The 144179-nt window shown below is 35.8% G+C and overlaps 2 protein-coding genes and 2 pseudogenes across 2 annotated transcripts in view; all 4 read left to right on the top strand.

The window, feature by feature from the left end:
- LOC117904052 (alkane hydroxylase MAH1-like) overlaps nucleotides 1–534 on the top strand; it is a 1512-nt gene extending 978 nt beyond the window's left edge. The window contains exon 1 of the mRNA XM_034816578.1: nucleotides 1–534. This exon is cut by the window's left edge and continues 978 nt beyond it. Coding sequence (XP_034672469.1) covers nucleotides 1–534 — 534 coding nt within the window.
- A 6984-nt stretch (nucleotides 535–7518) lies between these two features.
- LOC117904051 lies at nucleotides 7519–9368 on the top strand (annotated as a pseudogene).
- Nucleotides 9369–32897: 23529 nt separating this feature from the next.
- On the top strand, nucleotides 32898–39151 carry LOC117904050 (annotated as a pseudogene).
- An 8326-nt stretch (nucleotides 39152–47477) lies between these two features.
- Nucleotides 47478–128584, top strand: LOC117905218 (protein AAR2 homolog). The gene is made up of 13 exons (XM_034818167.1): nucleotides 47478–47687; nucleotides 48597–48679; nucleotides 74137–74194; nucleotides 77759–77818; nucleotides 98959–99088; nucleotides 99732–99955; nucleotides 100061–100153; nucleotides 100231–100302; nucleotides 116578–116610; nucleotides 119787–119927; nucleotides 120170–120226; nucleotides 128089–128181; nucleotides 128257–128584. The coding sequence occupies exons 1-13, from the start codon at nucleotides 47592–47594 to the stop codon at nucleotides 128299–128301; spliced, it is 1185 nt and encodes a 394-aa protein (XP_034674058.1). The 5' UTR covers nucleotides 47478–47591; the 3' UTR covers nucleotides 128302–128584.
- Nucleotides 128585–144179: the final 15595 nt, after the last annotated feature.

Raw genomic sequence — 144179 nt, 5'->3', positions numbered from 1 at the left:
ACCAAGATCATTGAAGAACTCAAAGCAGCTGTACCAGCAAAAGAAGCTGAAAAATGGCATCTATTTGATGCAGAAGAGCTAAGCAAGCTGGTTTATCTGCATGGGGCATTGTGTGAATCTCTAAGGCTATTCCCCCCAGTTCCCCTACAGATCAGAACTCCTCTTCAACCAGATATCCTTCCAAGTGGCCACCGGGTTGATCCTTCCACAAAGGTAATTTTTCATGCGTATGCCATGGGCAGGATGGCTTGCGCATGGGGAAAAGACTGCCTAGAATTCAAGCCCGAGAGATGGCTGACGGGAAAAGGAAGGACTAAACATGAGCCAGCATACAAGTTCCTTGCGTTTAGTGCAGGACCCAGAATTTGTTTGGGGAAAGAGGTGGCTTTTTTTAAAATGAAGGCCGTTGCTGCTGCTATCATGCATAACTACCATTTCCAAATGGTGGAAGGGCATCGGGTGGTTCCTACCGTTTCCATTGTTCTTCATATGAAGCATGGTTTAAGGGTTAACGTTAAAAACAAATGGGCCTGAATTGAATTATTCCACTGAATTGAATTGAATTATTGAATTATATATATATGCAGTTTTAGGTTTTTCCATTATGTATATATATATATATATATATATACATAATGTGCTTGTATTATGGATTATGTATCAGGAAATCAGTACGGTTGATAAAGTCTTTGGTATAATAAAAGCCATGCATAGATGGCTCATAAAGATTAATGTACATTTTCTTAGTAGTATAAGCTAGACTTAATCTAGATTGTCCTATAAATGTTACGATGTATATCTTAAGATTGTGTTGAGGGAAAGTTCCCATAAATTTCAATTATTCATGTCAGTGGGAAGATACATCTTGGTTGGTAAGCCTTAAATAATGTAAAAGGTCTTTTATAATTGGGAAACTTGTATTTTGGGAGGGCCATTTGGAAATAATATGGATTTCAAAACCTTAGAATAGGAAATATGATATTCAACTAATAATATAAAAAATAATATGATTCTTGTGCACTTTGTGCTGAGTGGACTTTTGATACCCATTTTCCCCTTACCCAATCTCCATGTTAGCATCCACATTGAGATAGGAGGCAAAAGGGTTAAAAAAAAATTAATTACATAAATTTCCCAAACATCTCTCTCTTCACTTTCTCACCACCCGCACTAAAGCCAAAGAACCCCAAATTTGAAACCATAAACCCTCCCTAATCTTCCTCTAAATCCAAATAACCTAAATGTCGTGAAATCCTACATGTGATTTTCTCATATATCCCCAAAATCCCTATAATCCCAGGAAACAAACCCTAATCCCTATTTGCACAAGTCGATGTCGTAGATTTAAGAGTGTGGGCATCAATCGATGTCGTAGATTTGAGAGTGTGGGGAAACCCTAACCTCTTTGTCTAAAGATCCAGCTCCGAATCTCTATCTTCATTATCGTCATTAGGTGATATATTTTTATGTTGGTATATTTATGGTGGTTTATTTGTGTTAAAATTTTTTTTTCACATCGAGAAAGGAGGGTGTGTCGAAGCATGACTATGAAATTTACATATTCTCTTTTTCTTTCTGTACAAAACTTCACCTTTCTCTGTAAATTCCTCTCAATTAAGGGCTTCTTTCGGAGATTTGATGTAGCTGCTAATCTTTTGTACTGTTTCTCGAAAACCCTTTTTTTTTTTTTTTTTGGAAAATGTTCTCAAATTTTGAAGGTAGGAAATTTGTTTATTTTTAATATTGAAATAGAAACCCAATTGTAGTAATGAATTGAAGATGTTTATTATTATTATTATTATTATTTGTTATTTGTTTGGTTAATTTAAAGGTTTGTGGGTTGGTTGATTATCTCTCAAAAATCATTGATCTCAAAATTTGTTTTTTTTTTTTTTTTTGTATTAATAAATTGAAGATTTTTTTTATTAGTTTTTTGTTTGGCTAATACAGAGGTTTGTGGTTTGGTTGATTATCTCTTAGAAATTGTTGATCTTAATTTTTTTTTAATTTTTTTTTGCAAATTCTAGGAATACCTACGATTGATGTGATTTTGTTTCTTTTTCTTTTTTAATGCTCTATGGTACTAGGTTTAAGTTTTTTGCGGATGTTTGGGTGGGCATTATTGAAATTAGTGGGTTTATTTTGAGAAATTTAGTTTTCTGGCTGAGGAATTTATGCTTTTGAAACAACAAGCATTTAGTTGAGGAATTGTTTTAGGGTTAAAACCATACTAGATTTTAATTTTGTTGTTTCTACATCTTTTAAAGAATGATTTTAGGCAGTTAGAGTGTGTTCTTTTGTTGTTTTAGGGTTTTTAGGTTGAAAATTGATATGGATTTATGTTTATTAGATTGAGTTAGAATTTTTCCCACGAATTTATTTGAGAAGCCATGATATGTAATTGTGTTTTGAGATGGTTTTATACTAATTAGTTTTATTTGTGTCTATTTTTGTGCATTTATCTCAGATTTTTTTTTTTTTTTTTGGTTTTATATTTTTCAAAATGGTTTTTGGTTCATGACTCTTAGAATTGGAAAGGTTTAAGCTAAGTAGGATGAGTTAGCTCTTTTACTTTGGATTTATTTAATATTCATTTTTTTCGAGTTCTACTTTTAGGATCGGATTACATTTGTGAGTCTTTAAATTTGAGATGACTTTTATTTATTTTATTTTTTGTCAAATGGTACTGTGGTTTTCAAACTACATAACAGATGTAGACATAGGCATTATCGAGGCTTGGAGACCATTGATGCAGTTCTTTTAATTACATTACTCTTTACCATAATTCAGGATTGACTTTTGCTCAAAAATGTTGATTCTTCATTTTGGTCTCCTTCATAGTTAATTAAGCATCACTATTTCTACATCTTTGTTATCTTTGTAAATAATTTTTTGCCTTGAATTGTATAACATACTCATATAATTCAAAGTTGCAAAAGTCTTGACCCACAAATTACCATCTCATGTGGATTTGGGAGATAAGAAATTTACAAGTTGAAATACATTAAGCTTTGATAATTCTTACATATTGAAAACCTTTTTATTTATACAATATATTCTAATGGCATTTCAATATTTATGTTTACATTTTGTTTTCTTTTAAATTTTTAAGCAGATTCATGGGTCACAAAGGCTACCATAGGCTTCAGAATTTGACTTAAATATCTAAGAAGCATTCCTTTATTATAATACGAAATGCTTTTGGAAACTGGTTATAGAATTCCCGGGGAAATGCTTTTAAATAGAACCTTTTTTCCCCTTCAATTTGTTACTTTTAGGAAGATTTTAACTCAAGTCTTACAGTTTCATGTGAAAAAAAATTGGCAAATCCTCTTTTATGTGAAATTATGGATTTTAATTAGTGTTTTTGACAACCCTAATATTAGGAATATTATTGTTTGTGTTGGAATACTCAATTTTCTCTTCAAATCCTTGAACCCAATGTACCATCTCAAACATTTCTTTTTGTTTTACAAATGAATGTTGGAAATAGGATAGGCTGATGAAGGCTAAAGAACCAAGAACCAATTTGAGGTAGATTTGGAGATCAATCACTGAATGGTTAAGATGATTTCTTTTTCTAGTTTCATTTGATTTTGAGTAGATTTAGTGGTTATACTTATAGTAAAAAATACACAATACCCTGCTTTTCATGGTGATCATGTTAGACTAAGATTTTTTTATCAACCTCTACATGTGGCTTATGCTAAGAAGTGAAAGCAACTCACGGCAGACTCCATTTTAGGACTTTATTGAGTGATGGATGGACCTGAACTTAAGCATTTTTCATGTCTCGAAGTTAAAAGATTCTTTTGTATGTTTGTTTTATAAGTTTGTAGGAAATTTGAGTATTAGTTATTGAGTATAAATTTTATGCTCAGATGGCCTTGCAAGAAAGTTTAGCTAAATTCAAAAAGCAACAAGAGAAGTGTCGATTGACTCTCACTAGCATTGCAACTAAAGCAAGATCCCCTGAGCCTAGAGTACCTTAAGATGCATGTTGGAGCAGTTGAGCCTAGTGATCGTGCTTTGGTAGCGATGATGTAATTACTATTGGTGGTGGTCTTTATGTAGCTATGAATTTACTTGTTAATCATTTTGTAAAAGTTTGAACGTTAGCCATGTATTCAAATACTTTGATCTACTAGTTCTTTTAGAAATGTTGGTGTTTTTGTCTGTTATTTTAAGGTGCATATTAGTTACTGCTATTAGTGGAAAGAATAGACACACTTGATACCTACATCTTCATCATGGTTGAAAAAATTATATAATATTACATGATTTATTATAAATTTTACTCTCAAATATCAAAGATGTGTAATTTAATTCAGTTGGTTATTTTATTTTATGAGATCAAGGTTTTGATTTCTTTATGATAGTGCTACTGCTTGAACAGATCAGATTTATCAAAGATCTTTATCCAATTAAGATTTATGTGGAAAATTAAGATAATATTTTAGAATTAGATGCTACTACTTTTGGTTTGGACTAGTGATCTTGTAGCCAACTCTTGATGGATTTCTAAGAACTATTGTAACTTGGGACTATTGTTCTTGGTAATATCTTTGACCTCATTTGGAGTGATGTTTTTGCCCTTCAAAAAACTAGAATAGCAATGTTTAGAGAGGTTATAAACTCAAACACTTTAAAATTATTTAATCTTTATATATACATACATACATACATACATATATATATATATATATATATATATATATATATATATATATATATATATATATATATATTATGAAATTAAAATGAGTTCAGATAAGTATAAAATTAATTTATTGACTTTAATTCTATTGTATTTATTTCCAATTGTTATTTTCTTATACTTCTCACCTTTAAATTCTTCTCTTCAGTTTAAGGCAACCCTAAAGCCACAAATGACATATGTCAAATTTCATTTTAGAAAAATAGGAATGGTAATATTATATTACAATCACAAATTTATATTTTTTTTTTTATAAAAGTTATACCATTTTGCCCTTTATTATGGAAATATGGATATAACTGATTTTTTATTAAAAAAGAATAACAATGTTTTAAAAATAATAATTATTAATAATATTATTTAAAATGAATATATTATACTATTTTCCTCTTTATTAAAGAAATATGGATATTGACATCTTTGTAAAATAATAATTGATTTTTTTTATTAAAAATTAATAATAATATTTTAAAAATAAGAATGATTAATAGTATTATTTAAAATAAATAAATTCAACAAAAAATATTGTTTGATTTCAAGTCTATTTTTCTTGTTAAAGAAATTATAATAATATAACTATGTTCATAAATAAATAATAGAATAGATCAAATTTTTTTCAAAAAATTTATGGTATTAATTGGTTAACTATTTGATTTTAAAATTATTTTTTACTATTACTTAGACTTGTTAATAAATCAACCACATTAAATTTTATTTAATTTGAAGCTTATAATTTTTGTAAAAAAAATTTTAAAAATAGATATGATTTTATATAGAAAATAAACAATAAAGTTATTAATTTTTTTTTTATAGATTTCTTATATTAATTTGATCACTATTTGAGTCTAAGGGTCACAAAGGAAGGCCCGAAGCTTGGGATAGGTAGAACCCAACTTTAACTGAGGTAGTACCTAAGGTCCCTTAAGGTAGTAGTACCCAAGGTAAATTAAGGTAGTACCTGAAGGCTATTAAGGTAGTACCTAGGGTAAAGTCCGCAAAAAAACAAAACTGAACCACTTGCTCACACAAGAGAATCACATAATGGCATGGTCTAAGGGTCATAAAGGAAGGCCCGATGTTTGGGAAAGGTAGACCCCAACTTTAACTAAGGTAGTACCTAAATAGCCCTTAGGTACTACCTTAATGTACCTTAGGTACTACCTTAAGGGACCTTAGGCACTACCTTAGTTAAAGTTGAGTTCTATTTTTCCCAAGCCTCGGACCTTCCTTTGTGACCCTTAGACCATGTCATTATGTGATTCTCTTGTGTGGGAAAGTGATTCACCTGTTTTTTTTGCGGACTTTACTTTAGGTACTACCTTAATAGCCTTCAGGTACTACCTTAATCTACCTTGGGTACCACCTTAAGGGACCTTAGGTACTACCTTAGTTAAAGTTGGGGTCTACCTTTCCCAAGCATTGAACCTTCCTTTGTGACCCTTAGGCCATGCCATTATGTGATTCTCTTGTGTGATCAAGTGGTTAACCTTTGGTTATTCGGGACTGTACCTTAGGTACTACCTTAATAGCCCTTAGGTACTACCTTAATGTACCTTAGGACTACCTTAAGGGACCTTAGGTACTACCTCAGTTAAAGTTGGGGTCTACCTTTCCCAAGCCTTGGACCTTCCTTTGTGACCCTTAAACCATGCCATTATGTGATTCTCTTATGTGATCAAGTGGTTAACCTTTGGTTATTTGGGACTGTACCTTAGGTACTACTTTAATAGCCCTTAGGTACTACCTTAATGTACCTTAGGTACTACTTTAAGGGACCTTAGGTACTACCTTAATTAAAGTTGGGGTCTACATTTCCCAAGCCTCAGACCTTCCTTTATGACCCTTAGACCATGCCATTATGTGATTCTCTTGTATGATCAAGTGGTTAACCTTTGGTTTTTTGGGACTGCACCTTAGGTACTACCTTAATAGCCCTTAAGTACTACCTTAATTTACCTTAGGTACTACCTTAAGGGACCTTAAGTACTACCTTAGTTAAAGTTAGGGTCTACCTTTCCCAAGCCTCAGACCTTCCTTTGTGACCCTTAGATTATGTCATTATGTGATTCTTTTGTGTGATCAAGTGGTTAACCTTTGGTTTTTTGGGACTATACCTTAGGTACTACCTTAATATCCCTTAGGTACCACCTTAATCTACCTTATGTACTACCTTAACTGGCCTTAGGTACTACCTTAGTTAAAGTTGGGCACTACCTATCCTAAGCCTCAGACTTTCCTTTGTGACCCTTAGAGCATGCCATTATGTGATTATTTTGTGTGTTCAATTGGTTCACCTTTGGTTTTTTGCGGACTGTATCTTAGGTACTACTTTAATAGCCCTTAGGTACCACCTTAATCTACCTTAGGTACTACCTTAGTTAAATTTATGTACTTCATATCTGAAGCCTTGGACCTTCCTTTGTGACCCTTAAAGCATGCCATTATGTGATTATTTTGTGTGTTCAATTGGTTCACCTTTAATTTTTTGCGGACTGTACCTTAGCTACTAACTTAATAGCCCTTATGTACCACTTTAATTTACCTTTGGTACTCTCACTGGTATATATGTGCAAGAGTCAAACCCGTGACTTCCAAATCTTACAAAAAAGTACACATTAAGTTATCAAAGTTCATCTATTTTTTTTCTTCTTTTATATATCTTTGGAACAAAAAGAAGTGTTTGTGAAACATGGTGTGCCTTTATGGAAAATTTACTTATTTTAATCTAGTTACATTTTTCTTTAAAATTTGGAAATGTTTCTACCCATTGGAAAATTTCCAATTTTTGTTTGCAAACTCTTATGAATGCTCTTCTCATTGTAGTTAAACTGAACTCAATGGAGGCGGTTTGTTCAGAACCAGGTTGTTTTAAACACTTCACTAATGAACAATGCCTCAAGGCTTATCTCCAATCTTGCCACCAACACATTATCTATGAGATATGTGGCACCAAGCAGTTGAAGAAGAACATCAAGAGGCACCTCAGGACACATGAATGAAGATGTTCCTCTAAGAGAGTCAAATTCACTTCAAGGGTTGTCTCCATGTATTTTCAACTGTAAGATTCAAACGGTGTTGCAATAAATTTGTTTTTTTCTTCATTTTTTTTAAAAAAATTTAATAACTTTTTTTGTTTGAATTGGTTTCCTTAGAAATCAAATCTTGATCAACATGTGAAGGTTGTGCATCTTAAGCTCAAACCATTTGTTAGTGGCATTCTGGGGTGTGCCATGAGATTCCCATTCAAGCATGTGACAGATAACCACGAGGAAATTGGATGCCACATCTATACCCATGTAAGTTTTGTTTTACCTTCTTTCAAGGTCATTGTAGAGGATGAATTTGTGTTTTTATTTGGTGAAGCTCTTTAAACCACTATAGGAAAAACAAGTGATTTTGTAATTACATTGGTTCATGGGGATTTTGAGGAGTTTGATGAGCAATTCAGGCTGAGGCCAAAGGGTGGCAAGAAGAGGAAGTCGCCACCTATAGAAGCATTGTTGCGGAAAAGGGTGACTCCACCAAGTCAATTAGATTTTATTTTGTGTCAAGAGCCTGAGTACCTTTCTTGGTTGCTCTTTTCAGATGTTGAGGATCAATAGTGAGAAACACTCACACTATTACCTTTATCGGTTTAGTATGTTAAGTTATAGAAGTGTAGCAAAAGAAATAAATACAATCCTCTAATGGGCCGTTGTTTATTGTTCGTATAACTCACTGAAAAAATGCTTTGTATAAACGGTTTCCAATAAGCAGAGAGAATTTGACTTGATCAGACTTATTATAGTAATTGAATTAAGCCTTGAACCTTATAGTTTGCCACTATAGGGCAATAATGTTTTGAAACCTAAAAAGGCAGAAGACCTTTTGGTTTCTATCTAGTTGGTATAATAGTTGTAAAGTTTTAAGTGTTCTTTCTAAGTTTAAAGAGATTAGAGAGAGAATATACCCTACAATAATCCAACAAGAACATGAACTTTGTGGAAAAAAATTATACATATATAATCTAATTCAGCAAATTAAGTTTCCACCACTTATTTTTGTAAAAAAAAATTACAAATCATAATTTTTATTTTTTCCTTTTTCTCCTAAAAAAGAATTAAAAAAAAAAAAAAAAAAAAAAAAACTACAATCTTCTAATCCCACCTTGGTGAACCCACACAAGCCTGGCCAGCACTCTACATTTTCTATATTTTCCACCGATTCCCAGTATGATTTATGATACCACCCGAGAAAACTACACATAAATCCCTTCATGTACAAAGCAATCAAGGAATTTGCAGCACAATTTCACAATATAGGAAGTTGGTTTCCTATTCTTTCCCCCGCTTCCTTTTCTCAATTTTGTTTTTTGCTTAGATATTAAGGTGACAAACACATGAATTCCTTCTATTGGCATAAAATTGTTGTCGTTGCATGAAGGCTATCATAATTTATTTGTTGCTGAATTCGTTCTTGAATCTGGCCAGATTCTATTGAACTTGTCCCTGTTTTTTAGTCCAAGCTTCGATTTATGTTCGTCATAAGTTTGTCAAAGCACATAGAAAGATGTTGCCTTTGATCCACAAGCTGCATAATGAGAAACAAAATGAGGGTCATCACTACAAACATTGACATGTTTTGCAAATATTCAATCTAGATGATTACTAAACACTTAAAAAAATTAATAAGCCTCTAGGAAGAAATTCCTAAATCCATACTTAGAGCTTCTTAAAAGTGGGAAAAATGAAGAAATTTTTGAAAGAGTGATCGTCGTAAACATCCTCTACATGTTCCAAAAAACAAAAACAAGCATCTCATAAAAATAATAAACAAATAAAGTTACGGATGTAAACATTTTACAAGTGTCCATGCTGGTGGGGAAACAAGTTTCTGACATGCTAGCCAAGAATGGAAATACCAACTTAAGTTATGCTTTTCATAATTATAATATATTGTTCTGTGAAAAGTAATCTGTCCAAGATTGTTGATTGAACTGTGATAAACAAGGTAAATGAATAACATATGAGCAATGACTATGATGGAGCATACTAGCTCATCATGTAAGCACTTTAAGCAACAAAATATTTTCATCAGGTCTGAAAATACACACTTAATGGCAACTTAGTCTTACTTAAATATTATGCTGTGGGCAAAGTATCTTCATCAATAAAGTCATCTACATCCTCAATACATGATTGTAATGTGTTGACAACAGCAAGTGTTGAATTTTCAACTCTAAGAATATTTTTATGTTGGAGAGAAAATGACTTTACATTGCATGTTTTTCTTGCTTTGACCTATACTGCAAAAATGCATGACAATAACCAGATATTTCTATTATCATAAGACAAAGTAGCACAATTCTTAGAACAAACAAGAAATTTCAAATTAAAAAATAGACAAAATATAACACTTTAACCATTTAGTGAAGTTGTAGCACCTAGATCCCATAGAATAGAATGGCCAATGTTGCTTGAAACATGGATCTCTAGTATCCAATACAAGAACAAGTACTTATGCTACTAATATTCTAATATGGTATAATTGGGATAGGCTTATTTACGTAACTTAACATGTAAAACATAATGGGTTAGGATCAAATGAAATATTAGTGCTTGTATTAGAAAATGATTAATAATAATCATATTTAAAGTGCTCGGATTTCTTTTTATTTTTGAAAATCTACAAAACATGAATGAACAATACATCATAACAATAACTTGGTTCCTATGTGTTTTTTTTTTTTTTTTTTTTGTAAACACTCTTGTATTGGAGTCAATTCATTTTTTTCCATTATACTTTGCCTTGTAGAAAATTAATGGAATAATTAAACATCTTTTTGGCCACTTGTTTTGGTGATTTTAGTATTTGTATGTGGATTCATCAACATTAGGATAATTTTGCACTATAAATTAGATGATTACCGCAATAAGTTCAAACTCTTGATTTAAACATCTAATTTCACTAGTATGATCGAGGCATTCAAAACCTTCCATTGAATAGAAACCCGCAAATAAAATGTTGCGCTCTAAACAAGTTCTTGACTCACCAACAACCTAAAAATGAGATATCTCAGTTAAGACCAACACTACACACACATGAAAAGTGATAACAATTGAAAAGAAACATTCAAATGTATAAAACTTACAAAATCCTTGTTCCCATTGATGAACTACGATAATTCTTGTAAGAACACAAAACTATTAGGTTTAAGCACTTTCACCAATTTTAACAGCCAAAGTTGGTTGTGAAACCCAGGTTTCTCTGAGATTGAGATAACAGTTGACAATGAAGATAACTTAAAATAAAGCCTTTCTTTTACACTAAAACCAAGTACATCCTTATGGAAAGTGCATAAACATTTCATCAAGAAAACTAAGAATCAGCCTAAACTTCCATTCAATGGTAGAAAAATGAAGGAAAATAACAGAAATTGTGGTTTTGAGTCATTTATCTTCTCTGTGTGTGCATCTGTGTCTCTCTCTTTTGGGTTTCTTGAACCACTTTTCCAAATACAATAGTGCCATTACGCTCAGTTGAGTGGGGATTCTTTAAGATACAAAGTCTGGATCCCTTTGTTTTTCTAAATTTTTTGGGCCACCAAATGGAACCAATGAAAGAACATAAGCAACTTATTCAAAAACCATAAATTTTAAGACAAAAACAAGGAAGAAACAAAATTAAATAATTGAGATGGAAATACAAGATCAACACAAATCAAAACCCTAATACAGTAACGATAGAGGAATCGTTTAGGGAATATGTAAGTGCACACATAAAGAGAGAATGAAGGAAGGAAATAGAGATAGAATCGGACCAAGCAGTGAAGCTTGAGTGATGATCCTCAAATCCTTTAGAGGAATAAAGAAATGTTGAAAAGCCCAAACCACAATTCTTGCGTTTATAGAGATTGAATGCATTATTATCAACACTCCATCTCCATTTCCACGTCAGATTCCATTTTCTTTTTTTCTTTTCCCTTTCTTTCTTTCTCTCTTTTCTTCCTTACTTTCACACTTGGAAAGTGTAGCATGAGGAAAAACCTAATTCTAACCATTCAAGTAGTTACATACACGTCCAAAATCTCGGAAAAACAACACACAACATAGGCATGGTTTGAAATTATTGTTAAAAACAACCATTTTTTTCCAATTAGTTTGAAAACGCATTTAAAAATAGGGAAACTTAGGTTTAACAAAAACCTTTAAGAAAATTTTCACTCTTATTTTCTAGGTAACCAAACAAAGAACCCAAGAAAGAGAAAAATTGCATACCTTGCCTTCTCTCTATGTAACCAAATAGAAAACCCAAGAGAAAGAGAGAGTACGCGTACCTTGGGTTCCGAATTTTCATATAGTGAGATCGGAGCCGTTGGCGCACCAAATCAGAAAGGGCGAAAGTTGCCTCTTTTATTTGTTAGGGTAATCGGTAACGTGAGATAATGAGATTAAAATTAGGGATTTTCTTTTTTTGTTTAATTTTTTTTGGGTTTCCAGGTCGATGTGGACGCTGAAGTGGCCGAAGAGAGAGGGTAATTATGGTATGAAATAACACCTCATAGCAAAGTGCATGAAATCCCAAATTTTTTTGTCATCAGTGTAGGTATTTTTTTTTTTTTTTTTGTGCAAAATTGGGTCTCAAAAATGTTATTATTTTGGGATAGGAAGCCCAAAACATAACTTTCTCTTTGTAATTTGATTAGTTCAAAGAGAATAACCAATCTTGTCTCAAGTTATTTCAAGCCTTTTTTTTACTAGTTTAAATTAAACTATTTCACATATATCAAATAAAACAATATTCCAAGAATAAATCATATATTTTCAAAGCCTAACTCAATATGATTTATAACTCAAGTTGCCCAACTCAAACAAAATCCAAACATTTTTCCTAAGCTCAATTTGAAATAGAATTGAGCTCAAATTTGAGAAAAATGTATGGGTTAGCCTCAAGTTGATAGAGTTGGGTAGATTATGCGTGTTAGTGATGAAGTCAAAACTTGGGTCATGTCATGGGTTTGGAAGGACTGGATTGAACTACAAAAAAAGTGTATAAAATATTAACCAGCCAAAAAGAGAACGAGAGCTAAGTGTCACAAACTTAGTCTTTTCCTAAGCTCGTGCGACACTTAGACAAGTTAAGACCCTTGACCTTGCTAAGTCAGCCTTACTCCCGATGTTTGGCTAGCTAGGCTAAGATGCACACTACTTGGGAGCTAGTAGGCACACATAGGCAACACTTGAAGAATATGAAGTTTTATTGCTCTCAAAGGATGCTTTACAAGTGCTTTGGAACTCACTTGCTTGGTGCGTTGGACAAATAAGGCCCTTACCTATTTATAGGCACCAATGGAACTCTCTAGAACCTTGGAAGGTTCCTTACAATTCATGAATATTCTAGAACATCCTACACAATTCTATATACAAGCCTATGTACAAGAATATACAAGAGACTTTTGGAATTCTCTAGAAAGCTTTAGACTCCTCTCATGCCTTCCACCATAGTGTAGAGATGTGTGAACATCTTTAGGCTTCTTTAGAAGCTTTCACACTCTTCCCACCTACTGCTTAGTGTAGATGGCTCCAAGAGTCTCCAAAAGTCTCTATAATTTTCTCACTTCTTATATAAGCCCATGGGGAGGGTCATTTGTGCATTCTGTGACACTCTCCCCCACCAAAGCCGCAAACGTCCTCGTTGCACCTTCTGCTTGAAACTACTCAATTTGCTTCTAAAACTGCCATAGTGCATCCACTGGCTCCTAGCTAGTCTCGCTCTTTGGTAATCCCTTCCATTTCACCAAGTACTCCATAGCCGAAGGCACACCTCGTCTCCTTATGACTCAGTCTACAATGATGTCCTCTACCTCCTTATCATAGAAGGTTACGACCACTGTAGGTGCCCTCTTAAAAAACCCTCGGCTTGGATCATTCTTGTCTTTGTGATATGGTTTTAAGCATGGAAGAAAATATTGAGATATATCGGCGATATATCGCAGATATATCGTGTATCAGAGGTTATGGAAATTATATTTGGTGGAGAAATATCGTTTTGGCGAAATTTCGGGGAAAATTTCTAAATATCGGCGATATGGAGATAAATCGCCAATTTTTCTCGATATAATGGAATATTCAACGCGGTTAAACCCGCTACAGTGCGGTCAAACGAGCTACAATGCGGTCAAACGCGCTATAGTGCCCTCTGTACAGTATTTGCTATCCTCAAAATTCCACTCTCTATTGCTAAGGGGATTCAAGCCACTTTACCACCAGGGTAAGTTTGCCCCTTGTTAAATAAAAGGTACTAAAGATATATATTCAAAGTTCTCATATAAAGAAAATATTAAAAAAAATATTTTAGAGAGCAAATTAATTATGATTATTTTATAATTAAATGCAAAATTTTCTTTTAATTGATTACCAAAAATATAAACATTATTATGATAATTTTCTTCATAGTGTTTTTAATATCATTAATAGATCAATTAAATATTAAAAAACTGTGCATATATCACAATTTATTTTATATCATCTAACACAATTGAATTAAATGGATCATAATTATAATATTAATATATATTTTAAAATTAAACATATTATAATCAAATATCATAATATTTGATGTAATTTAATAATAAATGTACACTTATAAAATTTATATTTTTATTGATGCATACGATATTATTATCAAATATGATAAATCCTATTATACATATATCAAATTCTTTAATAAAACAATTTTAAAATATCTATGATACTTTTAATTACATTTTTATGAAGTTTTTCTTATATTTTTATAAATTTTGATCAATTTTAGGCCTATTGATATTTTTTTTTTCCAAAATATCCGCCAATATATCTGATATATCCGTAAAATCCAAGTACCGATATATCCGTATATTTGTGATTACCGATATTTTTATCCTTGGTTTTAAGTAACTCACGTGGGATGAATCTTCAACCTTGGTGGCAACTCAACTTTATAGGACACCTTGCTGACCTTCCCAAGTATGGAGAAGGGTTCTTCATACCTCCTCACAAAGCCCTTATACATCAACCTTAGCGATTTGAATTGTTAAGGAAGGAACTTAACAAGCACCATGTCCCCGACTTTATACTCCGTGTGACATCGCTTCTTGTTAGCCCACTTCTTTATTTTCTTAGTGACCTTGACCAAGTATGAGTGAGTTATATCAGCTTACTCGTGCCACCCCTTAGCAAACTTAAAAGTCGCCAGACTTTTCCCCGTATAGCTCATAGCTAGTGTGTGAGGAGTCAATGGCTACTACCCCATGGCTAGCTCAAACAGGCTCTTATTGGTCGCCTCACTTCTTTACAAGTTATATGAGAACTGGGCCACATCTAGCAACTTAACTCAATCCTTTTGGTTGGAACTCACGAAGTGCCTCAAGTATAGTTCCAGTAAAGCATTCACCCTCTCAATTTGCCAATTCGTCTGTGAGTGAAAGCTTGTAGAGAAGTAAAGCTCTAAACTCATAAGCTTGAAAAGCTCTATCCAAAACTTCCTAGTGAAGCGCAGGTTGCGATCACTGATGATGTACGTAGGTAACCCTAATACTTGACCACATGCTTAAATAATAGCCTTGGCAACTCTTCTGTAATGCAGTCCGTAGGGGCTGCTATGAAGGTAGCATACTTAGAGAACCTGTCTACTACTACTATGATTGAGTCATAGTCCTCCAACTTAGGTAGCCCAATGATGAAGTCCATAGTGACGCTTTCCCATGGACGTTCCTCTATAGGTAATGGCTCCAATAGGCCTCTAAGCTGTCATTGCTCTACCTTTTCTTGTTGGCACACAAGACAAGTCCTCACATAGGCCTCAACTTCATCCCGTATCTGAAGTCAATAGTAAGTAAACTTAAGTGGTGCCCTTGTGCGTTGTTGCCTAAGGTGCCCAACCCACTTGGTGTCATGACACTCCTTGATAAAATATCTTCTTATATTCCCCTACTTAAGCATGTAGAGTCGTTTGCGCTTGGTGTATAGAAAGTTGTTCTCCACCTAGAACCTTAGTCTTTCCTTCATGAGCTAAGACAATGAGACTCTTAGCTAGTGGATCGTGCTGCAACCCTTCCTTTAAAATATCCACCATGTCTCCTTGGGGTTGGCTTGTCATGGAAGCTAGCTCTACCTTGCGGCTTAGGCCTTTGGCCACATGATTAGCACTTCCTGCCTTATACTCCAGTGTGTAGTCGAACTCGACTAGGAAGTCTTGCCACCTAGTTTGCTTAGGACTTAACTTCATTTGCGTTTAGAAGTAACTGATGGCAACATTGTCGGTCTTTATTACAAAGTGGACCCTAGTAGATAATGCCTCTATGTGCGCAAGCAGTAAACGATGACGATCATTTTTTTATTTTTTATTTTGCACCATGTAGCACATCTCTGTGTCATTTAGTTTATGACTCTCGAAGGCTATTGGATGCCTATCTTGCAGAAGACTCTCCCAATAGCAAAGTTTGAGGCATCCGTGTGTACCTCAAATACCTTGGTGTGGTCAGGTAATGCCAACACCGACTCCTCAGTCACAACCTTCTTTAGATATTCAAAGGCTTGTTGGCACTTTTCATCCCACTCCCATGTCTTGTTCTTCTTAAGAAGATCGGTGAGTGGAGCTGCCCATGTAAAATATCCCTTAATAAATTGCTGATAGTAATTAACTAGACCAAGAAAATATCTTAGTTGAGATACCTTGGTTGGTGGATCCCAATCTTGGATGGCCTTTACTTTGCCGTCATCCATCATCAACTTGCCATCCTTGATGTGATGCCTCAGGAAGCTCACCTTTTCCCTAGCAAATGAACATTTTTTCTTCTTTACATATAGCTCGTCCTACTTTAGGATCTTGAAGACCTTCCTTAGATGCTCTACATGTTCCTCCAGGGTGTTACTATAGATGACTATGTCATCCAAGTATACCATCATGAACTTGTTTAGATATGAATGGAAGATTTTGTTCATGAGTGTGCAGAATGTTGTTGGTGCATTGGTGAGACCAAATGGCATCACTAAGAACTCATATGAGTCATACCAAGTCATGCATATAGTCTTCGGCTTGTCCCCTTCCGCAATCCTCACTTAGTAGTTTCCTGATCTCAAGTCCAACTTAGTGAAGTACTTTACCCTACTAAGTTGATCAAATAGATCAATAATGAGTGGAATGGGGTACTTGTTCTTTATCATTACCTTATTGAGTGCCCGGTAGTCAATGCATATCCTTATGGACCCATTATACTTCCTCTTAAACAAGATCAGGGCGCCATAGGGAGTCTTAGATGGTTGGATGAACCCCGTATCCAGTAACTCCTTGAGTTGTCTCCTTAGTTCCTCCAGTTCAGGTGGTGCCATCCTATATAGTCCCATAGTAAGGGGCTTAGCTCCTAGCTCCTAGCTCCAACTCGATCTTATGGTCTTCCTTTCTTCTAAGTGGGAGTCTCTTGGGCAACTCGGGCGGCATCACGTCCTTGAACTCATCAAGAACTCCCTTGATTTCCTTAGGTAAGGCTCATCAACCCATCATCATTTTCCTCTTTAAGGATAGCCAGGTAGGTCACCTCTTTCCTCTTTAACCCTTCTTTATTTGCTTAGCCAATAACATAGGGGTCTTAGGAGAATCCTTGGTGACCGTAGGGACCATGTATGGATTCTCCTCCTCTATAATAGCTATTAAGCGTAGGAAGGGTAGTGGAACGCCTTGACCTTTCGTAGGAAGTCCATCTCCAATACCATCTTGAAGTTATCCATGGGTGCCCCTATGAAGTTGACCCTTTCTTACCATGAACCAATGCATATAGCCACCCTGTGTGCTACACCATGTGATGGCTTAGCAGCTAAGTTAACTTCCTTGAGCTAACCTCTCTCCTTGGATGCTTAGAGCTCTAGTCTCTTTGTCTCATCATTTGAGACAAAGTTATGAGTGGCATTAGTGTCCACCAAGGCCTTGGTGGCTTTTCTATTTACATGGGCCTCCATGTACATTAGCCATTTGTTTTGAGGTATCTTAGGGCGTTTAGGAGTTGTAGTGATCCTACATGAGCATTTCTCTCCTCCTCATTCTCCTCCATCATGGCATTTAAGCTTTCCTCTTAGCGTAGTTCCGCACCCAGTGTGGACCATCACATAGGAAGCAGTTGGTCCTAGGTGTGAACTTTTTTTGTTTGTCCTTGCCCTTGTCATCCTTGTTACTAGGGACCTTGCTTGATTCTTTCTTAGGAATGTAGCCCCTTGACCCCTTGTCTCCCCCACTTTTAGCATGATTACCCTTGGATTGTGGCTTAAGCTTGGAGAAGTTTTCCCTTTTGTATTCTACCAAGGACTCTACTACCGCCATGGTCATGGCTAGGTCTTGGACACCACGACTCCTCAACTCTTGCTCGACCTAGCTTTATAGGTTGTCCATGAATTTGAGTAGTACTTCTGTCTCGGACATGTTGGGAATCTCAAGCATTAGTGTATAAAATTCCTTAACATACTAACGGATCGAGCTCGTGTGCTTGAGATGTTTCATGTTTTTCCTTACTAGGTAAGCCACGTCCTCGAGGTAGAATTTCCTTTTGATATTCCACTTAAAAGCATCTCATTTTCTATATTGGAAAACCTTCAACGCCACCATAGAGTAGCATTATCAGTGAGGTAAAGGGTCATGATGCGTACCTTAGTAGCTTCATCTGTTAGTGTGATAACCTCAAAGTACCTCTCCATGTGCCACAAGAAGTTGTCTAGTTCCTTAGCATCCCTTTTGTCACTAAACATGTGTGGCTTAGGCACCTCCATCCTTAGTGGTGCCTCATGAGTGGCCATGACCCATGCTGACACTATGGTCTTGTAGATGGCCAGCTTTTGTTGAACCTTCTAGTCTCAGGCCTCCATGTGTGCAGCAAAGGTCTCCACTTGACTCCATGCTAACAAACATGCTCATGACCTTGTCTTGGAAGGATATAAACTCCTCGTGTGGCATCGACTGAACTTGTAAGACGAGCATCCCCTCACTAAGGTCTTAGATCTGCTTCCTTAGATCTTTTAAGCCCTTCTCCATGCCTTCCTCAATCAAGTCCACCCCTTCCCGAGTGTCTGCCATGGCTAGCTTTACCTTGGCTAACCTTGCCTCCATGTTGGCTAAGGCATCACGAGACTTATCCTTTCTGTCCTTACCTTGTGTAATAGGCTCGGTCTCCCTCACATGGGTTTGCTCACTAGTCTCATTCAAGTTGGAACCTGACATGCTTCCTTCTCTATGCTTGCTTCGTAGTTGCGCTCTAATACCAATTGTCACGAACTTAGTCTTTTCCTAAGCTCGTGCAACACTTAGACAAGTCAAGACCCTTGACCTTGTTAAGTCAACCTTACTCTCGATGCTTGGCTTGCTAGGCTAAGATGCACACAACTTGAGAGCTAGTAGGCACACATAGGCAACACTTGAAGAATAGAAAGCTTTATTGCTATCAAAGGATGCTTTACAAGTGCTTTGAACTCACTTTCTTGGTGTCTTGGCCAAATAAGGCCCTCAACTATTTATAGGCACTAATGGAACTCTCTAGAACCTTAGAGGGTCCCTTACAATTCATGAAAATTCTAGAACATCCTACAATTCTATGTACAAGAATATACAAGAGACTTTTGGAATTCTCTAGAAAGCCTTGGACTCCTCTCATGCCTTCCACCGTAGTGTAGAGATGTGTGAACATCTTTAGGCTCTTCTAGAAGCTTCCACACTCTTTCCACCAATACCTTAGTGTAAATGGCTTCAGGAGTCTCCAAAAGCTTCCCACCTCCTATATAAGCCCATGAGGAGGGTCATTTGTGCATCCTGTGACATAAGGCTCACATTGCCACAAACATAATAAAGCCTACAAACACAAAATATAAATTAGTTATAGAAATAGCTGAAAACCAATGAAAATCATACATTTGTTAAAAAACAAATATAAATATCATTCTTCTACTCACAAGAATATTGCTAATAGAATAGAGGTCAAGATTGAATATTTTCAAACACACACACACACACACACACACACATATATATATATATATATATATATTCACAACATGTTGACCTTGTGTATAAGTAGAAATTTAATAACATACAATAAAGAAAACATGCACGCACACACATACACATACACACATATATATAAAAGCAACATATTTGTCTTAGTCAAGCTTGATAGTATTCACAACATGGTGACCCTATGTACAAGTAGAAATTTAATAACATACAATAGAGAAAACACTATAATCAAAACTCAATGTAAGTTTGACATTGATATATGAAACTTGCATCTGTAAAGTAGCAAAGAAGAAACACCAAAACAATTTTAAAAGGTTCCAAGAGAAAAAGAATTCAATATTTGCAAGATATTCACTCATTTTGATACAACCCACAACAAGAAGTAAGAACTTTGAAAGTTGCACAACCAAATTAAATTTCACATGATACCAAAATTGTATCCCAAAAGTTAATCCAAGGAAGAAAAAATGTAAATTGCTCATGATACCTATCAATATTTCAATGACTAAGTCTTTAAAGTTGCACCTAATCCTCAAATTCATTATCATTCCCTAGATTTTGAAAATGAGGATGTGTTATTTAAATAAAATGGATAAAAAAAACAATAAAACAAGTTATTTTTATTATAAGTAAAAAAATACCTTGAGCATGAAAGTTTTTATAAGTGTCATAAGCTAATATTTCCTAAGGAGAAAATTCATTTTTGATACCTACAAAATATAGACATATATTGATATAAAAACTCACCAAATTTAAAGAATGAAAATAAAATAGAAAATCCTAAATATAAATTACCTATCTCAGTTCCATCGAGCATAAGTTTTTTTTAGTATCAATTAGATTGGTTGAAGTACATTAAAGTCAATTTTGTGCACAAATCAAGAACTAAACAATTTTTGGAATCAAAGAGGTAAAAAATTGATGTACTACTTGATCCCACATATGAAATACATTTTCAAAAGTAAATGTTGACATAAGAATTATCAAAATATCGTGAGCCATAAGAGAGGTACATTATTTCACTACAAAAAAAGTTATCATATAGACATAATTTTAATAGAGGTTAATAAATTCTACAACTAAATGTAACATATAGCCTCACTTCTATTAAATCCGAGTCCAGAATGTGGAGTTCCCTACCAAATTAATAAAATCGTGCAGATATAGGAATGGGTTGACTGTTTCTATAATTGTTCTATATCTACAAGAATGATTTGATAGCTACTATATATGGTTAAATAGAGTCACTACCATATGAATTTTAAAATCCATGCGGATTGACCACTTGACCACTACTGTAGGACCCATGTATAATTAGCTTAAGACCTTCCCCACTCATCCTCTTGCCCATAAAGACTGAAACTTGATAAGACCCTTGCTTGAAAAACATGGAGAGACAGAAACTAGTGTCATCACTAATATCATGTCACTGACAACCACCGCTCCATTGCCATCATAACTCTTTTTGTTCTATATTTTTTGCACCAACACCACAATTGCATTCATTGAGTACAAACATTATTTCAAGTTCATATAATTCTCTTGTTTCATTCATATTTCTCATCATGGCTCTTTGGTTTTTCTATTACTTTTGATATGGCTTTCACTCTTTAATTTTTTGCCCATCTATTTATTATTGTTATTGTTTTATATCTAATTTTCACTCTATGATTTTTTATGATTTTCTCCCTCTGATTTCTAGTCTATCATTTGTTTTTGTGTTTTTTCTCATTTCTTGTCTATCATCTAGTTTTTTAGGGCATTTGTCAGAGAATTTAGAGGCAAATTTTAGGTTCCTAATTTCCAAGTATAACTTCTCTATTTTTTCCTCTTTACAACACCTATTTTAGTGTCTTGTTCTAATTGATTGAGTTTTAGGCCTTCTGGATTCTGTTGATTTCCTTGTGAATGCAAGAATTTGAATTTCTCAAGGCTTTATTCAACCAAATTCACAAGATTTGGTTCAAACATTTGTCTAGTCTATGAATGACAGTAGTTTGGAGCTTTCAATTTAGTTTGATTTTTTATTTTATTTTATTTTACTTTTTGTTATTGTTTTGATTATATGATTAATGAAATTAAGGTTGATTTTGTACTATGATTCGTGGAGAAAGGGCCGATGTATACTCCAATATTATGAAAGTTAATTTTCTTTATTTTCTTGACAACCAAACAGACATGATGCTACTAGAACTAGGTAAATTCTTAATTTGAAGAAATCTATAAGAAAATTAGTAAACAAGCATGTTGGGGAATCATAAATCATACAGAATGATTATGAAATCTTATCATCTAAACATACGCTAGAATCTCATGTTAAATCTATAGGATAATAATATTGGAAGACATACTTGAATCCATTGAGATTATGTACTTGGGTCTTGTCTTCCACGTCTAAAATGAGTATTACAGCCTTAAATCACTCACTGATGGGATGTGAATAATAAACAATTTTTTTATCTCCTTTCATTTAGATTGGGGACCATAACCCTATTTATACTCGTTATTTTTATTTTATTTATTAGCCCATCATTAATAAATAATATAAAATTGGTCTCTACACATTGCAAAGCTCATATAGTCCATATATATAGAAATGCTTTAAAGGCCCATTACCAACTTAATTGATCACATTTACTTAGGTTCAAATATAAGATAGCTTAATGTATAATGTGTTAATATGTAGGTCCATAATTACCAAAATATCCAACAATCTCCCACTTGGGCCACATTATGTCATTAAACAATTGAACATTACAAAAATGAGCTCAATATTTGTTATCTTAACTATAAGCATCTCAAAACAATTTGGCCCATCAAATATACCAATATAGAACCAAAGCGATCTTCATTACATATTTTGTAAGTCAACCCATCAATGATCACCACATTAATACAATCAACAACATAGATCAAGTATGGATGTGTAGCATGGAAATTTCATGTAATGTGATCTCATGTCATGCCTATTTCCAACTTGTCCAACTTTATAACTCAAAAGAGTTCAACACACTTTCAAACTTTATGCAAAACTGCAATTGAAATAATATAACTTTATTTCAGAGTTTTCAATAAGCAAAACAAGAATAATACTTAAGTCTGATCAGAAAAACATGTTATTAACTAGTGAACATCAATTAACAAACTCCCACTACAGAATCATATCACCAAGATAAACCACACCCATACGAGCCACATGCTCATGAAACACTTTAGGTGGTACACATTTGGTAAGTGGATCTACAATCATGAAGTTTGCACTAATATGTTCAATAGACACCTGAAAACTCAGAATTCTCTTCTTAACAACCATAAAACTTTAAGTCAATATGCTTTGATTTTGACGAGTTTTTGTTGTTCTTTGAATATAATTCTACAACTTTGTTGTCACAGTTTATCTTTAATGGTCTCTCAATGTCATCAACAATATGCAATCTAGTGATAAAATTTCGCTGTCATATTTCTTGGTTCAATGCTTCATAACAAGTTATAATTTCTACTTCCATGGTGGAAACAGCTATGAGTGATTGTTTAACACTCTTCCATGAGACAGCTCTTTTAGCCAATATAAAAACATGGCCAGAAATGGATCTTCTACTATCAATGCAGCCAGCAAAGTTGGAGTTGGAATACCTTATGATCTCTAAATGATAAGATCTCTAATATATGAGCATGAAATCTTTTGTTCTCTATAGATACTAAATGACCTATTTTGTTGTCTTCCAATGGATCATTTCTTGGTTACTTAAATATTTGTCAAGCATACCAACTACATAGGTAGTATCTAGACGCATATAAACTTGAGCATGCATGAGACTCCCTACTGTTGATGCATAAAGGATGTCTTCCATCTCTTTCTTCTCAATTTCATTCTTTGGGCATTGAAGCAAATTGAATTTATCACCCTTAGCAATGGGGGTATTTCCTGGTGCACAATCCTTCTTACCAAATCTACTAAACACTTGATTAATATATGTCTTTTGTGATAAGCCAAAATACCACGAGAATGATCTCGATAAATCTGTATGCCTAACACAAATGATGCATTACCAAGATCTTTCATTTCAAAATTATTTGAAAGAAATCTCTTAGTTTCATACAATGGACCTATATCATTGCTTGCTAGCATAATATCGTCAACATTTAACACCATAAGAATAAATTTACTCCTACTTACCTTTTGATAAATACATTGATCAACAGTGTTTTCCTTAAAACCAAAAGAGGTAATCACTTTATCAAACTTTTGATTCCATTGACGTGATGCTTGTTTTAAACTATAGATGGATTTCTTTAATTTATATACTAGATGTTTTGACTATTTGGATTCAAAATTCTCTAGTTGCACCATGTATATGGTTTCTTCAATGTCACCATTGAGAAATGCAATCTTCACATCCATTTGATGTAACTCCAAATCATAATGAGCTACAAACATCATAATGATTCTAAAAGAGTCTTTCATTGAAACTGGAGAGAAAGTCTCTTTATAATCAATGTCTTCATTTTGAGTGAAACCTTTGGCGACTAGACATGTCTTATATATTTCAACATTGCCTTTTGAATCCTACTTGGTTTTATAAATCCATTTACAACCAATCGATTTTGCTTATTTAGGCGATTCGACAAAATCCTAAACATCATTGTCTTCCATTGATTTCATCTCATCTTTCTTAGCTTTTATCCATTTCTAGGAGTTTACATTTTGTTTGGCTTGACTAAAAGATATTGGATCATCTTCTAGTCCCATACCAAACTCATGTTCTTGGAGATACACGATATAATAATCTAGACGTTGTTCTCCTCTCCTTAGTGGATCCCCTTAATGGCAATTCCAATTGAGGTTGTTGTTGTTCCTTCTCATGAATAGGAAAGGGTTCTTCATTATGAGTAAGAGGTAACTCAGGAGTGTCTAGATTTTCTAGATTTGCATCCTAAATAATGCCAAAAATAGTTACCTGATCATTTTCAATTGCAATTGTAAGAATAATAACATATTCTTCTTCAAAGACAAAGCTCCTGAGTCTAGTATTCCCACCATATTCAACATCCTCAATGAATTTAGCATTTCTCATCTTCAAAAAAAGATTTGCTCAAGGGATCATAAAACTTAAAACCCCTTGACCTTTTTAAGTACCGAACAAAGTAGCAGCTTACTGTTCTTGAGTCCAATTTTTTTTCGTTAGGCCTATATGGCCTTGCCTTAGCTAGATAACCCCAAACATGAGGATGTCTAATACCAGGCTTCTTTCCATTCCATAGCTCATATGGGGTTTTAGCTACTGATTTTCTTGGAACTCAATTAAGGATATAAAATGCAATTTTTATGGTTTCTCTCCAAAGTGATTTTGGCAAAGAAGAATGATTTATTATGCTTCTTACCATATCCTTCAAGTTCTGGTTTTATCTCTCAGATACACCATTTTGACTTGGAGTCTCTATCATGGTGTACTGAGGAACAATGCCACATTCCTATAAGTATCTCGCAAAAGGGCCTGGACGTTGTACACCTCATCCATCATATCTACCATAGTACTCACCACCATGGTCAAATTTAATTGCTTTAATTTTCTTTCCAAGTTGATTTTGAACTTCAACTTTATAGGATTGGAAAACGCCCAATGATTGAGACTTCTCATGAATCAAGTATAGGTGCCCATAATGAGAATAACCGTCTATGAAAGTAATAAAATACTATTAACCATTCTAAGAAGCCGTAGAGAATAGACCACAAATATTAGTATGAATTAATTCCAAGACACTTGAACTCCTGTTGGGACCAATTTTTTTTATGTTTATCTACTTTTCCTTAATGCATTCAATGCATATTTTCAAATCCAAAAAGTTAAGAGAATCAAGAATTCCTTTTGACACAAGTCTTTGAATCCTTTGTTTAAAAATATGTCCTAAATGTTTGTGCCATAACATGGAAGAATTCTCATAAGTTAATTTATGATTTCTACCACTATTACTTGCATGCAAGGATTCATTAATATGTGAGACATTAATATCCAATTTATATAGATTATCAACCAAAGAACCTATACCAATCATATTTGAATATTGAAAAAGACTCGCTTTTCCATTTCCAAATAAAAAAGAGTGGCCACATTTGTCCAAATGAGAAACAAATACCAAATTCCATCTAAATGACGATACATAAAAAAATCTCATCCAAATTCAAATAACAACCAGATTCTAATTGCAATATAAATAAACCAATCGCCTCAACAGGAGTTTTGTTGTCATTTCCCATATAAATGAATCTCTCAACATCAATTGGCACTCGACTCCTTAAACAACCCCTTTTTGACAAGCCAATTTGCATACTTAGGACAATCCTACTTTACGTGTCCACATTTCTTACAAAATAAACAAGTGATGACCTTATCATATTTCTGTTGCACCTTAGGCTATGAGGTCCCACTATTTCCAGCTCATTTTCCTTTACTGTTACTATTCCTTTTCATTTTCTTGCTGGCAACATTGTTATGAGAAGTAGTAACTAAGTGAGCACTTTCTATATTTTCTTGTTTCAATCTCTCTTCCTCTTGCACACATTGAGCAATGAGCTCATTAAGAGTCCATTTTTCCTTTTGAGTATTATAACTTATCTTAAAAGGACTAAATTGTGCAAGGAGAGAGATCAAGACCAGGTGCATAAGAATGTCATCAAACAAGTCCAAATTTAGTGCCCTCAGTCGAATAACAAGATTAGACATTTCCATAATGTACTCTCTTATGTTTCTTTTTTCCTTTGTACCGTATTGAAACAAGTTTAGACAAAATGGTGCTTGTTTCGACCCTTTTAGATCCAATGAATCAGTCTACTATTTGGCTTAGGAAACTCTTAGCATTTTCCTTCTCAAGCATTGCATCCCTGATGGTGTTTGGAATAGAGTGCTTCATGATCATAAGACTCATATAGTTAGAATGCTCCCACTTTTCAAAGTTAGCCCTTTGTTTCATAGTACTATTATAAGTAAGGGCAGAAAGTCATTCAGTCTAGATCGCATAGTCTAGATCCACACACCCAAGTAAAATAGTAATATGTTCTTTCCATTTTCCAAAGTTAGTGTCATTAAGCACTAGAATGTTGTTTATGTTAGTAGATATAATGGAAGCATTAACTGTATGCAGAATAAATAATAAGCTCACAATAAACAACAATGTCATTTACTTTAAGCATGTAAGAATTAACTACAGTATACATATGACATAAAAGCAATAAGATGGGCTCTTATAATATACCTAACACAACATTAATATTTAGTCTTTGGACAAAAATAACAATTTGTAAATGGTACTATTATAAAAAGTAACTAATATATACTGATAACAAATCTTACCAACAATATGCCTATCTTTGGATTGACTTATTGCATGCATGAACATCACCAAAATATCACATATTTACTACCACAAGTGTCTAAAATCTGGATAAAAATAACCTTCCTTTGGGTCAATTATTTTATGCATAGATTTAGATACTGTTCATAGAATTCCATAATAAAATCCACGTACTTCAAAATAAATAAATTTACATAATAGAGGTCACTTTGGTGACATATAATTTCAATTTAATTTATATTGAAATATTTGATTTAAACATGCAAAGTTTTTTTTTTTTTTTTAATAGTCAAAGTCAATGGTCCACTGGATCGGTCAAACAGGTCAGTCAAAGGTCTAACTCTACCCATTACTTGACCCAACTTAAATGGACTTGGGTCCAACAATCCAAGTGGCCCAATATAATGACTTAGGCCCAATGTCCAAATGACCTTATTAAAATACTCAAGCCCAATGTCCAAATTACCCTATTAAAAGACTTAGGTTCAATGTCCAAATGACGTTATGGATTAAAAGACTTAAGCCCAATGTTTAAGTGACCTTATTAAAGACTTATAAAAAAAAGTAACAAGATAATGACGAAAAAATAGGTCATTATCACCCAACCACTTCATCTTTATTCCCAAAATTCTTAAAAAAAAAAAAAAAAAAAAAAAAAAACACTTATATTTTATCTCAAAAAATATGCAAACAATCTGAGGGAAAATATCTTTTACTAAAAATATTGATATTTATTGGAAAAATTATTTATAAAAATTATTTTCAACAAAAAATATGGGAATCTGAATTAAAGAAAATTTTCCTTACAACCAAACACATAAAAAATGGTGGATGAATGAATGGAAATCAAATTCAAAAAACTTCATCCACCATGAAATATCTTTAATTAAAACCTAATAGATTTAACAAGAGTGGCTTTAATACCACTTGTTAGAGAATCACAAATCATATAGAATGATTATAAAATCTTATCATCTAAACATACGCTAGAATCTCATGTTAAATCTATAGGATAATAATATCGAAAGACATACCTGAATCCATTGAGATTATGTATTTAAGTCTTGTCTTCCACGTCTGAAATGAGTATTGTAGCCTTAAAATCACTCACTAATGGGATGTGAATAATAAACAATTTTTCTATCTTTTCTCATTTAGAACTGGGACCATAACCCTATTTATACCCCTTATTATTTTTATATTATTTATTGGCCCATCATTAATAAATAAGATAAAATTAGTCTCTACACATTGCAAAGCCTATAAAGTCCATATATATAGAGATGCTTTAAAGGCTCGTCACTAACTTAATTGATCACATTTAATTAGACCCAAATATAAGATAACTTAATCTACAATGTACTAATATGTAAACCTATAATTACCAAAATACCCAACAAAACAAAAACTTACTAGCACAAAGTTATTATAGATTTTGTTGTTGCCTTTATCTCTCTTTTCATCTTTAATTGTGAATACATATGCATATTTTTGTTATATTTTTTTCACTTTTCTATGTAACTGTGAATTTTAGCATTAGAGTTTTAATCTTGGAAAATTAGAGAGAGAAATGCTAAAAATAACTTGAGATTTGAGTCTAATCTCAAGCAATTTTTTTTTTCTTTTTCTTTTTTGTTCTTTTCAAGATCCAAATGGAGCCCAAGTGATTTTAGGAAAATAAAAAAAAATTAATTTTCTTGTTATTCTAATACAATTGTTTCAATTATGGCATAGTAGTTTCAATTAGGTTTTGATGGAGTAGCCATTTTGGGAGAAATTTAATTATACTGCAAGCTTTCAAAAATAACCTTTACTATGAACTAGACAAAAAAATTGGGTTCTTACTTTACCATGTGTTGCTTTCTTATCTTCTACTGCATCAATTGTGTTGTTAAAGTGCCTAAACATGACATGCTTTCTTAGTTTTCCTTCTACTCTATTGATTGATGAATGATTTTCTCTTGTGAATTGTTCTGTTTGTTTTTTATTTTCCATAGTTTTTGAATTATGTCATTTGGGTGCTTTGTTGTCAAATTAATTAGGATGTTTTGAGGTAGTGAAGAAGTGGAAATTTGCATGAATCCTAAGTGCTGTGATAATATAAGAGAAATTTTAATTAACTGTTTTATGGGTCCCAAATTTATTGTGCAGTCCCAAATTTTTATTTTTATTTTTATTTTTTATTATTGGAATATCTAGGGAAGTAATTCTATATGCAATAACCTGCTAGTGATGATAACACCCTTCTTAGAGAATATACATAGATTAATGGAAATTTACATCTCCCATAACCTCTTTTGTTGTAATCCTCTATAACTTCTATATTGTAACTGGGTATGGTAATGGCCAACAAATCAGACCATGATCTTGATCTCATAGGGAATGCTTCAAGTGTTTGATATATCAAGTTTATTGAAGATTGGACAATGGATTATCTAATGACCTATGGATGATGTGTAACAGTAACTTCTAAACACCCATCTTACATAATAGTAAACCCATTAAAATCAATTATTTCCTCAAGATAGCTGTGAATATTATTCAACTCTTTTTAAGAACTTGCCTTTTGGCATAACATCTCTAAAATGGAATCCAGAGAAGTTAATAGGTATGACAAGATATTGTTCTAGAGCCAACCAATGATATTGTGATTTGTACATTTTTTTTTTTTGTGCACTATTTTGGTAGATTCTCAATATCTACTTTATTTTGCTCCTAGTGAAATAAAAAACCCTTTAGCTTCATTCATTATGCTATCTAAATTCTCTTATTTATCCTATTATTAGTTTATTTGTTTTTCTCTACCATATATTTGTTTTTAGGATTTTTTTTATCTTAAATTTTGTAGTTTGGAGTTGCAATGCCATACTTTTGTCCATTATCCTTTATGATTATTTGCACTCTTCTCCTAAAAAACCATCCAATAAAAAGTAACATTTTCCAATAAAAAGAACTTCTTCTTATCATCTTATCCCCTCATTCCATGATTTCTGACCTTTGTTCTTGTTAGTTTGCAGGTTTGGTCAACCAATCAAAGTTAATTGGGCATATCCTAATAGTCATAGAGAGGATATACATCAGATTTATATATTTGTTTATTTTTGTTACTTTTTTTTTGCTGCAAATTGGTCTAATAATTTCCTTGTTCCTTTTCATTATAAATTGATTATCAAATTAAACATTGATTGATTGACTTTCATCGTGTTTGTTGAGACTAATTTGATCCATGTTTTGGCAACAGAGATGTTAGGGTTATCTGTAACAAGCAATCAAAGCAAAATGGGTCTAACACTACTTGTTTCAAAGCATATTTGAAGAAGCTGGATGGTGGAGATCCTGAAAATGACAACTCAACCGAGGATAAACTGGACTGTCTATGGAGAGAAGCTTTCCTCAAGTCATACAAAGTCATGGACAAATAACTAAGGTCCCATCCTAACTTAGAGTGCTTCTGCAGTGGTAGTGCACCACTATTACTATAGTGAGATAGGTATGGAAGGAACCCATACTCCTCTGCTTCTTCTCCTTTTTTTTTCTTCTTTTTGATATTTATAGTTGGATATTACTTTTAACCATGGAAAAGTTTCAAAATTGTAAGAAAAGTTAATTCTAAGACAATGTTGATGATGCAGCAAAATTCCCAATACAAAGAGATCTATGGAACGCTTCTTGTTCTGAGTCAAGGCTTTTCTTCACACTACCTCAAGTTGGACTTGGATGCTCTATCTGGACTTATAGAGATAAGCTTGGAAATAGATCAAGTATCTAGATTTAAGCATGGCACAAAGCTGGGGGTGTCTTTGGGACCATCTTTGAGTAAAGTGGCTATTCCATCACAAATACCATCTTTGAGTAAAGCTTTCCTCAAGTGGCTAACCAATTTTGCTTGAAAATGATGACATGGAACACATGATCTATATCAACATTAGACAGAAAACACCAGCTATGCATGGGATTAAGCAAGAAGAGCGAATATAGCCTCTTTGACACCTTTATCAAAAAACATAGAAATGTTAATGATGATTCATTAATATTTGTCCAGTTTCAGCTGAAAGACATTGGATTGGGTTGGTCAAGGCCAATATGTATTACTTCACTAGGACGTTTTTTTCTTAAAATTCAAGCAATCCTTAGATGTTCCAATATTGCTCTCAAATCTAACACCATAAGACAACTTTGAAAGAGTTTGCGATTGTTCATGTGGTAGAGAAAGGTTCTAATCTTGTTTTGTATTTCCAAAAATTAATTTGCCATATCGAATTGAGAATTGCTTGCATGAAACGTTGTGTTGTTATTCCTACACACTTAATATTCAATTACTAATTTATTGGATGAAAATTTGAGAAATATTTATGTGTTTGTGTATTATAATCACAAATTTTCTATTATTTTTCGGAATTTTTAGGATTCAGAGGAGCCTAAGATCATTGGATTTGGAAGTAGTGTTGATTATGTTTGGGATGTTTGACTATTCCACATAAATTAGTTGTCAAAATTGATGGTAATTACCCTCTTGTTGTTTTGTTTTGTTTATTCATGGCAATTTATACATTTACTACCACCAATCAGATAGCAGATTCAATAGGCTTATGGTTTTGTAGATATTCATGTATTACGTGAAATTAACTTGACAAGGTGCGAGCATGGAAGCCTTTCTTTAAAAGCTAGCAAAATAGAAGGTTTCCATTTCATTTACCATTGGATAATAGGCCAAGAGACCAGAGAAGAACTAACTTCTGTATCTTTTTTCCTGCAATGAAGTTGGTTATAACCATTAAACTTCTTCATTTTTTTCTCTAATAGATAATCCATTTTTTTCATATTCTTTCATTTTTTTCTTCTTTTTTCTTTGGCCTTTGTTTGTTTTTTTTTTTCCATTACTTGGAATGGAACTTAAAACTTCCCTTTACCCATTCCAATCCATTGCCACTTAAGTCGGATTTCAAGGGCACAACTATTGTTGAACTTTTTGCTTGCTCAAAACTTGGTATACATACCATTGCATTCGGTGTTCCTTTTTTTTTTCAATAAGTAGGATATGCACTAACATTGCTTTGGAATATCCCTACAAAGCCATCGAATTATGCTATTTACATCAATCTTGAGATGATATGACATTTGGGTATGTTAATTAAGCTAATCTTCCCTACTCTATCTGTGTTGAATTTGACTCTCCAAATAACAGTTTGCTAGGATTCTTTTTTCCATCTCCCCATCTTCCCTCTTGGACTGTCAATCTTTGAACTTGCGACTTTTGATATCCAATGTTGACCATTTCTATGATTTGTGCATGTTGGTATTTATGTTAATTGAAAGGGCAAAATAAAAACCTTTTTATTCTTCACTAATTGTTTCCAATTGATTGATTCTTATCATTTTTTAACTTAAAGGAACCTATGAAAAAAAAAATCAGGACATACAAAATTTGAAGTCTAATTTTGGGTTAAATGGTACATCCTGATTCTTTTCCAGTACTTTGGATTTATATGTTTTAAAGTTGGAGAATTTTATATTTCTAAGCAATGATAATATTCAGTTTTCTTAAACGAGAACATCGTACACTGCATATACAAGAAGCCATAAAAAGTAATAATATTGTTAAAATGATTGTAAAACTGGTGCCCAACAATATATTGAAATAAAAAAAAAAAAAAATAGTGAAACTAGCTAGTGGAAGGATAATTCCCTATGACCCCATAAGCACTAGTTTTTATCATTTCATTTTTTTTTTAAATAGTTAACAATCATGCCCCTTCATTTTTTTACCTTGTGATCAGTTGGCAAGGACATTGGTGTAGAAAAAGATTCAATGTTTGTACACATGCTTCAAGCACTTGTGATTCTTTTTATTGGAAATGTTTGTTATGTATTTATGGATGGCCTTAATCGTGTCCAAGTATGTGGAAATATGTTTGGTATTGAACTCATAATTATATTCATTTCATCAACTTCCCTTCTTCCCTGTTTAGTTAGTTTTGAGATTTAGAAGGATTGATTTGTATTGGTTGGCATCATAGGTATATGGTGCAGAAAAATTGCAAGAAGCATTGCTGCATAGACCAAAAAATAAGCCTCTTATAACGATATGAAGGAAAATAATTGTGAGGATTTAAGAGAAAGCATTCATAGTTACTTTGTTTCTCATGTCCACCATAACATTATTTTTACCCTATTAGACCTAAAACCATTCATTCCTATTCTAGGTGGTGTTGACTGTTTTTTATTTATTATAGGTAAGCAATCATGTTGCTTCCATGGATGATCCACTTGTTAATGCTTTATTACTTCCACCAAGTTCTCTATTGAATGCTCAAAGCTTGAGATGGACAATGTGTGCAATTGATCGATGTTTTAAGAATCCAGTGACTTATGCCTTTTTTCGATGTGTCAAAGTTTTGCCAGTTTCTCTTGGTGATGGGATTTACCAAAAGGTGCCTCTTTCTATATGTCCTTTTGTCTGTCTAGTAATTATATCATTTTCAAAAGTTGATTAAGAGCTACATAATGGATGACTTAAATATGAATGCAGATTTATTACCCTTTAGAAGTTTTCTATTATAAAAAGTCCATGTTTGGTGTGCTATTTACAAGTAGTTAGTAGTTGTTTCGTTAATGTAGTTATTGAATTCACAAAGAAATTGCCTAAATGGTTTACTGGTTAAAAAGATTGTATAGCTAATTTGCTTTATTCTTTTTTTTTTTTTTAATATGGTTTGAACCTTTATTGCTGTGTACTTGAGGTCAATAAAGGTTGTGTGAAACCAAGGTTTGGTTAATCTCAGTTTTGATGATAACAAAACAAAGTTTGCAACTAATGATTATATTTCAAGTGTGATTAAGCAAAAAGATTTCCAAGTGGCAATCGAAAAGACAAAATCAAGTCAAAGAGAAATCAATAAGAAGAAGTAAAACTTAAAGAGAAGTGTTTTTCAATACCTAAGCTTCATAGAATCTCTTTGTAAGGTTGTTGGTGCACTAGGTTTTTTCATACATTACAGTTTTATTTAAGCACCAAAATCATCCAAGAGTTATTTTGTTTTAAATTTTTTTAAAATTGAATGATTTTATGTTTTCAATTAAAACCTTATGTCAAATGAATTCTAATCTTGTTTAAAAGGTTTTAAGTTGAAAATTATGGTTGTAGAGTCAAACACGACTCAACCGGTTGAACAGGATGAGGAATCGATCGACCTGTTCAGCTCAACCGATTGAAGAGTGCAAAAACCTTCTCTCTTTTCTAGAATGTTTGTTCAATCGATCGAGGTTGAACCTTAATTGATCGAGGTCTGATTGAGGTTCGGTCGAGGGGCGGTCGAGGTCTAATGTTCACCTGTCAAACATTAAATGCTAACGACTAGTCAACCGGTCAAACTAGAGCTCGACTGGACGAACCCCCAACGGCTAGTCTAGCTTCTTCTTTTTTTCTTTATAAAAGGCTCTAATCTTCATTGTTTCAACCATTTAACCTTCCAAAACATTTCTTGAATATATTTGAGTCTTAGGAGAGTGTTTTTTAGTGAACCATTGTTATAAAACTTGCATATCATTAGTGCACTTTTCAATCATAGTTTTTCTTGTACATTTAAGCCTAAAGTTTTATACTAGAATTTTATGAAATTATTTGTAAATCTTTGAGGAAAAATCTAAGTGTGAGATATCACTTAGGGATTCTCGAGCGTGGGGTATTAGTTGAGGGGTTGTTCAAGAGTGGGGTATCTCTTAAGAATTGTAAAGGGTGCTTGGAGCCAAAAGTCCAAAATGGTGGATTGGAACCATAATTCAATTGTATTGCTTGAAGACTTGGTTTGGAAGCCTTGAAATAATGGAACCTCAAGCTTGGGATTGAAGCTAGAGAAGAGTGGACGTAGGTCGAGTTGCATCAAACCATTATAAAAATCTTGTGTTTGCATTCTCTTTTCCCTATTCATTTACTTTATATGCAATTGTCTTTATATTATTTTATTATATATTTGCATATAATTGTCTCTTGCATTCATATAATTTAAATTTACAAAAAGAAACCATCACTCTATTCACCCCACCTCTAGGGTGATTACCTTAGGTTGTATTAGCCTAATTTTTTCCAACAATTGGTATCAAAGCTAGGCCTCTTGTTTAAGACTTAACTGTTAAGAGGTAATGAGTAATCCATCAAGCTCATCTCACATTGAAAGTTTTCCAACCACCTGACCTCCATTTTTTACGAGAACCAATTATATCTATTGGAAAACAAAAATGACTTGGTTTTTAAAATCTACTAATCTTGATCTATGGGATGTCTTTAAAGATGGTCCTCATATTCCTTTAAAATTGGAAAATGGACTGATGGTTCCAAAACTTAAGCAAGAATGAATGAACTTGATAAAAAGAAAGTTCAATTAAATGTCAAAGCGGTTTATATCTTACATTATGCTATTGATAGAAATGAATTTAATCGTGTTTGGCAGTGTAAGTCGGCTAAAGAAATTTGGAGACTATTAGAAATCACTCATGAGGGAACCAACCAAGTTAAAGAGCCTAGAATCAACATCCGTGTGCATGATTATGAATTATTTTCTATGAAGGATTTCAAATCTATTGTAGAGATGTTCTCTAGGTTCATGGTGATTGTGAATGAACCTGAAGCCTTGGGAAATACCTACACCGAAGTAGAGAAAGTCATGAAGATCTTGAGGTCTCTACCAAAGAAATGGGAAACAAAAGTGACAGTTATTCAAGAAGCAAAGGATGTCACCAAACTCCCACTTATAAACTCATTGGGTCACTCATGACTCATGAGATAAAATTGAACAATTATCAAATAGTTGAAGAAAATAAGAAAAATATGGCATTTAAGGTCTCAACAAATGATGATGATGAAGAAGAGAGTGAAAATGAAAACTTTGATCTCATCACTAAGAAATTCATGAAGTCCATCAAGCTTGAGAAGATCAAGGAAAGAAGAAAATCTCATTCAAAATAAGAATCTTCAAGTGCCAAAAAGACTAAGAAAGTCATGGTGGCAACATGGAGTGAAAGTGAAAGTGATGAAGACTCCATGGAAGAAGAATGCACAAATGAGGATGCCAACATGTGCTTCATGGCTTTGAAGGAACATGAAGATGAGGTAAATTCCAACTCTAACTATAATGAGTTTTAAGATATGCTTCAAGAATTATATTTTGATCTTGAAAAACTTAGGTTCAAAAAGGTCTCTCTCAAGAAAAAGATTTCTTGTCTTCAAAATGAGCTTAATGAGTTTAAAGAAAAATTTGAAAATATTGAGAAGGCAAAAATCTCTTTTAAAAAGGAAAATGAGGAGTTGAAAAAGAAAAATGAATGGTTAATATCCTCTCTACAAAAGTTCTCAAACGGTCAAAAGACTTTTGATATTATTTTGGCAAGTCAAAAATGCATTTTTTATAAAAAAAAAGGGGCTAGGTTACAAGCCTTTTAAAAATAAAAAAATATTTTAAGAATTATTTTGTAAAGGAAACCTCTAGTTTTTAACTTTCAACCATTTGCAATCTTTGTGGAAGAGGAGGTCACATTAGTGATATTTGTCCCTTAAGAAAATCCCCTCATATTCTTCAAAACTTTAAATTATTTTGGATTCCAAATGAAGGAAAGGCTAACCCTCAAGGACCCAAAAAGATATGGGTACCAAAGGTTACTTAATTTGTTTTATAGGAATCCATGCAAGACGAAGAATGATATGTTTACCTTGGAAAGAATACATTGATAATATTGGTAATGGTATCCCCTCTAAAGCTTAAATTGCAATAGCATTTTATCATTTTGCTAACACTTGGTATGATTTTTGTTAATAATATAATTTTTGGTTTCACATTAATAAAATTGATATAATTTTAAACCAAGATTTGGATTAAAAAGAAGATTTTTTTTATATACCTAAGTGAAATGGAATGATCATATGCTTGTATGCTCTAATAGTGTTATTCAATGCATGCATGTATGCTTGTATCCTTTTAAATGCATATGTTCTCCCATATATCTTTCCAAATCATGCTTTAAATTGGGAATGCTCCAAGGTTGAGCAATCTTTTATTTGGAAAATGTTCTTAAATGAAAAAAAGGGAGATTCATTTCAATAAGAAATTACATTATGCTTATTGTTTATTTTTAACTTTTGATATTATGTGATTCTCCTTATATGATTTATTGAGACTTTTTGTTGATGACAAAAAATGGGGAGAAGTAATGGCAGGTTACCAACTTGGGAAGAAATGTTAATATTGTTTTAGAAATCCTATCCATATTGATGTTATGTACTTTATTGGTTATAATTGCATGCATCATTTTTAATAATAATATCTTGCCAATTTCTAAATTGTTTTTTATGTTATTTATGTTTGATTATATCATTTTGAGCACATTTAATATACTCCTTGAAGTTTCTAAACTTGAATTATTATTTTTTTAAATTCAAATGAGCATATATTGAGGAGGAGCTTTTTAGCAATCTTGGTTTTGTCATTATCAAAAAAGAGAAGATTATGAAACCAAGGTTTAGTTAATCTCAGTTTTGATGATAACAAAACAAATTTTGGAACTAATGATTATATTTCAAGTGTGATTAGGTAAGAAGATTTCCAAAGTGGCAATCGAAAAGACAAAATCAAGTCAAATGGAAATCAATAAGAAGAAAAAGACCTTAAAGAGAAGTGTTTTTGTTTTAAATATTTTAAAATTGGATAGTTTCATGTCTTCAATTAAAACTTTGTGTCAAATGCTTTCCAATCTTGTTTAAAAGGTTTTAAGTTAAAAATGATGGTTGTTAAGCCAAAAATGGCTCAACCAGTTGAACTGAATGAGCCATCGGTCGACTTATTCAACTCAATCAGTTGAGGGGTGCAAAAACCTTCTCTTTCTTCCAGTTAAGGTCCGATCGAGGGGCGGTCAAGGTCCAATAGTCACTTGTCAAGCATTAAATGCTAACGACTATCAACCGATTGAACCGATGTTCAACTGGACGAACTCCCAATGGCTAGTTTGGCTTTTTTTTTTCTCTATAAAAAGGCTTCAATCTTCGTTTTTTCAACAACTTAACCTTCCAAAACATTTCTTGAATATATTTGAGCCTTGGGAGAGTGTTTTTTTAGTACACTATTGTTCTAAAACTTGCATATCATTAGTGCGCCTTTCAATCCTAGTTTTTCTTATACATTTGAGCCTAAAGTTTTGTACTAGGATTTTGTGAAATTATTTGTAAATCTTTGAAAGGAAAAATCTAAATGTGAGATATCACTTAGGGATTCTCAAGCATAGGGTATCAATTAAGGGGTTGTTCAAGAGTGGGTATCTCTTAAGGATTGTAAAGGGTGTTTGGAGCCAAAAGTCTAAGATGGTGGATTGGAACCATAATCCAATTGTATTGCTTAAAGGCTTGGTTTGGAAGCCTTGAAATAGTGGAACCTCAAGCTTAGGATTAAAGCTAGAAGAGAGTGAACGTAGGTCGGGTTGCATCAAACCACTATAAAAGTATTGTGTTTGCATTCTCTCTTCTCTACTATTTCATTTTATATGTAATTGTCTTTATATTATTTTATTATATATTTGCATATAATTGTCTCTTGCATTCATATAATTTAAATTTACCAAAAAAAAAAAAACATTACTCTATTCACCCCCCTTTAGGGTGATTACCTTAGGTTAGATTAGCCTAATTTTTACCAACAAGTTGTGTAATAAATACTGACTTGTGCTTAATATTGAAATAATCTTATGTCTATATGTTACTACTTGAATTAATTTCCTCTCTAATTCTGGACAATAATTTAGGTGGAAAACATCTACAATCTATAACAATGTGTATTAGGTTTTAGTTTTGTAGTTAATATTATATCTATTTGGTTGTTGTTTATACTTTATATCATTATTCTTCTTAATGTTATTTTATATCGTATGGTGTTTTCATGTTATTTTTTTAGCATGTTGTAGGGTATGGACATGGTCGTTTCAAAATTGAATAGTGGAGGTCAGGTTCACATATTTCAAGAAAGTAGTCATTCTTAGGATGGTGGGAAAACTGTAGGGTTTACCGAGAGAGGTGTAGGAAGGTACATAGTAGTTTAATGAGTTTACATTTGATATTATTATTAAGTTTTGAAATGTTGAGTTTAATGTCAAAAGGATATAGTGATATCGCTAATAGATTACACAGGGTGCATTTGCTTCTTTTATGATCACCTCAAACAGTCTTTAAAAAATGTATGGCTTTGCTTTTTATTAAAAATAAGATGATTTCATAACTTTAATATGCTAGAATCACAAAATTTAGACTTGAAACTATCATATAGACCTATAGTTGTGGATGATATAGGAAATATAGACTTGAAACTATCACAAATATTCATATTTGTGATCAACTTTTGCCTTCTTTTTTCCATCTCAGGGTTTATTTTTCTATTTAAATTATATCAATGATGATGTATATTCATTAAGACATGGCCTAATCAATATTTGAGTTGGGTATGATAGAATATCCCCAAAGAATTTTGGAGATCAAACGATATCATAACTAAGGAAGGCATCATAGCCCTCAAAGAACCACTAAATAGGTAATGGCCAATGAAACTTAGATTACTAAGCGATGTTATAGGTTATAATCTTGGGATGTGGTTAGCATGAGTTCTATGAATCCAACAAGCTCAAGGTAGGCGACGCTTGCTTCTTTGAGCTAAATCCTATCTTATTAGAATCTTCAAATCATGTTTTGGATGTTCAAACCCTTCTTCCACAAAAGTAGACACTACTTATATCTTGGATGGTCGATTCTCCATGATTTTTTGTTTTTGGTTATGAATGTTTTTGAATTTGGAAAAACATATGGTGTTTGCTTGAGTAGATTCTCTGATATGCTTAATAATTTCCTAGTTGGAATTTGGTTGGCTTGTCTACCACCTTATTAATAATTTCCCAATTGGAATTTGGTTGGTTTGTTTATTTGTACATTTGTTATTTTAGAATTATATATGTACATTCATTATTTTAGTTTTTTGCATTTAATTATTTAACATATAATTATTATAATATTTATTTAATTATATATATATTAAAAAAAATGGAAATATATTAAACAATAAATTAAATGGAAGAGAAAACTAAATAATTAAATATACTTGTAATAATAATATATTAAACAAATCAAATGTCAATGCACAATTAACATGGCTAACATTGCATCCATTATTAGGCTATAGACCCCACATCACCACCTATAGCAGCGCGCAATGTCAACTTGAAATAATATGGAGGCTTATAATTGTGACCGACACTATGCCCTCACAATGTGATCTTTATGGTTATAGGCATAAGCTGTCATAGTCGAAGAAATTTTAGTTGCAGAAAAAAGTGGTTGTAACTAGAGATTCAAAGTACAGTCACACAATCATATTTGGTCGCAGCTACATGATTTATTTACGCCCACTATGGCCATGCAATGTCGCGGCCTATGTTGCACGCCCTTGTATCATATGGTTACAATTTAATTTGCTTTAATTTGCAAACCTTGGTTGTAGCTAACCACTTTGCTTCTTGTAGTGTTTGTGGAAACTTTCCCTTTCCACCAACTTAAGATGTCAAGATTAGGTTCATCATCTTCTACGCTATTGTCTAAGTAATGATTTAAATTATTTTTAATTATGAAAGGTGATTCACTTTTCAAGAAGTTGTGTTAATCTTTCTTATTCTTCCAACCAATGAAATTTTTTTTTTTTTTTTTTTACTCAATTGCAAAAACAATTATAAGATATTGGAATTCCAGCTTATTATTTCGTCCAAGACAAGGTAATTTTTTCTTTTTTAATGCAATATTTATTGAATAATTGCAATCTTGAAGGAAAACTTTTCATATATTTCACATATTCATGAAGTCAAACTACTTCCTTTATTATAAGGTTCAAAACGTAAGCAAAAACATGAAGCAATTCTCCATCAAAAAATAATTTAATCCTCTTATTCAATTGCTTTGTCAAACTTGAAATTGTTGTATCATTGGAGCTTGCATTTTCCACCATGATTATACATATTTTTTCAAGACCCGACCTAAGAAACAAGTCTTCACTGCTTGTGCAATCATTTCCCTATAATGTAGAATTGGCAAAACATAAAAAATAATGACTCTTTTACAACTTCCAATCCTTATCAATAAAAAGTATTTTGGATGGAAGTTCACATATTAGTAGTAAAACACATTGATAAAGCACAAGTTTTAAAATTTTCCCTTAAATGTTATTCACTCAAATGTATTTTAGCATAATCTTTTCTCTTGGTTGTTCATGAAACCAATTGAAACCTTGTTGCATAAAGTACAAAATCTTTTAAATCCCTTTTTCCTCACAAAACTAATTAGCAACTCATCAATGATAATCATTCTAACAAGCTCTTTACAACAACTTAGTTCAATTTTCAATTTGCAATAGTATTTTGACTTTATGGCAATAATGTGAAACAAATTTTTTTTTTTTCTCATGATCTCTGTTATATGGATATTTAGCATATATTTCAAGATACCTATAAAGTGTGGTAGTTCCCTAAGAATGATTAAGCTTAAGGATAGAACTACAATAATCACATGTGACTTGCTGAATTTAGTATCATCATCTTTTTTAAGTTTCATGAAATGGTCTCAAACATTAGATTTAGACTTATATAGGTTTTTTGTGTTTGTGGTTCCTTAATCTTCTCAATGGCACTATAACCTTATTTCTTGATCTATTTTTTTTTATCTCTTAGTATATGTGTTTTTCTCGCCAAATCAAAGACATGGACTCCTTGTTTGTCACTTACATTGTTGAAGGAAAAAGCTTAAGAGAATATGTTAAATGTTTTAGTGACGCATTTACAAGCGGAGGGCCTTACATCTATTCAATTGCTCATATTGCATTCAAAAAAAGAACTTCTCATTAACTTAGATTTATACAAATCGTTTCACAAGAAAAAGCCTTTTATTTTTGTATTAGTTTTTTTACAAGCGCTTATTAGTATGCAAGACTAAAGGAAGGTATAACAATAAACACCTTAAAAGTAGTGGCAACAATAAACACCTTAAAAGTAGTGGCTACAATAAATTCAAAATGTAGATAACCACTTTATGGATAAGATACTTATCAACCTAGTAAATGATTTTAATATAATAAGTTTTCTAAAAGTTATAGAGATAAAAGGAGTTTAAGGTGTAAGGTAGAGATGCTACAATTGTTTTTTCCAAGTTAAGTGCACCTACTCTCAAGTCCAAGAGCTAATAAAGTTATAGGACTTAAAGTGGCCTCCTCAACCTAAGGGAGATCAAACCAAGAAGGATACTAGTAGATATTGTGCTTATTATCATACTCATGTCCATAAAACAAAGGAGTATAAGAGTTTTAAGCAAGTGATCAAGACGTGTCTTCATAGGGGGACAACTTTAACAATTTCTAATTGTTAATTATAAAATTTAAGAGGACTAAAAATTTTAATAGAGCTTAGGGACATATAGTAGTGCAGCTTTGTGCAAACTAGATAGAAAGACTCAACATATCAATGCATCATTGTTTTTTAGTAGGGTCATTAGTTAGCAAAAATGTATCATACATCAACTAGGTCCCTAGTGTCATTATAAACCTAAAATTTTAGAAGCACTAATCCAAAAAGAGCCCTCATGTCTAAGATGTATGAAGAAAATGTTGGGATAAAGCCTTTAAAAGCAAGACATGATATAACAAAATCAGATTTGACCTTCCACTTTCCGCTTTTACATGGATATTGATTTTAGCATTCACACCTATATCACATGCATTGTACATGACTTAGGTGTATTAGGAGTTGCACATAGGATACAATATTATGAACCTTCGATTAATTTGTTTCTTGGCCCAAGATTTTGTAAGGTGCATGCTATGTATCCTTAGGCACTCTAGATTTAACATAACAAAAAATAATGGCTATAAAAGCCATATTAAAACCTTGATTTAGAGATATAGTTATATAACGTGATCTGAATGTTCCTAGATCAATTCCAATCTAGAAAAGATGTCGATGAAGATTCTAAAATTGTAAAAAAACATCGTAAAGTGCATCTACCTAGTGTTCTTCCACTGATATCTCCTCACATGGACCTATACACAAGAAGAGTGTGAATTTTTTTCTCTAAAGGATGACTATGGTTTCTATTTGGAAGATGACAAACAAAAAGTCTAAAACCTAAACTCCCTAAGGGGGTTTATATAAGGCTTTGTTGGGCTTAAGTGACTTGATCCCAAATTGAGCTTAGGTCACATAATCCATCTCACTTGGGTCCTAATTAATTAATTATCCATATTGGGATCTAATTAATTAATTAACTCAATCTAGAAAGACAATTCCTAAAATCTAGTGTAAGTTAACACTTTTACCAAAATGCCCTTAGGCACACTTATGAACAAAAAACCTAAATTCCTCAAAACAAATGTGCCACCATGAATTAGAAGTTCAAGTGGAGAATCTATAGGGAATATATGACCACTTTAGGGCTCATCCACAGGTTAAAGCCTTATGTTGATTTCAGAAAAGGCGAAATACCCTTTTAAGGTTGAGAGTTTATGCAATACAGTAGGTTGGTGAATCATGACAACCTAATAGCCTTGTATCATGATTTACCATACAACCTATTCAATTAGTAATCATACACACTATTGTACTCACCATTTGAACCCCATCATGATAGTTAAGATAAGTCATCCCTCCAATTTAGGAGATAGTGTAATACAATGTCTATTGGATTGCCTAAATCCATGAACCAATTATGAACAACTTATTATCTTACAAGGAACCTATGACTTGTATCTTCTGTGTAACTCCTAATGCACCTAAGTCATGTACAATGCAAGTAATATGAGTTTGAATGCTTAAATAAACATCAATGCAAAAGTATATAGCAAGTAGAAGGCCTAGTTTAACTTTATTACACACCATGTCTTGCTTTTAAGGGTTGTATCTTAACATACAAGTTATGGGTACCTTGCAAGATGATAAGTTATTTATAGTCGGTTCATAGATTTGGGCAATCCAATAAAGATTGTTAGTGCACTACCTCCTAATTGAATGGATGACTTGTCTTGACCATTAAGATGAGTTCCCCATGGTGAGTGCATAGTTTGTATGATTTCACATTAGACAAGACCTATGATGGATCATGGCATAAGCCTATCGGTTGTCATAATTTACCAAGCTACTATATTGCATAGACTCTCAACTTTGAGAGAATATCAAGGCTTTAACCTATGGGTGAGGCCTTAAAGTGGTTATATATTCTATATGGATAGAGTGACTATTTGATGGAGGTCGGTGGTAAGTATTCTCAATAAAGGCATCATAATATCTCATTGGATTAAGACAATGTGCCCCCTTAGGTGATCCAAAGGACATGTGATCATTAAAATCTATGACCATAGTAATTCTTTAAGTAGAATTTGACATATGCTATTTATGAGCTAAAATATGTCAATTAATAGCATAATAGGAGGATCTATAACTCAATAATTGAAGAGGTGATCATGATGAGTTGATAGCACTATTTTGTTAGATTACAAACACAATTCATGAAAAGTTTACATTCAATGTATAGTAGGTCACGAACTCAAGCTTTGTCTTGTTGTAATTTCATAAGATATTAGACTACATTTGACTCTTTTTAGTATATTGTTGAGTCAAATTCAAATTTGGATTTTAAGGAAGCCAATATTTTCTTATAGGTCATAGTGGTTCTCGTTCGAGCTTCTAGTAATAGCATGTACCCTAAGCAATCTAGGGTTAGGAATGGAGTAATCCAAGGATTCCCAACAAAACCCTTTTAAGAGTTTAGTTTAGATCCTCCTAGCCATTATCTTCTAGGGAGGCTCCATTTCTTTCTCTTTCTCTTTCTCTTTCTCTCTCTCACGAAGGTTGTGTAGTCATTCTACCCTAGTGCCAAAGCTCAAAGAATGAGTGACTGGGTGGAAGATAGCTAGATGTGATTATATATAATGTTCCTAGATTGTTAGAGAACATGCGCCCATGATCTAAGGGTATCCCAACATTGTCACCATTGTTTTTTAGCCCATACAAAATCCTATAATAAATTAGAAAAGTGGCTTATAAATTGTTGTTACCTTTAGGCATCCAATTTTCCATGTTTCTTGCCTAAAGAAATGAATAGATGAATCCATCATTACTCAATCAGAACTACCACCCAATCAAGAAGATGGATGTATAAAGTTGAAGCTAACTGCAATCTTAGATCATGGAGTAGTCAAAAGAAATAACTGGGTTGTGACATAAATGCTAGTCTATGGTCAAACTTAGTCCTGAAGGGTGCCACTTGGGAGGTCTTATATGAGTTACAAAAATGTTATCCTTGGTTTCAACCTTGAGGGCAAGACCATTTTGGAGAGGGAAGAAATGTAAAAATTAGGAAATCAGGCCACTATCAGAGCATAATTGAGAAGGCTATTATGAGTGAATCACTAATCATGCCATCCTTAATTTTATTCTAATTATTGTTAAGAACAAGGTTAATAGAATAATCCTAGGAAATGTTACCTTTCTCATTTAGGACTCTACTTCTATTAAAGGACAAGTCTAGGTTGTGTTGGGAGTTAAGAATTGAATTACCAAACCATTTGAAGCAATTTGTCTACATTATTTCTTCTTCTCTTTTTGGTTGGACAAAACTTCTCTTCTAACACCTTTGAACATGACAAAAAATTATCATTGTGAAAAACAATTGAGAATCTAGTGTGATGAGGGGGCATCATCAAGATCGTTAAATTTGTCTAGATAAGAGAAACTTAGGGTTTTTAAATTCAAATTTCAGACTCAAAACAAAATCGTAGAGCAGTAGATACAAAATAACAAGAATCAAAACAAAAATTACTACAAAAACCTTAGAAAACTAGAGCCAAGGGAGGGAAGATGACTTATGATTAAACTTCGATGCTTTCATGACAAACTGTATGAGTATGAGTATGGGAGTTGGAGGGAAAATACATTCATTTATTGTTGCCTCATGTTCATGAAGTTGGTAGGAAGAGTGCTCTTCCTTCATCATATACTCTTCTTCCATTGATTTTTCTATCTATTCGAACCTTTGGGACATTTTTTAACAAGCGTCCACAAGACAATGCTCAAGCGTACGAGTTCTAAAATTTTGCCTATTGAAAATATCTTTTTCTTTTGTAGCTTCAATAAAAATTCTCTCTGAAAATGACACGAGGAATTGTCAGTTATAACCAGGCCATGTCTAGCAAAATAATCAGATAGTCACATGTCCAAGTACTCTCTGATTGAATGTCAGTCAACACTGAAGACAATATTCGTCAAGTTGGATGCTTCTTTCTACCATTATGGGCACTACCAGAGACTGGTGTAGGATGGTAAGGTGAGTATCACACAGGGACTATTTTTTTTTTTTATGATTAATCACCATTTCCTGCATCATAAGGAAATCTTTTCTTTAAGAAATCGATTTTTTTTTTTTACATAATTTATATTTAGGACATGATTTTTTTTTTTTCAAAATGTAATGTTTATTTTAAAATCATTTTCTTTCAAAAATATAATTTTCATTTTGAATGTCTTTTAAAATAAAGTTTTCCAAAATATGGCTTCCATCCTACTTGATTTTTGGCTTACTTAGAGTGTATTTGAAAGTGATTTTAGAAAACTTTTCTAATATTTTTAATATTTGAATGATAAAAATTTCAAATATTAGAAATATTATAAGTGCTTTTTAGAATCACTACCAAACGGACTCTTACTCACACTTTAAAGGCTTGTTTTGTAATTGCTTTCAAAAACTATTTTAGAAAATAGTTTTTTAGAACAATTTTTGAAAACTATTTTTTTAATCTTTTATAGAACAAAAATCTGTTTGAGAACTTGAGATGTTTTAATCTATTTTTAATTTTTTTTAAAATAATTTTTATATCTAGTACTTTATTTGTAATAATTTTATATGTTTTTATAATTATTTTTTAAAATAATCTTAAAAGAATAAGTATAAATAATTGAAAATAAAATAAATATGTTCCTTAAAAGCATTAGACATGTTTTCCGTTGTTTTTTTTTAAAAAACAAAAAAATAGAATTTTTTTTGTCACATGTGTTTTTTTATTTTTTTTGTTCCTAGAAGAAAAGAAAATATAGTGTTTTCAATTCTTAAAAATATATAATAAAAAACAGTTTTTTGATTATCAAATACATTTTTTTATTTTTTATTTTTACAATATAAAATTATGGTTGAAAATAGTTTCCAAACAAAACCGGTTACTTGGTGACATTGTCGGTATTTTAAACAATATTTTATTGTGTACCTTTTTGCGAAATTTTAAGGCAACGGTATAAAAGAAAAAAAAAAAGTTTTGAAGGCTTCACAGAATCACAGCTCCTTTATGGGCTTCTTCCGGCCCACAGCCTTTTTCAACCCCAGAAGAAGCTCCTATTAACGCGGCACCGCCGGCCTTCCCACCGCTCGAATAAAATCCAGAGAATTCGAAACGAAGAGTAAGGGAAACAAAAAATGGAACCAGAAACAGCGCTAGGGCTTGTACAGAATGGTGCTACCCTTCTGCTTCTCGACGTGCCTCAGTTCACCCTTATTGGCATTGATACACTGGTAATTTCAAAACGTATCATTTCACTGCTCAGAAAATTTGGGAAAATAAAAATTTTCATCGTACCAGTGGACCAGTCGTTGGGTTAATTCAGTTTCATTTTAAATGAAACCAGGGGGAAATTTTGTGTGACGCTCGATTTGGTTTATTTATTTATTTTTTAATTTATTTTAACCTCAGTTTTCTAGGCAACCAAACAGCGGTTAGTGTGTTTTCTTACTCTCAATTTTTTAATATTTGAATTAAGTCTTGCATTGATACTTAAGGGAAATTCATCTCTTTGTTTGTCTTCTGAGAAAATGTTTTGGTGGTGTGGCTGTTTAGTTCTTTCGTAGATGCCTAACTTACGTTCGTTTGGTATCTTTCCTAATGCGGTGTAGCTTTGAAGGTGTCAAAATTTGGAAATGACATATCTTAAAGTGATCAGTCCGGATACATTTACTATTGACTTATATCAAGCCACATACCAGCGGTTTAACATTTTTCTGTTTTTGAGTACCAAATTTCAATTAATAAAGTCACTCTTCAGCATCATGTGGTGCTGGACTTAATTTCTAGTTAGGTTGGTTCTGTTTCAAAACTGATTCCAACGGCTTCTTTTTTCCTTTCTTTTTTCTTCTTACTATTATGTTTGATGTGCGCAGGTGAAGTTCTGTTTAATACCTAATTTATATTCTGTATTCATAAAAAAAGTATTTGGGTCTTAATGGTTACTTATAAGGTTGATGTTAAATCTCTTGCTGCACTTTGGACAGTTGCATGACTAACCCCTCCTCTTCATATTAGGAAGAAATTCGAAATTTTGCAGAAATCCAGCTTTTCTTTTATTTATACTTGTAATCATGTCAAGGCTTACGATTTTATGTTTTTAACTTGTTAATAGTAGCTGCTGGATTAAATCTATTTTGCAGATGTTCTCTGTGGGTCCAGTTTTTAAGGGTATTAAGATGATTCCTCCTGGTCCTCATTTTGTATATTACAGTTCATCGAACAGGTGAGTTTATATTTTAGTTTCATATTTATTCAACTGTTTCTTGACTTGTTTGTTGGTAGGTATTTCTTTTCATATTAATATTTCTCTTTTCTTTCTGTCTATCAATATGTTCTTATATTACTTGTTGAGAATGATTAGCAGGTTGATCAATTTTTATCTTTTCTTATGCGTCTATCTTCTCCAAAACTAGAATCCTCAACAGTGCTCCTTCCAGCACACACCTATACATGCTTTTTCACATTTTTTTGACATGTTTAGTTGGGAGTTGACTTTAAGCAAATATACATGTTCTTGTTTCTTAACTTTTTGTATGAGACAAATTCTTGCTTCTAAATTTTCAATTCAAAATATAGTTATGCTTTTGTGTTCATTTGTGCTAATCTGTTCTAGTATCTTGGTATGCATTGTTTTTCCTAGAGACACCATGGAGATTTCACCAATAAGTTGATGGTTTTGTGCTATATGATCTTGCAATATTCTTTAATAAATCTTGTTCTAACAGCAATAGTAAAGAACTTTATGCTTGGAGTCAATGGCAAAGTGGAGGACACTCTTATGTGTATTAGTTCCAAGGTTCAAAAGCTCGGTGGAGATCAATATGTCTCGGCTGATTCGCATCCGCCTCGTCCAAGACCAATATGATACCAATAAGCGAGTTCTATATTTTGTTAAATCACCAAGCGGATCAGCCAACTGGAAGATGAATCTATAGTTTCGGGATGATTCATGACCTCAGAATGTTGCAGAGGCTAGTGCTTAAGTGGGTGATGGTAATCATGCCTATGAACCCTCTCTTTGCCTTTAGGGATTTATGCTAAGAATGAGAGAAAAGAAATGGAGTGGAGAAGAAAGAGTATGAATATGGAGAAGATTGGAAGGACAGAGAGGAGTAGCATGCCTTCGGGATCCTTCTCTGCTACTGCAACTTCATCCATGGCAACTCATGATATGGGAAATGGGTATTCATGGGGTAATGGGTAATTGCAATTTGAAGGGTTGGCTGAGCTTAAATGAGCAAATCGGTAGTCTATGGGAACTGTGAAAAGAGAGAAAAGGGAGAATCCCTAATTATTGTTATTGAAAAACTGTAAAGAATACACATTGGACTTAGGTATATATATACATGTTAGTGGGACCCACAATACAATAAGGAAAGAAAAGGAAAAGGAAAAGTAAATAACCTAAATAACTATACACTATCTAACACTCCCCCTCAAGCTGGAGCATATATGTTATATGCACCAAGCTTGTTACAAATGTATTTAATTCTAGGACCTCTGAGAGATTTAGTAAAAATATCTGCTAGTTGATCATTTGAATTGACAAAACTAGTCGCCACACATCCTGATGCGATCTTCTATCTAATGAAGTGACAATTGACTTCAATGTGTTTGGTCCTTTCATGGAAGACTGGATTAGATGCAATATGCAAAGCGGCTTGGTTGTCATAGATGAACTTCATCTGTTCATCCTTTCCAAATCTCAACTCCCGAAGAAGATGTTTCAGCCATATGAGTTCACATGTTGCCAGAGCCATAGCTCGATACTCGGCTTCAGCACTAGATCTGACCACTACATCTTGTTTCTTACTCTTCCAGGATATTAGGTTACCTTTAATAAAAACACAATACCTGGAAGTGGAACGTCTATCTGTGGGTGAGCCAGCCCAATCTGCATCTGTGTAACCAACAACCTGAGTATGACTTCTGTTCTCGTACAACACACCTTGACCTAGTGTGCTTTTGATATATCGAAAAATGCGGATTACAACATCCCAATGACTATCACATGGTGACTGTAGGAATTGACTAACAACACTTACAGCAAAAGAAATGTCTGAACGAGTAATGGTGAGGTAGTTCAGTTTACCTATAAGTCGCCGATATCTCCCAGGATCTCCTAAAGGCTCCCCTGTCCTGGTATAAGTTTGACATTTGGATCCATAGGAGTGTCTACCGGTTTATAGTCTAACATACCGGTTTCTTCCAAGATGTCTAAAGCATACTTCTTTTGGGAAAGAACCACATCGGAACTGGATTGAGCCATCTCAATCCCTAAGAAATACTTGAGTTTCCCCAAGTCTTTAGTTTGAATGTGGGTGAAAAGGTGTTGCTTTAGTTTCTGAATACCATTTTGATCACTGCCTGTAATGACGATGTCGTCCACATAAACTACCAGATAAATACACTGCCCCGAAGAGTTATGATGATAGAAAACGGAATGGTCTGCTCTACTGCGGAACATGCCAAGCTCCTGAACAACAGGACTAAAACGGCTAAACCATGCTCGAGGAGATTGTTTCAAGCCATATAGAGAACGGCGTAACTTGCACACTAAACCAGACTCTCCCTGAGCAACAAAACCAGGTGGTTGTTCCATATAAACTTCCTCAGCAAGATCCCCATGAAGGAAAACATTTTTAATATCTAACTAATAAAGAGGCCAATAACGCATAGCAGCCATGGAGAGCAATAGACGAACAGAAGCTATCTTGGCAACAGGAGAGAAAGTGTCACCATAATCAAAACCATAAACCTGAGTATAGCCTTTAGCAACTAAGCGGCCTTAAGGCGATCAACCTGACCATCAAGGCCAACCTTAATTGTGTAGACCCAACGACAACCAACTGTAGATTTACCAGAGGGTAAAACAACAAGATCCTAAGTGCCATTGGAGTGTAAAACAACCATTTCATCTACCAATGCCTGTCGCCAACCTGGATGGGAAAGAGCCTCAGGGGTGCTCTTGGGAAGAGAAACAAAAGATATAGCAGAAACAAATACAGAATAAGGTGAAGATAATTAATGGTAACTCAAAAAATTGTAAATGGGATGAGGATTACGAGTAGATCGATTACCTTTCCGAAGAGCAATGGGTAAGTTAGCAGAAGAAGGCAGAGCTGGGGCAGGAGAAGCCGAAGGGATAGGAAGTGAGTCAGCAGGTACCTCGGCCAAAGAAGGAAGAACAACGACACGATGACGGCGATGATAAACCTAAAGTGGGCGAGAAGGCACTACATCAGGTGGGGAGATAATGAGAAGGGGTAAGACTTCAGAAACAGAAAGAGACTCAGAGGTGGAGAAGAACGGTGAGTCCTCAAAGAAAGTGACATCAGTGGAGAGAAAGTAGCGATGAGTCTCAGAGGAATAACAACTATAACCCTTTTGAAGTCTAGAATATCCCAAGAAAATGCATTTTGTGGCTCTGGCAGAAAGTTTGTCCTATCCAGGAGTGAGAATATGAACAAAGCAAGTACAACAAAAAACATGAGGAGGAAGGAAATAAAGTGGTTGGTCAAGGAAAAGAAAGGAATGAGGAATCTGATTGTGTAATACAGATGAGGGCATACGATTAATCAAATAACATGCTGTAAGAACAGCGTCCCCCCAAAAACGAAAAGGAACATGACTATGGAGAAGGAGAGTACGAGCTGTCTCAACAAGATGTCGATTCTTACGTTCAGCTACCCCATTTTGTTGAGGAGTATGAGCACAAGAAGACTGATGAATGATCCTATGTTGGGACATAAATGAAGTAAATGGTGCAGAAAAATATTCCCTGGCATTGTCACTGCGCAACACACAAATAGAAATATTGAACTGGGTTTGGATTTTAGCATAAAATTTCTGGAAAATAGAGAATAACTCAGCTCGATTTTTCAGTAAAAATAACCAAGTACATCGAGAATAATCATCAATGAAAGTGACAAAATACTGAAATCCTAAAGTAGACGCGGTCCGACAAGGACCCCAAACATCAGTGTGGATAAGTTCAAAAGGAGACTTTGCCCGATTATTCAAACGCTTTGGGAACGAGACACGAGTATGTTTCCCAAGCTGACAGGACTCACACGCAAGCGACGACAAAGATGAAAAACTAGGGACCATTTTCTGGAATTTGGATAGACTAGGGTGGCCCAGGCGACTGTGGATGAGGAGGGGAGCATCAGTGGAAACGCAAACTACAGGAGTTGAAGGCGAGGTGAGGTGATAGAGGCCTTGAGACTCACGTCCTATGCCAATCGTTTTCCCTGTACTCCGGTCCTGCAAGGTCACAAATTTATCAGAAAAAGTGATAGAATAGTTAAGAGTGCGAGTTATTTTGTTGATGGAAATAAGATTAAAAGGACACTTAGGGGCATAAAGGACGGAATGGAGAGGTAGGGAAGGGAGAGGATGAGCGAAACCAAAACCTTTAGTCATAGTTTGGGAACCATTAACTAAAGTAACAGTAGGTAAGGCAGAAGTAGTAGTAATAGAAGAGAAAAGATCCTTATTACCAGATATGTGATCAGAAGCGCCAGAATCTGGAATCCAAGGTCCAAGAGAAGATGTGTGGGTAAGACAAGCAGAAGCATTACCAGTCTGGGCAACAGAAGCAACAGAAGCTGACTTGGTGGCCTGATAGTGGAGATAATCATCATACTCACTGTCAGTGAGGGAAATACCCTGAGATGTGGAGGAACTGGGAGGTTGAGGCGACTAAGGATCAGATGACTGGGCCACGTGGGCAGTGCGGGGAGGCCGCCCATGTAACTGATAACATCGATCACGAGTGTGGCCAAGCTTATTGCAATAGGTGCAATGAGGACGTTGGCCTCTACCTCGGTTACCATTGCGTCCTCCTCAAGAGTTAGTTTGAGAAACTAACAAAGAAGAATCTGAAGGGTTATCAGATGGCAAAGTCTGAGTGGAGGAGATACGGAGGAGGCGAGCAAACACATCATCCAAGGATGGAATAGAGGAACTACTAAGAATCTGATTGCGGATGGTCTCGAGATCTGGACGGAGGCCAATAAGCGTAAGAACCATGAAGAACTTGTTAATCTGTGTTCGTTGATCCCCAACATCAGTAGTAAGAGGCATCACGGTCAAGAATTCCTCCTTAAGAGAGGCAATTTGGCCAATATAAATAGATAAATCCATGTCTTGTTATCTGACATTGACAATAGAAGAAGGCACCTTATAAAGACGTTGGATATCATTCGTGTATAGCCCTTTCGCCTGATTCCAAAATTTAAAGCATGTTTTGTAGGCCCGAAGATGAAGCAGAATCTTAGGATCAATTGATTGCCATAACACACTACATAACTGTGCATCTATCTTCCTCCATTGTACTCTGTCAACCTCAGGGATATCCGCTTCCTACGTAACAAGGTGATCCTCATAACCTTGACCCATAAACCAAAGCTCCACAGAGGCAAATCAGGACAAATAATTTTCACTGCCAACCAATTTCTCCGAAGTAATCATAGGAGATCCAGATATGACAGAGGAAAAAGTGGAACTTTTAGTAGCCATATCTACTTATCTGGAGAACGAAATATGTTTGGATCGAAGAGAGCCCTAATACGGCTTCAGATCGCGGCTGAAAGAAGAAAGACCGAGGATCCGCGGCTGTGAGAGACCAAATAGTAAGGAAAAACAAATGTGGCACTACTGGAAGGGTAGAAGAACACGTCCTAAGACACGTGCAGGGCTCAGGGTGGAGAGGAAGTCACCGGAGGTCGTCGGAAAGGCTGTTCAGAGGGCCGGCGGAGACAAAAAACCCTAAAAAATGCACTTTCAAGGCTCGAATGACACAAGCAAAGATGGAGGGTGGCTAGACGGCGTTAGGCGAGGTTGGAGGTGGAAGTGCGTGGCCGGAAAGTTCCCCACGCGCCCTCACGCACCGGCGCGTGAGATTCAGGCTGCCGGAGAAGAGACGCGCGTGGCTGAGATTTTTCCTCCGGTGCTTTGAGAAAGGTTGAAGATCTCCTCCTTGCGCACCTGATGGTATGGTCGGTGTCGAAAAAGGACTTCGCCGGAAAAGGTCGCCGGAAAAGTCACCGGCGGTGAGGGTTTTCTGACGGCGATACGGTTGATCGGAAAGCTTTAGGAGATGGGAAGGGTGACCGGAATGAAACACGGTCACTGAAAGATTTCCCAAAATGGATTCACGGATAAACCAGAAATAATTAGAGTTTTTTTTCTCCCTAGGCTTTGATACCATGTGAAAAGAGAGAAAAGGGAGAATCCCTAATTATTTTATTGAAAAACTGTAAAGAATACACATTGGACTTGGGTATATATATACATGTTAGTGGGACCCACAATACAATAAGGAAAGAAAAGGAAAAGGAAAAGTAAAAGTAAATAACCTAAATAACTGTACACTATCTAACAGGAACCATGGGAATTTTGGTCATTGGGTATTAGGGTTAAATTGGCAGTGGGTATGAGTATTTGATAGAAATTTTGGTATCTGGTGGAAATTTGTGTTTTCATGAATATTTGGGTTTTTTTGAAATAAATAAACCATGGATATTGATACAAGGAAAAATGTAAAATCAGTTATAGGTTAAAAAATTGGATATTGAAATAATATAAGAATTTATCAATTAGTTAATACTAATGTTAAAATCAAAGGTTGGAATTAATTTTAAAAATTATAATTAACTAAATTTAGTATAGAGTGATTAAATAAAAAAATAATTCTAAATAATATTATGAACTAATCCAAATGTCTATTTTTATACTTAAATAATATTACATTAGTAAATGTTATTTTATTATTTTTTGATGTATTTAATTTTATTTATTTTTCTAATAATCTTCATAATTATTTAAAATTTTTTTGAGTTTTAAATTATGATATTTTTCGTATTGCTTGATATTGATCTGAGACACCAAGACTGATACACCTCAAGACCTCCCGATTCAATGATTGATACCACGACTTTGAACCATGATTGATACTCATTTGCTTGTGGTCATGTGTTGTAATGGTTTGGTCCATTGTCATTTTTAACTTGTTAGACCAAAGTTTGAGGAATCTCTTTATCCGATCACTATTAGAGTGGTCTCAACAGTTTTTGGAGTTAGACAGTCCCTCTTTACTGAGTTTTTTGGATGCTCTTCATTGTGGCCTTCCTCTCTCTAGGTCTTTTTTTTTTTCTTTTCTACAGCCTAGTTGGGCTCTTGTTGTATATTGCTTGTATACGTATGATGCGCCCCCTGTTTTTGGCGTTTCTTATTTCAATTTGCCTTTGTCTATCAAAAAAAAAAAAAAAAAAACTGCAATGAGAATAATGTCAACTAAAAAATGTTTTAGTGCTTGCATATTAGACAATAAAGTATGAACAACATCCAATAAGTGACAATGCTTTCACTTAGCAACACCATTGTATTGGGAGGTGTGAGGACAACTAATTTGGTGAATGATACTATCATCCAATGCATATAAAATTGAAAATTTTTAATACATTAACAAAATTGAACAAGAGCTTCATTGTAGAATTTAGGAATGATAAAAGTAGTTTATATATGATCCATAGTTTTAAAAGGTGAGCTTTAAGGCCTAAGGCACAACCACTCCCTTGTTGTAGCACCTTGCTTGTCAATTCATGCGCTTTGTTGAAGAGGCACACCTTGTCTATTTTACTTTTCCTTTTTAAACACTTTTATTCTTGAAATTTCTAGTTGTATATTAGAATTTATATAATTTCATTACTTTTTTGTTGAATACTTCTTTCAAATGTTTGAATTCTTTAATGTTTTATTGGTTGAATTAGATTTTGAATCATACTTTATAAGATGAATATGAATCTTAGGTTATGTTTTACTTCATTCAGGTGCACACTTTGAGTTGCGTCTTGGGCCTAAGCTGTAGGAAACTTTTGAGCCTTAGTTGTTGCACCCTTTAAGACTATGATATGATCATCAACAAATAGAACAATATAAAGAAATCCATTCAAACTTGTAATTTGAGAAGGATCCCAAATATCAATTTGGGTTACATTAAAGGACTGAAATTGATGACTATGACTGTGACTTGGAAAGGAGCTTCATTGATTCCTGCCTAATTGACAATTTTCACATTCAAAACAGGATATACACTCAACATAGGTTTAATTAAATGCAACTTTGCCAAAGATAAATGACCTAAATGGAAATGCCACTAAAGAGATGAGACTGGCACTTGATAAAAGAAGGTTTACCAAAGTTCATCTTTCTCTTGCCCTGAACCAATCTTTCTCTGTACTGAGGTCTTGAACAATTTATGAAGTGGGAGTCAAAGTTACGGAACAATTTAAGACTTCAGTAAGTTTACTTACAGAAAGCAAATTGAATAAAAAGTTTTGAACATAGAGACTAGAAGGTAATAACAGCTTAGTGCAGTGTAGGGCACCTGGTTCAAGAATAGACCTACAAGAGTCATCAACTAAAACAATACAATGTTTCATAGGTTTTAGATAAGAAAAGATAAAATAATTTATCAAATATGTTGGAATTAGCTCTAGAGTCAATGCCTAGCATGGAGAGGATAGGCTACAATGTAGGATTACTTGAATTGGCTAAAATATTAGTCTAAGATGATGGAAAAGCAACTTGTAATGTCTAGATGAGCTTGTTAAGTTGAGTGGTGTATCTATCAGGAGAATTGAAGTCAAGAATTGCATATCCAGGTGCATTTGAAGGTTGTGGTGCTTGTGTAGTGCCATCAGTGATTTGATGCATGCAATCTGATGTACTATATTTTACCTAACAGTAAGGATCCCTATAATTGGTGCTAATAGTCTGATAACACTTCCTATCACCATGTCCACTGGTACAACCAACCCCACGAGAACTATCATGGAAGCCCACAATCACCATGACCATCAAGAACCATTATGACCTTTAGTGTTGGAGATCAAGGCAAAAGATTTTAGAGGAGCCACAGCAGAGCCTTCTCCTAATGAGGGCCTCAATAATTGTGAATATGCAAAAATGGTATGGTTTTGCTGACAAGAGAATGATCTTTAAAACCATAAAGATTTGAGTGTAAGCCAGATAACTATGAAGCAGTCATAAACTCCTCCCAATGATACTTCCATTGTGCTAGGTCAGCAATGAAAGACAGACATTGCAATACTTGATCACACAAGTTTTTAAGAATGCTATAGTATTTGGAGAATGGTTTTCCCAACTGCTTAATGGAGAAGATTTTCTTAGGCAACTAATTATTCTTTGAAATAGTATTCTGTTGCAAAAACAACTCAACAAATGAATCCAAATCTTCTTATGCCATAGCCATTCCATGACAATGGAGTTGTTATGCAATCTTCAGTCCCTATCCTTTATATTTGAAGGAGGATTTTTTGTCTAAGTATTTCAAGTTCTTGTGCCTATGTAGAAAGTTCTGGAAGCATGGCCATATGCAAGGTAATTAACCCATTCAAAAATTTTCGATACAGTTTTTTGACAATTGGCATCTCATTGTCCTTGAGGCTTGTAATTTATCATACACCTTCAGAAATCTGGAAACTGCATTTGCAAGAAAAGAATAAGCTTGAATCTTGAGAACCAATGGCTCCAAAGCTTCAACACTTGACTCAGCCTTGAAAATTTTCAAAAATCAAATAAATGATCTTCAAAATATCAAAATCAACCTGTCTGAATTTCACATAACACAAAAAATCATAGCGTGCCTTCTTGTAAATAGAAAAATGAATCTGTCCAAACTTTCAGTAACAAATGTACCACCAAAAACAAGCTGTCAAATCCATCCAAAGCCATAAAAACACTTTCAGATTCAACAAATTAGCAAATCAGACAATACTTAAATCATTTCCTAGCTTGGGTGCACCATATAGTGACAATCTGAGCTAACAAGAACCACAAAACAGCCCCAAATTCCAGAGAGAAACCATGAGGACTGAAATTCTTAAGGTCATAGAAAAGATAGAAAATTTCAATCAAATGGCCACAAGTAAATTGGAAAGTAACACCATAATTATTAGAAAAATCAATTTGTGCAACCATAGAAATTCCCTAATTCTAGGATTTTTTTTTTTAAATTTATTTTACTTTTATTTTGGGGTGATCTATCTAATGTTCAATAAACTCTAGAATTGATCAATATTTTAATGTAAAGTTAAAAGTAAACTTGTGAGATTAGGGTTAAGGTTTGGAAAAAGAAGAAGAAAAGGAAAAAAGAAAGTGTAGAAAGGTTTGGGTTTGTCTAAGTTGACTTTCTTTTGCCTTGTAACATATTTATATTATTAAATAACAATGTTTTGTAAAGGCTAAAGGCCTTCTTGAGGTGTTTTGCCCAAATGAGGCGAGGTGTAAGCCTTGAGGCAAAAAGAGGCATAAGCCTCAACTTAAACAAATAAATAACAAAATATTATCAAAAGGTCATAAAAATACTCATAAAGTCCTAAGAAAATTGAATAATAAATAAGGCATAAACTTTGGAGTGATAAAATCAATTATTTGTTATTGTTAATAGATTCTAATTACTTTTTTTTTTCTTTGTTTTAAAATTTAGCTCTCTGTCATGATTTTATCAAATAATTTTCAACATTACTATCACTATAACTAGTAGGATCCTCCAAGGATTATAATAATATCCAATGTCTACATTATCCTCCCAATTAGTGTTAATATCCACCAATTCTTCTTCTTGATTCATCAAATCCAGTGGTACTTTTTCTTATCTATCAATAATAAGATAATGATTACATATAAAATCAGCCAATAAGAAGACAAACAATCCTATAATCCTACCTTTTCAATCACTTTTTCCCCTTTCATTAAAGATTAATTAGAAGTCAACTATGCTCTCATTTCCTAAAAGGTTCAGCTAAGTTAGGACCCAATACATAACTCATGAAATTTATATCAAAAGCCCACAAAAGCATAGATTCTAATAAAATCCAAGATATACCAAATGCTTATAAAGGTCGAAGACCCTTTATCACCATAACTGGTAGGATCTTCAAGGGAATATAATAATATCCAATGTCTACATTATCCCCCCTATTAGTGTTAATATCCACTAATTCTTCTTCTTGATCCATCAATTCCAGTGGTACTTTTTCTTATCTATCAATGATAAGATAATGATTACATATGAAATCAACCACTAAGACAACTAACAATTCCCCTATCCTTCCTTTTCAATCACTTTTTCCCCTTCCATTAAAGATTAAATAGAAGTCAACTATGCCCTGATTTCCTAAAAGGTTCAACTAAGTCGGGACCCAATACATAACTCATGAAATTTATATCAAAAGCCCACAAAATCATAGATTTTAATAAAATCCAATATATACCAAATGCTCATAAAGGTCGAAGACCCTTTGGATATTTGAGACTTAGGCCTCAATAGCCTTGAAGCTATAACCTCAAAGCTATAAGCCTTGATAGGGTGAGACATAAGCCTCAATTACCCTAACTGAGGCTATAACCTCAAGGCATAAGCCTCAATAGCCTTTTAAAACATTGTTAAATAAGATTAGGAAAAAAAAAAAAAAAAACCAAGTAACCAATACATAAAAACTAATGTATAAATCTAAACAAAACATAACAAATTATAGTAGACTCTTGACAACATTTTCACTACTTAATGAGATTGGAAGGCCATGTCTCTAAATGAAAATTTGGGTTGTAACAATCAAATGCTTTGATTGGTAAACTTTGTGATGTGCAAAGCTTTATGATATTTGAAATGTGCACTTTCTTTTTCTTAAATTTTTCAAGACATTTATCCCAATTACTGACAAAGCAATCCTGATTGATACCCTTTATCCTACAACACTTAAATACTAATGAGGGTTGAACTTGAGATCCGTTGAGCTATACCTTAGGGGGCTTGATTAATGGTCACGCTTATTTGCTTTTCCCGATTATTGAATTACTAAAACATTATCACAATTTGGATTCTTCATTTCTTGTTGGTTTGCAACATTTTAATGATTTTTTTTTTTTTTTTTACACTTCTTTCATGGTAAGAAAAAAAAAATTTCAAATTCAAAGATCCACATGGATTTGAACCTAAACCCACTATAAGGAAACAAATTAAGTGGATAAACATTCGGGGAGTCATGAAACTATTTCATTAACTCTTCTCTTTGTTATTTCCTTTATGGATGGTTATTTTCTTCTTATCATCAATATTAGACTCTATAAATCTATGTGTTTTAAAAGGCTATTGAGGCTTACCTTATGATGAGGCTATGCAAATTCTGTTTTGTTATTCCGTTATATATATATAATCTTCTTGTTGCTTATTAAAAAATAAATAAATAAAATAAAAATGGTGAGGCTATGCAAATTAGCTTTGAGGCTATAGCCTCATCCAATTGAGGTTTAAGGCTCAAGTATTCAAAGGGTTTTAATACATATAGGGATTTTTATACATATTTTATAAGATGTTTAAGCCTTAATATTCAATGGTTTTAAGGAATTGTGCTTTTGTGAGGTTTGGTATAGATTTTTAAGTTTTGTCTTGAGTTCAAGGCTAGGGTTAGAGTGTGTATATTTGATCATTTGATGACCATGATAGGATTTTGTACTTGCCTTCTAGTGCCTATTCTATACATTGTGTGTGCCTTTTTCTTAAGTGTTGTTAATATATATATAGTTAAGAGAGAGAGAAGAAAACCTTGATTCTCATTCATGTGGTGTCTACTTACAATTGAGAAAATATATATATATACAAGGCTAGGAGTCCTAACTACTATACATGTGACCTATATTAAAAAAAGGAAATATTGTACACTATAAATTCATTATATTCAACACTCCCCCTCAAGCTGGAGCATATACGTCATATGCACCAAGCTTGTTACAAATGTATTTAATCCTAAGACCTCTGAGAGATTTAGTGAAGATGTCTGCTAGTTGATCATTTGAATTAACAAAACTTGTAGCAACACATCCTGATGCGATCTTCTCTCTAATGAAGTGACAGTCAACTTCAATATGTTTGGTCATTTCATGAAAGACTGGATTGGATGCAATATGTAATGCGGCCTGGCTATCACAGATGAGTTTCATCTGTTCATCCTTTCCAAATCTCAACTTTCGAAGAAGATGTCTCAACCATATGAGTTCACATGTTGCCAAAGCCATAGCTCGATACTCAGCTTCAGCACTAGATCTAGCCACTACATCTTGTTTCTTACTCTTCCAAGATATTAGATTACCTCCAATAAAAACACAGTACCCTGAAGTGGAACGTCTATCTATGGGTGAGCCAGCCCAATCTGCATCTGTGTAACCAACAACCTGAGTATGACCTCTGTTCTCGTACAACATACCTTGGCCTGGTGTACTTTTGATATATCGAAGAATGCGGATTACGGCATCCCAATGGCTATCACATGGTGACTGTAGGAATTGACTAACAACACTCACAGGAAAAGAAATGTCTGGACGAGTAATGGTGAGATAGTTCAATTTACCTACGAGCCGTCGATATCTCCCAGGGTCTCCTAAAGGCTCCCCCTGTCCTGGTACAAGTTTGACATTCGGATCCATAGGTGTGTCTATCGGTTTACAGTCTAACATACCAGTTTCTTCCAGGATGTCTAAAGCATACTTCCTTTGGGAAAGGACCACACCGGAACTGGATTGAGCTATCTCAATTCCCAAGAAATACTTGAGTTTCCCCAAGTCTTTGGTCTGAAAGTGGGTAAAAGATGTTGCTTTAGTTTCTGAATACCATCCTGATCACTGCCTGTAATGACGATGTCGTCCACATAAACAACCAGATAAATACATTGCCCCAAGGAGTTATGATGATAGAAAATTGAATGGTCTGCTGTACTGCGAAACATGCCAAACTCTTGAACAACAGAACTAAAACGGCCAAACCATGCTCGAGGAGATTGTTTCAAGCCATATAGAGAACGGCGTAACCTGCACACTAAACCAGACTCCCCCTGAGCAACAAAACCAGGAGGTTGCTCCATATAAACTTCCTCGACAAGATCACCATGAAGGAAGGCATTTTTAATATCCAACTGATAAAGAGGCCAAGAACACATAGCAGCCATGGAGAGAAGCAAGCAGACAGAAGCAATCTTGGCAACAGGGGAGAATGTGTCACCATAATCAGAACCATAAACCTGAGTATAGCCTTTAGCAACTAAGCGGGCCTTAAGGCGATCAACCTTAACTGCATAGACCCAACGATAGCCAACTGTAGATTTACCAGAGGGTAAAACAACAAGATCCCAAGTGCCATTAGAGTGCAGAGCAGCCATTTCATCCACCATTGCCTGTCGCCAGCCTGGATGGGAAAGAGCTTCATGGGTGCTCTTTGGAAGAGAAACAGAGGATATAGCAGAAACAAAAGCAGAATAGGGTGAAGATAATCGATGATAACCCAAAAAATTGTAAATAGGATGAGGATTACGAGTAGAGCGAGTACCTTTCCGAATAGCAATGGGTAAATCATCAGGAAAAGGCAGAGCCGGGGCAGGAGAAGCCGAAGGGATAGGAAGTGAGTCAACAGGTGCCTCAGCAAAAGGGAGAGGAGCAGCGACACGAGGGCGACGATGATAAACCTGAAGTGGTCGAGGAGGCACAACATCAGATGGGGAGACAATGGGAAGGGGCAAGACTTCAGAAACAGGAAGAGACTCAGAAGTGGTGGAAAAGAATGGTGAGTCCTCAAAGAAAGTGACATCAGCGGAGATAAAGTATCGATGAGTCTCAAGGGAATAACAACGATAACCCTTCTGAAGTCTGGAATATCCCAAGAAGAGGCACTTCATGGCTTTGGCGGAAAGCTTGTCCTATCCAGGAGTGAGAATATGAACAAAGCAAGTACAACCAAAGACACGAGGAGGAAGGAAATAAAGTGGTTGGTCAGGGAAGAGAAGGAAATGAGGAATCTGATCATGTAAAACAGAGGAGGGCATACGATTAATCAAATAACAAGCGGTAAGAACAACGTCCCCCCAAAAACGAAAAGGAACATTACTATGGAGGAGGATAGTACGAGTTGTCTCAACAAGATGTCGATTCTTGCGTTCAGCTACCCCATTTTGTTGAGGAGTATGAGCACAAGAAGATTGATGAAGAATGCCATGATGAGACATAAATGAAGTAAATGGGGCTGAAAAATATTCCCTTGCATTATCACTGCGTAACACACGAATAGAAATATTGAACTGGGTCTGGATTTCAGCATAAAATTTCTGGAAAATAGAGAATAACTTAGCTCGATTTTTCATTAAAAATAAACAAGTACATCGAGAATAGTCATCAATGAAAGTGATAAAATACTGAAATCCTAAAGTAGACGCGGTCCGACAAGGACCCCAAACATTAGTGTGGACAAGCTCAAAAGGAGACTTTGCCCGATTATTCAAACGCTTTGGGAACGAGACACGAGTATGTTTCCCATGCTGACATAACTCATACGAAAGCGACGACAAAGTGGAAAAACGAGGGACCATCTTCTGGAACTTGGAGAGACTAGGGTGGCCCAAACGACTGTGAATGAGGAGAGGAGCATCAGTGGAAATGCAAACTGCAGGAGATGAATCCGAGGTGAGGTGATAGAGGCCTTGAGACTCACGTCCTATGTCAATCGTCTTCCCCATACTCTGGTCCTGCAAGGTCACAAATTTATCAGAAAAGGTAATAGAGCAATTAAGAGTACGAGTGATTTTGCTGATGGAAATAAGATTAAAAGGACATTCAGGAGTATAAAGGACAGAAGTGAGAGCTAGAGAAGGCAGAGGAAGGGCCAAACCAATACCTTTAGCTACAGTTTGAGAACCATTATGCCACAGGATGCTTCAAATGACCCTCCCCATGGGCTTATATAGGAGGAGGGAAGCTTTTGGAGACTCCTAGAGCCATCTACACTAAGCCATTGGTGGAAAGAGTGTGGAAGGTTCTAGAAATGCCTAGAGATGTCCACACATCTCTACACTATGGAGGAAGGCATGGGAGGAGTCCAAGGCTTTCTAGAGACTTCTAGGAATCTCTTGTATATTCTTGTACATAGGGTTGTACATAGAATATGGTAGGATGTTCTAGAATATTATTGATTTGTAAGGAACCCTCCAAGGTTCCAGAAAGTTCCCTTGGTGCCTATAAATAGGTGAGGGCCTCATTTGGCCAAGGCACCACCCAAATCACTTCCTAACCAAGCAAGTGAGCATCCAAGCACTTGTAAAGGCTTTCTTTGAGTTAATAAGAACTTTCATTCTTTAAGGAGTTGCCTACCAAGCTTCTTAAGCTTTTGAGTAGCGAGTGTCTTAGCCTAGCAAGCTAAGCATTGGGGGAGCAAGGCTGACTTAGCAAGGTCAAGCGTCTTGGCTTGTCTAAGTGCCGCACGAGCTTAGTGAACGACTAAGTCCGTGACAAGTGGTATTAGAGCGCGGTTACGAGGTGGGCATAGCAAAGGAAGCATGTCAGGCTCCAACATGGATGAGTCTAGTGAGCAAACCCGTGGGAGGGAGACCGAGCCTACTGCACGGGGCAGGGGCAAGAAGGATAAATCTCGTGATGCCGTTGCCAACATGGAGGCAAGGCTAGCCAAGGTGGAGCTAGCCATGGCGAACACTTAGGAGGGGTTGGACTTGATCGAGCAAGGCATGGAGAAGGGCTTAGAGGATCTAAGGGAGCAGATCCAAGACCTTCGTGAGGGGGTGCAAGTCTCACAAGTTCAGCCAGTGTCACACGAGGAGTTCATGTCCTTCCAAGGAAAGGTCTTGAGCATGATTGCTAGCATGGAGTCAAGGATAGAGGCCTTGACCACTCGAATGGAGTCCCGAGACCAAGAGGTTAGGCAAGAGTTGGCCATCTACAAGGCTACTGTGTTGGCACGGGTCATGGCCACACATGAGGCATCCAGGGTGGAGGTGCCGAAGCCACATGGGTTTAGTGGCAAACGGGATGCCAAAGAGTTGGATAACTTCTTATAGCATATGGAGCGATACTTCGAGGCTATCGCATTAACAGATGAGGCGGCTAAGGTAAGAACTGCAACCCTCTACCTTACTGACACAGCTACTCTATGGTGGCGTCGAAGGTTTGCCGATATGGAGAAAGACATTTGCACCATAGAGACGTGGGAGGACTTCAAGAGGGAGATCAAGAGGCAGTTCTACTCCGAGGACGTGGCTTACCTGGCTAGGAAAAACATGAGGCGTCTCAAGCACACAGGCTCGATACGCGACTATGTCACGCTCATGCTTGAGATTCCTAACATGACTGAGGAGGAGTTATTATTCAACTTCATGGATAACCTGCAAGGGTGGGCCGAGCAGGAATTAAGACGTCGAGGTGTTCAAGACTTAGCCACTGCTATGGCAGTAGCAGAGTCTTTAACGGATTATAAGAGGGGAAACTCCTCCAATAATGAGTCTTTAGAGGATAGCCACGCCATGGGTGGGGGAGACGAGGTTCCAAGGGACCACAATGCTCCTAAAAATGGATCAGGCAAGACGTCTAACGTCCGAGAAGGAAGGGGTAAGGCGGAAAGGAAAGAGTTCACGCCTAAAATCAAAAGCTTCCTATGTGACGGTCCACATTGGGCACGAGATTGTCCAAAGAGGAAGGCGCTTAGTGCCATGATCGAGGAGAGGGAGCAGGAGGACGAAGCACATATGGGCTCAATGCAACTACTAGGTGCCCTCCAATTCAACCCGAAGCCTAGTACGCCTAAGACCTCCTTACTAGTAGGGGTGCAAGTAAAGAAGGAAAAAAGGGAGCGAGCTGAGGTAGCCCTCACACACATGGAAGAGGTCACCAAGGGAAAGGTGAACTCAATGGGTAAGAGGAAGCATCACTCTAAACATCGAAAGCGCACGGGTCTGCATCCATCTGGAGCCTCACGGGAGAAGGAGGTGAAGAATATCCTGGATGAACGGGTCACCAGGAGACAAGGGGTCCCTCCTGTGATAGAGTATCTAGTCCGATGGAAAGGACTACCTAAGAGGCAGGTAAGCTGGGAACATGCGGATGCTTTGAGAAAGTTCTGGAAACACATCGAGAGGTTTCAGAATGAGGCAACGACGAGGACGTCGACGGCATCGGTGGGGGAGAGTGTCACAGGATGCTTCAAATGACCCTCCCCATGGGCTTATATAGGAGGAGGGAAGCTTCTGGAGACTCCTAGCCATCTACACTAAGCCATTGGTAGGAAGAGTGTGGAAGGTTCTAGAAATGCCTAGAGATGTCCACACATCTCTACACTATGGAGGAAGGCATGGGAGGAGTCCAAGGCTTTCTAGAGACTTCTAGGAATCTCTTGTATATTCTTGTACATAGGGTTGTACATAGAATATGGTAGGATGTTCTAGAATATTATTGATTTGTAAGGAACCCTCCAAGGTTCCAGAAAGTTCCTTTGGTGCCTATAAATAGGTTAGGGCCTCATTTGGCTAAGGCACCACCCAAATCACTTCCTAACCAAGCAAGTGAGCATCCAAGCACTTGTAAAGGCTTTCTTTGAGTTAATAAGAGCTTCCATTCTTTAAGGAGTTGCCTACCAAGCTTCTTAAGCTTTTGAGTCGTGAGTGTCTTAGCCTAGCAAGCTAAGCATTAGGGGAGCAAGGCTGACTTAGCAAGATCAAGCGTCTTGGCTTGTCTAAGTGCCGCACGAGCTTAGTGAACGACTAAGTTCGTGACAATTAGCTAAGGTAACAGTAGGTAAAGCAGAGGTAGTAGTAATAGAGGAGAAAAGATCCTTATTACCAGATATGTGATCAGAAACTCCAGAATCTAGAATCCAGGGTCCAAGAGAAGATGTGTGGGTAAGGCAGACAGAAGCATTACCAAGCTGGGCAACAGAGGCAACAGAGGCCTAAGATGCCTGAGATGCGGAGGAGCTTGGAGGCTGAGGCAGCTGAGAATCAGAGGACTGGGCCACATGGGCAGTGCGAGGAGGCCGTCCATGTAACTGATAGCAACGATCGCGAGTGTGGCCAAGTTTATTGCAATAGGTGCAATGAGGACGTTGGCCTCTACCTCGGTTACCACTGTGTCCTCCTCGAGAGGTAGTGTGAGAAACTAACACAGAAGAATCTGAAATGCTATTAGATGGCAAAATCTGAGTGGATGAGATACGAAGGAGGCGAACAAACACATCATCCAAGGACGGAACTGATGAACTACCAAGAATTTGATTGCGGACAGGCTCAAGATCCGGACGGAGGCCAATAAGAGTAAGGACCATGAAGAACTTATCAAGCTGTGTTTGTTGAGCCCCAACATCAGGAGTAAGAGGCATCACGGTCAAGAACTCCTCCTTAAGAGAGGCAATCTGGCCAATATAAGTAGATAGATCCAAGTCCTGTTGGCTGATATAGACAATAGCAGAAGCCACCTTATAAAGACGCTGGATATCATTCGTGTATAATCCTTTGGCCTGAGTCCAAAATTTAAAACAAGTTTTGTAGGCCCGATGATGAAGAAGGATATTGGGATCAACTGATTGCCATAATACACTTCATAACTGGGCATCTATCTTTCTCCACTGTACGCGCTCAACCTCAGGGATATCTGCCTCCTGTGTAACCAAGTGATCCTCATATCCTTGTCCCATAAACCAAAGTTCAACAGAGGCAGACCAAGAAAGATAATTTTCACTGCCAACCAATTTCTCCGAAGTAATCATAGGAGATCCAGATATGACAGATGAAAAAATGGAAGTTTTAGTAGCCATATCCACTTATCTGGAGAATGAAGTATATTTGGATCGAAGAGAGCCCTAATACGGCTTCAGATGCGGCTGAAGAAGGAAAAAACGAAGAATCGCCCGTGTGAGATACCAAATAGAAAAGAAAAAACAACCGTGACACCACCGAAAAGGTAGAAGAACACTTCCCAAGGCACGTGCAGGGATTGGGGTTGAGAAAAAATAGCCTGAGGATGTCGGAAAAATTGTTCGGAGGGCCGACGGAGGCAAAAGAACCCCAAAAGAGGCACGTGCAGGGCTCGGATGGCAGAAACAGGTATGAAGGGTGGCTAGTCGGCGTCAGGCGAGGCTGGAGGAGGAAGCGCGTCGCCGGAAAGTGGCTCACGCGCCGACGTGTGAGATGCAGTCGCCGGTCGAAAAAACGCGCGTGGCCGACGCGTGGGTGGTTTTCTGGTTCCGGTGCTTTGGGAAAAATTGGAGATCTCCTCCAGGCGCTCCTTGCGGTGTCGGAAAAAGACGTCGCCGGAAAAGTTGCCAGCAGTGAATGTTTTCTGACGACGATTCGACCGACCGGAAAGCTTTGGGGTCTGGGGAAGGTGATCGGAATGAAACACGGTCACAGGAAGGTTTCCCGGAATTAATGACACGGGGAAACTGGAAAAAATTAAGTTTTCTCCTTTGGCTCTGATACTATGTTAAGAGAGAGAGAAAAGAAAACCTTGATTCTCATTCATGTGGTGTCTACTTACAATTGAGAAAATATATATATACAAGGCTAGGAGTCCTAACTACCATATATGTGACCTATATTAAAAAAAAGAAAGATTGTACACTATAAATTCATTATATTCAACATATATATACATATATGTATGTATGTATGTATGTATGTATAGGGTTAAACCTTTTATAAAGTGAGGACTTGGTTAGCTACCAATTAATCCTTTAGATGGACAGGGAATGAAGAGATTGGGATGATGAAATAAAGGAGTTGTTTTTTATTTATTTATTTATCAGAAACGAAGAAATACGTAATAATAGTAGTAAATATGCAAAAGAAGCCTCTATAGTAGTAAGAAAAGGATGAGAGGTCCTTCCTTCAAAACACAGAATCTGATCAAAGAAGAATGCACCCTTCTATAGAAAACAATATACAAAGAAATCCCCAACTATCTCAAACTTTTGAATCACAAACTACAGTCTAATTGAGTTGTAAAACACTAAGAGGAACTCCTCTAAAAGCTGCAGTGCAAGAGGCCTAAAGAGAGGAATAGAAGAGAAGTAAATCCCATAACATTCCTTCCGATCTTCCTTATCCTAAAAAATCTTAGCATTTTTCTCTTGCCACACAATCCGCAACAAAGTAAGGCAAGCGGTTCGCCAAAGTGTCTTGCCTCTAAGTGAATTCCCCAAACATCTAATCATCATGTCCTCAATACTCCTTGGTGGAACCCAATCCAACCCTACTAGATTGAAGAGTTTGTGCCAAAGCCTAATAGTTAAAGGGCAATGAAGAAAAAGGCGGTCAATCAATTCCCCATTTCCTTTGTATAGAATGCACCATTGAGGACAAAGGGATTTGTAAGGTCTTCTCAACTGCAGCTTGTCATTGGTGTTTACCTTCCCATGTACTACTAACCAAGCAAGGGCCTTAACCTTTGAAGGGGCTTTTGATTTCCATAGAAACTTGGCTAGAAAGAGCAAGACAGGATTTGAGAACTTTAACTAGGCCAAAAAAAAAAAAGATTTAATAGTAAACAAGTCTAATGACGACAAAGACCAAACTCTTGAATTTGCCATAGAAGGAGAAAAATGCACTGAACTAAGGGAGGACATGAGTTTCTGAAGGTGTTCAATTTTTATATCAGTGAGATTACAACGAAAATTAAAATTCCAAGAAAGTGGATAGGAATTACCAAGGACAATTGAGACGGTGAGGTTTTCATAGAAATAACTCTACAAAGAACAAGGAGTTGAAAACATAAAGGTTGAGTACCCCACCATAGATCTTCTCAAAAAGGGATTCTCTCCCCATTCCTCACTACTAGACAGATATATGGGGAGAAATCTTGGAAAACTTGAGCAATAGCCTTCTAAGGACATTTGTGTGACCATCTAACCACCATGTTGGCATCCCATCCATTAGGATGTGTCCCATAAATACTTGCAATAACCTTATGCCAAAGACCACTTATTTCCCTAGGGAACCTTCAAAGCCATTTCCCTAAGAGAGCAACATTTCTCAAGGAAGTCTTCCCAAAACCTAAACCTCCCAGCTCATTTGGCTTACAAACAACATCCCACCTAATAAGATGATCTTTTTTCCTTTCCCCCGCCCCAGACTAAAGGAAATCCCTTTGCAGCTTCTCTATCTTTGAGGCTATTGATATTGGGATTTTGAAAAAAGAGAGGAAGTAGCTTGGGATGTGAGACAGACTTGATTGAATTAAAGTAATCCTCTCCCCTAAAGACAAAAAAGCCTTTTTCCACCCATCCAACCTTCTTGATATTCTCTCAACCATTGGATCCTAAAAGCCTATTGACTTTGGGTTCCTTCCTAATGGAAGACCTAGATAAGACAAATGCCACTTTGACACTCTGCAATCAAGGATCAAAGCCAAACTAGACAACCACTCTTGGCTTGTATTAATACCTGATAGGGTGCTTTTTTTAAAATTGATTTTCAATTCTGATACTTGCTTGAAAACCAAAAGGATTAGCTTGAGGTTTTGAAGATGTTCTAGAGAGGCTTTAGAGAAAAAAATGGTGTCATCTTCAAACTGTAGTAAAGACACTTTAGTTCCATCCCTACCCACAGTGAAACCCTCAATTAACCTAGTTTCCTTTGCTCTGATCATCATCCTACTTAGAACATTTGCTACTAAGGTAAAAAGAAAAGGAAGAAAGGAGGTCTCCTTGTCTCAAACCTCTAGTAGCCTTAACCCAACCCTTTGCATTTCTGTTAACTAGGATTGCAAAACTTGTTGAAGACAAACATCCTCTCATCCAAGATCTCCATTTTGGGCTAAACCCCTTCCTTTCTAGCACATGGTCCAAAAAGCCCCAATCCACATGATCATAGGCCTTCTCAAAATCGATTTTGAAGACCACCCCTTCCTCTCCTGAACTCTTTTTCTCATCCACCACTTCATTGGCTATCAACACAACATCCAAAATTTGTCTCCCTTCAACAAAGGTTTCTTTGAGAGCTAAAGATTGTTTCATGGACGACTCGGCGTAAACGCCATGATAAGACCTTGGCAATTATCTTATATAAGCTTGTAATTTGGCTAATAGGTCTAAAATCTGATATTTTAAAGGTTTGACTTTTCTTGGGCACAAGAGCAATGAAAGTAGCATTTGTACTTTGATTTATTATCCCATTAGTGTGGAACTCTAGAAACACCCTCATAAGGTCCTCTTTGATTACATCCTAACACTCTTGATACACTGCAATAGTAAACCCATCGGGACTAGGGGCCTTTTTCTTATTCAGTTGGAAAACTGTAAAGCGTACCTCCTCCTCAAAAAAGGGTTTGTCTAGCCAAGATGTACTCTCTCTAGAAATAGGGACCCAATCTAAACCTTCAACCCTCCAAGAAGCACCTGCGGATTTGGAGTAGAGCTTCCTAAAGAAATTTACAATCTCCCCTGAAATAATTTCAATGTTGCTTAGAGTCACTCCCTACTCAGAAACCAAAGACTTAATGAACTTCTTGTTTCGCCTTCCATTGGCCGCTCTATGAAAGAACTTAGAGTTGCAATCCTCTTCTTTTATCCACTTGATCCTAGATTTTTGCCTCCAGTAAACCTCTTCCTTTAACAACAATTCCTCTAGCTCCTTTCTTTTTAAAGTCCTTTCTGATAACAAATCATGATTCAAGTTCCCTTATTGTTCAAAAAGATCAATTCTACCTAAGTTTGAAATAATGGAATTTTTCCTCTCTTGAATCTCCAAAGGCCACTTTATTCCAATCTTTTAACTTTGATTTAACAAACTTTACTTTCCTCATGAACTTATGACCTTCCCAACCTTCAACTGAACACTCTTGCCACCAAGCACTAAAATTTTCCTTAAACTCAAGATGGAGCAACCGCATATTCTCAAACCTGAAAGGAGTTGGGCCCCACTTTAAAGGATTAGTTCCAAACAAATTGGGTTGTGATCTGAGGTCCATCTAGGAAGCGCCTCTTGAAGACTTTGAGAGAAAAAAATGGTCCCACTCAGATGAGAACAAGAATCTATCCAGCCTCTTGCAAATAGGAACATCTTGCATGTTTGACTAAGTAAAAGCCGCGTTCCTAACGGGGATCAAACAAACCACTCTCCCTTATAAACTCGTCAAAACACCTCATGTTCAATGTTAACCTAGAAGCACCTAATTTCTCAAAGATCCTCCCTCCTACACACCATATTGGGAAGGTTAGACCATATAGGTCTTGTAGTTCCATCCAGAAATCCCTCCTCCACAAAGGCTTATTTGGACCATACACTGAAGTTAACATAAAGGAACTTTCTTCACCAGAATTCAACTTCATAGCTATAGAGAAAGACCCTAACACCATCTTTGTAAACTTGAACTTGAACTTATTTGAATCTTGCAGGATCACAATACCCCCCGAAGCCCCACAAGCAAGAAGAAAAACCCACTCTTTGGTTCTTCCTTTCCAAACACTACCCACAAGCCTCCTATCCTAAATTTCTCTCTTTGTTTCCTAAAACATCACAATATCTGGATTTTGAGAACTTAAAAACTTTCTGACAATCCTCATTTTCTTTTTGGAGCCCAACCCTCTTGTATTCCAACTAATGATCTTCATGTAAACAGAAAAGGGCCTAGCAAAAACCACAACAGACCTAAGCCTCCCCCTGGATTCCACAAACAGTCTTTCTCTTCCTTCTGAAATAGACCTTGTCTGTAGAAAGAGTACTCTTACTCTCCACCACCACACATTCTTCACTTTCTTTGACAATTCTAATCCTCAAACTCTCCAACACCGATTGAACCTTTACCATCTTCTGGGCGTGAGACCCTCAATTTGAAAGCCTTCCAATGGGATAGTGGGAGGTTCTAGAGCTGGGGAGTTGTTGGCCATTGTAATGGTTGAACTTATATCTAATTAATTTTACAACATTGAAAAATAAAGGAAGAAAGACCACTATTATTTTTATTATGTTTATCATGTTTATGTTGATTATTGATTCCCCTTAATGTGATACAACTTGATTGGTTAGCGGCGTGCAACTCCATTGGGTTGGCCTAACTTATAGCAGTTGTCTGTATCTACTTTGTATTTTCTCGCATTTGTTTCATTGTAGTTTTGTTTTTCTTTGGTGGGAGGATTCCTCATCCTTCTCTTGTACTTTCCTTTTTATCAATATATGCCTTTGTCGTTTCTAATCAAAAAAAAAAAATGTTTATGTTGATTATTATTATTATTATTATTATTATTATTATTATTATTATTATGTTTATGCTTAATTTTATTGTGTTTATTATTATTGTTTTTGTTGTTATTATTATTATTATGTTTATATTTATATTTGTTATGTTCAGTAGAAATAGGCCCAAAAGGAAGGAAAGAAATATGAATCTACCATTTTAGAGGGTTCAGAAAGAATCTTTCAAAGAACGAAACATTTATTAGCTTCAAACTGAAATATTTGAAGTGAAGAAAGAAACCAAAGAATTAAAAAGTGTGATGGTGTCGTTGAAAGAAAAGGTTATATAACCTTGAGATAGGAGAGCCAAAAGAACCCTATGTAAAAAAAGATACATAAATCCCCATATTAGCATCTCCAATAAAATGTTTTATGATGGAATAAATCAGAGTATTTATTGTGCCTTCCTCAATTTGAGGATTTTGCTCTATTTGACCATTCATATCAGCCATAAGGGAACCAAATAAACATATGAATATTTGGGGAGGTGTGGAAGTATTTCATTAATTCTTCGCTTTGTTGTTTCCTTAAATGGGTGTTATTCTTTTTCTTCTTCTTATCACTAGTAATCGACTCTGTAAATTATTTCTTTTTCACACAGAGATGGCAGCAAGTTCTCACCAATTGTCGGTTTCTTTATTGATACCTGTCCCTCAGAGGTTTGAGCAATAATATTTTTCGATTCTGTTCTAATTTACTATGCTATTCATTGCCTTGTATTTTGCATTGCTATGGAATTATGTAAAATTTTTTTTTCCTCTATCTCAATGTGGAATTTAAACAATTACTGATCACTGTCTTACACTCTTTCTTGTTGATGCAATCTGAGTGGTTAATGACTGAATGACATAGAGAACTGCTCAATCATGGGATGGGAAGTCACTCACCCCTCTAAAATGGGAGTATCTCTCATCATCCAAGCCTTGTTCTTAGTTTTTTGGGGTATTGCTCTTCCCATATTCCAGTGTAAACAAACATGAAAGAAAATTCTGTATAAGCATATTAAGTGAAATGAAAAAATAAAAATAAATATAAAACAATCACATAAAAAGGAAGAAAATAAATAATTTCAAACTTTCAAACTTAGAACTCTCCTTGCATCTCATAACTCCCTTAGGACTTGTTAATGACTAAATTCTCTAACTAGAGAACACTAAATACTAGATGAATTAGTTTGAAGACATCACGACTAGATAATTGAATACTCACTTGAAAATGTTTGTCAAATAGATGGTGCTTTGCATGAAACTTGGATAACCAAAGTGGATGGGAGAACACACGGATGTGGGTCTATTGAACTGGATCTTACTAGTAATGTTTTGATTTATTTGGCAATGTTCTAGTATGTGACATTTGAATTAATGTCTTTGTTATTACATGATAGACATAGGTAAGTAGTGGATAATCTTTTTTTTTTTTTTCTTTGTCTCATCGACACAACCATGATCATTTTGTCTTCAAATAAATATCTAAATTGTTAGGAGGCCCACATGATTTTTTGTTCTTTGATGGAAAATAATATATATATACATATTTTTTATTTATAATTTTTATCAAGACTTTTCCCCTTCCATCTATCTTGTGGTAGGGAATGGGGAGGGAATTTGATTCTAAGAAGATTTAAGGTGGGGAGATCAACCTTTGAGCTCACATTTTGCAAGCCTTTACAAAGTTATTTCAATGAGAAATATTACCATCTCTGGGGTCCTTGGAAATTCCTACTTGTTTTCTTGGAATCTTAATTTCTAACACAATCTCATTGATTTAGAAATTGAACTCCTCGATAGACTGATGTCTTCACTTAATTTAGTGCACTTGTCTTTTTCTACCATAGATTCAAGAGTTTGGTCCTTAATCTCCACTGGGTCATTTTCGATAAAAAAAATTTCATGGTCTTGTTCGAGCCCTCTAATCCAATTCCATTCCTTCCGACTACTTGTGTTTGGAATGCCCTATCAAAGGTCAAGGCCTTTGCATGGTTAGTGGTGCATAAAAAGGTTAATACCAATGATATGCTACAAGTGAGACGACCCTACAAATTTCTTAGTTCTCATTGGTGCATTTTATGCAAAGAAAGTGGATAAATTGATCATCTTTTTCTAATTGCCCAATAACATTGGGGCTTTGACATAAGCTCTTCAGTGTAGCTAATTTGGATTGGGTTCCACCAAGGAGTATTAGAGATTTGATGATTATTTCATTTAAAGGCTTGGGGAATTCAATTAGAGGCAAGACGCTTTGACATATTGCATGTATCATTGTATTGTGGGTGTGTAGTAAGAGAGAAAGGTTAGGATTTTTGAGGAAAAGTGTAGAATGGAAGGGATCTTATGGGATCTCATTCATTTCCACTCCTCTTTTTGGGTTTCTTGTACTGTCATCTTTAGAGAAATTCCCCTTAATGTTATTCTACTTAGTTGACTTTTGGTTTGTAATTAGAAAGGGGTAGATAACTTTTGAGAGAATTTGGTTTTGATTTTTGAGAGATTTTGTACATGCTTTTATCAGTATTTCTCCTTGTACAATGAAGGGTATACTCTTACTTTGATCAGGTTTTTTACCTTGTGGGAAGGACCTCTCATCCTTCTCTTCAACTTTATCATTATCAATATATATTTTGTTTCTGATATATAGATATTTTATCATTTCGTCAATACAACCATGATTTTATGTGTTGAAATGAGTATCTGGAAAATCAGGGGACTAAGACGATTGGTGGACAGATGTTCATGTGAATTTATTAATTCAACATCATTTGTTCAGTACAATCTGAAAACATTGTGAACTTGAGCACATACTCTAATTTAGATGTTATTTAATGGATATTTATACCAAAATGATTATCGACCAGTTAGGGGTGAGCAAAAAACTTGTAAGCAATGACTGCAGAAACCGAACCAAGTCAAATCAAGTTGTTTTTTCTCACTTTTCTCAAATTTTTTTTTTTAAATTTTTTTTCAACTTTTAAATATTATTAGGTTAATTTGAGGAAGTGTAAAATTTTAGTTTGGTTTACCAGGTTATTAACCTTTTTAAATTAATAAAAAAATTGAACCAACTATACACATTGTTTGTTTTGATTTGTTGTTTATTGTGCAAGCCTTTAAAGGTAGTTGACATTTAGTATTTTGTGATGAGATTTGCCTTGGACCTTGGTTTCCATTTGTTTATTAGATTGAGTCCAATTTGTATTATCACGTGATCTTGTGATGTTTTAGATTGGATTTTATGAATATTTATGAATTTCTATGTAAAAGATTTGTATTATCATTTGAGCATGTGATATTTTAGTTTGGATTATTATGCGTGTAATGTCCTAAATTAGATTATCATACTTTTGGATTTTATATGATACAATTTATATTTAGTCAGTGTGAAAATGAGTTTTTGTCATGTTATTTTTCTGAAAAAATTATTGGCTCAATTTTGTTCCAAATGAAATGAACCATATTGAACCAAACTGAACTGATGGTAAATTGGGTTCATTTTGGTTGATGAATAAATCAGTTCTAATCAGTTCCAATTTAATTAGAACTTTGGTTCTCTGGTTGATTAAAAACTGTTCTAAACCAAACTACAGCCACCCTTGCAACAAGTATGCATATGGTATGTGTGTGTGCGTGGTTTTATGTATGTATGTATGTATGTAAATTTATAAACTAGGACCAAATTGATGATCACTATATATGTATAGTTGTATTTTATATGTGTTTATGTACTTGTTCAATGACATTCAAATCAAAGTATGTACTTAAATTCAAATACCAATTGTTTCCTAAAGTGTATTATACATACATATGTATTCATATTTTGTAGTATGTGAAAGAGTACAGAAATGATGATCACCATTTGCATATGTGTGCATGTTAGTACTTTCCAAAATGATAACCATGCCAGTTCAATGGAATATATGTAAGATAAGACATTATTATTTCACAGCACACTGTCATATTATCCATCTATGTTGAGATAATATATAGCTGATAGGCAGGCTCCTGCACTGTGTAAGCCATGAATATAGTATATGAAAATATTATTTCACAAACTTTGTAGAAGATGTATTGTCCCCGCAAAAAATGGCCAGATGGATATTACCTTTGAATACTTAGTTGAGTTGATAATTATGTGAATATTTATAGAAAATGTGAAAAAAAGGTTGTTTGTGCAATGATATCAGTATGTTTGAGAAAGACTAACATTCTCATGTGTGATGGCTGCAACAGGTAATTGTTCGTAAATGGGATCAACAAGATGAACGATTAGTGAAACTTTCAGAGGAAGAGGTTTGTGTTCATCTTAAATATGCATATTCTCTCTCTCTCTCTCTCTCTCCACCCCCCCCCCCCCCCCCCCCCCCCCCCCCCCCTTCTGATTTTGAAGCATATGCATGCTAGTCCAGAAAGAGAATCATGCCTGATGCATTTTGCATGCCATAGATTGGCATTTTTGCATTAATAGTGAGGACCTGTGCTTGATAAGATTGAGGGGGAAGGCTTCTGAAACTCAATTGTGAAGTGCTAGCCTGAATTCTTTTTTCCATTGGCAAGAAAAAAACTATGGCTGTTGACCTATTTTCCTTTGTAAGAAAGCTTGATTGTTTTCTCTATTTTCCAATGTTGTCAAAAGCAAAAGGCGATAGGACTCCTTTTAGCCTAAGGCGAAAGGCGAAAAACAAGGCGATAACCTAACTATAGTAAAGCGATAAAAAATATACATATATTTACTCATTCGATATTCAATCAATATAAGTATTGTCTTCAACAATCAACATTATTAATCTTTCATCACTCACAATGTCTTATAAAATTAACAAAATAGTAATAATTATTGAAAGTGTTAAATATTATATCTCATATTTTAAAAAACATCATATTGTTTAAAGATATTCATTCTATCTAAATGTATATTCTAATTTTTTAAACATCCAAAAAGCAAAATAAAAACCAAAATAAGAGATTGAACATTCTAGAGAAGCTTTAGACATCATCATCATAGTCATTATTGAAATTAAAACTGTCATTACTTCCATCAAGACTAGATTGATAACCCTCCATCTTATTATCTCTATGATTGATAATATAATATTTTATCTTTTACTTTGTTTAATCTAATGTTAGATTGAATGAAATTATAATCTAAGTATGTTTAATCTTAATTCATGGTCAAAGGCGACCGCCTCTATGCCTTGTACCATATCCCAAGGCAATAGCCTAGGCGTAGCCTCTTTGAAGTTGCCTTGCCTAGGTCTTCAAAAGGTGATTTTTATCTACCCTATCTGACCTAATGGCTTAGGTGACCCAGGTGATCGCCTTTGATAACACCGCTATTTTCCTTTTTTTTCTTTATAGAAAATGAAAGTTGTCCATGTAGAAAGGAAAGGGACAGATGTAGATAAATAGGAAGAGTTTTAGTTGTTGAAAATCAATAAGCAAACATGAAGAATGTATAAATACAACGTGGTGCTGATTTCTCAATCCTACTCTGGAATTGAGGAAAGTGCTTGAAATTTTTGAAGAAGTTGTCTATGGTCAATGCTTTTTCTTTTTGGTAATGAATCAAATCGAAATTAGCAATATTAGCACATGCTAAATGTTGAGAATCTCAATTAGATCATAGAAATTTTGATCTGGTTGTTACTTATTTTTTTAAGGATAATATGTTGTTTTTTAGGGATAAGTTGTTGCTATTTTTTAGGGATGAATTGTATATTTTAAATTTATTTTGTTCCTAGAAATTTGGGTCTACAGTTGTAGATTTAGTTTGATTTGTTGTAGCTTATCTATAAAAGGAAGCATGTTTCCCTTCCTTATTCAATTAATGTATGACATTTTTTTATCCTATTCTAGATGGTATCAGAGTTGACTTAATTGGTTATTCCCTTTCTTTTTCTTCTCATTCTTTCCAGTTTTGTTCTTCTTCCCTCTCCGTTTCTGTTGCTACTCCTTCCATTATTATTGGTTCCAATTCCTTAAAATTATCCACATCCAATTCTCATTCCCACTTTGTCTAGACAATCTGCCTTAATGGGAACAATTTTCTCAGATGGTCACAATTTTTTTGGATGTACATTAAGGGCCGAGACAAAATTGGTTATTTGACTAGTGACACGCCCTAGCTATGCCACTTGGGATGTAGAAAACTCCATGATCATGGCATGATTGGTAATTCCATGGCGGAGGAGATTAGCTCGAATTATATGTGTTATCCTGCTGCCAAAGCTCTTTAGGGCAACACTATTTAGATGCATTTGGACCTTGGAAATCAGTCCCAAATCTGTGAGTTACAACTCAAACTAGGAGCTATTCGATTACCAAATATTTTAATGTGCTTAGGAGTTTATGGTAGGATCTTGACTTATTCAATGACTATATGAGTGGAAAAATTCGGATGATTGTAACTATTTTAAGAAGATGGTAGAAAGTTCATGGATATTCAAATTTTTAGTTGGGCTTAATGTTGAGTTTGATGAAGTTTGGGGTAGAATCATTGGTTGGAAACCTCTCACTTCTCTAGGTGAAGTGTTCTCTAAAGTGCGTTGTGAGGAAAGCCAGAGGAATGTTATGCTTGGGAAGAAGCTCTCTGGACCTATGGAAAACTTAGCCTTATTGGGCATTGCAGTAGCGACTTCTCACAATCCTAATAACCAGCATCGTCCAGATGACAAGCTAAGAGTTTGGTGTGATCATTGTAATAAATCACGCCACACTCGTGAAACCTGTTGGAAATTACATGGGAAGCCAACTTATTGGAAGCCCGTTGAATGGAAGACTAATAAGCAAGGTGACTAATTGTTTTCCTGCTAAAGCACATGCTACTAAGACACCCTCATTGAGCAAAGAACAATTAGACCAACTGCTACAGCTGTTGAAACCTGCTCCGCTGACTCCTGGTACTCCTATAGCATCTCTAGCTTAGTCAGGTAGCCTTTCGTGTGAATATTCTCCTTCATTATTTGCACCTTGGATTATTGATTCAGGTGCCTCTAACCACATGACTAATTTATCTCATTTGTTTCTCTTATACACCTTGTTTTGGAAATAAAAAAGTACATATTGCAGATCGAAGCTTATATTCTATTGCTGGGCGACGATTTATTCATTTGTCTGATAAGATTGTTTTACAATCTTTTTTACATGTCCCAAAACTCTCTTGTAATCTATTATCCGTAAGTCGTTTATTTAAGGATTCTAATTGTTGTGTTGTTTGTTGTACCTCTCTTTGTGAATTCTAGGATTTGAACTCGGGGATGATGATTGATAGTGCTAGATTAATCGACAATCTCTACTATTTTGATGACAATTGGTTTGAGAATAAACAAGCTTAGGGTTTTATTGGTAGTATTTGTTCAATCCTTGTGCATGGTCAAATAATGCTATGGCATAACAGATTAGGACTCCTAATTTTTTCTACTTAAAACATTTGTTTCTAGGTTTATTTAAAGGATTGGATTGTACTTCTTTTGATTGTGAAACTTTTTTTTGGCCAAAAGCCATCGCAATTCTTATAAAATAAAATCGGATTGTGCCTCAAAGCCTTTTTATTTGATGCATAGTGATGTTTGGGTCTTCTAGGATTACTACTTTAACTGGGAAAAAATGGTTTGTGACATTTATTGATGATCACACAAGCCTATGTTGACTTTATCTAATGAACTCTAAATTTAAGGTTGCAAAACTCTTTCAGGATTTTTATTCTATGGTTGAAAACCAATTTCAAACCAAAATAAGTATTCTTCGGAGTGACAATGGAACAAAATTTTATAATGATTGTTTAGGTGATTTTTTGCTAGAAAAAGGTATTTTACATCAATCAACTTATAGGGACATTCCTCAACAAAATGGAATCGCAGAACGTAAAAACAAACATTTACTTGAAGTAGGTAGAACTCTTATGTTTCATATGAATGTTCCTACACACCTTTGGGGGGATGCAATTTTAACATGTTGTTATTTGATTAATAGAATGCCTACAAGGGTTCTACATTATGCAACACCTTTACAAACTCTTAAGAATACTTTTCCAAACACATGCCTCACTTAAGATTTACCTTTAAAAAATTTTTGTTGTGCAGTGTTCGTCCATGTGCCAAATCGTCTCCAATCCAAATTTGATCCAAGAACCGACAAATGTATTTTTCTAGGTTATGCTCTTAATAAAAAAGGGTATAAGTGTTTTAATCCTTCCACTAGGAAAATTCATGTTAGTATGGATGTCAACTTTATTGAAAATATTCCTTTTTTATAACAAAACTACTCTTCAGGGGGAGAGTTATAATGAAGATCAGTTTGGTAACAAGAACAACCAAAACCTAGTATTTTTCTTCTTGAAATAAAAAAAATAAATAAATGTTTTAATTAGTGAAAAGGGAGGAAATACTAACTTTTCAATGCCAAATAAAATTGCATCACAAACAGGGGGAGAAACTTTACAACCTATGTCCACTGAGCTCCGTGTTTATACTAGACACAGGTTTAATTCTAATACTAAGAATAATCAAGTCAATCTTGAGCATGGTCAATCATCAGCTCCTAGTTCTCAAAATTCGGGTAATCTTCCTATGGACTCCACTCCTTTACCTCTTTATGATCTTGATATCCCTATTGCAATCCGAAAAGGAGTTAGGAATTGTACCAAATATCCCATTGCCAAATATTTGTCTTATCAAAGACTCTCAGAAAAATATAGAGCTTCCACTTCAAATATTTCTCACTTATTCATTCCTAGAACTATACAGGAAGCACTAGGACACTCAGAATGGAGGTTAGTAGATCAAGAAGAAATGAATGCTCTTTTGAAAAAATAGAACATGGGAAATTGTTGATTTACCTAAGGAGAAGAAGACAGTGGAATGCAAGTGGGTTTTTACAGTCAAGTGTATAAGCCCGATGGTAGCATTGAAAGATACAAAGCAAGGTTAGTAGTCAAAGGTTTCACACAAATCTATGGAATTGACTACCAAGAGACCTTTGCACCTGTTGCAAAGATCAATTCCATTTAGATTTTACTTTCTCTTGCAATACATCTTAATTAACCTTTACACCAATTAGATGTGAAGAACGCTTTCTTAAATGGTGATTTAAAGGAAGAAGTGTTTATGAATTTACCATCGGGTTTTGAAAAAAAGCTAGGAAAAGAAAAGGTTTGCAGATTAAAGAAGTCCTTGTATTGTTTTAAGCTGTTTCCTGGGGCTTGCTTTGAGAGGTTTGGAAAGGTAATTAAGCTTCAAGAATATATATATATATATATATATATATATATATATTTATCAATAAGCAAAAGAATTGTATTACAAAGAGGCGCTAAAATAGCGACCCATAGAATTGCAGTAAAGAGACACTCACCCTCTTACAATTAGACCCAAAACAACAAGGAAAAACAAAAAACCTTCTCCCTCATCGCAAACCCACTCAATCTACAAAATCTATTAAGGTCGAAGGACAATCTTTTATCCACAATTTGGTCTCCAACCAAAGTAAATACACACAAGAAGCTTTCAGCCTTTGGATGGACAACACGCTATCTTCAAAAGCAATTTTATTCCTTACCTTCCAAATGACCCAAAACAAGCATAACGGTCCCACTTGCCACACCGCCTTCCTCTTCTTACCCACAAAAGAGTCTCTCCACCCTAAAAGGGTTTCCTTTAACGAAAAAGGAAACACCCAAAACACTCCAAATAAAGAAAGGAGCAACATCCACACTTCTCTTGTTTTTTCACAATGAAGAAGGAGGTGATCAATCGACTCCTCAAACATTTGGCACAGAAAGCATCTATTAGCTAAAACCCAACCCCTCTTTTGCAAACAGGCCAAGGTTAGAACTCTTCCCCACAAAGCCTCCCAAGCAAAGAAACTTAATTTGGGCTGCACACAAGAGTTCCATATAATCTTCGAAGGGAAAGAAACAATAGAAACTGGCTGCAAGGCCCTATACAAAGACTTTACCGAAAAAACCCCATCATTTGATTCCATCCACCTCACTCTATCCTCCTCATCCACACTAACCTTCTTCCCATCCAAGCAACAAAACAACCTTTCCATCTCTTTCAACTCTCAATCATTGAAAGGTTTATTGAAACAAGGACTCCAACTTCCCCCCCTTTCCCCCGCAGCTGTCCAAACTTCATTTACCCAAGCCTCTTTGGAAGTTGCTAGAGCAAATAAAGAGGGGAAAGCCTTGTAGAAAGGGGTGGTTCCACACTTGTCTTTCCAAAACCTCACCTTATTTCCATCACGCACCACAAAATCAAAAGAAAGGGTCACTAGATGTCCCAACTTGTTTATTGCTTTCCACAACCCGACTCCATAGGCCTCCCTAGCCTCACAAGAGCTCCGCCCTCCTCTTTCCTCCCCGCATTTCCTTCTAATCACTTGGTTTCAAAGGGCCTTTCTTTCAATTGCAAAGCGCCAAACCCACTTGCTAAGGAGATCCTTATTGAAAGTCCCAAGATTCTTAACCCCCAACCCTTCTTTTCTTTTTTCTACACAAACAATCAACCACCTTACTAAGTGTGGTTTTTGCTCAAGAGCCCCACCACCCCACAGAAAATCCCTTTGAATATGCTCCAATCTCATTTTAACCACCCTAGGCAACTGGAAAATAGACATGAAATAAATCGGCAAATTGGACAAGGTACTTTGAATTAAGGTAATCCCCCCCTTGAAATGTATTGACGATTCCACATAGCCAATCTCTTGCGGAATCTTTCTTCTATTCCATTCCAAGCGGCAACAAATTTAAAAGGAGCACCCAACGACATTCCTAAGTAGGTGGAGGGCAATCTTCCCACCTTATAACCGAACTCTTCAGCCAACTCTTCCACATTCTCAACTCTACCAACCGGTATCAACTCACTTTTTTCCAAATTCACTCTTAATCCTAAAATTGCCTCAAACCACATTAACAGGCAACACAAATACGTCAACTACTCCTCCTTCGCCTCAAAAAATCAACGCATCATCAACAACAGCAAATGAGAGACCTGGACCCCTTCACCCCTTCTTCCCTAAATCGAGAAAGGCGATCTTTAGCAGACAGCTGAAAGCCTTCATCACAATTACGAACAAGTAAGGCGAAAGGAGGTTTCCTTGCCTTAAACCTCGTGAGCTTTAAAAAAAACCAGTAGGGGTTTCATTCACCATAACAGAGAATCTAGCAGTAGATAAACACCACTTTATCCATCTACGCCACTTTTCTCCAACACCGTTAAAAGAAAAGACCAGTCCACATGATTGTAGGCTTTCTCAAGGATATATTCAAAGTTAAGCTGACCATACAATGTTTTATAAATACTCAAGAGAAGGAAAGATTGTTGTATTGATAGTTTATGTGAATGACATTATTCTAACTAGTGATAATAGTTTAGAACTTGAGAAATTGAAGAAAGCTTTAACTTATGAATTCGAGATAAAAGATTTGGGTCCCCTGAAATACTTTCTTGGTATGGAGTTTGCTAGATCCAAGAAAGGTATTTTCATTTCTCAAAGAAAATATATACTTGACTCAGTAAGTGAAACAAGTTTACTTGGATGTAAGGCTGCAGAAACTCCTTTAGAACCGAATTTGAAACTCCTACCCGCAAGTCCAATAGAGGTGATTGACAAAGAGAAATATCAACGCCTAGTTGGGAGACTTATTTATATCTCTCATACTCATCCCGATATTGCATTTGTGGTAAGTATGGTAAGTCAATTCATGCACTCGCCAAATTAGGGGCACTTTGATGTTGTGTACAAAATTTTAAGGTACTTAAAGGGGACTCCAGTAAAAGGACTTCTATATGAGAACCAAGGACATCTCCAAGTGGATATGTTTACTAATGCAGATTAGGCAGGAAGTGTAATTGATAGGAGATCAACTTCGGGGTGTTGTACTTTTGTTGGAGGCAATCTTATGACTTGGTGGAGTAAAAAGCAGAATGTTGTGGCTAGAAGTAGTGTTGAAGCTGAGTTTAGAGCTGTAGCCCATGGCATTTGTGAAGTTTTGTGGATTAAACAATTACTTGAAGAACTTAAGGCTGCTAGCCCTTTACCTATGAAGGTCTTTTGTGATAATAAAGTTGACATTGCCATTGCGCATAATCTAGTACTCCATGATAGAACTACACATGTCGAGGTTGATAAACATTTTATCAAGGAGAAACTAGAAAATGGATTGATTGTTATGCCCTATATACCTATGGTTGAACAAGTTGCAGATATACTCACTAAGGGATTGCCGAAGAAACAATTTGATGATTTAGTAAGCAACCTGGACATGAATGACATCTTCAAGCCAGCTGGAGGTGGAGTATTGAGAATCTCAATTAGATCAGAGAAATTCTGATCTGGTTGTTACTTATTTTTTAGGGATAATTTGTTGTTGTATTTTAGGGATAAGTTGTTGCTGTTTTTTAGGGATAAGTTGTATATTTTAAATTTATTTTGTTCCTAGAAATCTGGGTGTACAGCTGTAGATTTAGTTTGATTTGTTGTAGCTTATCTATAAAAGGAAGCATGTTTCCCTTCCTTATTCAATTAATATACGACATTTTTTTATCCTATTCTAGATAAATAAAACACCCCATGTTCTAGATTAGTTCATTACTTCTTTTAGTGGAAAGTCTCCGAGGACCTTTATCAAGTTGTTTGACCCATGTAATTAAGTATCAGCCTTCCAATCTCTAGAGGAGGACCCCTCAAAAGGTCTTTGGTAACAACTCCCAAAAGAAAACCAACCTCCAAGTCCTCTTAATTATGGCATGCAGATGTGGAAACTGTTATCAAAGAATTGGATATTTCTGTTCTCCAAATGAACCGCATTGAAGCAATCTTGGCATATTTCAGAACCAAGAACCTATAGAAACTCCAGAACTAGATGAAATCTGCATGGGAGTTGGCTAGTCAATACTGGCCAAATATGCAGTAGGTATAATCACAATGGTTTTACAACTGCTCTTATGGTGGGAAGCAGATGTTATAGCTATTCTGAATGATGTGGGCATTTCTGTTCCTCCAAATGAACCACATTGAGGAGGTCATGTCGTATAACTATAATATTGGAAACCAGGAACTTGAAAATCATTTTCCAATCGATATCCATTAAGATGCAGGAGGCATGATCACAACTAGCCGCTATGATGAATGATCACTTGTAGATTTCCTCCTTCATGAAATCTTTTTGTTGTTTTGACCTTCTAATGAGGTATCATCCATTTAATGTCTTGAATGTATAGTATAGTGGCTTTGGAAGTCTATATTGTCTTGGAGGAAGGGAATGAATATTGATAATTTCCACTTTGAGTAGAGCAGGTAGCTTTCTAAAAAACAAAAAGAAAAAAGAAAAAAAAAAGCTTAATGAGATATATGGTCATTCAGCTGCCTCTGGAATGTGGAGTTCTAGAAGCTCTAAAAAATGACTTGCAGTAGAAATGGTCAATAAATGTGGAACATTAAAGAAACATAAATACTTATTTTAGAATTTCAAGAAGGCCAACAGCATTCAAGAAAGTTGTCTTGCGAGGGGAGTAGAGATTGGGGGTGTGAGTTGATCTGGAAGAAGGTGATCTAATTGGAGATACTGAAACATGAAAGGGTTTTCCTTGCTGCTTGTTCACCTGAAATTTGACTCTGTCACCTGAATGAATCTAAGCTAATGTTTGGAAACAGAGATGTTCATACATGATTAATTGTTTCCAGGAAGCTTGGTGAGTCTCCCTATGTGTTGGCTTTGAATCTTAAAAATGAAGTTGATCCATATTTTCTTTTGAATTGCCTTGTGTAACAAGCAATTAGGATTCTTTAGGAATCTCACACAACTTCAAGGTAGAGCAAGGTTCCTAAACGCCACATTACCAAAACCTAGACTGCCTAAAACTTAAAGCCACTGCATAGTTTCCCAATCGGTCAGACAATTCATTGTGCGGTTGCCACATTATAGATAGTAACTGAAAATTGTAATTGCATTTAAGATTAGCATACAGAGCACGTCCAATGATAAGATGTTTGCCATAACCTCAGGAGAATTATTACCAAGCTATTGGGTCTGAAATTTAGGTCCAAGCTGACTAATTTTTGCTGAATAAATGATAGAAAGGTTTAGTTAGTCATCAAAGGAATGAAAATTAGCAAATACCTAATCAGTTTTTCTTCATCCTGAATGGCAGTATTTGACATAAACTCTTTTCTCATTGCCACTAATAATTCAATGGAAGAATTTATTATTTTCATCTCCTTCCTTTATCCACTCAAATATTCTTGCTGCCACTGGTAGCAGGTTGTCTTCAGGTTAAGACCTAGTAAAAGATGCATTCCAGATATCCACTGAGTTTGTAATCTTAAATGAGAAATTTGAAATCTCCTCTGGCTAATCAAATAGTTGATATGTTGAGCAAGCAAGGTGCCTCCTTATTTGTCATCCATTCCCTTTTTCTTATTGTATATGGCATTGAGTGGTTGGCAACTATTTGCCTATCATCCAAGATGTATCACCATTCTTGTGTATGTGGGGCAGCTATTGAACTTGTTAGGTATCAGCCAATTTCCCAACTGGCAGCTGTAGTTGGCTTTCAGCAATTTATATGGTTTCACAAGGTTTAAATGCACTTTTAGTAAATTTCAATCTGTTACATATTAGTAATAACAAAAATTTAAACCCTCCAAACTTTCTAGTATCACCAAATGTTGAAATTTGGCATTCAAAGTTAGGATTTTAATTTAGGAAAGTATTTTAGGAATAAAAAAGGAGAGATCATTTAGGATATTTCCTTAGGATTCAGTTTCCTATTTTTAGGAGAGAATCAAGCTAGATTGATATTTTCTTATTCAGTCATTTGTGTATATATATGTGTATGGTGTGTACCGAATAAATTAATAAAGGAATTCAGAAATTCTTCATGGTATCAGAGCCAGTTTTCTGAAACCCTAATCCCTTCTGACCGCCTCTTATTCAGGCCATCATTCATTCCGGCCAAGTCTCTCTGGCCATCTCTCATTCCGGCCATTAGTCCCTGTTCTCAGAGCCAAGGGAGAAAACCTAATTCTTTCCAGTTTCCCCGTGTCATCAATTCCGGGAAAATACTTTCCGGTCGGTCGAATCGTTGTCAGAAAACATTCGCCGCCGGCAACTTTTCCGGCGAACTTTCCCGGCGACGTCTTTTTCCCACACCGCAAGGAGCGCCTGGAGGAGATCTCCAATTTTTCCGAAAGCATCGGAGCCAGAAAACCACCCACGCGCCGGCCACACCCGTTTTTCCGACCCGCGACTGCATCTCACGCACCGGCGCGTGAGGGCGCGTGAGCCACTTTCCAGCGACGCGCTTCCTCTTCCAGCCTCGCCTGACGCCGACTAGCCACCCTTCATACCTGTTTCTGCCATCCGAGCCCTGCACGTGCCTCTTTTAGGGTTCTTTTGCCTCCGCGGGCCCTCCGAACAGTTTTTCCGGCGTCCTCCGGCTATTTTTTCTCAACCCTAATCCCTGCACGTGCCTTGGGAAGTGTTCTTCTACCATTCTGGTGGTGCCACGGTTGTTTTTTCTTTTCCATTAGGCCGGTATCTCTGGTTTTCTCTCTTCCCAATTTCCAGCAACCATATTCGGCTGTCTTCCTCATCTCCATGAGAAAATACGGAATGGCATCATTCATGGGCATTAAACCCCTGCCAAGTCTCAGGGAGGCTTTTTCAGAGGTTAGGCGTGAAGAAAGTAGAAAGAAAGTGATGATGGGATCCAAAGAGCAACTTGCCCCAACATTGGATGCCTCTGCCCTTGCTGCTCGGTCATTTAATAGTAGTGGTGGAGATCGTCAGAAACGGGATAGGCCTTGGTGTGATTATTGTAAGAAACTAGGCCATTATAAGGAGGCTTGCTGGAAGCTTCATGACAAACCAGCTGATTGGAAACCAAAGCCACGGTTTGACAGAGATGGCAAAGCACACGTGGCTGCCAACTTTGAGAGCACATCTGTTCCCGAGCCGAGTCCATTCAACAAAGAGCAAATGGAGATGCTACAGAAACTATTAAGCCAAATTGGTAGTGGCAGTACTATCGGGATAGCCTTCACTGCTAATCGAGGAGGAATGAAGTCGTGGATAGTGGACACAGGTGCTTCTGATCACATGACAGGAGATGCTGCAATTCTTCAAAATTACAAGTCAAGTAATGGTCATTCATCCGTCCATATTGCTGATGGTTCAAAGTAAAAAATTGTCGGGACAGGTTCCATAAAACTTACTAAAGACTTGTATCTTGACTCTGTTCTCCATGTTCCAAACTTGGATTGTAATCTTTTGTCCATTAGCAAATTGGCCCGTGATCTCCAATGTGTTACTAAATTTTATCCAAACTCGTGTGTTTTTCAGGACTTGAAATCGGGGAAGATGATTGGCAGTGCTGAACTATGTTCCGGGCTCTACCTCTTCCCATGTGGCTAATTCTCAAACCAAGTCTCTCAAGCAAATTGCGTACAGTCTCAGAGTATGGTAGAGTCTTTCAATTCTGTGTCAAATTCTAAGGTCAATAAAGATAGTGAGATTATAATGTTACACTATCGCCTTGGTCATCCTAGCTTTGTTTACCTTGCAAAATTGTTTCCCAAATTATTTATCAATAAAAATCCAACATCTTATCACTGTGAAATTTGTCAGTTTGCAAAGCATACTCGAACAGTATATCCTCAAATCCCAATTCAAACCTTCGACTGTTTTCTCTTTAGTACATAGTGATGTGTGGGGTCCCTCACGAATAAAAAATATTTCTGGCACTTGATGGTTTGTGACATTCGTTGATGATCATACACGGGTAACATGGGTTTTCCTTATGAAAGAAAAGTCAGAGGTCGGGCACATTTTTCAAACCTTCAATCTTATGGTTCAAAATCAATTCAATTCCAAAATTCAAGTCCTCAAGTCAGATAATGCAAAGGAATACTTTACTAGTAGTCTCGGTACTTATCTTCAAAATCACGACATTATCCACATAAGTTCTTGCGTTGACACCCCACAACAAAATGGGGTGGCTGAACGCAAGAATAGACATCTCTTGGAGGTTGCCCGGTGCCTTATGTTTTCCTCTAATGTTCCAAACTATTTCTAGGGGGAAGTCATTCTCACAGCTACCTATTTGATTAACCGTATGCCATTCAGAGTGTGAAGAATTTCTGAATTCCTTTATTGATACTTTAGGTACGCACCATACACATATATATACACAACTGACTGAATAAGAAAAAATCAATCTAACTTGATTCTCTCCTAAAATTAGGAAACTGAATCATCCTAAATGATCTCTCCTTCTTTATTCCTAAAATACTTTCCTAAATTAAAAAACCCTAACTTTGAATGCCAAATTTCAACACTCCCCCTCAAGCTGGAGAATATATATCATATAATCCCAGCTTGCAAGTTAAGTCTTCAAAGTTAGGCCTAGATAAAGCTTTGGTGAGGATGTCTGCGGTTTGGTGCTTGGTAGGAACATAGTTCAATCTAACCGTCTCACTAGTCACCTTCTCTGTGATGAAGTGTCTGTCAATCTCAACGTGCTTGGTCCTGTCATGATGCACGGGGTTCTTTGCTATGCTTATAGCTGCCTGATTATCACACATCATCAGAATTGGAGATGAACTCGTTTGCCCTAGTTCACTAAGAACCCTTTTTATCCAAATCCCTTCACAGATTCCCTGTGCAAGAGCTCTGTACTCAGCTTCTGCACTACTTCTGGCTACAACTGATTGCTTCTTACTCCTCCAGGTAACAAGATTTCCCCAGACAAAAGAACAATATCCAGAAGTAGACCGCCTGTCAATGATGTTTCCTGCCCAATCCGCATCTGAGTATACTTCAGTGTCACGGTTCTCTGTCTTTCTGAAGAATAGACCTTTCCCTGGTGTCATTTTTAAATATCTAAGAATCCTGTAGACTGCTTCCATGTGTTCCTCAGTGGGGCTGTGCATGAATTGACTTACAGCACTCACTGCAAAGCCAATATCTGGCCGAGTGTGTGAGAGATAAATCAAGCGCCCGACGAGCCGCTGATATCTCCCCCTATCTACCGGTGTACTTTCTTTCTCGATACCAAGTTTCTTCTGACTATCCATAGGAGTATCAATTGGTTTGCATCCAAGCATACCGGTCTCCTTAAGAAGATCGAGTATGTATTTTCTTTGAGAGACTACAATTCCCTTCCTTGATCTAGCCACTTCCATACCAAGGAAATATTTCAAATTTCCAAGGTCTTTAACTTCAAACTCCTCTGACAAATACTTCTTCAAATTCTGTAATTCCTCCATATCATTCCCAGATAGAATAATATCATCAACATAGACTATCAATATGGCCATTTTCCCGGCATGAGACTTCTTGACAAATAGAGTATGATCAGCCTGACCTTGTTTGTAGCCCAGCTTCAGGACTGCTTTTGTGAATCTATCAAACCAGGCTCGGGGAGATTGTTTAAGGCCGTACAAGGATTTTTGGAGTTTGCAAACCTGATTCTTTGCCATACTTCCTTCGAAACCAGGTGGTATTTCCATGTAGACTTCCTCTTCTAGGTCACCATTTAGAAACGCATTTTTTATGTCCAGTTGTTGCAAGCACCAATCTTGATTGACAGCCAATGAGAGAAGAATCCTGATAGTGTTCAGTTTTGCAACAGGAGCAAAAGTCTCCTGATAGTCTATCCCATAGGATTGCGTAAACCCTCTAGCTACCAAACGAGCCTTGAATCTCTCGACTGATCCATCTGCTTTGTATTTTATGGTGAAAATCCACTTGCACCCCACGGGCCTCTTCCCAACCGGCAAATCTGTGATAGTCCACGTCCCATTCTTCTCAAGTGCATCAATCTCATCTTGTACTGCCTTCTTCCATTCTGAAATTTTTAATGCCTCTTGTATTGTGTTGGGAACCTGAGTATCATCAAGAGAAGTAGCAAATGCTCTGTAAGATGGTGATAGCCCTTCATATGTAACATAATTCCCAATTGGGTGATCTGTACATCTCCTAACACCCTTCCTCAATGCAATCGGCAGAGTAGAATCATCAATGCTGGGAATTAACACCTCTCCAGCCCTATCCTCACCTATGTTCTCTTCAGGAAGACTTGAATTGGAGTCAATATATTGGCCACATGTTGACTGTGATCCGTGCTCTAATTCCTGTCTTTTCCTCCTCCTGATGTAAACTTGTAAGTTCTCATTAGCAAGTTGTGGGGCTATAGGTTGAATAGGCATGGGAGACTGGATGGTCACAGGAGATGGCTGGACTGATGACGGTATGGGTGTAGACAACTCAGTGGGCGCGAATTGAAGAGGATTTGGTGACTCTGAGTGAAAAGAAGGTACACCCTCAAGAAGAGACTCCCAAACTTGATGTTCATTCATGCTCTCCCCCTGAACATGAGATTTGGGATAGAAGAAGACATGTTCAAAGAAAGAGACGTCCATGGTGGTGTAAAATCTTTTGTTGGTTGGAGAATAGCATTTGTACCCTTTTTGGGTTGGAGAATACCCTAGGAAAATGCACTTATTCGCTCGAGGAGCAAATTTGCTACGATTTTGAGGATACACATGAACGAATGCCGTGCAACCAAATACTTTGAGTGGTAAATCAGAAGAGGCTGCACGGGTGTGAGGAAATTGTTTTAAGAAAAGTTGACGTGGGGATTGAAAGGTAAGCACTCTGGATGGCATACGGTTAATCAAATAAGTAGCTGTAAGAATAGCTTCCCCCCAGAAATAGTTTGGAACATTAGAGGAAAACATAAGGCACCGGGCAACCTCCAAGAGATGTCTATTCTTGCGTTCAGCCACCCCATTTTGTTGTGGGGTGTCAACGCAAAAACTTATGTGGATAATGCCGTGATTTTGAAGATAAGTACTGAGACTACTAGTAAAGTATTCCTTTGCATTATCTGACTTGAGGACTTGAATTTTGGAATTGAATTGATTTTGAACCATAAGATGGAAGGTTTGAAAAATGTGCCCGACCTCTGACTTTTCTTTCATAAGGAAAACCCATGTTACCCGTGTATGATCATCAACGAATGTCACAAACCATCGAGTGCCAGAAATATTTTTTATCCGGGAGGGACCCCACACATCACTATGTACTAGAGAGAAAACAGTCGAAGGTTTGTATGGGATTTGAGGATAGACTGTTCGAGTATGCTTTGCAAACTGACAAATTTCACAGTGATAAGATGCTGGATTTTTATTGATAAATAATTTGGGAAACAATTTTGCAAGGTAAACAAAGCTAGGATGACCAAGGCGATAGTGTAACATTATAATCTCACTATCTTTATTGACCTTAGAATTTGACACAGAATTGAAAGACTCTAACATACTCTGAGACTGTACGCAACTTGCTTGAGAGACTTGGTTTGAGAATTGGCCACATGAGAGGAGGTAGAGCCCGGAACACAGTTCAGCACTGCCAATCATCTTCCCCGATTTCAAGTCCTGAAAAACACACAAGTTTGGATAAAATTTAGTAACACATTGGAGATCACGGGCCAATTTGCTAATGGACAAAAGATTACAATCCAAGTTTGGAACATGGAGAACAGAGTCAAGATATAAGTCTTTAGTAAGTTTTATAGAACCTGTCCCGGCAATTTTTGACTTTGAACCATCAGCAATATGGACGGATGAATGACCATTACTTGGCTTGTAATTTTGAAGAATGGTAGCATCTCCTGTCATGTGATCAGAAGCACCTGTGTCCACTATTCACGACTTCATTCCTCCTCGATTAGCAGTGAAGGCTACTCCGGTAGTACTGCCACTGCCAACTTGGCTTAATAGTTTCTGTAGCATCTCCATCTGCTCTTTGTTGAATGGACTCGGCTCGGGAACAGAGGTGCTCTCAGAGTTGGCAGCCACGTGTGCTCTGCCATCTCTGTCAGACCGTGGCTTTGGTTTCCAATCAGCCGGTTTGCCATGAAGCTTCCAGCAAGTCTCCTTATAATGGCCTGGTTTCTTACAATAATCACACCAAGGCCTATCCCGTTTCTGACGATCTCCACCACTACTATTAAATGACCGAGTCGCAAGGGCAGAGGCATCCAATGTTGGGGCAGGTTGCTCTTTGGATCCCATCATCACTTTCTTTCTACTTTCTTCACGCCTAACCTCTGAAAAAGCCTCCCTGAGACTTGGCAGGGGTTTAATGCCCATGATTCGGCCTCTAACATCATCCAATTCCCTGTTTAGTCCTAGGAAAAACTTGAACAGTCTCTTTTGTTCCACAATTTTCCTGTATGTTGCTGCATCATCAGGACATTTCCATGAGTGAGTCTCGAATAAGTCAAGGTGCTGCCAATACCTTGTGAGTGTGTTGTAATACTGAGTAACTGTCTGCTCTCCTTGGCGGAAGTCATGTAGGGCTGATTCAACCTGAAAAAGTTCTGAAATATTTTCAGAACTTGAGTAAGTTTCTTTGGCTGCATCCCATATGTCCTTTGCAGTCCTAAACAACAAGAAATTTTCACCTATGTCATTATTCATGGAATTGATAAGCCATGACATGATCATGCTGTTTTCAATCTTCCACTTCCTGAAACCCGGTTCTGTAGTTTCTGGCATGACTGCTTCTCCAGTGAGGTACTCATCCTTTCCTTTACCGCAAATGAACAGCAACACAGATTGTGACCACTGTAAGTAGTTATGGCCATTTAATTTGTGTCCTGTGATGAGAATAGGAGAGGAATCACTACCACCAAGGTTTGGAATTTCAGATCTGCCTCCTAATTCTGGTGACGTGACGCTGGATACTTGTGATGATGCCATTCCGTATTTCGTCATGGACCGGAAAGGTAGAAGAACACTTCCCAAGGCACGTGCAGGGATTGGAGTTGAGGAAAAATAGCCGGAGGACGTCGGAAAAGCTGATCGGAGGGCTCGCGGAGGCAAAAAGACCCCAAAAGAGGCACGTGCAGGGCTTGGATGGCAGAAACAGGTACGTAGGGTGGCTGGTCGGCGTCAGGCGAGCTTGGAGTAGGAAGCGCGTCGCCGGAAAGTGGCTCACGCGCCCTCACGCGCCGGCGCGTGAGATGCAGTCGCCGGCCGGAAAAATGCGCGTGGGCGGCGCGTGGATGGTTTTCTGGCTCCGGTGTTTTTGGAAAAGTTGTAGATCTCCTCCAGACGCTCCTTGCGGTGTGAAAAAAACCGTCGCCGGAAAAGTTCACCGGAAAAGTTCGCCGGAAAAGTTCGCCGGCGGTGAATGTTTTTCTGACGACGATTCGACCGACCGGAAAGCGTTTTCTCCCTTGGCTCTGAGAACAGGGACTGATGACCGGAATGAGAGATGGTCGGATTGAGAGATGGCCAGAGAGATTTGGCCGGAATGAATGATGGCCTGAATACGAGGTGGCCAGAAGGGATTAGGGTTTCAGAAAACTGGCTCTGATACCATGAAGAATTTCTGAATTCCTTTATTGATACTTTAGGTACGCACCATACACATATATATACACAACTGACTGAATAAGAAAAAATCAATCTAACTTGATTCTCTCCTAAAATTAGGAAACTGAATCATCCTAAATGATCTCTCCTTCTTTATTCCTAAAATACTTTCCTAAATTAAAAAACCCTAACTTTGAATGCCAAATTTCAACAGAGTGCTTACCTTTCAATCCCCACGTCAACTTCTCTTAAAACAATTCCCTCACACCCGTGCAGCCTCTTCTGTTTTACCACTCAAAGTATTTGGTTGCATGGCATTCGTTCATGTGTATCCTCAAAATCGTAGCAAATTTGCTCCTCGAGCCAATAAGTGCATTTTCCTAGGGTATTCTCCAACCCAAAAAGGGTACAAATGCTATTCTCCAACCAACAAAAGATTTTACACCACCATGGACGTCTCTTTCTTTGAACATGTCTTCTTCTATCCCAAATCTCATGTTCAGGGGGAGAGCATGAATGAACATTAAGTTTGGGAGTCTCTTCTTGAGGCTGTACCTTTTTCTCACTCAGAGTCACCAAATCTTTCCCAATCCGCGCCCACTGAGTAGTCCACACCCATGCCGTCATCAGTCCAGCCAGCCCAGCCCACAAATGTTCCTTCTCCTGTGACCATCCAGTCTCCCATGCCTATTCAACCTATAGCCCCACAACTTGCTAATGAGAACTTACAAGTTTACATAAGGAGGAGGAAAAGACAGGAATTAGAGCACGGATCACAGCCAACATGTGGCCAATATATTGACTCCATTTCAAGTCTTCCTGAAGAGAACATAGGTGAGGATAGGGCTGGAGAGGTGTTAATTCCCAGCATTGATGATTCTACTCTGCTGATTGCATTGAGGAAGGGTGTTATGAGATGTATAGATCATCCAATTGGGAATTATGTTACGTATGAAGGGCTATCACCATCTTACAGAGCATTTGCTACTTCTCTTGATGATACTCAGGTTCCCAACACAATACAAGAGGCATTCAAAATTTCATAATGGAAGAAGGCAGTACAAGATGAGATTGATGCACTTGAGAAGAATGGGACCTGGACTATCACAGATTTGTCGGTTGGGAAGAGGCCCGTGGGGTGCAAGTGGATTTTCACCATAAAATACAAAGCAGATGGATCAGTCGAGAGATTCAAGGCTCGTTTGGTAGCTAGAGGGTTTACACAATCCTATGGGATAGACTATCAGGAGACTTTTGCTCCTGTTGCAAAACTGAACACTATCAGGATTCTTCTCTCATTGGCTGTCAATCAAGATTGGTGCTTGCAACAACTGGACATAAAAAATGCGTTTCTAAATGGTAACCTAGAAGAGGAAATCTACAGGGAAATACCACCTGGTTTCGAAGGAAGTATGGCAAAGAATCAGGTTTGCAAACTCTAAAAATCCTTGTACGGCCTTAAACAATCTCCCCGAGCCTGGTTTGATAGATTCACAAAGGCAGTCTTGAAGCTGGGCTACAAACAAGGTCAGGCTGATCATACTCTATTTATCAAGAAGTTTCATGCCGGGAAAATGGCCATATTGATAGTCTATGTCGATGATATTATTCTATCTGGGAATGATATGGAGGAATTATAGAATTTGAAGAAGTATTTGTCAGAAGAGTTTGAAGTTAAAGACCTTGGAAATTTGAAATATTTCCTTGGTATGGAAGTGGCTAGATCAAGGAAGGGAATTATAGTCTCTCAAAGAAAATACATACTCGATCTTCTTAAGGAGACTGGTATGCTTGGATGCAAACCAATTGATACTCCTATGGATAGTCAGAAGAAACTTGGTATCGAGAAAGAGAATACACCGGTAGACAGGGGGAGATATCAGCGACTCGTCAGGCGCTTGATTTATCTCTCACACACTCGGCCAGATATTGGCTTTGCAGTGAGTGCTGTAAGTCAATTCATGCACAGCCCCACTGAGGAACACATGGAAGCAGTCTACAGGATTCTCAGATATTTAAAAAGACACCAGGGAAAGGTCTATTCTTCAGAAAGATAGAGAATCGTGACACTGAAGTATACTCAGATGCGGATTGGGCAGGAAACATCATTGACAGGCGGTCCACTTCTGGATACTGTTCTTTTGTCTGGGGAAATCTTGTTACCTGGAGGAGTAAGAAGCAATCAGTTGTAGCCAGAAGTAGTGCAGAAGCTGAGTACAGAGCTCTAGCACAGGGAATCTGTGAAGGGATTTGGATAAAAAGGGTTCTTAGTGAACTGGGACAAACGAGTTCATCTCCGATTATGATGATGTGTGATAATCAGGCAGCTATAAGCATAGCAAAGAACCCCGTGCATCATGACAGGACCAAGCACGTTGAGATTGACAGACACTTCATCACAGAGAAGGTGACTAGTGAGACGGTTAAATTGAACTACGTTCTTACCAAGCACCAAACCGCAGACATCCTCACCAAAGCTTTACCTAGGCCTAACTTCGAAGACTTAACTTGCAAGCTGGGATTATATGATATATATTCTCCAGCTTGAGGGGGAGTGTTGAAATTTGACATTCAAAGTTAGGATTTTAATTTAGGAAAGTATTTTAGGAATAAAAAAGGAGAGATCATTTAGGATATTTCCTTAGGATTCAGTTTCCTATTTTTAGGAGAGAATCAAGCTAGATTGATATTTTCTTATTCAGTCATTTGTGTATATATATGTGTATGGTGTGTACCGAATAAATTAATAAAGGAATTCATAAATTCTTCACCAAACATATTTTTGTAGAAGCATGCATATAGGATTAATTATGGTTGTATCTTTCTCACCAACGTTGAGGAAAATAAAAACAAAAAACAGATGTAGTTAAATCAAACTGCTGCCATTGTTTTTAAGGTAAGACATTCTTCTTGAACTTGAAACATTTCTTTTTGAATGAAAACTATTGTGGCATAAGGATAGATCCTGTTGAGCTAAATTTTTGGTATGGTTATATCTTCATATGTATTCTGATTCTTCTACTTCTTACTTTTATTATTTTAAGGAAGAGAGATATTGCCAATCAGTAAAAAGTTTGGAGTTCGACAGAGAACTCGGTCCTTATACACTAAGTCAGTATGGAGATTGGAAGCGGCTATCAAACTACATTACAAAGACTACCATTGAACGAATTGGTATGCACTGTTTAGCTACTTCAAAGGCTCTTCATATCACAGTTTGGTTGAGACTGCCATTAGAAGTTTCTTTGGTATTGATTGCTTACATATGTGCTTTGATTCCTTGAAAACTTGTATTTTCTGGAATTGTGGTTGCTTCATTCATTTTCTTCATTTGGTAACTCTCTGTCTCTGTCTATGAAAAACCTGTTTTATTGGGAAAAGGAAAAGGAAAAGGATATGGAAAAAGCCAACACAATTTCTCAAAAGCATCATCTGCATTGAATGGTTTGATATAATTATGTGCATTTATTAAGATGGATATAAGGAAGAACAAGGCTAAATCAAGGAAAATATTTGGACTTGGATGTATGGAGGCAGCACAGACAGCTTCAATATTAATTATTTTTTATTCATTTCAACATCATATTTTAACCTAAGATCTATTGAAGTCAGCCCACTCCTCCATCACCTGAGCTAAGGCCCAGGTGTGGAGTAGGCAGACGGTTGAAACAGACGGGAAGGAATCATAAATATCTTACATATAGGAAGAATAAGGTTTTATCTACCTATTAAATTATTCAATCTGCATATTATGCCAATTCCTGAGAAGTGTATTAGACCACAGCCTTTCATTTTAAATGATTCATTCAATTTACAGAGCCCATTGGAGGAGAAATTACAGTTGCACATGAATCAGGGATGGTCGGAAACACTCCTAAAACATCAATGGAAAAAGCTCTAGATCAGCAGTTAAGGAATAGTAAATTTTCTAAGTCTGCCAACAAATCTCAAAAGAGAGGATGCTATTACACATCAATTCCCCGTGTTATAAAGCGCAAAGGAATCCATGGACAAGAATTAACGTCTTTGAATCTTGACAAGGTAATCATTAGTGTACATGATTTCTGAAGCATCATTACAACATGACAATCCTTTTACACTCTGTAGTTTTTGCTGATATGGGCAATTAATAAACTGGTCTTCCAGACACAGTTATTAGAAAGCATACTGATGAAGGATTATGGAGGTTCTGAAGACCTACTTCTTGGAGAGCTACAATTTGCTTTTATTGCATTTTTGGTATGCACAATTCAATATGATATGCTCCTGTGTTGATTAATTTTGTTGGATCTTTACACTAATCAAAACTTTGGCAGATGGGGCAATCACTTGAAGGATTTCTTCAGTGGAAATCTTTAGTTAGCCTTTTATTTGGCTGCAATGAAGCTGTAAGTATTGTTTCATTTTCTAGTCTTCCCTTGAATTAGGAACTCTTATGCAAGATTGAATTTTTTTTGTTGCCATACACAATTATTAATATATGTCAAAGCTTCAAACCTGCTCTGTCAAAATATGGACAGCCTTTTGCATGGAACTTTGAGAGGCTAACTAGTATACTGGGGTTTATATTCTAAGTTTAGTTACATGTACAATAATAGTTCCATGGACTGAAGTATGTTGGAGATTGCTTGAGAATTTTGTTTTTCACTTATCTCCTTCATTAAGGAGTTGACATCTTCCTCCCCTTTTCTTATCTTCTTCCTATTAATAATATCTTGACATTTACTTCTTTATAATAGCTTGTGTTTTATATCTTTTCAAATTTATTCTAGATTTTCCTGTGTGTGCCTTTGGATTTGTAATTGGGCCTTTTTGGTTAGTTGTTGGCTTTCTTTAATTCCTTCTTTCTTTCTTTTGACTGCTGTTATCAGCCTTGAAGGATAACTCTCATCTTTTCTGTGCTTTTGATTTATGATTCACTGATTTGTTATTTCTTCTTAAAGGGACATTATTTTATAAATCTTAAATTGGCTAGTTAACCTTCTCATTTGGCTACACTGAAGTTGTAAGTGTAGTTTCATTGCTATCTTTCCCTTGATTTAGGAAGCCCTATGGAAGATTGTGATTTTTTCTTTGTAACCATACTAATATATGGTTAAAACCTTGCATCGGCTCTGACAACTATGGACAGCCTTTTCCATGGAACTTCCAGAGACTGACAAGTTGGTTTTATATTTTATGTTTTATTGGATAGACAATAGAAAATCTTCTGAGTGTTTGGAGACTGAAAATTTTGTTTTTCACCTTTCTCTTTCATTAACTCTCTTAAGTGGATATTTTCCTCCCCCTTATATTATTTTCTTCATCCTGATAATTTTTTGACATTTACTTCTTTACATCAGCGTATTCTCAAATTTTATTAGGAGCTTCTTTGATAGGGAACTGGAGCTTGTTAGCCTTTTTATGCAGCAGTTAGAAGTTAGAAGCAGTATCGGTTTCCAGTGGTGTTGAGGATAGATCAGTGTATCTTAAGAGGGCATGTTTTCTATTTGATCCTCCTAGAAAATTTTCTTGTTTCAGTTAGGAACTTTTTCAGGGAAGCATATTTGGGACTCTAAAGTGCCTTCAACAGTTAATTTCTTCGCTTATGAGTGTGGAAAAAATCCTGATAATTGATCAGCTTAAGTGACATGGTTGGACTATATTTAATGGTCCAGTTGATGCAAACAAACCGAGAAATCTGCTCATATTCTAATTCATTGTGGTTGAGCTTCTAGCTTGTGGTCTTCAGTTTTCTCCCTGTTTGTTATGGGCTCTTCTCCTGGCTGCTAGGGATATTCTACTCGGTTGGCATGGCATATTCCTGAGTAAAAGATTCAAGGCAGTATGAAAATTAGCTCCTGTATGTTTGTTTTGGAGATACAAAAAAGAAAGGAATAGGAGAAGTTTTGATGGTTTGAAGTAGCCGATTTTGATTATGCAGAAAGCCTCAAGTAAACAATGTCTTTGTGGGCTATAGGTGCAGTACTGGATGTTGATCTGTCTTTCGTCAACTGTTGGCAAGTGTTGTATTTAACCAGCTGGGTTGTGCTTTTCTCTTGAGTTAGTATTTCATGTGCTAGGACAAAATCTCTGGTCATAAGGAAAACAGATCCAAGAGCTTTGAGCAACTAAATGAAAGGATGCTCTGATAAGGCAGCTAAGGGTAGCCATAAGGAAAACAGATCCAATAGCTTTGAGCAACAATGTAAAAAGTAGCTCTGGGCAACCTAACGCATCTATGACCTATCCAGATGAAGATAGCTAAGATAAGGCAACTCTGGGCAGCTAAATGAAAGGATAACTCTAATAAGGCAGCCACATGGAAAACATATTCAGTAGCTTTGAACAACTATATAAAAGGTAGCTTTGGACGAACTAAGGCATCTATGAGCTATCCAAATGAAGATAGCTATGACAAGGTAGCTCTGGGCGACAAGAAAACAACTAAATGAAAGGATGCTGTGATAAGGCGGCTTTGGGAAACCATAAGGAAAATACATGCAATAGCTCTGATCAACTATATAAAAGACTTTGGACAACCTAAGGCATCTATAGCCTATCTGAATGAGATAGTTAAGACAAGGGATGATAGATGTGTTGTAAAGGCCTAAGACTGGTGAAATGTGGTTGTCGATACTGAAGTGATAAGTGATTCGTGGAGACATAAGGCTGATGAAATATAATTGTAGAAACAAAAGAGATAGGTGGGAGGGAGACCTAAAGTTGATGAAACTGCAGTCATAGAGACAAAATAGACATAATGGATGACGTGGTCATGAGGGACCAAAGTGAGGAGGTCTAATAAAGAATATATCTTGCCTCAAGAAAGAATGCCAATAGAACTAAATATCTATATACTAAGATGCAACAAAATCGAATAATGGCACAGAGAAAAAATTGACAAAAATCTGTGAAGTCAATGAGTACACCAAGCCATGATATGAGATCATTAAGAATAAAGACTTGACAATCCACAAGGCCTTGTCATCATGGAAATACTGAATCCATAAGCCTAGACATATATAAGAGCTCAACTAGTGAATCAAAATTGGGCTATATCCATCTATTGAGTGTGTAGAAAAAGTCAACAAATAGCATGTTTAAACTAATGAGTAGGCTCAAGGTAAGAATACTGACGTAAATTGAGAGAGCAGAATTGTGGAATAATTTTATTCTCCTTCCTTCTCAGAAAACTATACTAGCTTTATACAGAAAAGTCTTAGCTATAGAAAAGGAAACTAATGACTAGGCTATATCAAATCCCATGATTTATGGGATAAACGAAATAGGAAACTAACTAAATTAACCTAATTCTAGGAATTCTGGCTGTTACAAACAAACTCTCCTAAACTAGCATAATTACTATACACAGCAAAACACAAGCCATTAATTTACAACCATAATTCACGTTTTCTCACACTCCCCCTCAAGCTGGTGAATAGGTATTCACCATTCCCAGCTTGGATACAAAGCTTTGAAACACTGAACTACTTAGCCCTTTGGTAAGTATATCGGCAAGTTGACCATGTGTAGACACATAAGGTGTACATATCAATCCACTATCCAACTTTTCTTTGATGAAGTGTCTGTCAATTTCAATGTGCTTCGTTCGATCATGCTGTACCGGGTTGTGAGCTATGCTGATTGCAGATTTATTATCACAATAGAGTCTCATTGGGCCATCCCATTTAATCTTTAAGTCTTCTAAAACGATCTTCAACCATAGTAGTTCACACACACCCTGAGCCATTGCTCGGAATTCTGCCTCTGCACTAGACCGCGCTACCACATTCTGTTTCTTACTCCTCCATGTCACGAGATTTCCACCAAGAAAGGTGCAATATCCAGAAGTTGACCTTCTGTCAATAATTGAGCCAGCATAGTCAGCATCTGTGTTTGCCTCAAGTACTAACCCTCCATTCCTTTTGAACAGAATACCTTTACCTGGTGTCCCTTTGAGATATTGTAACACTCGATAAGCTACCTGCAGATGAGCTTCCTTTGGACTATGCATGAATTGACTAATCACACTCACTGCATATGCTATATCTTGTCGTGTATGAGATAGATAAATGAGCCTTCCCACCAAGCGTTGATACATTTCTTTATCTACTGTAGCATCATTTTCTGTCACTCCGAGTCTAAGATTCGGATCTATTGGAGTACTTGCTGGTTTGCATGCGGTCTTGCCAGTTTCTTTGAGAAGATCTGTAACATACTTTTGTTGGGAGATAAAAATGCCTTGCTTAGAGTGAGCCACCTCAATACCAAGAAAATATTTCAACCTCCCTAATGCCTTGATTTCAAATTCCTTAGCCAAACATTGATTTAGAACCTGTCTCTCCTTGTCATCGTTTCCTGTCACTATTATGTCATCGACATACACCAAGAGAGCTGTGAGTCTCCCTGAAGATGAGTGTTTAATGAACAACGTATGATCTCCTTGACTTTGCCTATATCCCATGGTTATCATCACTCTTGCGAATCTTCCAAACCATGCTCGTGGTGATTGCTTAAGTCCGTACAAGGCCTTTTTTAATTTACATACAGTCTGAGCAACTAAATTATTGTCATAACCTGGCGGGACCTCCATATAAATTTCTTCCTCTAGTTCTCCATGCAAAAAAGCATTCTTGACATCAAATTGCTGCAAATCCCAATTGTAATTAGCTGCTAATGACAACAAGACTCTAACAGTGTTCATCTTTGCGACCGGAGCAAAAGTTTCTTGGTAATCAATCCCATAGGTTTGAGTATAACCCTTGGCAACCAATCTAGCCTTGTATCTTTCTATTGATCCATCTGCTCTGTATTTCACAGTATAAACCCATTTACACCCCACGGGTTTCTTTCCTGTCGGCAATTTTACCAACTCCCAAGTTTTGTTTTTTTCTAATGCCTTCATCTCCACATTCATAGCTTGTTTCCATTTTTCATCGGTCAAAGCCTCGGATACGGTGGTAGGGATAGAAATAGTGTTTAGGCTAACAAGGAAGGCTCTATGAGCTGGTGAAAATTTCTGAAAGGATAGGAAGTGTGTAAGAGGGTATAGAGGTCGATTTGTGCATTCTCGAATCCCTTTCCTAACAGCAATAGGGAGGTCCTGGTCATCATTGTTCACATGAAATTCAGATTGCAATGAAGGATTAGAAATTGTTACCTCATTCTCAGAATTTGGGTTGAAGTCTTGGACTTGCACAGATTCAGGGACAACTGTCTTCTTCCTCGAAAACACTTTGTCAAATCTCACATTCTCAAGGGCAGATTTTGGATTTTCAGGCACATGTTCAGGCTGATCGGGCAATTTAGGTAAGGTTTCAATCAAAGGATTAGTGGGACGAGATTGTTTTGACAAGGGAAGTGATGGCAAATCAAGGAATAAAAAATCCCCCCTATCCTTATCTTCCATTACCGAATTCTCCCCCTGAAGATAAGGAATAGTGAAATAAGATTCTTGTTCATGGAAAGTAACATCTACCGAGACATAGAATCTTTTTGATGGAGGATGGTAACACTTATACCCTTTTTGAGTTGAAGAATAACCCAAAAAAACACATTTTAATGCCCGTGGATCTAACTTCCCCCTGTTTTGATTATGAACATGGACAAATGCCACACACCCAAATATCCTAGGAACAAGATTGTTTGTAGTGTGTAGGTTTGGATAGAATGTTGAAAGTATGTCCATTGGACTTTTGAATCCCAAGATCCTAGAAGGCAATCTATTTATGAGATGAGCAGCTGTAAGAACTGCTTCTCCCCAAAAGGATTTAGGCACATTTTTCTGAAACATGAAGGATCAGGTTGAGTCAAGAAGGTGACCGTTTTTTCTTTCTGCCACTCCGTTTTGCTGTGGAGTGTTAACACAAGATGACTCATGTATTATTCCTTCCCTCTGAAAGTATGGAGTTAGGACTTGATTGAAATAATCCTTAGCATTATCCGACCTAAATCTTTTGATATTGACTCCAAATTGAGTCTTAATCATAGAACAAAAATTTGGAAGGACAGTACTGACATCAAATTTATGTTTGAGCAAAAAAATCCAAGTGACTCGAGTACAATCATCAATGAATGAAACAAACCATTTAGCCCCAGTAATGTTAGGAATAGGAGAAGGACCCCAAATGTCACTGTGTATGAGATAAAAAGGAAAAGAACTTCTTTTATTGCTAACTGGAAAAGACACACGTTTGTGTTTAGCAAGTTCACACACTTCACAATGAAAATGTTCGACGTCTAGACCTTTAAATAAGGAAGGAAACAGAATTTTAATAACCCTAAATGATGGATGTCCAAGTCGGCGATGATGAAGCCAAACTTTTTCTTTATTGAATGAAAAAGCTTCTGAGACAAAAGAATGAGATGATTTGCCTTTGGTAATGTTTGATTGACTTGGTGCTTTGAGATAGTAGAGTCCATCCCGTTCTCTAGCATGTCCAATCATCCTCCCCTAATCCTCGTCCTGAAATACACAATGACTATGATAAAAAACCACATTGCAATGTAAATCTTGAGTGAGTTTTTGGATAGAAATGAGGTTCGTGGTTAACCTAGGGACATGAAGAACATTTTTTAACATCAGTGATGGGCTTATTTTGACATTTCCTATACCTGCTACAGTGGTCAAAGAGCCATCGGCTGTGGCTATTTTTCTACTGCTTGAACATGGGAAATATGTGGAAAAAATGTTTGGTGAATGAGTCATATGGTCGGTAGCACCTGAGTCAATGACCCAGGAGTTGGCAAAGGTTATATCCGAGACATTTAATCCGATAGAGAATGGAAACTTACCTGAATACGCCAATGAACCAGTACCTGCTGGTTTGTCAAGGTTGCAAATAAGAGACCTCACCCTCTCAACTTCTTCTTGATTAAGACTGCCTATCTCTTGCGGTGTTGCTCCATTCTGTTGTACTGTTGTAACATGGGCCTGACCATTATTACTTGGTTGTTCTCCCTTCTGTCCCCACTCTCGACTTGGTGGTTTTCCATGTAGTTTCCAGCACCGCTCACGCGTATGGCGTGCCTTCTTACAATAAGTGCACCTTAAGTTGTCCTTGTAGTCACGATTTTGAGTCTTTGGTTGACTAGATCTTCCATTGCCAGAAACTAGTACTCTTTCCATATTTGTGGCTGAATTGTTACCACTGCCAGCCACCATAGCCGAGCTGTCCGTGTTCTGTGGATTAAGCATTAGGCATCTTCTGCTTTCCTCTCCTCGAATTAATGTCACCACCTCATTAAAGCACGGAACTTCTTGCTTGCCAAGAATCTGGATTCGCACTTGGTCAAATTCTGGATTGAGTCCAACAAGAAAATCATAGACTCAATCTTGTTCTATGAAATCCTTGAGAATAGCAGCATCTTCGGGACATTTGGTCTTTATTACCCTGTAATGATCAAGTTCTTGCCATAAAGATTTCAATTGATTAGCATACTCAGTAATAGTTTTATCTCCCTGTTTAGCAGCAACAGTTTTCACCTTGACCTCGTATACTTGAGCCGCATCTCTTGCCTTAGAGTACGTCTGTTGGATTGCATCCCAAATGTCCTTGGCAGTAGCTAGGAACATGCATGTGTCACTGATTTCAGGAATCATAGAATTCCACAACCATGCCATAATCATGGAGTCTTCTTCATCCCATGCTTCAAAATGAGGATCTCCTAGTTTCGGCCCTGTACCCATGAGATGGCTGATCTTCCCTTTCCCTTTCAACACGGTGCGAACAAGTTGGGACCATTTCAGATAATTTTTTCCATCCAGCCTATATGCAACCTGAATATTCTGCAATTCTCCGGAATGTTGGGTTCGAATAATCTCCTCCGATTGGACTGTAGTGGTTATTTCTGAAATCTCTGACATTTTTTTTCAAAAAAAAAAATGGCAATTTCTAGGTGATTCAGACAAAGCACGTGGGTCAACAATAGACAACGTTGAAGGCCAAGAGATCAGATTAATAATGAAGGCAAAAAAAAAAAAGGCAAATGAATGGCAATGAAGGCCAAGAAGAAAATGAAAAATCCAGGAGAGGAAACAAATGCTCGGTTTTGAGTTTCAAAAACAAAAGAAAAATTGGGCACTGTATTCAGCAATGAAGGCTAAAACAAAATAATTTCCAAGGATCCTAATTCAGCTCTGATACCATGACGTAAATTGAGAGAGCAGAATTGTGGAATAATTTTATTCTCCTTCCTTCTCAGAAAACTATACTAGCTTTATACAGAAAAGTCTTAGCTATAGAAAAGGAAACTAATGACTAGGCTATATCAAATCCCATGATTTATGGGATAAACGAAATAGGAAACTAACTAAATTAACCTAATTCTAGGAATTCTGGCTGTTACAAACAAACTCTCCTAAACTATCATAATTACTATACACAGCAAAACACAAGCCATTAATTTACAACCATAATTCACGTTTTCTCACAAATACAATGGTTTGGATATTCTGAAGTTGATATGAGAGTGAAGGCCACAAGAGTTGAATGCCAGGGTATGAAGCAAAGGAGAGTAGGTATTCAAATCTAATCAAGCATGATGAGGACACTAAACCCAAAATATCATCCATCCAAGCATCATCCAACACCTTAACAGCAAAGCAGTTCGTCTGAAGAATACACCCATAAGAAAATACTATAAGTTCCATCAATATCTCCCAAACAAACTCTCATCGCAAAGAGAGGACATAATACCATAAAAAGCATGAACTCTCAAATACAAAGGTATGCCCTAGTATGCAAAAGAATCAAAGCAACTATGCTTAAATCACAAATGGTGAAGTTTCAAAACATTTGACGCAAGTCATTGACGGTCAAAGCTCTCAACAATAAGGCTATTCCCCAATGTGAAATCAATCCATCAAGATCTAATGTTGTAATCATGTCCTCAAACCACACATGCCCTTAAAAGGAACTCCATCACATGAACTCAATCTATGAACCAAAGCAACCAAACTTTGTAAATCCACCAAAAGATTAGAAGAAAGGCTATGCCTCTGTGCCAGGCTAGTTTAGCCTTCCAACATGTGGTGTATCAATGAACAAACCTCAAAACCATAAGGTCTTATTTGTGCATCAAGATGACTGAGCTCCATTAAATCAACAAACAACTCATAGAAAAGGCTATGCCTCAGTGTAAAGCTAACCTATGCGTCTAACATGAGGCATATGCATGGACAAACTTGAAAACCATTATGTCTCATGCATATATTAAGATTATTGAGCTCCATAAAACCAACAAACAACTCATAGAAAAGGCTATGCCCCAACACAAAATGAGTATTTGAAGATCCCTCTCACTCCAAGCAAAAACCAAAACAAGAAACATCCATATCTTTGTAGAGACCAAACCCCAAGACTCCCCCAAAATCTTCCCTAGGGTGAGTAAAACACCCAAGTAGGTGTTGTTGAGTAAAACACGTGATCCCATGGCCTTAGGGTAGTCTTAAGACATTGGGACAAAACCTAGGCTAAGGTAAAATGGGTAGAAGAAATGAAGGAAAACTAAGCTTTGAAAACCCCGATGTAAAAATGTCATGAGCCATGGACTAAGGAGACACTCTACAAGGGAAGAGTGAATCATGAATCAAGATAAGAATCAAAGAACGTACATAGAGAATATCGCTACACATCAATAAGAAGGAAGACATAAGGATGGGCAAGTATGAAACCAACAATGATTGATGGAATGACCTAACGAGCAAAAAGAAGGTTATCAAGACTCACAAAAAATGATGGGAAGGATAAAAGTTTGATCAGGAAAGACCAAGCAACCAAAGTATCTTAAAGAAAGGAGCATAATACATGATAGGCTCAACAAATGGAACAAACTCAAAAGAAGACCAAATCACTCACTAAGACACAAAAGAAACCATACTATGAATAAATACGAAGGGTAAGGATCATGAGACCCTATGGATACAAACATACTCTTAAAACATACTAGATGGACATAGTAGGAGGTTATCATACATACAAGCTCATACATGCATTTGTTTTTTCGTTTTCCATTTTTGACACTCAAAAATGGGTATCATATCTCTCAAAATATACATCTCAACCACTAGGTCAAGATACTCCTCTAGGTCTTAATCAAACATTTATGCTCACAAACAACATGAAGTTAGATGGCTCCTCTCAATGCAAGGGAGGATGAATAGTCTCCACTAAATGAATATCAAATGACTTGAGGCGATAATGACATGGAGTGATTTAAACAAGATATAAGCACAAAGGGATAAACTATGACAAAGTCAACGAAGAGATAATAAAGAGAATTCATACTAAAGAAGTTGGAAAGATGTGTCCACTAAACTCATGGCTCTGAAACCTCTAAACACAACACCAAACCACTAGAGAGGCCCCTATGTGGGTGATGAAAGGTAAATTGAGTGAAAAAAGAAAAAGAAAAATGTCTAATGTATGTCAAGCTTGATGGTCTACTAAGTGATGATGTGGAACCAAGGTGTATAGGGTATAAAGCTACAAAAAAATGAAGGCTACCCATCCTCTTAACCATGGTCTCAAACATAACATTTCTTCAGTTAGTCTAGATTGGTTGGCTTTGAGAATAGGTTTCCATCTGGATTCATCAATTATGCATCTCTCCCTAAGATCAACCCTTTAATGATATGTGATCCACTCTAAGCACTCCACAACAAAACAAGGATGCTCCTCATAGTCACCCAAATACTCAACCATCTCAAATGAAATCTACTCACTCATTCCAAACTATCTCAAACCATATGGAACTCAGTTTAAATATCACGAGGAGATAAAGACCAAACGCTCAACTATACTTGAATAATAATCGCTCAACTCCTCATCTTGTGGGATCCACACTGGGCTCAATCCCCCCTAGATTTACCTAATCAAATTGGAATTGGGTAAAGAATAGGGTAAGGAACAACTTTTGAAGATAAAATAAATGAGCTAAAGGATAAATATGGCGAGGTATAGGATATGAGTAATGGGATAAAATAACGTACAAGGCCATAAAACAACAATCAGATAGGTGATGCTATGTAAGGTCCAACATAAATAGGATGTGAGTTTACAATATCACAATGAGGGTAAGATAAATGGACAAGGCCATAAAACTATAAAAGGATGGATAAGATCATGCTTTGATATTAAGATAATGGAGTCATAGTCCTAAGTTCCCTAAGTTGATCCTTTGATTCTAGGTCAATGGACTCAATTTCTTCTATGATGAGTCAATCCCTAAGATAGTCATATGAAAGTGATACCAGCCTCTAATCAAGAGAACCATAACATGCCATATATGTGTTTAGAAGAAGGGTCAAGCCACTAAATGGGTCAAAGAATAAATCACAAATATGTCAAAAACAACCTCAATACTTACAAGACTCTTTATAGGAAATATTGACACTAACCCTACCACAAGATTGAAACTACATCAACTCAAATCAAGAACTACTAGTTGTCATAAGGGCTAACATGAGACTCAATAATAACAACTAAAAAGTAGATACTATGAAGTCCTCAAATGTGATGATTGAACCTCCGGTCAAACTAGTGTGTTGAAGAACTTTGAAAGGAATGAGTCACTAACCCATTGATTGAGTTTTCCTAATCAACCAACTAAAGTTATAATAAGTATATTGCAAGATACCAAACTTGGCGGTGACAACCTAAAGTCTAATAAATGCTCATAAGGAACACTATACAAGATAAATAATATCAAATGTACAAGAGCTTAGCCTAATAAACATCCTCATAGAGAAGATACTATACAAAATCAACGAAAATCTAATGTTCTCAAAAAAGCAAGAAAAATTGCCAAGGAAAATTATAGAAAAAGGAGACAATGGTCTCAAAAGTGTCAAAAACCAAAAAGAAAATTTGTTAAGAAAAGTACTACCTTAAAAAAGGGAGTAAAAAGTTTACCTCATCAAGTTAAAAGGCCATCTAGACAACAACCCAAAGTCTAAATAATGCCTTAATAGAAAGGACATTATACATGACCAATGAATTCCTAATTTAGAAGAATGATTGACTCAAGGGTAAGACGATGACTAATAAATAAAGAAAATAATGTTAATGTTGGACAATTTGATGTTGATGCTAGCACTGATGAGGAAAACCTATGCACAAATGCACTCACATGTAAGCATGCAGCCTAGTCTATGGTTATAGTTCACATCCTAGAATGTCAAGGTGGCCTTAACAAGTTAGGCTGAAAAGAGGACCTTAGCAAAAGAATGGTACTTGTTGATGGTATGCAGATTTTTGCACGCCCTCTCAAGTGAGACAGACGCTTACACGTAGACATGGACATCATCTCCATGAATGTGCTTCCTCAACATTTGAGGATAGCTTCCTAATGGTGTAGGCTTCCTAATAATAAAACACCTTATGCCTCCTACATTTATTCACATTGTTCTAGGGGTACATAGTGTGATGTTGGTGCATTCAACCATGCTGCCAAACCATGAATTAGAAAAATAAACATATTGAACACAAACATATCCTAATTAAGTTTTTTTACTATAATGGTCTTCTATGATTGGGCTTCATGTGATGATAAACCGGTGCATTAGGCAATCCTTTATGAATGGTGATGTTGTGGCAAGGGTGATGATGTGACAATGTCCTCTAAGGTGACATGATGGTATGGCAAGGTAGGATGATGTGGATGTCTCCTCTAGGATGTCATGATGATGTGGCAATCTTCTCCAACATGGCATGATGATGTGGCAACCTCTCTCCAAGATGGCATGATGGTGACTTGGCGATGCTCCAAAAATATCGGTACCCAAAACTTGACTCCATTTAATCTCTAGCAAGGTTGGAAGGCATAGTACAATTAAAGGCCATGATCTGACCAACAATAATATATGCAACCTAGTTGAATAGAATACAAATCAAAATATGACTCAAAAATATCTCAAATACATCAATAGATGAGCACAAGGAAATGAGTTTGACCAAACTAAGTGATTTTGTAATGGAGGGATGCATATACGTCCCACATGCACAAACAAATCAAATAAAGTGACAAGCATCAAGCAAGAGGATGGGAATTGCCATGCAACACACAATCATACATTACAAATACAAGAATCATACATTCATCTATATATAATAAAATGAAAATATAATACAGGATAAAACAATCATCCATAATAAGTAAATCGTCAGAGGGTATCCACTAATCAACTAATTAAACTCCAAATTTCCCTCAACTTAAGTTTGAGTTTGACCCTTTAACCTATCCCTAATGAAGTTGTCATTTTGTGGATCCACATTTTTCATGTGTTCTTACTTGATGGCAAGATTCATTTTATTTTGAAAATTGAAGCTGGAATAGAAGAAAAAACATAAAGCACCAAAATCTTATTATTTTTTAATACAAAATACAACATGATTTATAGATTGACTCTAGGATTCAAAAATCCTTAAAATTGAGGAAACCAAAATTCTTATCCTAACAACCCGGTGGATACTCAATCCTTATTTGAATAAATAACTCCTAATCTGATAAGATTTAAAAACAAATGAATTAACTTCTAATCTTCAGAGACTTGGGTGACTTATTCAAATTAACAAATATTTGAATAATTCAAATTTCAAACTTCTAACTTTCCAACAAAAATTGATTCTTTTTTATTGAAAATTGACTTTTCTTGAAAATTTTGGGTTCCACTTATTTTATTTTCTTTTAAAACAGGAAAAATAAAATAAGAAAGAAAATTCTAAGAATGACTTCATAAAAGGAAAAGACAAGTCTAACCAAGGATGGATTCGAGGGTCATGACACATATCGGCAAGGTTTTACCTAAGTCATAGCACCCCTTTAAGCCCTAAATTGGTCTCTACTATCAAGTTGAGGGAATCTAGGAGATCTTGACATTTGTCACAAATCTAACTCACATATCACATGTCTTCTAACAACTTTTTAGGTAAGATCCTTCAAGAAGCTTTTAGAAGAACATGTATAGAGATTTTAGAGTGGAAGAGGCAAAAGATTGGAGCAATCAAAATAATGTGAATAAATATGTGCAATCTCACTCTTACTCTTCTCAATTTAATATTTTCACCCAAATTCACGTATTTTCTCCTCAATGCCAAATTATCCTCTAATAACAAAAAATTAAGAAGGCCCTAAAAGTCATCAAATTAAGCTAAATGAAGAGGAAAATACCCAAATTACCCCTAAAGATATAAGCATGCCTATATAGTAATCCAAAAAATGCATCAATGAGGATAAGATGAATTTATGCACATGTATGTGTACCAAATGAAACATATACCCCACATACATCTTATGCACCCTAACAAGCAAGACAAACATCAACGAAAAGCATGAAATGAATAGTATGCATCTGAATGAACACACACAATGTCATGTGCATGTGGATGAAATAGAGGGTGTACTCCCCCTTTTTTATAATCTATCTATCCATCCATCTATCTAATGGTCTAGCTTATTACAAAATCTCTCCAATTCTAAGTGAAATATTATTATGCAATGGAATCTTGCTTCAAATGGCAATTTTGAGAGATGTTATGGTGAATATCATATGCTTCAGTGCTTTACTTTTGATATTATACATGTCTCCCAAAAATACTTCACTTGAGTAGATAGGCCGATATTGCTACATATTGACTGAGTTGTATTCATCTTGGCGATGAGTCTGATACATGTGTTGATATCTAACAATTTAGTAATAACTCAGTTTCTGACTCAAAAATATAAATCATTTGTCTTGACTAACTCATGAGATGACTTGAATTCACAATACCATAACTTAAATCTAATGAAAATGGGAAGAAAAAAAAATTATCTCTATATATCTCAAAGATTCCCTTCATCAATCAAGAAAAGATGCCTTAATCCATGAGTAGGAACAAGAAATTCAAATTGATTTATTTTGAAAACTTTTTTTATCAATCACCTTTATTATTTTCATCTTTTTATTTTCAAAATATACCAATTATCAAAAAGCGATATTGGATGTAAAAATTAATATTGTAATGTTTTAAAGAAAATTAATTCTTAACACTATTATAAGCCAATTTTGTGATTTTATAACTATTAAAATTATGTTAAATGTGATATATGTTTATTTATTAATTTGTTGAGTCATACGATATCGATTCAAGATATCAAGCTCAATGTATCTTGAAACCTACAGAGTCAACAACCAATACCATGATCAACTATGAGTCTTAGAGCAGTTACTACCTTAAAGCAACTCGAACACATATTATATATCCTTAATTTCTTGAAGCAAGGATCATTAGCAAGCAAGACATAACTCTCACCCTCTATTTTGTCCTTTGGTTCTTCATTTTCTAGTTGTTAATCTAAGACTTGAGGAAGTTTGACCTCAAATGACTTAAGCTTAATTTGAGCCTTGGCTTTGACTTTTTACTTGACTCCAAGTTTTGTCTTAATTTAGGTCTTGGTGTGATTTGGACCTTGGCATGACTATGAATAGGTGTAACTTAGGTCGTGACATCACTTCAGCTTTGGTGTGAATTGAGCTTTGACTTGATTTGAATAGATTGAAGAAATCTTTTGTAGATTTCGATCTTAAAGTTTGAAATTTGAGGCTTTATAGATCTAGAAAATTTGAAGACACTTCGAAGAAATTGAAGATTCGTTAAAGTCTACTTTGAAGATTTGAAAAATGTTTAGATCTCCCTTGAAGAGCTCCCCTCCAACTCTTGTCTTTTGTCTTGGCTTGAAAGCTTTAGAATTTGATTACTTAGAAATATTATTTATTAATTTAAGTTAATATTTGGGGAGATTTAAAAGACCATGTTTGGTAGTCTTATCCCTTTAAAATATTAGTTTAAATTAGAAATAATATAAAGGAAATTGGAAAGATTATATTTGGTAGTCTTGAATTAACTTCTTTATAAGACTTGATAATTACTTCTGCAATTATCAAATTTACATTTTCTGTTTCTTCTAACAATTTATATTTTAATTGTCAAAATATATTTTCTCTTTGTTTAAATGAAAGACACTTCTATTCTCTTTTTGTGAGACCCATGTTGTACATGACATTATTTTATTAGTAGATAATTTATGCCATGTAGCAACTTTTAACTGGTCACAATACAGAAACACAACTTAAGTGACACTAAAACCTCATTTTGTTTGAAACATAGACTAAACTGACTAGCATGAAAGTTTTTCTAGGGTTAGTATATGCCACATCCACATTCAATATCATCCTCTCCGTAGGTTTTACTACTCATTTAGAAGGAAATATGATAATCGTTAAAGGTAGAATAACCCAGTTTCAAGATCATCATCTTGATAAACTTTATTGTTAATTTTATTATTTCAAAATATGATAATTGTTGAAAGCTAGATGGCAGAACCTTTAATATCAGGGGTTATAGAAAGCTGTTTCTTGTAGGGATGATAATCTGATTTGACCATTGAAAAACTTGGGAATTTCTGGTACACCACTCCATTATAGTTTTCTTAGCATTTGAATTCTTCTATAAAAAATTCCTTCTTGACTTCTTTTTGAAACTTAAATTATCTTTCTTTATATGAGTAACTAACTGACTTTTTGGATCATGGTCAGATGGTTTTTTTATTTCATTGTTTAAAAAAATTTTAAGATCTTCCTGTAAATTTCTTGAAGTCTGATGTATTATGTGACAATACTTTCGTTTATGTTGATGCAGCCTTTTCATACAAGGAGTCTGCTGTTTACAAAGGTAATATTCTGAAATGTACCATTCTCTAGAATCATCCTTATTACTACATTGAGAATGCAAAATTATGATGAAATATGATGAAACCTAAAAAGCAACTAAACTTATGGTATATGCTAACCATTTAGAAGCAGATACATGTTGCTCTGAAATTCCTCAGTGAAGCCTCATCTTCTCCGCCATATCTTCCCCTAATCCATCAGTCTTCATGTCTACTCCACAGCCTTGTTTCTTATTGCCCTTCACCTTGTTGTCCAAATGCCTTCAACTCGAGCCAAGTAACCTTTCATTGTCACAACCATCAGGTTCACATTGCCAAAGTGTCTTATTGACTTCCTGATGCATCCACATAGCTGGAAAAGAACTCCTTTAAGTAGAAATTCAGAAGATAATTCTAAAGAAATATTCGTTTTAATTGAATAAATAATAGTCCCATAAGAAAACATTTTATGTGTGTGTTGGGGGGTGGGAGGACATCTACAATGAAAGCATGTCCAATGTCTAAAACCTAAGTAACAGCCTGTGCAAAGACTAAATCATAGGGAGCGAAGTAGACAGCTCCCCGTCAAACTAAGGAAAATTTTGATGAATTCACGCATCACAGAAGCAAGAAAGGTTTCAAGAAGTGATTTTACCCCTCAACTCTGTGAGATCTGTCTATACTTCAAGAAATCCTGAGGTTCATTTTGATTCAGATTACCGAAAGGACTATGCTCCTATAACCCTTATAGAAATTCTAAGGTCATGTTTGGTTATTTGAATAAGGTAAGGTAGAATATATATATATACCACAGCATATTATTTCTAGTGGGTTATGATACCTTAGGATGTTATATCTAGTGAATGGTAATATCTTAGGATATTATATACAATGAGATATGCTATATTCTATCAATGCTTGGTTTGTCAAAAGAATAAAAATAAAAAGGAAAACATGTTTCATGCTAATATTTAGTATTTTCTAAATAGAATATATTACTTCCCGATGTTTGATATTAAAAAAATATAAAATATATTTCATATGTAGCATTGTTTGGAGATCTCTCAACAATTTTTTTAATTGATAATTTTATTTCTTTATAAATAATATAAATAATTAAAATGTTTAAAATTTTATAACTAAAAAATATCACATTTTTGAACCAAAAATTATATCTTTTAATTAAAATCTGATGTTTTGTAAAGTAATAGATAAAGAGAACTATATGAACCATGAGATATACATATTTCATCCCTTTCAAAAACATGGATAAATTGTCTCATCACTTATCTTATTCGATTATCAATTAAACATGGGATAAGATAAAAAGTTTGGATAATATACTTATATTGGTCAGCCAAACATAAGATAAGATATTTTATCTCACCTTTTATCGTACCCCATGTAATATCTAGTCAACTAAACATGACCTAAAAAGCTATAGCCAACTTATTTGCAATTCTTCTTGCAGCCATCCTCTGAGTGTCCATCAAACTGAATATGTGTTGCCAAAAACTGTAACTGCACTGAAAATGGAGAAGCAAGTGGTATACAGATTCTTTACTCTTTCTGCAAACATGTTTCAATGCCTGACAGCTCCTAAGGATCTCCCCATATTAAATGGATCAATAGTATTCACTTTCTTATGAGCTGTTAACTAAGTGAAAGCTTTGACCTTTAGTTGGGTTTTAGAAATTCAAAGCATTTTAGCTAGCAGAAGTGAAGTTTGGTATCCTTCTAGGAAAGAAAAGAAGTGCCTGACATTTTCAAGGAGCAAATTTCTATCTGGGATGGGGGTAAGAAGATGCAATCTAAGAAAAAAAGAACTGCCAATTCTCTGTTCTCCTGCAGTCCTGCTCATTGATGTTTTCTAAGAAAGTCTAGGTGTAAAGATGGAGAGTGATTGGAAACTAAATATGATGAAGAAATTGCATAGTTTCTTCTTGAAAGAGCATATAACTGAGGGTAGGTAGATCTAAACAGAAAATTACCCTTCCAAAGATCTTCCCAGAGTCAGATTTTAGATATGTTGCAAACAAAGAACCCAGTTTGAGGAATAGCTTTCCATTAAGTAGTTTTGACTCCAAAGATAGTGTCCAACCATTAGGCTACATTTATATTTACTTTTGATAACATAGTACCAGAGATCTGCCGGTGTGAATCTCCACTACCATTTATGCATCTCTCACCTTATGAAATGCTGTCTAGAACCTTCCCATCACATACAGAAACACTACATTACTTGAAGCAAGAAAGTTATCTACACTAGCTAAAACTCTTAATTTGACTTGAAAAGATTATGTTGTCTCAGGTATTAGGGGCGTTAGGGCTAAAGCCAAAATGTGCTTGATATGTATTATTGGTCTACTACCTAAAAGCTTAAGCTTTTAGGAAAATTAGTAGTCTAACATCATATCAAAGCCTTGTTGAGTAGGAGATCATGTGTTTGAACCTTACTGCATGGTTATATATTGGGTTCGCGTACAAACCCAAAGAAAGCTATCCATGAGGCAGGTTATTAGGGTCGAAGCCTAAATGCTTTTAATATACATTATCGACCTATAACCTAACAATCTAATCTTTTAGGATAGGCGTTGCCATCACTCATCACACCACCAAAAATATTCATATGTTGGCCATGATAGTTCTTCCCAATAGTCTTCAAACTATATTATGCTCATCCATAGCAGTGGAGATTTATAAGTGTGCATTCTTTCTTAACAAACAAAAGGTTGAATCAGCAATATGTTGCATGGTTTTAAATGGCTGACAGAAGTAATGCTCTGCTTTCCAAACCTCATTATTACCTTCCTTTTTCCACCTCCATCATTGTCAGTTCCCAATATCAATGGTTGTCCCTTCTCATTTCTTTGGTTGTTTGATCACTCTGAAAACCCTAAACAGCATCCTTATTACATTCCAAGCACCCAGCCATAACACCCACACCCTTTTCTTCCATAAGGCATTTTTTTTGCATCTTCTAGGTTATAGAAAGAAGCCAAACCCACTTTTCTCTATAATGGATAGATTCAAACCCTTATAGTAACTAGATACTATTGGTTCACTTCTCCTATATAAACCAATCTGAATGAAAAGATTATCAAATTTGGAGGTGTGTTCCAGCATTGATGTACCTCTTAAGTCTTCTGGTAAGAATTGCTTCTGCATACTAATATCTAAGTTTTGATGTGTCTTGCAGTTTATTAGAGTTATCTACTATCAGCTGAAGTTTGGATTTCAAAAAGACCAGACTGGTTCTAGTAATGTGGAGAAGGAATCATCATTATTGTTGGATGAGTCGTGGTTATCTGCTGATAGCTTTTTGCACCACTTATGCAAGGTAGTTGCCTTGATAAAATCATTATTTATGCAAGGTGAAACCAGTATGCTGGCTTTGTTTGCACAATGTAGCTTACACTATCTCCTACTTCCTGACTTTTTATTGTTCAATTCATGCTTTCTCCCAAGAGGATAAAAAATCAATATCCAGTCATTTTGATTCATTGAATGAATTTTGAGTTGATTGAACTACTTATTGATTTTCCATTTGCCTGGACATTGGCAACTGACTGGGAATTGCAGGATTTCTTTTCATTGGTGCAAGAAGCCTCGGTTGTTGATGGAGATCTACTGTCCTGGGTGTGTATTATTATCCTGGTTCTTGTCCTTATGCATTTGCTTGCTCTTCATACTTTTTCTCCTTCAGTAGAAACAAATCATTCTCCTGCAAACCAAAGAATATTAAGGGCTTGTTCGGTAACTATTCTTGAAAATTCCTATCAAAAAAAAACTATTCTTGAAAATAGTTTTCTAATTTATAAAACACATTTGACAAACTTGACTGAAAACAGTTTTTTCAGAATTTGTTCCAAAAACAGGTTTGTCTTCTAGAACCAATTTGTGTGTTTTCAGTTGTATTTTGTAAAGTGCTCCGAGCAACCATTAAAATGATAGAGAATACTTTGATAACTTTTGCATTGTACATAAATGTACAGTACCTTCATTGATGATAAGCTGAAAAAACTATTTTTCATATTTTAGTTCCCAAACAAAATTTTGTTCCTCAAAACAATTGAGAATTGTTTCTAAGATCAGTTCTCAAAAACTGTTTTTTGCAAACTGTTTTCGAAAGCATTCCCAAACAAGCTGTAACTTTCTTGCTATTCTCCAATGAATTCTATTATCATATTCTCATATTCAAGCTTTAATAGGATATTTGCTCTAGCTATTGTTGTAACTGGCTTCTAAAAGGACATGCATGCTTTTAAGATACACGCATTTTAGGGGGGAAAATAACTTACAACAAGGCCATCTTTGTTCTTAAATAGAATCTCTTTCAATGAGCACTGAAGTACCACTTATGCTCCAATTTTTTATACAAGCATTGTTCTTTATAAATAAATCTCTAGTATTTATCATGATAGTGGATCAGATGTGTTTTGAGATTGAGACATGGATTAATGGCCCTTTAACCATAGGTGTTGAGAAGGCCTTCTCCTTTGGATTGAGCCTGGTGGTAAATGAAGTTAATATTTATCAGCTCTCCTGTCATTCTTATTGCTGGATACTTTCAAAGAACAAACAAAATATTTTGTTATTCCCTCATTTGGTCTCCACTTTTTTTTCCTTTGTCAATTGACTACTATCTTCATTTGATCATCCTCCCTCATCTCACCTCCTTATTTTTATGAAACAAAAATCAAATCAAGATTCTTGGATATTTTGAATGTTAACCTTCAAGTTCAGGTAATAACATGTGTTGGATGATGATCTTAATCACCCTCGAGTTTTCAAACATATCTGGGCAGAAACAAAGATCACCAAATGATGATTTTTCTAAGTTCACCTTTCTAATCGAACTTTTGTATGGCATAAGCAGTCGGCTGCTTTCCAGAAATAAGTTTGTAAGCTGCCTAAAATAACAGTAGTCTATGTTTTAAATCTCTGGAGTAGAGTGTAAATATACCGTCCCTGATTTAAGTCTCTTGACTCAGAGACAACATCACATTGGATGTTTGAACGTCAAATGAACTGAACATTGAAATGGAAGTTGAAATTATAGGTGGTTCCAATTCTGGGTGTTAGTCATGCATGAATTGGAGAGTGGGGGTGTATGGAGGTGTTAGTGAACAGAACTTCCGTTATTGAATTTCTCTGGCAGTAGTGTTTGTGTTTTGAATCTTGTTTGAAAAAGATGATTCGAAATCAGTCGGTTGTAGTGGAGAGAAAGGTTTTCCAGGTGAAGTCTGAAGATTGCAATGGAGGAACGTGGATTTCAATAACAGAGAGAAGTCAAGGTTTTGTGGTTTCTTTAGGTTTTGGAGAGGAGGAGACGGGTTGGTTAGTGGAGCAGTTAGAGAAAGCTGTGGATTTGGAGGCTTCCAGGGGTTTCATTCAAAAAATGAGGGGCAAGACAAGGACTCCTCTGATGGAGATATGTTTTAATAGCAGAGGGAGATATATGAAAATCACAGAATACGTTGCAAAGAGAAAACCTTTGGTTTTAGTTGTTCCAAGAGGTGTTAATGGTTGTGGGTGGGAAAATCTTAGGAAGGTGATTGTTTCAGTCCAAGAGTTCTCTGTTCAAGCTGAAAGAGATTCGAAGGAGAAGCAAAAAAGGCCTCAAGAGAACAAAGGAATGTACAGAGGTGAGAGGTCCTATGCTGATGTGGTTGCAGAGAAAGGAACTAGGAATGGTGCAGAGATGCCAGTTGGAAAATGGGCAAGAGCTGTAGTTTGTGAAAGCAAAGGAAAAATACGAGACTGGTGTGAGGTTGGAAAAGCTATAGCGAGAAGGGTGGGGATGAAAGGAATGGTGTCTGTAACACCCATTTTTGCTTACAAAGGGTGTTTTTTCGTGGAATCTGCAAGGAAAGCTCAGTGGATTCAAGATCAAGGGAGCTTCACAGCGAGAGGAGAGGTTATTGCTCTGAGGAGATGGTCGCCAAAAGAGAACTCAATCATTAATGGAAAATTTAGACGGGGGTGGTTGGAACTAAGAGGTCTCCCTTTCCACCTGTGGGATGAGGTGCAGTTGAGACACATTTTGCAGCAATGGGGGAGGGTAACGAAGGTGGCAAGGAAATCATTGAAGCTTGTTGATTTGACGAAGGTAACATTGTGGGTGGAGATGTTTCCAAATGTCGTGCTTCCAGCGCTATTAGAGGTAGAAGATGGAGATTGGACATACATGGTTGCAGTTACAGTCACCGGAGAAGATGACGGAGAAGACTCTATCAGGCCTGAGTCGAATCGCAGCAAGGACGAGCTGAGGTCAGCTGGGGGTTGCGTCTTTCAGAAGCCACAGAACGTTGAGGGGCTATGAGCTATTGACAGGACCATTGAGTGCCATAGCTGGATGCCTCGTCATCGTTCCCATTTTCGTTCTTCAGATTTAAAATCGGCTAAGGGGGAAAAAGGAAAGGGAAGGTGGATGTTGGGCCCAATGGTGGGAAGCAACATCGGGCCAACACCAGACGCCTTTGAAGCCCGTTCTGATTGGGCCCAATTTGGGGCGAAAGATTTTGGGCCCCTAGCGGGTCCAGCCCATAAAGGATCCTCTAATGGCGGCCTAGATGTATCTTCGTCTTCAAAGCTCCGAAGACCAGGGTTCATTGCAAGGAATAAAATGTCGAAAGGTCTTCTTCAAGTGTCGTCAAAGCCGAAAGGATCCTCAGTCTCCGTAAGGCGCAGAGCAAGAAGTGGGCCGCCGAGATTTGAGGAGGCGTCTTCTACCCCGAAGTGAAACTTAGAAGGAGGTGGCTCACTAGAGACAAATCGAGACGCTTCTCGGGGCAAATCTCACTCCAGAAAGAGCGATCTCTCCACTGGTTTTGAAACATCCAAAGTTTCTACCGGCAAGACAGAGGGAGAAGAGGGGATTCTGCAATGCGAATTGTTCAATGAGGTGCGTACTCCTTTCTCAGCTGTATCTGAGTGAGATCTTCCTCTGTCTAGGGCTTTTGAGCCAAATTTTATTCCCGAAACCTCTGTTTCTTTGGTTCACCCTTCTCGTTGTCAGTCTTTTGCTTCGATTCCGTTGGAGTCAAGCTACGCCGTTCAGTGTGGTTCCGTTTTTATCTCTCCTGTGGTGAATAACAACCATCGTGGTGGTGCGTCCTATTCGGAAGGTGTGGTGGTTCCCCTAGAAACCTCTAACCGAAAATTTAAAGACCGGTCTCTCCTTAGGGAAACTCTCAGTAACCCTAAGGTGCGTGGTGTCTCAGGTGAGGCTTCGTTCCCAGTGCTAGAACCTTCCACCCTCCCGTTGGAAGGTTTTCAGGTTGAGGGGCTTACGCCTCGGAAGATGGTCAAGGTTCAGTCGGTTCTGGAGAGTTTGAGGGTTAGAATTGTCAGGGATAATGGAAAAGGTGTGGAAGGAGAGAACAAGAGTGCTCTCTCTGTGGACAAGGTTTATTTCAGAAGAAAGAAGAAAAATGACTCTGGAACTCAAGGAGAGGATTAGTTCTAGGTGTGGGTTGTGTCGGGTTGTTTTTGTTTTCATGAAGATATTAAGTTGGAATACAAGAGGTTTAGGATCTAGGAAGAAAAGGAGGACTGTGAGAAGGTTTTTAAGTACTCAAAACCCAGATGTGGTGATGCTTCAGGTAACAAAGCGTGAAATTTGGGATAGGAGGTCTGTGAGTAGTGTTTGGAAAGGTAAAAGTCTGGATTGGGTTGCTCTTCCTGCTTGTGGGGCGTCGGGGGGGATTGTGATCTTGTGGGATTCAATTAAGTTCAAGTGTTCAGAGAAGGTGTTAGGATCTTTCTCTGTTACTGTAAAATTGAACTCTGAAGAGGAAGGGTTTTTTTGGTTAACCTCAGTGTATGGCCCGAATAAGGCAGTGTGGAGGAAGGACTTTTGGATAGAGCTTCAAGACCTGCATGGTTTGACTTTCCCAAGGTGGTGTGTAGGAGGGGATTTTAATGTGATTAGGAGGATATTTGAGAAGATGGGTGACTCTAGGTTAACAGTCAACATGAGGTATTTTGACGAGTTTATAAGGGAAAGTGGTTTGTTGGATCCCCCTCTTAGGAATGCGGCTTTTACATGGTCAAACATGCAAGTCGATCCTATTTGCAAGAGGTTAGATAGGTTTTTGTTCTCTTCTGAGTGGGATTCTTTTTTCTCTCAAAGTATTCAAGAGGCCCTTCCTAGATGGACCTCTGACCATACCCCAATTTGTTGGAAAACTAATCCTTTAAAATGGGGGCTGACTCCTTTTAGGTTTGAGAATATGTGGTTGCTCCATCCTGAGTTTAAAGAGAAGTTTAGAGATTGGTGGCAAGAGTGTACGGTTGAAGGTTGGGAAGGTCACAAGTTTATGAGGAAACTAAAGTTTATTAAATCAAAGTTGAAAGAGTGGAATATAGTGGTCTTTGGAGATTTAAGAGAGAGGAAAAAGCACATTCTTACGGACTTAGGCAGAATTGATCGAATTGAACAAGAAGGGAATTTAAATCTTGATCTGGTTTCGGAAAGGACCTTAAGAAGGAAGAAGCTAGAGGATTTGTTATTGAAAGAAGAGGTATAATGGAGACAAAAATCTAGGGTTAAGTGGATTAAAGAAGGGGATTGCAACTCAAAGTTTTTTCACAGAGTGGCCATTGGAAGAAGAAGCAGGAAGTTCATAAAGTCTCTGGTTTCTGAGAGGGGGGAGACTTTAAATAACATTGAGATTATTTCTAAGGAGATTGTAAATTTCTTTGGGAATCTCTATTCCAAACCCGAAGGTGACTCTTGGAAGATTGAAGGGATTGATTGGGCCCCTATTGCTGAAGAGAGTGCAATTTGGTTGGATAGACCGTTTTCTGAAGAGGAGGTTCGAATGGCAATTTTCCAATTGAATAAGGAAAAGGCCCCTGGCCCTGATGGCTTTACTATGGCAGTTTATCAAGAGTGTTAGGATGTGATAAAAGAGGATCTTATGAGGGTGTTTTTTGAGTTCCACACTAAGGGGGTAATAAATCAAAGTACAAATGCGACATTCATTGCTATGGTGCCTACGAAAAGCCAAACTTTTAAAATCTCAGATTATAGACCTATTAGTTTGGTTACAAGTTTATATAAGATAATTGCTAAGGTCTTATCAGGGCGTTTACGCAAAGTTCAAGGAGCCTTTGTGGAAAGGAGACAAATTTTGGATGTTATATTGATAGCCAATGAAGTGGTGGATGAGAAAAGAAGGTCAGGGGAGGAAGGGGTAGTCTTCAGAATTGATTTTGAGAAGGCCTATGATCATGTGGATTAGGGCTTTTTAGATCATGTGCTTCAAAGGAAAGGTTCAGCCAGAAATGGAGATCTTGGATGAGGGGCTGTTTATCTTCTTCTAGTTTTGCTATCCTAGTTAATGGGAATGCAAAGGGTTGGGTTAAGGCCTCTAGAGGTTTGAGACAGGGAGATCCTCTTTCTCCTTTCCTTTTTACTCTATTAGCAGATGTTCTAAGTAGGTTGATGATTAAAGCTAAGGAAACTGAGATAACTGAGGGTTTCCTTGTGGGGAGGGATAGGACTAGAGTGTCCTTGTTACAATTTGCTGATGATACCATATTTTTCTCTAAAGCCTCTTTGGACCTTCTTCAAAACCTTAAGATTATCCTTTTGGTTTTTGGGCAAGTATCTGGTTTAAAAATCAACTTAGAAAAAAGCACCATTTCAGGTATTAACACTAGGCAGGAGGTGTTGTCTAGTTTGGCTTTGGTTTTCAAGTGCAGAGTGTCAGAGTGGCCTTTGTCTTATTTAGGCCTTCCTTTGGGAGGGAACCCAAAGACAATAGGCTTTTGGGATCCAGTGGTTGAGAGAATTTCGAGGAGGCTGGATGGGTGGAAAAAGGCCTATTTGTCTTTGGGAGGGAGGATTACTTTAATTCAGTCTTGTCTGTCTCACATCCCTAGCTACTTCCTTCCCTCTTTAAAATCCCTGTATCTATAGCTTCAAAGATTGAGAAGATGCAAAGGGATTTTCTTTGGTCTGGGGCTGGGGAAGGGAAGAAAGATCACCTAATCAGATGGGAGGTTGTTAGTAGACCAAAGGAGATGGGAGGTTTGGGCTTTGGGAAGACTTCTATGAGAAATATTGCCCTCTTAGGGAAATGGCTTTGGAGGTTCCCTAGAGAAAGGAGCGGTCTTTGGCATAAGGTTATTGCGAGTATATATGGGACACATCCTAATGGATGGGACGCCAACATGGTGGTTAGATGGTCTCACAGATGTCCTTGGAAGGCTATTGCTCAAGTTTTCCAAGAGTTCTCCCCTTTTGTTCGCCTAGTCGTGGGCAATGGGGAGAGAATTCGGTTTTGGGAAGATCTTTGGTGGGGAAACCAAACTTTGTGTTCTCAATTTGCTGATCTCTACAGAGTTATTTCTGTGAAAAATCTCACTGTCTCAAATGTCCTTGGCAATTCCTTACCATTGTCTTGGAATTTTAACTTTCGCCGCAATCTAACGGATTCAGAAATTGATCTCCTTCAGAGATTAATGTCCTCCCTTAATTTTGTGCTTCTTTCCCCTTCTTCATCAGACTCAAGAGCATGGTCTTTGTCTTCGTCAGGCTCGTTTTCAGTGAAATTTTTTTTCTATGCCTTGTCAAAAGTTTCAAATCCTTTAATGTTCCTTTCGGCCAAGTTTTTATGGAGCTCAAAAGTCCCTTCAAAGGTTAAGGCCCTCGCTTGGTTAGTAGCACATGGGAAGGTAAACACTAATGACAAGTTGCAATTGAGAAGACCCTACAAAGCCCTCTGTCCTCAATGGTGCATTCTTTGCAAAGGAAATGGAGAGTCGATTGACCACCTTTTTCTTCATTGTCCCGTTACCATTGGACTTTGGCACAGGTTGTTCAATCTAGTAGGTTTGATTTGGATCCCTCCAAGGAGCCTCGAGGACATGTTGGTTATTTCTTTTAAAGGCTTGGGGAACTCATTAAGAGGCAAGACACTTTGGCAAATTGCTTGCCTTACTTTGATTTGGATGGTGTGGCAAGAAAGAAACAATAGAATCTTTGAGGATAAAGGGAGAACGGAAGAGATGGTTTGGGATTTGATCCGGTTTTATTCTTCTCTATGGGCTTCTTGTACTGAAGCTTTTCAAGAGTTTGAAGATTGATGGGGTTTCTTTTGTTTTTAGAGTTTTTGTTGGGTGTTTTTCCTTGGTATTTGTGTAGGAAGGACCTCTCATCCTTCCCTTGGTTTTTTTCTCTTTCTATTGTCTCTTTTTTCTCCCTTGTATTTGTTCTTTTATTAATATAATCTTCTTCGCTTCTGATCAAAAAAAAAAAATTATAGGTGGTTCCTCCATGCTATGAAGTTTTCTGTGTTTTAAAGGACCAACTGGTTTGCTGCTTTTATTTTATTAGAACTCTTCAAAGTGATGTCCCCTTAAATAATTTGGAGTTGAGCAATAGAATGATGGAGATTCTAATTTCATTCTCCAAAATTCCAGTCACATTATGCTCACTAAATCATGACGATGGGAAATCTTAAGTTTGATGTTTATAATTTCTGCAGACAAGGAAACTCAGAGACTTGCTTGAGAACACACTGGGATGGGACTTTCAGCAGACCAGCACAGTAGATGGACTGTATTGTGAAGAAGATGAGGTTAGTATGACATTCCACCGTAGTGGAAGTATGCCCACTTTGTATCTATCCTTATTGAATGCTCTCTCTATCCAGTTTGCTCCTGTTGTTGAGATGTTGGAGGACCCAAGTGAGCAATGAGGCTACAGCTTCTTAGATATGGACACGTGAAATCCATAAATAATGAGTATGACAAAAACCTGAGAAGACAGCATCTAGGGCATGCGAATGATATCCTGTTCTAGCGTCTTTAAGAGGTGACTGATTAATCAAACATAACATGTGACAGCTTCCTCAGTCTATACAAAATCCTCACCTCTTTCATTTTGTAAAGCCATAGATTTATTAGCAGTGCAGATAATTTTAAAATATGTCTGGATCAATAATGTGGAGTTTAAGGGAATCGAGACTTTTGCTTGTTTCATGTTTGTGCAGCAGGGTTGGGGTTGGGGGTTGTTGGCTTAAACTTCTTGCAGAGCTGCTGATTTGAACAGGTTCCTGATATATGGTGACTAATTTCTAAAGAGATTATGTTAGATTGATAAGAAAAGAAAAAATTTGTAAAGAAAAAACATAATGGGAAGTTTGAAACATGATTCTTGGAAAATTGTTTTCCAAATGGGTTTTTTTTTTTTTTTTTTCACTTCGCTACCCGTAATCTACAATATATACGTACACACTATTATCAACCGTAAATTTTATAAGAACATATAAGAAACATGATAAATAGGTCTTTTCAATTTTGATCTTTGAAAAAAATATTTTCTTTCACCAAATATAAAGCATATGTAAAATGATGAAAAGGCCCACTTCTTTCACATATTATACATATTGGGATAGTGAGTATTGTAGTTTGTTTATTAGTAATTTTATTCTTTTTCATTCTAGCTTTTGAATTTTTTTGGATATGAGGTTGTTATTTAATCAATTGGATCATTACTGGTAAGTTTGAAGAGGGTTGAGTAAAAGTAAGTTTATTTGATGAGGTAGGGTAGAATTGGAAGTTTTAATTGAATTAAAATGTTTTAATTAATTTGAGAAGAATTTTAAATTGAGAATTTTAAAAGAATTTTTTTTTCAAATAATTAAAATAATTTGAAAAGGAATTTTAAATTGAGGATTTAAAATTAAGAATTTAAAAAAAAAAAATCAAATCTTTATTAATTTAAAATATGAAATCTTTACAAATCCTTTTAAAACTTTTAAATTCTCAAATTGTTTTTAGCAAAATATGATTTCCAAATTGATTCCAATCTACTAAGTTGTCTCCTAAATATATCCTACCTAAATGGGTTTTAGGAGACACATTGAGAGAGAATCAATTAACTTCCCTTATCATTCTCAATTTCTCAAGAAAGATTCAAAAATTGGATCTTGGGTTGTTAAAAGAATTTGAATCCCTTCAGTGAGATTGAGAGGAATCCACATAAACATTGAAAGTGTTGTGTCGACATGGATCAAAGTAAAGGTGTTGGAGAGTAAGTCTTTAAGGTAAAGCGGTTTGGTAAATCTATGTATTTTGATATCAAATAGAGGATCATAGATTAGAGGCCTTAGACCCCATAGTTTATTATCTCCACAATTAGTGTAAAGGTTTTGTTGAGATATTAGGAATGCTTTCCTTATATCATTTATTGTTGAGATATTAGGAATATTTAGATATTAGGAAAGTTGAGATATTATGAATATTGATATATTAGGAATATTGAGATATTAGGAAAGTTGAGATATTAGGATATTAGTTGTTATTTCCTTATATCATTCTTTCCTTGTATCATTATTTCCCATTCTTAGAATGGTGATTACCCTCTATATATACTCTGTACATGAACAATGAAAGTATGAATGAAAAACTATCATTCATCAATTTGAAGATGGTATCAGAGCCAGGGAACTAAAATCCTGGATATTTTGTCGTAAGACCAACAATTGCCCCTCCTTTGCGAGAGAAAAAAAAAATGAGTGAAAAAAGTACTATTGTTTTTCAATCTGAAGGTATTTTCAATCCAGGAATTATTTTGACTGAATCAAACTATGACGTTTGGTCACAACTCGTGGAGATGCATATTGCCGAACGAGAAAAACTTTCCTACATCCGAGGTAAGACAAATCTACCAAAAGAGTCAGAAGATGGATATGAAAAATGGTATGCAGAGAATCAAAAGGTGAAGAGATGGTTGTTAATGTCCATGAGTCCAGAAATTATGAAGCGTTACTTACGCTTACCCACCGCTCAAGAAATTTGGAGTGCATTATCAAAGGCCTTCTATGATGGAAGTGATGAATTACAAGTTTTCACTTTGAATCAAAAAGCCTTCACTGCCAAACAAAACGGCAGGTCTCTTTCTGAATATTATGGAGAGTTAACTGAACTTTTTTGCGAATTGGATCATCGAGATAAGGTAGTCATGAAAGACCCTGAAGACATTGCAGCATACCGGAAATCCATTGAACGACAACGGGTGCACATCTTTCTTGCTGGATTGGGTGGTGACTTTGAGCAAGTTCGAGGAGAGATTCTACGCAAAGATTCTCTTCCCGATTGGGAAGAATGCTATGCACTGATTCGACGAGAGGCAGTACGTCATGCTAGTATGAAAGCAGAATCTGACAACCCTGACACCTCAGCTATGGTAGTCCGACAACAATTAACCCGAAATTGGCAGGACCAATCCAAGACCAACCATCCTAAGACAGACCCTAATATTGATAAGTCAACCTTCAAATGCACTCACTGCAATAAGACTGGTCATACCAAGAGTCGTTGCTTTGAAATTGTGGGATATCCAGATTGGTGGGATCACAATCATGATCAACGGAAGAAGGATTCCAAGAAAACCTCGACTACAGCTATTGCCAAAATAAAAACAGAGGCTAATGTTGATGAGAAAGCCTCTGCATTGATAGCCGCTACAGATTATGGTGGTAAGTTTTTAAATATTTCTACACCTGTTATTAATAATGCATGGATAATTGATTCTGGTGCTACAGATCATATGACTTTTGATTCTAGACAGGTCTCACCTGTTAGACCTTCCTCACAAAAATTTGTTTCCACAGCCAATGGCAACACAACCCCAGTCATTGGGGAAGGATCCTTAACTCTTACTGATACTTTGAATTTGGATTCTATTTTAGTTGTTCCATCCTTAAATTACAATCTTTTGTCAGTTTCTCAAATCACTGCAGCCTTATCTTGTATTGTCATTTTTTTGCCTGAATTTTGTGTTTTTAAGGACATCCAAACAAGACAAACGATTGGTTTTGGTATTAAGCGGGGAAAACTCTATTATTTGGACTTGCAGTCAAAGGATTCAAATAAGTTGCGACAAGCCTTGATGACAGATGGATCTGAGGGGGAGAAGAAAAAGTCTGAAATTTGGTTGTGGCATCGACGTCTGGGACATGCTTCCTTTGGTTATTTAAAAAAATTATTTCCTAGTTTGTTTGCAAAGAGTGATATTTCTGGTTTCCGTTGTGATATTTGTGAATTGGCTAAAAGCCATCGTGCTTCCTTTCCATTAATTTTGAATAAAAGTCCGTCTCCTTTTATGGTTATACATTCTGATGTTTGGGGCCCATCCAAAGTCCCAACTTTGAGTGGTTCGCGTTGGTTTGTTACTTTTATTGATGATTGTACCAGAATGACATGGTTATGCTTGATGAAGACCAAAGATGAAGTGAACTTGTTGTTTCAAAAATTTCATAAAATGATTGAAACTCAGTACAATGCAAAGGTTCGGGTTTTGCGTAGTGATAATGGTGGAGAATATCAAAGTTCTGATCTTCAAAAGTATTTGGAAGGACATGGCATCATTCATCAAACTACTTGTTCCAATACACCCCAGCAAAATGGAGTCGCTGAACGAAAAAATCGGCACTTGTTAGAGGTTGTTCGTGCTTCCTTGATAGCAGCAAAAACACCGATATCTTATTGGGGAGAAGCAATCACATCTGCCGTATACTTGATCAATCGGGTACCTTCTAGCTCAATTAACTTTCAAACACCTCTCCAAGCTCTTACTAATGCCGTAGTTGCCCCAACCGTCCCAAATCTACCTCCTCGTGTTTTTGGTTGCGTGGCATTTGTGCATCTACACAAGCACCAACGCACTAAGTTAACTTCCCATGCATTGCAATGTGTGTTTGTTGGATATGCATTGCACAAAAAGGGATATCGATGTTACCATCCTCCAACTCGACAAATGTATATTACAATGGATGTGGTGTTTCATGAAGATTCGATGTATTTTTCATCTGAGTCTGAACTTCAGGGGGAGTACCATAAGGAAATTTAGACTCTTGATTATGATTATCATATCTCTGAGGAAGATGAATCTGGACAATCTGAACTAGTGAACCAGGAAGTGGGTGAGTTGGATATGAGAGGTCAACAATTTGGGTCCGAAGATGTCTTCACTGAAATACCAAACCAATCGTCGTCTGTTGAGGGTGTTCTTAATTTGGAACCCGATCCACCCGATCCATTCATGAAACGGTTACCACATCGTCATAATAGAGGTATTCCTAAACCCACATATGAACCTGATTTGTCTACCAAAGTCAAATATCCCATGAGCAACTATGTGTCTAACCATCGTTTGTCTGAATCAAATAAGTCATTTGTAAATCAATTATCTACTGCAATTATTCCTAACAATGTGCAGGAAGCCTTAGTTGATCCAAGGTGGAAAGCAAGATTGGTTAGCCGATATCCTTACCAAAGTTGTCTCAAGTCAAGTGTTCTCAAAATTTTTAGACAAGTTGGGCATGTGTGACATCTATGCACCAACTTGAGGGGGAGTGTTGAGATATTAGGAATGCTTTCCTTATATCATTTATTGTTGAGATATTAGGAATATTTAGATATTAGGAAAGTTGAGATATTATGAATATTGATATATTAGGAATATTGAGATACTAGGAATATTGAGATATTAGGAAAGTTGAGATATTAGGATATTAGTTGTTATTTTCTTATATCATTCTTTCCTTGTATCATTCTTTCCCATTCTTAGAATGGTGATTACCCTCTATATATACTCTGTACATGAACAATGAAAGTATGAATGAAAAACTATCATTCATCAATTTGAAGAGGTTTTTCACATAAAAATTCTTATGTGTTTGATGTTTGGTTATTTTATTTACCCCTAATATATCTTAGAATTAAATTGAGTTAATTATTCAACTCTTTTGTTATAATTTTTTTAAATACACTCATTCAACCTCCTCTGGGTGTTACCTTACTGGACAATGGTTTTTCAATATCCATTCATTAAACCTTAATCCTCCCTATTTCCTTACTATTCTCTTTTTGTTCAACTTTCATGAACTTGCGGCCAAGAAGATTTGATCAACATAAGGACGTCTAACCTTGGAGTTCCATATGCCTTTCATGTTGTTTGGTATTGAAGCTCCATCAAACAACACATTTGTGACAACAACCAGCTTAAGACCCAAGTATTTCATTTGTATTAATGTTTCTCAACTAATTAGAAGGAGACCACAAATTGTAACCATGAAGTTAATAAGCTAATCGAGATGTCTTTCATGTTATTTGGTCTCAAAGTTTCAAATATATTAATTTTTTATCCTTTTTTTCCCCCACATGTTTTTTTATCCCCTTATATCCTCCATGTTCTTTTTTTCTTGTATTAAATATAAAACATATGTGAAGTGACAAAAATACCCCCTTCAAATGTTCTTTATTACATCCACCCATAAAATCATAATTTTTCTTCTTTTTTTCTTTCATTTCATTGCATTGTGTTCCCTTTTCTTTTTTGTTCTTCAACTTTTTTGTTTTTATTTTTATTTTTATTTTTTAGAGGTTGTATAAATTTCATGCTATATAGCCACAAAAATTTGATCAACATAAAGGGTGTCCAACATTTTGTTTCTAGATGTCTTAGGCCTATGTTAGTCATCATGAAGTTCCAAATGTAATAATTTTTTCTTTTATTTTCTTTTATTTTTTTCTTACTCCTTTTTTTTTAAAAAAAAATTATTATTCTTTTTTAAAGAAAGTTTTTAATATTATAAAAATAGGGAAAATTATATAACAACCCACATTTTTCATGTAACTTACCTTATTTCTTTGCTACTATATCCCAAATTTCTATCTTTTTGGTGTAACAAAAGAATATAAATTTCTTCACCAAAAAGATTGAGCCTTTAAAAGCAAGACATGATATAACAAAGTTAAACTTAACTATCCCTTTGCTATCTTTTTGGTATGTTGACATTTATTTTAGCATTCAATCCATATCTCTTACATTGTATATGACTTGGGTGTATTAAGAGTTGCACAAAAAATATAAGTCATGGGTTCCTTGTAAGTAGATAAGTTGTCCACAATTAGTTCATAGATTTGAGCAATCTAGTAGAGATTGTAGTGTATCACCTTCTAATTGGAAGAATGACTAGTCTTGGCAGTCGGGATAGGTTTTCCATGGTGAGTGCACTAGTACATGTGATGCACATTGGATAGGACCTAAGGTGAATTATGACGCAAGGTTATCAATTTTCATGATTCACCAAGCTATTATACTACATGGACTCTCAACCTTGAGAGGATATTGAGTTTGTGCCAAAATCAACAAGAGGCTTTGACTTATGGGTGAGACCCTAAAGTGGTCATATATCCCTATAGATTGGGTCACTGTTGATGGAGGTCAATGACAACTGATATTCCCAATATAGACACCATGATATCTCATGAGATTGAAATAATATGTCCCCTTGGGTGATACAAAGGACATGTGATCATGAAATATATGGCCACAATAAGTCCTTTAATGGAATTTGACATATGCTCCTTGGAGTTAGAGTATGTTAGTTGATCACATAACAAGTGCAATCTATAACTCAAGGATTTGAGAGGTAATCTTAATAGGTGATAACACTACTTTGTTATATTACGATACCAGTTCGTGTAGAGTCTGCATGCAATGAATAGTAGGTTACAAACTCAAGCACTTGGTGTCTTGTTGTCATATACATAAGCTACTAGAGTGTAGTTGACTCTCTATAGTGGAATGTCAAGTCCATTTTAGAATTTGATTTTGATAGAGCCAATACTCTTATGGGTCCCAATGGTCCCCGCTCTAAACTCATATTACTTGATGACACGGTTTATGAGGGTTGGATGGGTTTTAAGTTTATTTTTATGCATAAGGGCGTTTTGGTAATTATGTAATGTTGCACAAGGATAACTGAGTGGTATCTTTGGATTGGGCTAATTGATTCATTACAGCCTTCTATGATTAATTAATCAATTAGCAACCTTTTGGGCTAGATTAAGTAACCTAAGTCCATAGTGAGCTTAAGTGACTTAAGCCTAATAGGAAGCTTATAAATATCCTTTTAAGGGTTAGGGTTTTGATGTTTTGTCATTCTCCATTTTCAGTCCAAAGAGAAAACCCTCACCTGCACCCTTGCAACCTTCACCATCTTAGTACCTAGATACAAGGAAGAGTCATCAGGTGGAAGACCTTGAGTGTGTGAGAAGCACACTAGATGCGCATAGGTCTCATGCATGGGAATCACATTTGAGGTGTACAGGCCATGTGCACGGGAATCACACGAGACGCACACATGGGTAGTAGTATGAGAAGAGATTCTCTAGTTTTTCTAGGCATGTTCTTCACCACAATGAATTGATTTGAGGACATCCAAATCCAACTATGAGAACTTTTTCTCTAGATCTTTATTTTACAATGGTTTTTGAAGCCATTATTTTCCATTGTGTTAGATCTAAAGAGCCTTAAGGATAGATGCATTCACCCTATGAGATCCAAGGCATGGGAATAGAGTAACCCAACAACTAGTATCAGAGCCTTAGAGTAAGTTTTAGCATGTTAGATCTGTTATAGGGCATGCTAACTCTGTTTTGCAAGGTTGTTTTATTCATCCCATTGCCCAAATAGATGAATGAATGTCATTATAGTAGTTATAATTTTCTTTTTGATTATTATAGTTACTTTTGGGTTATTATTATGTTTGGATTTGTTGATGATCTTTGATTATTGTTCTCTACATTGGGTTGTATATCTCATAAGGGATATAGATTTTTATTTGGTTGTAAAAATATTTTATTTTCAATTGATGGGTTGTAAGCTCCTTTATAGGAGCATAGGAATTTTTATTATTGTAATTATTTCAGTTCTTTTGTATTCATCTATGGTGACCTAAGAAAGAAGAAAGAATCTTGGAAGTTCTTGTTTTGAGATCCATAGTTGTACAATGATGTCAAATTAAATTCAAAATTGGGACTACCTAGGGCATGCCATATATGAATTTGAATATTAGGAAGTCATGAATCCAATGGTTCAAGCGGATTGCAATTGGGAGTTTAAATGATGGAGATATGGTTGACTGAAACAAGGTTGTACAAAGTGCATGGCAGCATAGAGATGTCAAATTTGAGACAAAATCAAGACCACTTATACCGAGTTTCCTAAGTCAAATCACCTATGGTTTTGAATCTTAGGAAGTCAGAAATCCCATGCTTCAAACAAATTGTAATTCGGAGTTGAAACAAGGGAGACATGACCAATCGAAGCAATGCTACACAAAAAGCATACTATTACGAGATTGCATATGGGATCAATTCTTTTTAGTTGTTTGGGCTGAATTTTGGGTCTCTACTTTTGGGCTCATTTTTTGTGGCAATTGGGGCCTTTTGGGTTTTCAATTTTCACTAGCCCTATTTTTTGTTGTAGGACTATTTTTGGTAATTTTGATTTTATCCAAATTTTAATTACCAAATATGCAACAAGATCCCTAAAGGCCATGGGAAAGTTTCTATTTATTTATTCCCTTGTTTTTATTATATCCCTTGATTAATTGCATATATGGCCTCAAGATATTTTGGTATTCTTAATTGGAAATAAATTTTCATGCTTTTTCAAAATTGGAAAACTTATTTAAATTAAAATGTGCATGATTAGGAAATTTTATTTTAAAGAAAATGTAAGTTGGAAAAAGGATTAAGAGTTTTCTTTCCTTTGTAAAATTAATTCTTAAAGATTTTAATTTTATTTAAAATCTTCTCAAATCTTTGAGATCTCTAAGAATAAAATCTTTCTTTTAAGGAAAAGCTCTTATTTTTCCAAATATTTATAAAATAGTATTTTTTTTTTTTTCCTATTTTGCACAAGATTTTCAATTTAAAGAAAACAACTTAATTTTGGAAATTCATGATAGATAATTTATAAATAAGAATGATTACCAAAATAAGTATTATAACCCAAAGAAATTTTTTTTGGTATTCTTAGTAAATTTTCATGAGAAGATATTTTCTAATATTATTTATTTAAACTGATTATTACTAAGAAGATTGTTATTTATTTAAAACTATTTGTTTATTAAACTTTAAGAGGTTTTCTTGTTCTTTTTTGGTGAGAGAAGGAAAACTATATCTATAGTTGGTCTTCTAGGCTCCCACCCAAAGAGAATGAGAAAATCATTCTATTTAGATAGTTCAATTATAATGAATAAAAGAGCAATTTTTTTACCACAAGGGTCCTGATTTAAAAGTAAATAATGGATTTGGAAAATCTGATGATAGAGAATTTATGATAAAAATGGTTACCAAAATAAATTTGGAAAGTTTTAGAAATTTAATGGAGATATAAAATATTTTGAAAATACTTTTCAAATGGATAGTTTAATTCCTTTTTGGAAATAAAAATTTTTGAGATTTTTTCATAGAGAATGCTTTATCTATTAAAGAATTACCAAAAAGTTATATTTTTATTGTATTTAATGGAATAAATTATTATAAAATTTCCATGGAAATATTTATTAAGTTGGAAAAGTGTAATGAATAAGGAAAGTAAATCTTATGAGGATTTTTTAATATAAGAAGCAAAAGTTCCTTTATTAGATAAAGTGCTCTCAAGATTATTCAAAATCTCATAAATTGGTAATTTCCTTATTACACAAAAGTTTCTAATTTTAAAAATAAATATTTTGGAAAATTTCATTAGAGATAATTTATCATTAAAGGATTATTACCAAGAGGCTTAATAATTTAATGGAAATAAATTTCTTTGAAACATTTCCTAGATAAAATATTTATTAATTGGAATTATCTATAGAAGGAGAATTTTATGAAAATAGATTTAAAAATTTTGAGAGTGGATATTTTATCAAAATTCTTTTTGAAAATTACTCTCATGGAAATTTTAAATTTTTAATGTTGGTATTCTACCTATTATACTAGGTTTCCAATTAGGAAATAAATATTTTTGAAAATTTTCAATGTAGATAATTTATTCATTAAGAAAATTACTAATATTTTTAAAATGCTCTTAATTGTCTCAAAAGACTAAGTGGGAAAGGGCCTTAGGCAAGCCCATGGCCTCCATTGTCAAGCCCATCTTGATTTGAGTTCATCACCACCTCCATAGTGGATTAGCCCTAAGAATCAAGAGATATGGAGTCTCCACATGGACGAGACTAGACATGTCCATAGTGGGAGTGACCACCCCTATAGTGGGGTTCTTTACTTGGTGACATTGATAGTTTAAGGACAGTGATTATACACTTAACATTGGATAAGAAGTGGTAGAATCGCCCCACGTAATCCCACTTGTATAATTGATGGCCAAATAAAAGGTATGTTGATCTTTTTTTAGATACCTTTATGGTTAAGGTAAGGAAAGCAATCTAAAAGGGTCTCTAACTAGTAATAAGGTCATGACCTGCCCCACGTAAGTTTGATTCTTATGATATTAGCATACTTTGCAAAAGGACATGTAGTTTGAGGCGCTACATTTTTGCTTAATTAATTACCAAATGCCTTGAATGCTCAATTATGTCATATGCTTGGTTATAATATTTGTTACAGATATCATGTCGATTCTATTATCACTCTCTTTCTCACAATAGGTCAAGTCTAACTAATCAATTGGATTAATTTTATTTTGGATATTGTAACTAATTGCATAGAAGTTAGTTTAGGTAAAGCTAACTATTCCTTATGAACTAACCTAACAAAAAGAAAGAGCGGTATATCAAGGTGATATTAGACAAATCAAAAGACCAAGTGTCTGATACTTAGATCTTTGGATAATGTGTTACAATAGCAACATATGTTTATTACTAAAGACTTTGATATTCTCCTTCTAGTTTGCAATGGTTATTTGGTGATAAGGGTAGGTCATCTTTGACAAGCTACTCTTAGGACTGTTATGAACACTAGTATTCATATGATCTTAGAGACCTTGCCATTTTCCTTTGGGATGGCTAAGGGGATTCTCATATTATAAAGTGTTCATATGGAAGTCAAAGGTTTTTCAGGTTCTTCTCTCAAGAAGAAGAAGAATACCAAATAAGGAAAGTTTAAGAGAATGAATAAGAGAGCAAGCTCAAGGGCAAGTGATTCCTTTGTGACCTTTTAGGACACTAGAAAAGGAATGCCTAATTTACCTAAAGGAAAAAAAGAAAGAGGTAGTTAGAATCTTTGTATTCTAACATAGTTTGGGTTCCTGTAAAAGCACCTAAAGGGATAAAACACATAGGTGTAAGTTGGTCTACAAGAGGAACACATGAGTAGATGGAAAGCTTGAGTTTTATGTGGCTAAGACTATAGCTAAAGGTTATAGTTTGAAGCTTTGTTTCAGCTATGAAAAACCCTTTCAATAGTGGTCATAATAAAATCCATCATGTTACTCCTATCTATTGCAGTGTATCTCGTTTATAAGATACAACAACCAAACATTTTCATAGCAAAGGGTCTTGTGTGTATAAGAAGGTATAGGGAAGCATGTTGATGCTTTAAGATCTTACAGGTAGATTACAATCTACTCATTGGATATGTAGGGATATTGTCATCAGTCAAGATAGGATAGTCTACCCTATTCTATATGAAAATTTAGAGGAAGACACAATATATTCTTGGGGTTAAGGTTTTTTAGGACAACAAGAATAAGAAATCTATGCCCTATCACCTTCATTGATGAGCATTTGGTCAAGTACATGATACAAAACTCCAAGAAAGGTTTGTTACCCTTTGGGTTTGGAGTTGTCCTTTTTAGGATCAATGTCCTTAGACATTTGTGGAGATAAATCGCATTAAGGTGGTATCCAATGCTTTTGTAATTGATAGCCTTAAGCATGTGATGTTATGTGTTAGACCAAATATTTGTTTTGTTATAGGAATAATGAGTGGATATTAGTCCATTTCCTGATTAGAGCTTTGGGTGGATGTCAAACATATACTCTAGTATATTTAGAGAATGAGAGATAATATGTTTGTGAGTCTTTGTGATCAGTTGGTACTCCTTTTGTACCGGTAAATTGGACTTCGATCTAATAAGGACTCTCATAGGTCTACCTCTTGGTATGTGTACACTCTAAGTGGTTTTTTCTTCTTTCAATAGCAACAAAAGAAGCCTTTTGGCTTATAAGTAGTTCCCTTAGCTATATCGTCTAAGATCCTATTATGTGATAATAGTGGAATGGTGACATGGTTTAAAGAACTAAAGTACCATTTGAAGAGGAAACACATAGAGAGTGAGTGATACCTTGTTATGAGATAGTACAAAAAAGTGATGTGATTGTGGAGTAAATTGTGTTTACAGTACCCAATCTACTTTTAAGGCTAGTAGGAGTTTGTTGGGATTGAGCCCCTAAAAGCAAGACATGATATAACAAAGTTAAACTTAACTATCCTCTTGCTATCATTTTGGTGTGTTGACATTGATTTGAACATTTAGTCCATGTCTCTTATATTGTATATGACTTTGGTACATTAAGAGTTGCACAAAAGATACAAGTCATGAGTTTCTTATAAGTAGATAAGTTGTCCATAGTTGGTTCATGGATTTGGGCAATCCAGTAGAGATTGTAATACACCACCTCCTAATTGGAGGAATGGTTTGTCTTGGCCATCAAGATAGGTTTCCCATGGTGAGTGCACAAGTGTATGTGATGTACACTAGACAGGACCTACGGTGAATCATGACGCAAGGCTATCAATTGTCATAATTCACCAAGATACTATACTACATGAACTCTCAATCTTGAGAAGATATTGAGTCTGTGTTAATATCAACAAGAGGCTTTGACCTATGAGTGAGACCCTAAAGTGGTCATATATCCCTATGAATTGGGTCACTATTGATGGAGGTTGGTGGCAACATGTATTCTCAATATAGGCACCATGATATCTCATGGGATTGAGATAGTGTGTCCCCTTGGGTGATCCAAAGGATATGTGATCATGAAATATGTGGCCACAATAATTCCTTTAATGGAATTTGACATATGCTCCTTGGAACTAGAGTATGTCAATTGATCACATAATAATGTGATATGTAACTCAAGGATTTAAGAGGTAATTTTATTAGGTAATAGCACTACCTTATTAGATTATGGATACCAGTTCATGGGGAGTCTGCATGTAGTGGATAGTAGGTTACAGATCTGAGCACTTGGTTTCTCATTGTAATATACATAAGGTATTGGAGTGCAATTGACTCTGTAGTGAGATTTCAAGTCAATTTCAAAATTTGATTTTAAGGGAGCTAGTACTCCTATGGGTTTCAATGGTCCTTACTCTAAGCTCATATTCCTTGATGACACGGTTTATGAGGGTCAGATGGATTTTTAGTTCACTTTTATGCATAAGGGCATTTTGGTAACTAGGTAAGGTTGCATAAGAATAAGTAAGTAGTATCTCTAGATTAGGTTAATTGATTAACTATGACCTTATATGGTTAATTAATCAATTAGCAACCTTTTTAGACTAGATTAAGTGACCTAAGCCCATAGTCGGCTTAAGTCACTTAAGCCTAGTAAGAAGCCTATAAATATCCCTTTAGATGTGAGGGTTTCGATGTCTTATCATTCTTTCTTTTCAGTCCAGAGAGAAAACCCTAGCCTCCACCCTTGAGATCTTCACCATCTCAGTGCCTAGATACAGGAAAGAGTCATCGGGAGGAAAATCTTGGGTGTACAAGAAGCGAACTAGAATCACACAGGACACATGCACAAGAACCTCACCGAATGAGCATAAGCCACGTGCACAGGAATCCCAAGCGATATGCATAGGCCATGTGCATGGGAATTGCATGTGATGTGCACAAGCCATGCACACATGAATCAAAGGAGACGTGTACGTGGGTAGCAATATGAGAAGAGATTCTCCAGTTTTTCTAAGTATGTTCTTCACTGCAAAGAATTGATTTGGGAACGTGCAAATCCTAGTATGAGCACTGTTTCTCTAGGTCTTTATTTTATAATGGTTTTTGAAGCTATTATTTTTTACTACGTTAGATCTAGAGAGTCCTAAGAATAGATGCATGCACCTTATGAGATCCAAGGCATGGGAATAGAGTAATCCAAGTTTCCTAATAGAATTCCCTATGAGTTGTGGATAGATTTTCTTCTATCCAAAACTAAGAGGTACTTTTAACAAGGAATGCATTTTTTATGGTATACATACGTACATACATACATACATCCATACACACATACATACATACATACATACATACATACATATCAAAACTAGACATTCTTGATGCTTACATAGTTACAATGAATGTTTACTCTTCTAATTTGATTTATTGATAATATAATTTGATCATTGATGTGCAAAATCTTATATCAAATCCCGAGATAAGTTAGACCTTAAAAGTTGCAATGATTTGAATTAGAAAGATTGAGATCACCTTGAGGAATGAGATCTTATTCATAGTTAGGATTTGATTACATATGTATGACTTTCTCTTATTAGTTTTATTATCTTATTAGTCACTACAATATTATTGTTACATTTTCTAAAGAATTTTACTTCAAACTCATTTCATCAATTAGATTTAGGAAATTCAACAATAGTAAATTTGATTTCAATATGAATCTCTTAACAAAAAGCTACTTGCAATTCCTATATTTGGAGAAGACAAAACCGTTATACAACAAATTATTTGTTTTTTTTCTACTTTTTTTTTTTTTTTTAGGTTTGAAGGATAAATAGTTTAAAGATATTTTTTCTATTTGAATAGATAACAATAGTGAAATCATAATTGAATAATTGAGCAAAACTAGAACCAACAATCTTTCTTAATCTTTACATAGTTCAAAGTCACAACAAATTGATCCACTACTAATTAAGGTCCTACCAAACTAATCTTCAAATTACTTTGATGAGTGAAGTGTTATTGCACTTCAGGTATTTCCCAAACTTATAGTTTTTTCCAAAAATTGCAACTTTCTCTCCAATGTAATGAGGATCTTCATCTAGTATAAATTATTTTCCTTTGGAAACCCTAAAAAGTATCTTAGCTTTGCTTTAAGTCTTTTTTCAATGAAATCCAAAATCCAAGAAAGACTCACATTTACAATAAACCAAATGTGCATAGTTAATAAAGTTGGATTAGATTAGGAATCCTTTACTAACTATTTTCAATTACAAACCTTTCAATCTTGAAAAGTCCAAGTCAAAACATAATTCTTTCCTAAAATAATTTTTTCAACATATCTTGCCAAAATTGTTGGAATAGAGCCCTTAAAGGCACGATATTATATAACAATAAATGGAATTTGTTAATATTTATATTATGATTTAAGTTCTTGTTTCACTATCGTGTATTTATGCATTATCTATGTTGAGCATTCAAACCTACACCATTTGCATTGTACATAACTTGGTTGCATTAAGAGTTGCATGGAAGATTCAAGTTATGGGTTCCTTACAAGTTGATGACTTATTCATAGTTACTTTATGGACTTAGACAATCCATTTGAGGTTGTAGTGCATTACCTCCTAATTGGAGGGTGTAAACATCAAAATTTTTAGTGAAATAAACTATCATTAAATTGGACTTCAAAACAAATATGACTCCCCAATTCAACAAAATTTGGAATCGATAAATGATAGGTCTTACACACATTTGATACATGTCATATATTAAAAAAGTTACATGTGACAAAATTTGGAAGGCTACAAAATTTTGTTTTGGAAATAAAATTAAATCTTTCAATTGCAATCAAAAGATAATAAA

This window comes from Vitis riparia, chromosome 17, assembly GCF_004353265.1.
Source record: "Vitis riparia cultivar Riparia Gloire de Montpellier isolate 1030 chromosome 17, EGFV_Vit.rip_1.0, whole genome shotgun sequence".
Taxonomy (NCBI): Eukaryota; Viridiplantae; Streptophyta; class Magnoliopsida; order Vitales; family Vitaceae; genus Vitis; species Vitis riparia.
The sequence above is the reverse complement of the archived record's forward strand: the minus strand, read 5'-3'. Positions and strand labels throughout refer to the sequence as shown.

Bases quoted from the DNA above. Each gene is read 5' to 3' on its own strand.
- LOC117905218 (XM_034818167.1), top strand. From the start codon at position 47,592: ATGGAACCAGAAACAGCGCTAGGGCTTGTACAGAATGGTGCTACCCTT. The intron at 47,688-48,596 runs GTAATTTCAAAA...TCTATTTTGCAG, and splicing joins TTATTGGCATTGATACACTG to ATGTTCTCTGTGGGTCCAGT. The intron at 99,956-100,060 runs GTAATCATTAGT...CTGGTCTTCCAG, and splicing joins CGTCTTTGAATCTTGACAAG to ACACAGTTATTAGAAAGCAT.